Raw genomic sequence first — 144179 nt, forward strand, 5'->3', positions numbered from 1 at the left:
TACTCGAGGTAAGTGATATCTCATTGTGGTTTTGATTTGCATTTCCCTGATGATTAGAGATGTTGAGCATTTTTTCATGTTTATTGGCCATTAGTCTGTCTTCTTTTGAAATGCTTCTGTTCATGTCCTTTGCCCACTCTTTAATGGGGTTGTTTGATTTTCTTCTTGCTCATTTTCCTGAGTTGGGCAGGTGGGAGGGGGAGGAGAGGATGAGGTGTGGTGTGTGCTGTCTGGGGGATGGGCATGCTTGTAGCTCTGACTCAGGCAGTGCAAAGGCAATATATGTAACCAAAGCATTTGTATCCCCATAATACTGTGAAATTTTTTTTAAAAAAAGATTATAAGAATTCTCATCTGAAGGTACTCAAGCCATAAGACAATAAAGCAACATCTTTAATGTGCTGAAAAACTTTAATGAACAGTTTAAAAATAATACTGGACATAAATGAAGAAATAAATGAACTGGAAAATAGAGCTAAGAAAGTGTCCTAGAATGTAATACATTGATTTATTCATTCAATGACTATTTGAGTTCTAATATGTGCCAGGCACTGTCCCTGGCATTGATGATATATCACAGAGCCAAATAGAAAAGTCCCTTTCCTGATGTTGTAGAGCTTATAATCAAGAGACGAAGATATAATAAGCAAACAAACAAAATTAAGTCCTGTGCATACTATAATATCTGGTAGTAGTATTTAAAGAAAAATAAAGAGAAATGAACTGGAGACTGAAAGTAGGTACTACTTTAGATAGAATACAAGGAAATTGTTTTTGAGGAGATAACTTTTGAGCAAATGTCTAAAAAAAGTGATGTAATGATCCATGAGAATGTCTAGAGGAAGATCATTCTAGGCAGAGGAAACACTTGTGCCAAGGTCCCAAAATAGGAACACAATTGACACGTCAAAGAATAGCAAAGGAGTTGGCTCTAACAGAAAGAGATTAAAAAATATATAAAATGGTGCTTCAGAGACATGTAAGATAGATAGGAGCACTCGAAGAACAAAGTTTAAGGAATGGGGGATGAACTGGCATTTAAAAAAACAATGGCTCACAATTTTCTAGAAATCATGAACTATATCATTCATTCCATCAAAGAAACATGAATCCCAAGTAAGACAAAGAAAATCCACCCGCAGACAAGTTGTAATAAAACTTTGGCTATCAAAGACCGAAAAAAAAGAAAAAATCTTGCAGACAATTCCTCATGGCAGAACCTTTTTCCTCACTCCTCAAGTTTCCTGGACTCTCCCAAACGCTCCTCACCCCAAGAGGAGAGCAAGAGTCTAATCTAATTGCAGAGAATGCAGCCACCTGTAGCTCAGCCCCTGGCTCTTGCCCCCTTTATATCTTCTTACATGCTGAGAGCATATATCCTGCCCTGGGGAGGAAGGAATCTCCATCTACAGGACAGGCCTGAGGTGCTGCTGCCCGGCTACAGACTGGGTGCTTTACAACTGCAGCTTATTCAAAGGGCTTCAAGCTGACTGCAGCAACTGAAGAACAAGTCTTTAATTTCCCACCTTTCAAAATTGATTACCATAAAGCAGTAAGATTGTTTATACTACTGTCCACAACAAAATTATGTTCTTTTGTCAGTCAAAAGTTGACAAATCCAATCTTAGGGCAAGTTATAAAAAAAATGGAAATGGTTGAACTACTAAAATAGCATAGCAAACTTAAAATGTCACTTAGAATTCTTCGTAAAGTGTTATGTCCTTTAAATATGTTCACACTGATGCTTTTGAACTGCTTAGGAAATGCCATTTTTTTAATTGAGGTGAAATGTACTTAACATAAAATTAATCATTTTAACATGAACAATTCATGAACATTTTGTACATTCACAGTGCTGTGCAACCCCACATCTACTTAGTTCTAAAACATGTTCCTTATTCCCAAAGAAAACCCTGTATCCATTAAACAGTTGCCCCTCCCCTGCAGCCTCTGACAACCACCAGTCTGCATTCTATCTCTATGAACACTTTTTTCTTCATATTTCATATAAATGGAAGCATACAATATATGGCCTTTTGTGTCTGCCTTGATTTAGCCTAATGTTTTCAAAATTCATCCACATTTTAGCATGTGTCATTACTTCGTTCCTTTTATGACTGAATAATATTCCCTTGTATGTATATGCCACAATTTGTTTATCCATTCATTTCTTCATGAGCATTTAGGCTGTTTCTCCCTTTTGGCTATTGTGAATAGTGCTGCTATGAACATGCACGTACATGTACTTATTGAGTGCCTGTTTTTATTTTTTTTTTGCATATATACCCATCCTAGGAGCAGAATTGCTAGGTCATATGGTAATTCTACCTTTAAGTTGTAACAACATGTTTAACATTTCAAAATTAAAAAGCCATTTCTTTTTAATTTTATAATGCTACATTATATTTTTGTCATAATTCTAATTTAGCCTTTCAGCCAGCCCATTCAACTTTTGTCCCTTTAAAATCATATTTAATTTTTACTCATTGTATTTCAAATATAAGTCCTTATTTTACATGTATTATTATCTATATGTGTAAGTGATAATTAAAGAATTTCTTTTTTTTTTTTTTTTTTTTTTTTGAGACAGAGTCTCACTTTGTTGCCCAGGCTAGAGTGAGTGCCATGGCGTTAGCCTAGCTCACAGCAACCTCACACTCCTGGGCTCAAGCAATCCTACTGCCTCAGCCTCCCGAGTAGCTGGGACTACAGGCATGTGCCACCATGCCCGGCTAATTTTTTCTATATATATTTTTAGCTGTCCGTATAATTTCCTTCTATTTTTAGTAGAGATGGGGTCTCGCTCTTGCTCAGGCTGGTCTTGAACTCCTGAGCTCAAACGATCCGCCCACCTCGGCCTCCCAGAGTGCTAGGATTACAGGCGTGAAGAATTTCTATATATTTAAATACCACTGTGCAATTGAGATATATGTCTTCAAATTTCAAAGATATTCAGTTATGCTATTTTACCAGAAAATTTAACATATTTTTAATAGCTATGGTTTATTTGATACATCAAAACTGCTCTAAAGTATAGTTTAATTTAGTTCAAATTCAGAAGTGAATATTTTAAGTTTTTATTTATATGCCTATAATACTGTCTAATGATAATTCTGGTGATTCTATTAGCTGGCATTAAAAATCTATTACTTTATCTTTATCCAACTATATCGAATGCTAGTTTGCTCAAACTACCATGGCAAGTAATAAGTTAAATACATTCCTGGAAAATCTACTCAAAAAGGATATTTCTACCATTTACATTAAATGACATCCATATTCTAACTGTAATTTCAAAGGTAAAGAACATTTTCTAAATAGATTTTGATGACAAATTTTCTTTACTCATCTCCAGCAAAAATGTCTAATTTGAAATTGTCTTTATTTAAATCTTTGATCATCAGTTCTCTCACAAAATAAAAAAAAAAAGCTACATTTTATCTTGAGCCATCATGCTAGTTTATTGTGGGCAGAGCCTTTGTCACCAAGTAATTCTGCCTCTATCTGCATTAATGCCTCACTTATTGAACATATAATGATTTTCATGTTACCTAATCTTGCTATATGGACATATAATGACAAATATCCACCATCTAAGACATAACATTTTAAGATAAGAACACAAAAGAGGCCTGATTGTCTGTTATTCCACTTTCCTGGGGACCACTCAAGAGTGATTAGACTATGCGGAAAGCAGCATTGTATACTAGATAAAACACAGGCCTAAAGCAAATAAATAATCACATGTAGTATAATTGTCATAATAGGTATGTGGGAGGTACCGAACTTTACAAAGGAGGAAGAAAATTGCTGAGCCTGGGTGTCTCGTGCCTTCTCAGAGAAGTAATCCTACCCGGATGCACAGGGAACTGCCAAACAGAAGAGGAGGGATCATAAGCATGCACAGGACGCAGACAGAGGCCAGAAGCATCATGGTGGCTTCAGGAAACCACAAGTAGTCTGGTACTGCTGCTTCACAAAGTGTGAAAGACATTAACCAGAAGAGGTAAACAGGGACCAGACCATTCTCAGCCTCACAGGTCACGCTAAGAAGCTTGAATTTAATTCTGTAAGTAATGGCAGCTATTAAGAGATTTTTATTAAAAGGAGGCTGGTGGAGAGTTTTTGCTTAGTCCAGGTAAGAAATGACAGCATTTGATCAAATGAAGTTAGCAAAAACAAAAGAAAAGATGGAATTTATACATGTGCAGGATATAAAATGGACAGATCTTCGTGTCTGGTTAGAAGTTCAAGCGGAGGTGTCACAGGACAGGGAAAGATGAAGAGAGCACAAGTCCCAGTAGAACCAGTCTAACCTCTGCCATCCATGTGGACCTCAGTGTCCCCAACTCTCAAAGAAGGGATGAGACATTGTGACCCACCTGTAGGGTCCCTTGGGGCAGAAACACGCTGTAATCCTGCATTATGGACCTAGCCTTTCTGGAGCGCAGAGAGAGGAGTAGTTCCAGTGCCAGGCAGAAGACTAGAGGGACGAATCTCACCCACAAAAAAGCCCAGGCTTGCTATTAAAGGAATTGAATGCAAATAGCCACAAATTCCCAAACATCTTTAAATGTAGACTTATTTGATAAATCTGAGGCCTTATCATCTATCCATCTCATGTTTTGAAGAAAACTAGAATGTAAGTTCTTTAAGAAAGACATCAATCTCTTATGATATCTACTACACTGTGCTGCTTCACCCTTAAGAAAATCAAACTTGATTGCTTGATTATGATATTCCAGGCATTTGTAATATTGTTCTGCACTGACTACGTAGAGATCAACCACATATACAAAGTGCCTGCCACACACAGCGCAAAAGCCTTGGTTTTCTCTCTCCCTCTGCAAAAGGCAAACAAGCAAACAACAAATCCTCAAGGGTCTTGTAAATGTTACAGTAAGTTTGTAGCCTAAGTAGATTCTTGCAATGCTAATGATTTTTCATATTTCTCCCCAAGACTTGTTTACTTGCTCAAAATAGTAACATCCTCTTCCCTTATACATTTCATTTTCCTTCTCCAAAGCCACAGTTTAAATATGCGATTCCAAAAATTATCAGACAATAAGCCTGATTCTCCCTGTGTCCAATCCAAGCTATTTCATAATTGTAAGTTAGACATTGTCTTATGGTCACTAGCATCTCAAATCTGTGATTTTTTATAAGCTAGTTCCCCCAATGAGCCAATAAATGTCAATGCTTCTACCAAAGGTAATTAACATAAAAACTTACAAGTAGGAAGAGGTGGATAATTGTGATAAGATTAGAAATTATCTCAAATTCCAATAACAATTAACTTAGAATTATTTTTAATACAGGACGTATTATAGCAAGTTTTAGTCTGTGGGTTATAGTGCTTCTAAGACAAAAACCTCAAAAACTATTAACACATGGTTCTCAAAGGTTTCTGCTAAAACTCTGTTCACATGTGCAACTAATTCATTTCTCTCACCATATCTATTCATTCAAAATATATGTTGAATTTATTCTACAACCAAAGCATCCAGTATATAGAAGTGAATGCCACTGGCATGATTCCTTTCCTCATAGAAATTAAAGTCTCCTAGTGGTAGAGACAGATAGTAAATAAGTAATATAAATGTAAACAGGAAGAAGAAGAGTAAAAGAAAGATATTAAATGGTGTCTGCTATCTGGTTCTTCCCAAGGCTGACTCCCAACCCCACTCCCATAGACTAAGATAAAGGTGTCCATATTGCCTGGACAGCTATTCAGCTTTTTATCATGCTAATGGAGGTACTGGGCAAGGTAACAGAAAGAAAAACCAGAAAATCTAGAGCCATTAATGATATCTAGAGTAAAAATAACAGAGCTACTTCTGGAAGGAAAAGAAACACTGTTATAAAAGAGGCAATAGCTTTATAGGCTGTGTTTTGATCACCATTGCTGGCCATGATGGAAAAACAAGGACTGTTGGATTTATCCCCCTGCCATAAACAAATGGAAAAATAGACAAAATATATGAAACAATGGCTTTGTGTTTTCTCAAGAGGAGAAAGTGAAAATTTTATTTTTTCATAGAATGCCAGATTTTTTTGAATGTGACCTTGGCCTTATTTGTGTTATAGTTGGGTAGCTACCATTAGAGATTTGGGATCTAAAGTGCAGTACTCACTTGGCCTTAAATAAAATAATCACTTCATATTTGTGAAAATAGAGCACATTTACTCTGACAGAGGGAATATTGCAATTAGAGTACAGAAGTACAGTGACCTTTCTTAGTTATTACCACAGAGCCAGAGGGAAATGATGGACACTAAATTCTTGATGGGTTCACCAAACTGAGGAAGCCAAAGAAACATAAACTGCTAGTGATCCAGCTTCCATGGATATCATATTTCTTAAGAAGTTGGGGTTCTTGGATGAAAAAAGAGATCAATGTCAGATAAGTTGAGACTAGTTCAAGGCCATTACTATATTCTAACATCAGAGATCAGATCTGCTGGAGATTCAGCTTTCACCATAAGTCAACTGATTAAGTATACATAGGAATAAGAATGCTACTTGAAATTTGAGAAAGATAGCCGAGCTTCCTAGCAGATACTGGGACTGAGAAAAAAGAAGTTAAGTCATTTTTAGAGCATGCCACAGATATAGTACCCAGATGAATGGCAAGCATAAGAGAACTGTTGCTCTTTAAGCAAGGGGAGCTAGGCTGCACTTGGTGCTACACACATCATCAAAATGCCCAGGACATCTGTGGCTGTGGCAGACAACTTCAGAGTCCTACAAAAGGTGTATAGCAGGGTGGAGAAGACCTGGGATTCACAGTCTGAATTCATAAACCTGAGCCTAAATGACCTAAATCAAAGGTCACAAGCTGGTCATATTTGACCAGTAGACTATTTTATTTGATCTGCACAATGTTTTACAAATCAGAAAATTTCCCATAAAAATCTAGATTTCTGGCTTCTCTGAGAAGACTGGAAAATCTGGGAACACTGAATAAAGGCAGCCAGGCGTCTTTAGATGGAGCATGGACCCTCCCTTTCCCTCAGTCCTCTCTTTCTCTATGCTGGTGTATCCAGTATGGTAGACACCATTCCCTGCTTCTTCCTTGCAAATAAATCCAGCTTTCTTTAAGGTAGCATTGAACCCAGCCCCCAGCAAAATACTTACTTTTGAAAACATCCTTTTGCAGTTATGGGTGGCAAAAGGAAATGTGACAATGTCTGGCCAATGAAACGTAAGGGGAAGACTTTAGAGGAAGATTACAGGAAGTTTTTGCTTTTCCTCATAAAAGGATACATACCCTGCCCACTTCCCCTGGACTTGAATAAAGATGTGATAAATGGAGTTGAAGCAGTCGTCTTGTCAAGTGAGTAAAGCCAACTAATGGAACTCCCTCTTGAGCCACTGGAGTAGACTTGGAGAGGTCAAAGCGAGGTACTTATGCCTCAGCTCTCTGAATCCAGGCCCTCAACAAGCAAGGACCCAGGGTAGAAGAATCAGAGCCTACAGGTTGAGCCAGAGATTGCACCCCCTGCTAATCACAGTATGGTGGATTCCCATAAATCCTATCACTGTGACCACATGGACATTATTCCTTTGGCATTTCAGAGATCCTATCTCCTTTCTTAGATAGGATCACAAGTTCCTGGGAGGAAAAGGGATTAGTTCCTCGTGCTGTCACATTTCCCTTTTGGGAAATTACAAATTTTTCTTAAATCTGGCATCAAGTACTTAGATTCTTATTTAGAATCTATTTTTATTGTTCTTAATGTGTTCACGTTCTCTCTATCTTGCCATTAGGTAGCACTTTTATAAATGTCATGGTCTATCAGTGGAAATTGGGTTTGTCCACAAGTTGTAGAGATGCAAAATAATGGCATAAATAGAAATTTATTTCTATCTCATATAAAGGTGTAGAGTAAGCAGTGCAGAACTTGTATGGGGCTATGCCCTCCAAAATCCTCAGGGATCCAGTCTCTTTTCAGCTCAGCACCTCATGGCCCTAAGGAGACGCCAGACTCTGTGAGGTTCAAAACGGCAGCCACTGTATTCATGTTTCAGTCCACAGGATGGAGAAAGGGATGAAGAAGTGTAGTAAAAGGCATGTAATAGCCGTCTTTTAAAGAAAGTTCCCGAAAGCTATTACAAGACACTTCTGCTATGTCTCATTGGCCAGGACTTGGTCACATGGCCACACCCTGCTGCAAGGGAAGCTGGTAAATATATATTTGTACAGCCACCCTGACGAGCTAAATAAATCAATATCAATGGAAGAGGGGATAATATTGAGACATAACTATCAATGTCTACTACAGAAAGTTACAGAAAACTGCCCATTAAAAATCTTGTTTATCTACAAATATACAAGGAAATTAATCCACTCATATTTAAATCACTAGGTCCCTCAAAACAGAGCACATTTTTAATATAGGACTATCTTTAATATTTTTAAGCATGGTAAAAGGGAGATATTTTACCAAATATCCATTTGGACTTTCTAATGTTGTATCATGTGGAAGAATGATCCATTAAAAATTAAAGTGAAAAAAATTCTGCTAAGCAACAATGAGTTAATTACCAACCTTTCTGATCTTTGTCAAATTTAGAATAGAAAAGTATCTCAGGCTGGGCACAGTGGCTTACATCTGTAACCCTAGCACTTTGGGAGGCCAAGGAAGGAGGATTGCTTGAGGCCAGAAGTTTGAAACCAGCCTGAGCAACAGTGAGACCGCATCTCCACAAAAAAATAAAAAAATTGGCTGGGCCTGGTGGCATGTGCCTGTAGTCTCAGCTACTCAAGAGGGTGAGGCAGGAAGATTGCTGGATCCCAGGAGTTTGAGGTTGCAATGAGCTATGATGATGCCACTGCACTCTAGGCCTGGGCAACAGAGTGAGACCCTATCTCAAAAAAAGAAAAGTATCTCAGTGTAGCTTTTATATTGTTTATGTTTAAAACTTAGCCCACTAGTGTCACTTATGACTTATATGAATCCATTTAGAGCTTGCTTTCTAAGACTTTAAAAGATAAGGTAAAGCCACAAACTTGATTTCCACTTGGACAGGAGTTCATTCACTCTGCTTAGATACCTCACAAGTTTATTATCTATTATCCCTGTTTTCAAGTATATTGAGTCTGCTGTTTGTTTGTATTTCCTGAAAAGATTTTTTTTTAATTTAGCATGACTAATCTAGTCTTAAGAAGACAGTAATATCTAGCTTCAACAGACATCTCTATAAGGTCCTTAGCATATAAAGACAGTAAAAATGAAATTATTTGTTATCAGTATATGTATTCATTTATTCTTATTAGTTATATAATAGTACATATAGAGTATTCTCTTTTATCATAATGTAAAAGACAGTCTACATAGATAATGTGTATAGCATGGTATAGGAATATTTTAATTGCATTAGAATGATTGTGTAAGTACACCAAATATCTCACTAAATCAGAGTAACTGAGTCAGCCTGCTTTATCATAAATTTAAATCATATATTTTAAAGAAATTTCAAATTAATTAATTAGAACTACTTGAATTAAGACAAAGGCAATACTGTAAATTCTTTAATATTAATAAAAGATGGAAACCAATTTTCATAAGTACATTGTTGACATAATAACTGATAACATAAATTTTAAAGTGCTTAGATCTACCTTACATACTGCCTTAAATAAAAGTATATAAAATTTGGTACCTGTTATGGCATAGGAAACTCCCTTGTTAAAAAAATGCCCTCCATCCTGTCCCAGAAAAAGTGCCTCAAAGAAATAGAAGTTGACTTCTCTCTCCCATAGTAGCACCACCAAGTCATCCAGGCTCCTTCTGTTTTGTCCACCCTTTGCTCCATTCCCTAGGGCGTTCCCTTTAGTAGCATAATCAAAACTGGGTCAACCACATCATGTCCACATTCTAACTTTAAGAAGTTGAAAACAAAAAGAAAGAAACGGAAATGGAAAGCAAGCGATTTCCTTTTTAAGGGGCATGACCCAGAAGTTGTGCACACCATTGCTGTTCTCATCCTGTTGTCCAGAATGTAGTTGCCTAGCCACACCTGTCTACAAGAGAATCTGCAAAATATAATCTCTAACTGAGCAGCTATGTGCCTAAGATTCAAGAGTTCTATTATTGAAAGGAAGAGGGGGAGACCTATTATTTCAAGAAAGTTGGAGATTCAATCCTATAACACTGTTTATCTTTATCTGGCAAATATCCAGATTTGGTTGCTAAGTTACCATTTGATGTAACAGATAAAAATCTAATTGAATTAATACATCTTTAATAATGAAAAGAAATTTCATCAGTAAATTTAAAGTACCCTAAATTAATTCTAAGTAATGATTATAAGTGGTTCTAAACAAACCAGTCAATTAAGAAGTACTTAAGAAAATTAATGAAAGAATAAATATAAATCAGCATTTTCCTTGAATATATTTTTTTTCCTATGTCTGCTCATGCTCATAGACTAAATCATCCTTTCAGACAAGCCCCACAAGAAGACATGTAAGAAGCATGGATTTGTAGGCATTCTCATATTGAATCACAACTAAGAAGTAGAAAACATGACAGAATTAGAACAGGAAGCAGAGAAATATCCTTCCCAGTTTCATGTTCTCCAGTTATTCAACAAATACCTGTTGAGCATCTACCCTGTGTCAGGCACCGTGGTAGGCAACACTGTCACAACAGTAAAGGGGACATAGTTTATGCTTACGAAATGCTCACAGTCTCACAGTAAAGGAAAATAAGTTAATGAACTCTTTCATCACTATGTGGTGAGGACTAAGTCAGCATATTTTGAGACTTACCACAGTCTCATTGTGTTTACTTATCCCCCCCTTGCACTTCTCTTGGTCAGAAATGCTTACAAGATGCCACAGGGAAAAGGCATTTGAGTTTTAAGTGGTTGGGCTTTTGAGTTTCAACAGAATTCCTGCAGGAATCAGGGCTTAAAGTTCATGTCATAAATGACGTATTTGGAATCATAGATATGGAAACTGGCTACCCCACCCCCAGTCTGACCTGGGAAGAGGGAGAAGAACTTGGTGGGTTCCTGACAAAAACCTCTGTGTCCTGCCCTGGACCAAGGCTCAGTAGCACCTGCTAGAACATCCAGACGTAGGTTTGGGGATCTAAGAGCATAGAGGGCTAAACAGAGAGAGAATTAAGTGAACACGGGCCTATCCTCTTGCTTACCAGAACTCTGACAGCTAGACTTAACACTTTTCAAGAAAGAGTTAAGAAGATTTTTTCTAAGGAATCTGATTGGCCCAAGAGAAAAATCTAAAGATACTATCCCAGATTCCCTGATGAAATGGCCCTGCCAGGTCTCCCCTATAGTAAAGTCCACTATGGACTTGCCCTACCCATGTGCATACAGCTTCCAATCAACTATATAGATCCCTCCTTTAAATGCAAGGAGACAGCCAAAGATCACCAAATGTCTGAGAAATGTGCATGTATGTTTGTGTATGGTAGGAAGGGGGAGAGAGGAAGAAGTACACCATTACAATTGAGGGGAACAGAAATATAGGACTTAGACTAGTTTATAAAATTGTTAACATATTTCCTGTTTGGAGAACCAATGACTGCTATGTTTTTCAATAGAGGTCAGCAAACTACAGCCCATGGACCAAATCCAGCCTACCTTCTGTTTTTGTAAATAACAGTTTATTGGAACACTACCATGCCTATCATTTATATATTATCTATGGCTACTTTCACACTACAATAGCAAATTTGAGCTATTAGGCCCACAAAGCCTAAAAGTATCTACTATTTAGCCCTCCTGAGGAAAAGTTTGAAGATCCCTTTTTTACAAAATAGAGCATTTTAACAGAGTTTTTAATCAATCATTCAATATTTTTTAATGTCACTATATGAAGTAAGAAACAAAGATAACTAAAAAATAGATCCCATCCTTAAGCAACTTATGATTTAGTAAGAGGTAACATTTATATAAATAATTATACTAGAGAATAGATAGTGAAAAATGCTACATAAGGTTCAGATAATATGCTATGGTTGTTGGGATAAAGGCAAATATTTATATAGCACAGAGAGTCAGAGAAGAGTCCTATAGTAGAAGACATTTGAATTGGAACTTAAAGATTAGATATATCCTTGAAATCTATACCTTCTTTTATGTCCTTTGAAGTGATTCAGATATTTACTTATAATGACAGACTTTTCAATTCAGATATTTAAAAAATAATAATCTTGTTCTTTTGAATGTTACCTTTTATACAAGCTATTTGTGATATAATTTTATTTAACTTCATTCCTATTTAACTCTTTTCATCAAATACCTTGAAAATTTTGTCTAAGGAAAGTAACAATAAATTCACATAATGTTTTCGATGATATTCTGGTTTGGGTAGGAAGCATTTGTTATGAAATATTCTATGGCAGGGAAGAAGAAATGATTAGGTCAAAGTAATTACAGCCAAGCTCTCCCTCTAATCACAAGGTACCTTTGGCTGCTTGTCATGAATCCAATTTTACAAAACACGTCAATCATTATTACAGTGTGAAAGAATATTTTTTAAAAGAACACTGTAGTTCTATAGCAACAGAAGACTAAATTATTATTTTCAATGGTTCCAAGTTTTTAAATTGTGTTAGAAGGAGAGATGAAGGTCTCTTCTGAACTTCATATACATGAGTAAGCCGAGACTGTTCACTCACATCTATCTGGATTGATGGCTTACTACTTTCCTTTAAAACATAACAGCCAGCTACTACAAACCTCACAATCTCCTTATGGGAGGGGTACCTGGTCAACAGAGCCCCAGATTTTATCTCAAGATTCCCCCTTGAGCATTCTTGCTACTGAATGCTACCACCTTGCTGGCTTCAAGCATTGATCACCATTAATAACCAACAACACAAAAGGGAAAAAAAACGGGAACATTCACCAAGACTTTCCTAAAGACTCTGAGATAACAAGGAAATAAACACAGACTATGACAAAAAACTACATAAATAACAGCTCCCCAGGACTGTCAAGTTCTGTGCCATCCTTTCCTTCTGCAAAGGAAAAGAGGTCACCATTCCCACATTTAATTCCTGCAGCTCTCTCCAAGGCCTGTTTTCTTCCTCCACATTTCTAGGAGATACAATTATTTCACCGTGAGAGAGTTTCCTTACTACTGTGTCCAAGAAGGGTATCAATCAATGATTTTTAAATTAAAATATAATTTGAAGTTGTTTGAATATACAATATATCAATATTTGCCAGTTTTGCAGTGATATGATCTTGGAAAAGACATTATTAATAAGCTGAAAAAGTAAGTTATAATCTCAGAAATAAGATAATAATTAGATGTTCCGTGTCTGTCAAGAAATTAATGTTAAATCGGTCACATACAGGACTAACTGTAATTAAGGGACAGAGCTGATGCAAGGTATTGTCTACCCCATTTTCTTTCTGTATTGCATGATTGAGCCCCTCAGGCCAGCTTTTTCTCCCTTAATGTTTACTAATGGAATTCCAGCACTTTGCCTTGAAACTGTAAGTCATTTGAATTCCTAATTTTAAAAAATTCAAATGATCAGAGGAAGAAAATATTCTCTCTCCATTATAGTTGCAGAAAAGCAAATCTAGTTTTGTGACATAAAACTAAGCTTAGAAATGTAATTACAAACAAATAAATCTTGTAAAATACCTGGACTTCAAAGATAATTGCTATGCCCTATAAAAGTAACCTCTAAGGTCAATCTACAATTATAATTGATTGTCTAAAAATTTGTTTTTCTAGTTACTCAAACTCTTCCCTGTTTGCCCATGACTTTCCCAGTTTTAGCACAAAGAGTCTAACATCCCAGGAAAACCCTCAGGCCTAGGTAAGCCCAGTGGGTTGGTCACCATGACACCTTGTGTTCTGGGAGGTATAAATGCATGTGAATTTTCTTTGTACAGTCAGAAGAGAATTATTGGCACTTAGTTCTTTTCCTCTAAGCAGAAAGATTAAAACCTATGACTGAAATATTCCTTGCTTAAACAAAGAGATTAAGGATCAGTGCATCACTTATATTAACAATGCAGACAACTATGAACTATAAACTTACATGATAATTTTAAATAAGTCAATACGTCTTGAGTCTGATAAAATAGGCATACATTTTCGTGCTTGTTAAGTACTCAAAACAGAAAGAAACATGTTAAATAAGCCTATCATGTAATAAAATATATTTATGATTAATTTTGAATTGCTAATTAACAATAATTTTGGTGTTTTCTTAGAATTTACAGAGGCTTTGAGTAGAATGGTTTAGTGAGCTGAGCACTGTTTAAAAACTGCCCCAACTAGAATGAACCTTGCAGTACTGGATTAGAGTCAGTGACATCAGTATGAACACACATTTAGCTTAATATAAAAACAGATGGATAGATATAATAACAGTTATAGACATGTGGACACATATCTACGTAGATATGTGGGCTAGTACATACATGTATCACCTAGCTGCATCCTCAGAGAAAGCCTAGAAGCAAGGACACTCCAGTAGCAATTAGCACACTCAGTGCCTGATCTCAGACATAGGAGCCAACATAAAAGAGCTTCCAATGTTCAAAGCTGAAACAATTTGAGCAACAAAATAAATAATATGGAATTATAACTCAAAATATAATATTAATATTAATATAGGATTCCACTAACCTTTTAATAAAGAAAGGCAGTAAAAGACAAGAAAGTATACATCAGCAAAAAATATATTTCAAACTAAATTTGGAAAAAGAAAGCAATTGGAAGTTTCTGGAAATTGATTAATCAAAATGGAGAAAACTATGAACTAAATTACCTACAGTGGGATAGAGATTAGAAGAGGGATGATTTTCCTCTTCAAATCCTGCAAGTGCTCAGTCCTTGGAGATGCCAGATACAGAAGAGAGTAGACTTGAGGAACAGGGCTGAAACAGGGGCTTTGATTAAAATTTAGTATGTGAAACGTTCATTTCCCCCATTGCCTTCCATACCCTAGGTATAAAATCCTGGGAACCAAATGTCCATTCTCCAAAGGGCACTTCTCAGAGGTTCAAGAGGAAAGATAATCTCTGAGACCATTGATTAAATCCTCAAAGACAATCAAAAGATATGGCATCCATAAAACAAGAATTGGATATTGGTTCTCCCAGCTGAAAGGAGTTTCAGAATCAAAAACAAAGAATCAGAAGATGCAAATTATTGGAGAAATAATACTAGAGAAATTCCCAGAGATGACAAACACAAGTCATTAGATTGAAAATTCCCACTGAGTCTCGAATATAGTGAACAAAAAATTAAATTTAAAAAAAGATGTAAGGCATACTATTAGAAATTATGCAATGTCAAATTTGAATACAACAAATGAGAAAATATAGGTTATCTACCAAAGAACAAGAATGACATGGGGTTTCTCATTTGCATCTCTGGTTGCTGCTAGAGGACAGTAGACCATAGCCTTCAAAAATATGAGGGGAAATAATTTTCAGCAATTAATCTTCTACTCTGTAAAATTATCAATCAAACGTGAGAGAGAATAAAGATATTTTTTAAGTGCTCAAATTCAAATACATTCTCCTCAGGCAAATTTAAGAATATCTAAGAATTCTGCCTAAAAACATAATCCAACAAAATGATAGAGAACAAAATAACCAAGAAAGAGAAAGAAAAATGGTTCAACCTAAAAAAAAAAAGGCTAATTGAAGTCCCCGAATGGCAGCTGAACAATAGTCTGGAAAACAATCAGGGCAACAATCAAAGAGCAAAAGAAGATATGACTCCAGGGCCTTCAGGGAAGAAAGGAGAAGAGGATAAAGAGATTACAAAATATGGTAGAACGTTTAGAAAATTAAAGGTATATGGATGAAAATTGGGTAAAAGAAAAAAGAGCACTTAGAAACAGTAGGAAAATACAATAAATAAATGAATGAATTCTACAGGGATACAATAAATGAATATATATATTACATATAATATATACAATAAATAAATCCTACATGGATATAAAACAATAAACGAATATATTCAAGTACCTATTTATTTTTGATAACTTAATAATATGTCTACTTTGGGAAGTCTGGGATGGAGGGAAGTGGGTATCCCAAAAGAGATAAATCCTCACTAATCAAAACAGGAAATCAACAGGTAATCTCTCAACTTGTTTAATAAGAATATAATAGTATATCATTGTAAATATAGACATAACCACTGAAAATAAAGCAAATGAAAGAGTGAAACTGACTGCTTCTTTGTGGAGGTTGGCAATGGATTGCTAGTCACATGTTCTATGACTAAATAATTTTTTTTAATTTGTACATTTTTATGTTAAATTTTTATATTTAAAAAGATATTAGAGACTTCATATTTTAAAAATCAGAGAAATAATACTAAGGACTTTCCCAGAAATGGGGAATAGAAATGTCTAGCACTTGGCAATATATATAGGCTAGATAATATTATTTTGGATAATTATGTCCTTTTTTTTTTTTTTTTTTTTTGCTCAATAGGTATTTTTCTTCAGCATGTAGCAGGTGCCTGGCATCTATTGGAGCAGCTGAGGGAAAACAGTGCCCAAAACCAAAATTCTTTCTCCATAGAACTTATTCAAGCTTTGGGGAACAGATAATCTAACAACTAAATATAGGAGAGGTCAAGATGTTCTTAGGGTGAATAAGCATGGGAGTTAACCACCACCATTTCATGGAAAATTCTGAATGAATTCAACATCTTTAATATTTTCCTACTTTCTATCAACCCAATAATTTTTCCCAAACCTTAGATTATAGCTATTCTCAAAGGTATTGAAATTTTTAAATAATAAACGAATAATCACCTACATACCCTTTATCTAAATTCATCAATTCTTAACAATTAGCTGCATTTGTTTCCTCTTACTCTGAGAGAGAGAGAGAGGGAGAGAGAAAGAGAGGGAGGGGTAGACTGTTTTACAGTATTTAACTTTTTACTGAGCCTTTTGAAAATAAGTCTGTTTTAATTTTTATTTTTAATTATTATGCATACATAATAATTGCATATATTTATAGAGTACATGTGACATTTTGATACAGGCACACAATGTGTAATAATCAAATCAGGGTAATTGAGGTATCCATCACCTGAAGCATTTATCATTTCTTTGTGTTAGGCACATTCCAATTCCACTCTTTTAGTTATTTTAAATTATACCATAACTTATTGTTGACTATAGTCACTTTTTTGTGCTATCAAATATTGTTCATTCTATCTAATTATCTAACTATAGTTTTGTAGTCATTAAAAATAGGTTTTGTGCATCATGATTTGGCCTGTATTTCAGCATGCATCTCCTGAAAATAAGAATATTCTCTTACCTAACCACAATACCATTATTTCACCAAACAAAATTAATGAGGTGTGCTTATTGCTACTGGTTGGAGTATAATTGATTGTGAGACATGTTAGTGAAAAGAACAAGGAAATATATACACAATTAGTTCATACTGATATCTCCAATTCAATTCCAACATCCCAGGGTTCTTCCTTAATTTCCCCCATTCCACATTTGCAGTCTCTTTCTCCCACAGTGAAAATCTCTGTTCCCCCCAAAATCCAAATATTCACTCATTTGCTCTGTTTTACTACACAAGCAAAATAGTTTGAAAGTTACAACACCAATTTCACTCACAAAAACAAACCAAATAATAAGAGTTCAAAGTGTTTTGTAATTCCTTTTTGTCCTTGGAATATATTAGTCTAAGTGTATATAATCAAAGTACTGTACTCTAAAGTTACTTGAATTAATTCCTTTTTCTGTGTAGTTATAATATCAGATTTATCTACAGTAAAGGATGGTTGTGTTTGTACTTATATTCAGTTTTAATGTTTACTTTTTATTTTACCCTTTTTTATTTATTTTTGAATATATAAAATATTTACGTAAATACATAAAATATTACAAAACTCAAAACTATGTAAAAATATATTCAGAGAAGCCTAGTTGCCAGCCTTATTTCTTTCCTCAATTCTCACCTACCTGTTTATTTAACCGCTTTCATTTGTTTCTAGTTTATCATTCCTGTGTTTCTTTTTTGAAAAACAAACATATGTGTATGGGTATAAATTCTTATTTCTCCTTCCATATTACACAAAAGGTTGTACTCTGCATAACCTCTCTTACACCTTGCTTTATTTAACAATATATCCTGGAAGCCATTCCATATATCTCCACAAAGATCTTCCTCATCATTTTTATGGTGATAAATTACTCCATTTGGTGGCTGTTTAATCTCCTAAGACTGGTTGTCTTCAATATTTTACTAATACAAATCATTTTGCCATGAGTAGTTTTGTACATTTTTGTTTTGTATTCATAAGTTATAACTTTAGTGGCTTACTAATATTTTTAATATTTGGCATAAGGATGCTTAAATGCTAGAGAAATGGTTATAATAGTGTCATAGTTATCTATATAATATCTCATTTCTTCTACCTAGTAACAGAATCCTGGCTTAATTACAGGCTTCAGTATGCCACCTGGAAGACTATATTCCCTACCCACCCTCGAGGAGGCAGAGTCCGTGGAAAGGGGATCCCTTGCCCTTATGCCCTCTGCATTCTTTCTAAAGCCCAAACCAGATGTCTAAAGCTCCAGCTGCCATTTTGGACCATGGAGCAACCTTAAAGCTGGAGTCTAAGTAGAAAGGACGGCACAGCAGATAGATGGGAGACCGAGTGCTGCCCCTCAGGACTTCATTTACATGAAAGAGATACACATCTGCATTCCTTGAGCTATATCTTGGTCCGTTTTGTGCCGCCATAATAGAATATCTGAGAAGGGGTTATTTATAAACAAACAGAAATGTATTGGCTCACAGCTCTGGAAGCTGGGAAGTCCAAGATTGAGGGGCTGTATCTGTCAAGGGCCTTCTTGCTATATCCCTGAAAGGATAGTCTTACTAACGAGCTAACAAAGAAGAAATAACTTTCTAACTGGCAGCCACATAGAGCTGCATGAACTCTGTTCCTAAGGTTAGTAACATGAGTATCTCTCCTACAGAGATGTGTACCTAGCAATTAAAAGAAGCTGAGCTAACAAAGGAAAGAGGAAATCCTCGTTAACATAGCTAGAGCTGGTCAATTCACAGTCCAAAAGGGAAAGGAGTCTTCAGGAAAAGGAGGAGAAGAAAGGATAAACAATTTGATCAACTGTCATTTTAGATTCACTACTTATACACAAAAAGATTTTTTGAGTTTGTTCAAACAGCCTTGATGAGTTCCTGGGCAGACAGCCGAGGCACAAGCTTCCCCCACCTCTCCAAGGAGAGATGGCAGCAGATGTCTCCCACTATCAAGAAGGAAGAAGAAAGGAATTCCTGTTATCAACCTGCTACATGACAGACAGAAAAAGACGAACTCAGCAGTTTCTCAGCTGTCCTCTACTAATTGGGCTGCAATCATAACTCTCTACCTACCCCTTCTCAGCCTACACTAATAAAGAGTTACGGTCATTTGGCCTCAGGGCCAGTGCCTCTCTTTATTTTCTGGTGCTGTGCCCTTTTTCTCTTCAGAGAAAGAGTAAAATAAACTTGGTGCTTCTTTCTATTCTAAATTCTGTCTGAGAATTCTTTCTCTCCCACGTATGGACTTCACACCCTAACAATCATCTCATGGTGGAAGGCAGAAGGCAAGAAATGGTGAGAGAGGGAGTAAACGGAGGCCAAACTCCCCCTTTATAACTAACTCACTCCCACAATATCAGCATTATGCCATTCACTCTGCCCTCATGGCCTAAACCCCTTTCTTTAGGCTATCACTGTTACATTGAGGATGAAATTTCCAATATACACTTTTGCGGGTGACACATTCAAACCATAGCAAACTTTCTATTTGGATTTTTCTTTTAAACAGCCAAATAAAATCTTAGATGATATAGAAACTGGTACCTGAAAGTGGAGTATTACCAGGACCTTAAGACAAAATGTCTCATGGCTTAGTAGAGGCAAACAAGCTGGAAAGCTGGTGACTCTTATAATGGGATAGCAACATACTGGGTCAAATTCTTGCCTCTATACTTGAGAAGACTGTCCATGTGCTCATAGAGACTTCAGTGTTAGGGAAAATAGTTGGCATATTCATAATGATCCATGCATTGGCTCTTTTTTGTCACTTTTAGCAAAACCTGTGAGGGAGAAATAAACTCAGACCAGAGCTATCAAGTCTTCAAACTGAAATTAAGGGAACACAGCTTTAAAAGTGTGCTCTTCCTGAGGTCTGTGATCAAAGTTGAATGAGAGACCCATTTTGAAGTCTCCAAACTACAAGAGCAACCACTGCTTCCGTACTTTCAACCAAAACAGTAATAAGGGGTGTCTATAAAATTGCAGGCTTAACAGGACTTAAGATGGAACGTGAACTTGCCAGCAATGACCAGATTGAGAGTATGGCTTCCCACTGGAGCCATTGTTTCAAATGTCTTCAAGACATCTGCCTTGAATTGAAAGAAAGCATTAGAAAGAACACCAAATCCAAAACTGAAAAATCAAACTCTTTGTTCAGAGTTTAGAATTATGTATCTATGGGAGAGCCAGAGTAGTATCATCCTTTTAGAAATGTATATATGCCACTGCAGCAACCCAACACTATGACCTTGAAAAATGTCCCTGCCTCCTTGACTTCTATCTTACAGAGAAAAAACCAGCTGCTCACTAATGTCGTATTGCCTGCCCTAAAGCAGATATACCACAAGTACCATTATTGGATTTCTCCCTCCTAAGGAGGTCTAGCTACTGTTGGCTAGACTAATGACAAGTTCACTCAACCAGAACATTCTTCTCGGTGGCTCTCCTGACCAATACAATGTTAATTGATAGTTCTTGATACCTTTTGAACCAAAAGACTTGAATGCTTGTCTTCGACTCTTTTCAAGGGAAGAAAAAATATCTGCAAAAGACACCTCAGCCAAGATTAGAATCTGCTTTGCCTTTTTCAAAAAAATCCCTTAGGTTACATAATCACAAAACTAAACTTAAGAGAGAGCTCTTACAGATCTCTTGAAGGAGGTAAAACTTGAAAAATGAGAACTTAAATTACTATTAATACTAATGATTTCAAGTAGAATAAACAGCATGCACAAAGGGTTGGGGGAAAGAAGTCGTGGGGCCTGCCCATAGAACAGCGGACTGGTTTGGCTGCAGCTTCAGGCACATATGAAGGGAAACATTTGAATACAGCCTTGAGTGCAAAGCTAAGCCATTTGGACTTTGTTCTGTAGGTAACAAGTGTTCTTAGAAAAGAATGGGTGATGCCTGCAAACACTGTTTTAGCAAGAATTATATAGAAATGACCACAAATAAATCATGGAGTCAGCTAAGACCTAAAGAAAACAGCACAAGTTCCAACTAAGGAGAGTGAATAAGCAAAATGGACCAAATCAGTGGCTGAACTAACAAGCCCCTTTAGTATTTACCACAGTCAGCAATGGCAGGGTGAAAATGGGGTCAACTCTGCTTGTTTGGGAAAATTCTCTCATTTGTATTTCTGCAGAGTTAGACTAACACCAATTTGGGGACTTAGGTAGCATCTGATGAATTATCCTTGCCACCGGAGAACTTTTTAAATCTTGTTTGTTTCCTCACACTGATTATTCGACAGTGGATCAACATTGGACTGCATCAAGGAGCATTAAGAATCAGATTTGTGACTCATCCATTTAGATTAAAATCTGCTCAAATATATGGCCAAGTGACTATCAATGTATTGGAAATGCCAAAATAAATACAAAGAAAGAGGCTCTTCTAGGCTTACTAAGCAACTTTGAATTTTTCCCCATCAATTAGTACACTCTCTATAAGCCTTAATAGAGATAGGACACAAAACGTTGTCTTTAATCAGCCTCAATTACATCCATCAAATTGTGTTACCTCACTCTGACAATGTACTCGGATTTCTTTGAATTTTAGTGTGATCCTGAAATGTGATGCAATCTCAGGTGACTTAGCAAACAACCTTCCACATCAGTGCAGTCATCTCAGCCTCTAAACCATCAGCTCTTGATTATAAATTTGATCTACCAGTTTATGAAGCTGGGTCAAAGACAGAGCATTTCATGCCTTGCTTTGAAAAGGAATTAGGAGTAAAAATGAACTCAAGTATAAAAGAGTACTAAAAAATAATAAAACAAAAAAATATTCAGTGCCTCTCTAAGCAGCAGAATAAATTATACTAACATGAATGCAACAGGAATGTTACTATTTGCTGGAGTCTCTCTCTCTCTATTTATCTTTACCTTTCTTTTATTTGATATCCTTTTAAATTATGTTTTGCTCAAGGGCAAAGAAAGTTTTTGTTGGTACTTTTCTACTTTTGAAGGGAAAACAACAAGGGTGAGTATGATTTGAAGATGGAAAGTATCGTATTTGTTCTGTTGGAAACCCTGCACACGGCAAAGACTTGATTAAAGCTTAAAAAATAAGGAAGAAATCTACTTTCAACGGTACCATCAAGTTCAATGCCCAAGGTTATACTGAGAACAAAAATTTAACTCCATAATTTCAGCATTTGTGTTCCCATAGATATAGAAAAAATGCTTCTGAACTAAGGCACCTAAGCTTGTAAAGGTGAGAATTTCGATTATCTTTCTTCCTCTACAAAATAAAACTTCTTACTCCTAAAAGGAATGCACAGCCCCCAAGAAAAATTAACTAGATATCTTCTTTGTTAGTTTAAAGATTTTTTTAATCAATGTTATCTAAATTATGGAACAGTTTCCTCAGAGGGTTGGCATACTGTATTCATGAAACAAAACTACTGTCTGGTGCAGAACCCTAGAGCTCTTGCTAGATACCAGATGATATGGGCAGAATTATGTCCCCCAAAAAAGATATGTTGAAGTCCCAGAACCTAGTATCTGTGAATGTGATCTTATTCAGAAATAGGTTCTTTGCAGATGTAATCAAGTTGAGATAAAGTCATTGGAGAGGTCCCTAAACCAGTATGACTGGTGTCCTTAAGAGGAAAATGCCATGTGAAGACAGAGTCATACAGGGAGAATACCATGTGACAACAGATGCAGAGACTGGAGTGATACAGCTATAAACCAAGAAACGTTAAGGATTGTTGGCCACCACCAGAAGCTAGGAAGGGGCAAGGAAGGACTCTACTCAAAGTCTCAGAGGAAGCATCATTCTCCCATATGTCTTCATTTTGAACTTCTGGCCTCCAGAACTTGAGAGAATAAATTTGTTTTAAGGCATCCAGTTTTTGTTACTTTGTTTCAGCACCCTAGGAAACTAATACAGTAGGCAATGAGCTAGTTAACACCAATGGCTTCCCCTTTTTCCATTTGGAGGGACTGTACCTGAACTTCACTTCCCATGGGATGGACACCTCCAAAAGTCTCTAGATGCTGGGCATCTGACTTTTCCCAGCCTGCCTTAAATAGCTGTTTTTCTCCTGCTTTACCAGGCTTCTCATACTCTGCCCCATTAACAGGTAGAGCAATGGGAAATGGAGTTCCCCTGCAGAAGCACAGTCCCATGAGTCTAGCTGGGCCCAGGCCAGGCACAGAATGCTAAGGAAATCAGAAAAGTGTGAAAATCGCTTTCCACTCATGAGTGCCACCCTCACCAAGTAACACACAGCTGTAACTTGCCCCACACACTTTGCAAAACATACATATAATGCACTCAATAAAATCTGTCATTCCATTTATGTATTAAACAGCATTTAAAGAATGTAAAAGTATAGAGCTTATATTCTAGAGTCAGGATGCTTGGCTTTGAAAACCATCTCTTCCACTTACTAGCAACATGACCTTGGGCAATGTATTAACCTCATCTATAAAATGAAGTTAATAAAAGATAACAAGAATTTCCTCTGCATTTCTCGGAAGGGTTAAATGAAAAAAAAAAATCCACGTAAACTGGCATGCACACTTAGAAAACAAGTGTTAATTGCTTTGGTTGGTACTTCTTTTACCTGCTTTAAGCATTAAGTAACTGAGAATTTATTTCTCATGACTGAGGAAGCATCACCAGCCTCCCAGCATCACACTGGCAAATTTCAACGGCTCATCACTTTCCCTTTCATGAAGTTTTTCTGAGGCTTCATCTCTTTAAAGACAGCCAGGATATCTGTTTCAATTATTATTTTTCCCAAATCAATAAGCAAAATAATTACTTAAATTTTTGTCTTAAAAATAGAACTGTCTGAAGGCCTCTGTGCCCTATCAAATGCATGTCAGTGATGACTGGTGAATGTCAGCTGAGCACGGCCACCAGTCACTCTGCTGCTCTCCACCCACCTGAGAACACCCAGCACCATACCCCAAGGCAGTTCTCAACTGTCTTTAATGCTAGCCAGGTGCATAATTTTCATTCATCTAACCAAAATTCTCATCAAAATGTCTATAATGCAGCAAAATCTAATGTGTTAAACAGAAAATACTGTGATATTAAGTTCATTTTGGCTCCTTACTTTCTGGGGATAACCAGCCTCTTCAGCATTGAGTTAACTGCAGAGAAAAGGACTGCATTTAACAGCTTAAAACTTTCCTTTCTATCTCATTAAGATGCAAAAGATACACACCCCTACATACACACACACTCATATGCACACACACCACACATACACACACACACAAACACATCCCCACATACACACATACCCCCTTACACATCCACATACATCCACATACACACACACAAACATACCCCCACATACACACACACCTCCTTACACATCCACATACACCCACATACACACATACACATACACACACACATACACACAAACATAAAGGAGCGATTTTCTTGAAATACAAAAGAAGACATCAGATAATGAAAGCATTTCATATCTATTTTTAGAGCACAACATATAATTAAATTTCAGTCAATATTTTAAACCAAACACAACATGTCATTATAAAATCCATTTTGACAAATCATGCTTTTTTTCACACAGTTCATTTAAAGAATTAAGAAGTGACTCATTAGCTAAATGGGAACAAGTCACAACTCATCCTTATAAATGTGAGCCTGTATTACACTTAATAGTGAAAGAGAGTGAAAGTTCCATCCATTAACCTGAACAAATACACATATAGTTATTAAATAAATAATAAATAAAGCAGGAGTCCAGAAGAACAGTCCTTTGCTTTTATGTTCCCACTCAGAGGCCCCAGAGAGTAATAGGAAGCATTCCTCCATATTACTCGACTGTCTGGAAGCTTCTGCACAGGCACAGCAGGAAGAAGGATCCTTCAGTTTAGAGACTCTGAGCCACTTCAAATGGCCAGCTTCTTCTCAGCAAGACAGCCCACCCCTTCTTACTCTTCCTCTCTCTTCTCAATCTCAAGATCTATCATCCCCTTTTGCTCACCAACTACACCCAGGTCAAGCCTGTCTATTCCTCTTCTTAGCTTTCAAAGTTTTGCCTATCTGGTTTCTCTTCTGGTTCTCCAGCTGTAGCAGAGGTGAGGTGGGATGGGGCAGGAAGAGCCCCCATTAGAGTCTGGCCCAGATTGGGTTATCTACAGGACAAGATGAACCTCCACATTGTTGAAGCAGATCTTCTCTTGACATATCTCCTGTTTACTATCAGGCTTCAAAACAAAAGGAAGCCTCTGTCTCTTTTTTAGCCCCTTGTATGTTGTTTTCACAAGGCCCTCCTTGGTTACCCATACTTTGGTATATTTCAAACTCCTGACATAGGGTGAGGCAGGAGGAGGAAGAACATACCCTACTACATGTATGTTGTGGTTATTATTAAAGAGAAAATTTTTATTTGTACAAATTTAAAGGGTACAAAGGCAGTTTTGTTACATGGATATACTGCATAGTGGTGAAGGGGCATTTAGTATAACCATCACCTGAATAGTGTACATTGTACCCATTAAGTAACTTCTCATCCATAACCCACTTCCTAACCTCCCACCCTTCGGAGTCTCCAATGTCTATCATTGCCCACTCTATGTCCATGTGTACACATTATTTAGTTCCCACCTCTTTCTGTTGCTGAGTTATTTCACTTAAGATAATGGCCTCCAGTTCTGTAGTTCATCTATGTTCATGCAAAAGACTCACTTTATTCTTTTTTATGGTTGAATAATATTCTGCTGTGTGTGTGTGTGCAAACACACACACACACACACGCACACACATTTTCTTTATCTAATGATCCATTGATGGACACGCAGGTTGATTCCATATCTTTGCTATTGTGAATAGTACTGCAACATACATACAAGTGCAGGTATCTTTTTGATATAATGATTTCTTTTCTTCTGGGAAGATACCCAGTAGCGGGATTGCTGGATCAAATGGTAGTTCTAATTTTGAGAAATCCCCATACTGTTTTCCATACAGATTGTACTAATTTGTAGTCCCAATAGTGTAACACATTCCCTTTCTCTGTATTCTCACCAACATCAGTTTTTTGGGTTTCTTTTTTTTTTACTTTTTAGTAATAGCCATTCTGACTGGTGTAAGATGGTGGTATCATCACTGGTATTGATGTGGTATCAATCTGCATTCCTCTAATGATTAGTGATGTTGGGCATCTTTCCCTATGCTTGTCAGCCATTTGTATGTCTTCGAAAAAGAAATGTATAAGATCATCTTTAACTTCATGCTAATTTTAAAATATTTTTATTTGAATTACAAAAATGATTACTTTAATTCCTAAACAAATTATAAAGGTTTATAACTCTGTGCAACTGGTGCAAGAATCAAAAAAGAGTTGGACTACTCCACTCTTCTAGACTACTAGGACTACTCTGACATGTCCTACTAAGCCATTGATTAGATCACTTTGATACTTTTTAAAGACCTTTGTTTCTTGCTATCACCAACTTTTTTATTTCCCTTTTGTAAATTTTAGAATAGTAGTAATAAAGGAACAAAGTAATGTGAAAACAGTAAGAAAGAAAAGCTAGAAAACACTGTGTATATGTGTGTGTATATGTATGTGTGTCTTACTGTCATTGCTGCTGACAATCTCACTTGTTGACAGTGAGACTGCCTTTGTAGACCACTGCTATAGACTGAATTGTGTGCCCACAAAATTATGTTGAAACCCTAACCTCTATTTGACTATATTTGAGATAGGACATTTAAGGAGGCGATTAAGGTTAAATGAGGCCATAAAGGTAGAGCCCTGTTCCAATAGAACTAGTATCCTCATAAAAGAGAAAGAAGCACCAGCGCGCACAAAGAGAGCCCTCAGCAGAAACTGAACCCTGCTGGAACCTTAATTTTGTACTTCCCAGCCTACAGAACTGTGAGAGAATAAATTTCTTCTGTTTAAGCTGCTCAGTCTATAGTATTTTGTTATGGCAGCCAGAGCAGACTGAGATAACCACTGAATGTCTGATAGGGTAAAAAAAAAAAAAAAAAAAAGGCTGCATGATATGAACAGTTTGAGAATAGTTTCGTTTTCTTCACATTCCCCAGGCAACTCTGATGTCCAGCCAGGTTGAGAAACCACTGCTCCAGGGTATCTAGAAATAATAGAGGACAATGAATGAAACCCCCTCCTCCTCCCAAAGCTGCCTATCCCCTGTTCATCCCTTTTCCTACCAGTAAAACGAGTTTAAGTTAATCAGACTGTAGGAATGGAATCAATGTGTGCAAATTTTCCAACGAAAACTAAGAAACTCCCCACTTTCCAGTTTGATAATCAGATAGGATACACAAGAGAAAGACAAAATCCCTAAGAAGTCGCTGCATCAATTCCATCATCTCTACAGGTCTGTAACAGATCCTTAGGTACTTGTTTTCAAAATATCTTTATGGATTAGTCTTTACTTTCTTTTCACCTCCACATTTGAAAACCATAGTTTTCATGAAAAATTCAAATCTGTGAATAGTCCCGTCCTTGATAACAAAAGAATACGGAGAAGTCAACACCAAGCCTGAATTTGTGCCTCTGGAGCCTGGATGTAAATCAACAGCTTGAGGAAGCTGTGATGCAGGTGGAGCCTCGCGCTGGAGGAAAGACGGCTCCACAGGCTTTGCCCCCAACAGCCCCAGAGTCCCCTCCACCAGGCAACGAGGCCCAAGGGTCAAGCAAGAACTACCTCCCAAAGGAAGGGCCATTTAAGCTCTAACCCTAGAGACTTCCTCACAAGGTGAGACAGAAGGAGGGAGTTGTAAATTCACTGAGAGAAAAGTAAAATACCGCAGCATTCCACAGCTGGCACTGCAATTATGACATTTGAAGTCCTCGTACTGAAATTTTGAGAAAAGCTCTCATGAGAAACTCACTTGATCCATTTTCCTTCTAAGGACTCACTTTGTAAAGTATTTGTTGATAATAGTTTCCAAAACTTGATGTAGCTAAATTTAAAAACCTTTTTTTAAACATCAACGCTTTCTGGAAAGATTATGGCCAATTCCCTTTGTTACAGACACATGGTACACGTGGAATCTAAAAATCTTCATAGTTGTTCCCCCACAAAGCTATTTCAAGGATTAAATGAGCTAATACATATAACATGTTTAGAGCAGTGCTGCAAACAGTGGGAGTCCAATAAATGTAAACTTCTATTATCATCCTCATTGTCGCTATAAAATAACAACCTGCCTTGACTTCTTCCCATGATTCACGAGGTTCAATTAAAATAATGTATGTCAAAGTGATATGTAAATTACAAAGTGCTATGTAAACTTAAGAAATTATACAAATGTTCATCAGTTGGGGAACGGATATAAAAAAATGTGACATATTCATACAGTGAAAAATAATTCAGCAATTGAAAGGACAGAACTACTGGTACATGGTACATACGAATGAATTCAAAGACATTTTGCTAAGTAAAAAAAGCCAGATGCAAAAGACTGCATATTTATATGAAATGCCTAGAAAAGACCAATTTACAGAGATAGAAAGCATACCAATGGTTGCCTAGGACTGGTGCTAGGAGCAGAGATTGACCAAAAAAGGGCATGAGAAAACTTTTTAGGGTAATGTGGATGTTCTATAACTAGATTGTGATGATGGCTGCACAACTCTAGAACTTTATTAAAATCATTGTATACTCACAATAGGTGAATTTTATGTTATATAAATTATACTCCAATAAAGCTATTAAAATAAATGAGTAAATAAATACAATGTTATCATCACCTAATATGTTATTTTTTAAATGCTGTTTCTTCTTAAAAAATGATTTGGAATTGCTGAATTTTGTGAAGACAGTGACAGAGCTTTGAAAATTTTAAATTTCTACACAAACTAATAATATCATTAATAAAAATAAATAATAAACACATTTTAAGGAACTCTGTGATTAGTCCACCCCACATCTACCCACCCTGCCAAATACCCTTAGGAAGCCCCTGCTTTAGTGACCCTGAGTCCTTCCTTCCCCACACACACAGCTACTCATTCCCATAACCCCTCAGGCTCTACCAGCCCATCTCTGGGACATACTAGAATGGGATGAAAAAGAGCCACTCCCAGGTTCAAACCTCAGCTCAGCCACATACTACCTTTGTGACCTTAAGCAAAGTATTTACCTCTGAGCTCCTCCCTTTCCTTGTCTATTAAATGGGCATGATAATGTCAATCTCCTAAACCTGTTTTGATTGTGATGACTAAATATAACATACATAAAGCACCTAGTATATATTCAACATGATTTTTCTCCTGTGGGGGGGGGGAACTCTACCATCTTTGTTAATATTTTAATATTTATGGTGTATCAAATGTGTCTGGGAAGCTCAAAAGAAATGGAATTTTAAATGATTGTCCAACACAAGCCAAATCCAGCAGACAGCAGGTGTTTAGTGGCTTTGGCAAGAAAGTGCACTGCATGTGGTCCTTACAGCTTCTAAACCACAGGGCCTAAGCAGGCAGGCCGATGGGAGCAGGGTCTTGGCAATGCCTTTTACATACAAAGAGGAAAAGATTCCAAGACCAGAAAAAAAGAATGGGGCATCTTCCTCTCTCATGCAGATCACTTACAGAAAGCCATCAAGGATTAAAGATCAAAGGGACATTTTCGTTTCTCTGAGTTGTGAATAGCCTTGAGTTAGTAATAAATTGAAGAGAAAAGATTTAAGGGCAAGCAAGGTCCAAAAAGAAAAATTTAAAATACCTTAAAGAACAACAAAGCTCCAGGAGATAAATAAAAGAATATTCTAGGAATAAGCATGCTGATGCACAAATGCAGTTTGAGGAGCTAGTCGGTAAACACACATAAAAGCCAATCCCCAGTGATCCCAAAAAAATGTTATCTTCAGCTCCAGCTACTGATCAGACACTATGCTAGATGGCCTACAGCATCCTCAAATTTACAAGGTCCAAAATTTAACTCTAGTACTTCTTCCATCCAGTTGTCTAAATCAGAAATTATACTTAACCCTTTTCAAGATCTCTCTACCATTACTTTACTGCAGCTTTCCATCATTTCATGGATAAAAGAATAAACAAAAGAATAGCTAAAGAATAATACTTAAGGCCGGGCGCGGTGGCTCACGCCTGTAATCCTAGCACTCTGGGAGGCCGAGGTGGGCGGATCGTTTGAGCTCAGGAGTTCGAGACCAGCCTGAGCAAGAGCGAGACCCCACCTCTACTAAAAATAGAAAGAAATTATATGGACAGCTAAAAATATATATAGAAAAAATTAGCCGGGCATGGTGGCGCATGCCTGTAGTCCCAGCTACTCGGGAGGCTGAGACAGGAGGATCCCTTGAGCTCAGGAGTTTGAGGTTGCTGTGAGCTAGGCTGACGCCACGGCACTCACTCTAGCCTGGGCAACAGAGTGAGACTCTGTCTCAAAAAAAAAAAAAAGAAAAAAAAAGAAAAAGAATAATACTTAAGATCCAATTTGTTAAAAAAAAAAAAAAGGCTTAAAATTGCAATTGGAAATTTCTGATTCTATAAATATCTATTAAGCACCTGCTATATACTAAGCATACTGCCTGGTAGTAAAGCATATAGTATAGTGAAGCGCATTGGAGTGTGTGAACGGAGGGGAAAGTGAGAGGTGATGACAAACAGGTATGTTAAGGCTGGGAGTGATCAGGAAAGAGGAAACTCCATAATGAGGTTCCAAAAAAGGGAGGTGATATGGATAGTATAAAAGGAACAGTATTTTCTACCTTGCCATCCTAGGGAGACAAGGGAAGCCAACACAAGCTACACTGGAGCTTTGGAGGAATAAGCTTTGAGAACTATATAAAGAAACAAAAGATTCTGGTGTGTTTTGCCTTGAGATCATGATGAATATGATTAAAACTCTATAATTCTGTATGCCAAGAAAGGAGAGAAAATTACTAATCCAAATGTCCTTAAACACTAAGCCCAATGTGTAAAAGTCCTTCCTTATCTAAGGAGAATAAATATCTAAATGTGTCTCTTTTGTTGCTTTGAATTGTTTACATTTAACTATTTAATCTCTTTGGAATTTATTTTGGTTTATAATATGATATGAGGATTTCAAAATTTTTTTATCCACTAGTTGGTCAATGTTCTCAATATTTTTATTTAGTATTTTTTAGTGATTTATGATAGCTTACTATCATGTGCTAAATTCATTTATATTCTAGACCTCTGTGCTATCTTGTCTATTCTTTTTAACTGTATTTTTCTGTATTTTTATGGTGGTATTCCCTTTTAAAAATTATTTTAGTCTTATAATATGTTATACTACTTCACCTAAGACAATTATCCTCCAGTAAGTTTCTTTTCCAAAGTCTTCTTTGCATTTCTACTAAGTTTATAATTTCAGATAAACATTGGGATCATCTGTTTAATCCTTCCCATTTAAAAAAAAAAAAAAAAGAATACTTCTGTCTTCCTATCCAGGTATATCTCCATTTACTCAAATTTGCTTTTTATCCATTAATAACATTGGCTGGGTTTGCACAATTTTTGGTATTAGAGGTTCTAAGTGTAAACAGCAATATCTAAAGGGCACTTAAAGAAAGAAAAGTCAGGGAAACTAATTTAGACATAATTGTACAAGAGACAGAAATACCAGCAGAGATGCATTCTCAAAGCCAAGGGTAGAGAATGCTTAAAGAAGACTTGTCAATAATGCTAAAACTGATAAAGGGGACAAGAACTGAAAATTGGCCTCTGAATGTGGTAATTACAAAGTCATTGATGATTTTCCCAAGAGAAATTTGGTAGTATAATGAAATCAGAAGTCATATTCAGTTTATTGAGGAATGAATTGGAATTGAGGAAGAATAAATGCTGAGCATGAATTATTTTTCTTTTGACGATATTAATGGTAAATAGAAGTAAAGATAATACAGATAAGAGAGAGATTCAAGGAAAAAGGAGAAAAGTACAAGGAATATTTAGGCTAAAGAATCTCTATATGCAGACTGAAAGAAAGGAGACAGAAACCAGAGGCACAGAAATTGAAAATAATTTTTTAAGAAATGAGTCATCCTCTTAGACACTAAAGAAAAAGGAAAAGATCATAAGAATAGCTAACATCGATCACTTACCACGTGCTAGCCACTGTGCCATGCACTTTAATGCATTATCCCATGTGAGAAACCCTCATACCAGCCTTACAAGTATGTTTTCATCCCTATTCTAGAGATGTGGAAACTGAGACAAATGTAAAATAGGAAGTTGGCCCCAGGTCACTCTGCTATAAGTTGTGGAGCTGGAATCTGAACCATGAAGTTTGATGACCACCCTACATATTGTCAAGTACAACAGTGAAAGAAAGGAGGGAGCTGCCATAACATGAATAAATCACCTTCCCAATAACCAAAGGCCACCTATAAACACATAACAAGGACTGCCAGCTTTGACTAACACTCAGGAGTTGCAGATGCAAATGGGTTCTTCATTATGAGAATGTCTATGCACGACTTTGTGAGTCATTTTTATAGGCAGCCACCTTCTTTCTCTTACCAGGTTCTAAAACTCAACCTGCACACTGCTTGTTTTTTGTGCCTTCATAGTTTCCATTTGTAAGTTATTTACTTAATTTTAATATTTACAGGAGCATAAGAACATAATTGTTTAGCACATATAGTCAGAGCATGTGCCTTCTGGCCTGTCCATCTGGAGAGGATCAGGCTGGTGAGTCACCAGATGCATACACATGCCACCCAGGGATAACTCCCACAACCACAGAGAAGCAGGCTCCCGGGGGCAGGGAGACAGAAAGAGGAGCCCTACACTGAGAGAGCCTATATACTGTATAGATATTTCCTGAATGAACTGAGCCCCAATTCCTCCACACAGGCTTCTCTGCTCCTTCAGCTCCTTCATGTAGTAATTCACGTAAGTGCCTTCACCTACCTTGGGCTTTGAGCTCCCTGAGGGCAGGGACCAGGTCCTATGTATCTCTTTCCACCTTCCAAGTTGGAGGTGTTCAAGAAACAGTTATTGAAAATGTATCCACTATTTCTACTCCTGAGTGAATGTGCTGCGTCTCCTGATTACTTTTGATGAAAAAGTGTGTTGAAATGAGCCACTGTCAAGACCACTAGAGCTTGAGGTTTTGTTCCACTGAGTCTGCCTTGTTTCCTTATGGGAACAAATACATGTGTCAACCTGGAGGAAGAGCCAGTCTGTGGCCAGAAGGTGGAGCTTTCTCTTAGTGCAAGGACAACTTGCCAACTGTGCCCTGTACAATTTTGACCCAGATGACATATTCTAATCAATTAAGCTAATCAGCCTATGTTCATTATTTTGCTCCCTGTATCCTGAGGTTAGTGAACCCGGTTAGCCAATAGAATAAACAAATAAATATTTAAAGTAAAAATATCTTCATTCAAAAGCAGTGCCAGAACACCCATCAAAATACTAATGACATTCTTCACAGAAATAGAAAAAAATAATTCTAAAATTTATATGGAACCACAAAAGACCCAGAATAGCCAAAGCCATCCTGAGCAAAAGAACACAACTGGAGGAATCACATTACTTGACTTCAAATTATACTACAGTGCTGTAGTAACCCAAACATCATGGCACTGGCATAAAACACAGACATGTAGACCTACAGAACAGAATAGAGAACCCTGAAGTAAATCCACACATCTACAGTGAACTTTCCTTTGACAAAGTTGCCAAGAACATACAGTGGGGAAAGGATAGTCTCTTCAATAAATGGTGCTGGGAAAACTGGATATCCATATGCAGAAGAATGAAACTAGATCCTTATCTCTCGCCATACAAAAAAATCAAATCAAAATGGAGTAAAGACTTAAATCTAAGACCTGAAACTATGAAACTACTAAAAGAAAACATTGAGGAAATACTTCAGGACATTGGTCTGGGCAAGGATTTCTTGAGTAATACCTGCAAAGTACAGGAAACCAAAGCAAAATGGGACAAATGGGAAAACATCAAGCTAAAAAGCTTCTGCACAAATAGAAGGAAAAAGTTCTAGTGTTCAATAATGCAATAGGGCAACTATAGTTAACAATAATGTATTATATTTCAGAATAGCTAGGAGTTTTCAAATGTTCCCAACATAAAGCAATGATAAATGTTTCAGGTGAATCATGTCCCAATTACCCTGATTTGATCACTGTATGTTATATGCTTGTATCAAAATATAACATGTACTCCATGAATATGTACAATTATTATGTATCAATAAAAAATTAAAAAAAGAATTGTAATGATCATTTTAAAATTTGTTATATTTATTATTTTAGTTACATACATTTTAAATAATACAAAATATATTGATTGTAAAATTGAAAAAAAAAAAAAAGCTTCCGCACAGCAAAGGAAACAAACAACAAAGTGAAGAGACAGCCCAAAGAATGGGAGAAAATATTTGCAAACTACCCATCTGACAAGGGATTAATAGCAAGACTATACAAGGAACTCCAACAACTCAACAGGAAAGAAATCAAATAATACAATTAAAAATCGGCAAAATATCTGAATAGACATTTCTCAAAAGACATACAAATTACAAAAAAATGCTCAGCATCATTAGTCAGAGAAATGCAAGTCAATACTACAATGAGATACCATCTCACTCCAGTTAAAATGGCTTTTATCTAAAAGATAGGCAATGACAAATGCTAGCAAGAATGTGGAGAAAGCAAAACCCTTGGGCACTGTAGATAAGAACGTAAATTGATGCAACCACCACAAAGAACACTATGCAGGTTCCTCAAAAAACTAAAAAATAGAACTACCTTATGACCCAGAAATCCCATTGCTAGGTAAATATCCAAAACAAAAGGCATAAGCATATCAAAAAGATATTTGCACTCCCACGTTTATTGCAGCTCTATTCACAATAGCCAAGTTTTGGAATAAGCGTCCATCAACGGATGAATGAATAAAGAAATGGTGGTACATATACACAATGGAGTACTATTCAGCCATAACAAAGAACGAAATTCTGTCATTTACAATAATACGGATGGAACTGGAGAAAATTATGTTAAGTGAAATAAGGCAAGCACAGAAAGACAAATCTTGTATGTTTTCACTCATATGTGGGAGCTAAATATTAAAACAATTGATGTCATGGGGATAGACAGTAGAATGACAGATACCAAAGGCTGAGAAGGATAGTGGGGAGGGGGGAGGAGAGTGGGAAGGGTTAATGGGCACAAAAGTATAGTTATATAGAATGAACAATATTTGGTTGCACAACCAAGTGACTATAATCAACAATAAATTGTGGTATACTTTAAAAGAACTAAAAGAGTGGAAATGGAATGTTCCTAACACCAAGAAATGATAAATGCTTGAGGTAATGGATACCTCAATTACCTTGATTTGATTAATACACATTGTATGCCTGTATCAAAACATCACATGTACCCTATAAATATATACAACTATTACATACCCATAATAATTAAAAATTTTAAATTTTTTCAAAATAAAAGCAGTGCTGGAGACTGTCGTCAATTGAATAATCTGTTCACAACATTTTGTCACTCCCAGGCCCAGCTCTACAGAGCTCCTCCCTAGAAATTCCTCTCAGTGGAGGAAGCCTGCTTTCTATTGAGTTGACATTAGGCTCAGCCATAAGACTTGGTTAGCCAGTGGAATGGGAGCAGAAGTGGTTTATCCTATAATTAAGCAGAAACTTTAAGAGACATTGTTCTGTTTCTCCCTTTCTCTTCCTTCTACCCTGAGAACAGCTTGGCTCCATCAGCCTGGGTGCCAGAATAAACATGTGGAGTGGAGCTGCAGCCAATCCATAGCTAATAGGTACTGTGCGTGAGACAGGAACCTTTACTATAGAAGCCATTGAGATTGAGGGTTGTTCTTGGTTACCATAGCATAACTTACCGAAAGCTGATACATGGAGAAACTACTTGTAGACATTCCATACTCCTCCTCTGGACTTTGTCACACCCCAGACATAGAATGTAATTTAAAGTTCAGTGTTTGAAATCAACAGTAGAATGGGATAAGAAGTATGTCATAGGGTTGTGGAAATTACTTGGTAGGATAATGTATGAAGAGCTCAATAAATGTGAGTTACTTCTCCATCATAACTCCTTCCCCTCCCACTTTATTCCCACTTCCATGGTGGAGGTAAGAAACTATAAACAATGTCAACCAGGATCATGACTCTCCTCTGTACTGGTATGATGAACAAGTCATATATAGTCCCTGCCTCCTGAAACTTTCCCAGCTTCTAGCAGGAAAATGCAGCATATGCATGTTTGCTTCCTCATATATTAAAGTGAGGTTCCAGCAGCCAAGTGGAAAATTAACAAATGTGATTAGAATTGTCTTGGGGATGGAGTGATCATCATTCTTCCCACTACCAACCATACCAACCACCCCTCCTCTTATGCACACACTACTGCCACCACCAGCCCTGGCTACTTCTCCCTGATCCTAGCGGCTGGATTAGAATGCCCTCTGTCCTCCCACAGCACCCAGTACTTCCCCCTTCTGCCAACTATTAGTCTGGAATGGATTTACCAGTTTATGAATCAGTCTTTCCACTGGACTATGAGAGAATAAACTGTACCTTCTTTATTTTATTCTTAGAAGATGGTTCATGCCTGGAACATGAAAGGTGTTTTAGCAACATTTTTTTTGAATGAATGAGTGGATTTGATAAATTAATTTCTTCATAATTACTTTTGAGTTCCCACTGCAAGTTGATGAATTTGTTGTGCCAAGTGCCCAGGGCTCCACTTAATCCTTATAGATAGTTTTTTAACTGAAAAGGAATTCTCCATTATGAAATGCAGATGTGATTTACATATAGCTGCAATCTTAAAGCACTATAGAGTCTATTGGAAATTCAAGTGAATAATCCACAAATTGAATTATTACTTCTTGATTAAGAAAGTGTTGACTTTTATTAAAACTAGTGAAATATATCCCAGAAGTTACTTAATAGCTTGAGAATAACCAGGAACCTCATGAAGCTGAAATCTGCCAAAACAGGGGTATTCTGAGCTAAGTTCAGGATAGTTTCAACTGTATAATATTTTCCTGGTTGCTTACATTGTAATAACCAAAGAATAGGTGAGCCAATTTAAAAAAAAAAATTAAAAAAGAACAGAATGAACTCAAATTTCCTTTATCTTTCAGAAGAACTCCAAAATTGCCAGAGTAGGACAAAGTACTTACTGACTCTTTTGGGTGTCTAAAAAAACTTCAGTCCTGTAAGATTCTTTTTAAAAATGAGGAATGATTCTTGTTGTTTATTTTTACCTAACACCTTTATCATCAAATACATGTCAAGATGTCTACTTAAGCCCATTCTCTTAGTTTAGTGGAATTAACAGCAGCAAATCACAATTCAAGACTGTAGTTTACCAACCTTTCTCTTGTTCAGTGAACTTCCTCTCACACCTTAAGAGGCACTCCAGAAGGCAAGAAGGGCACACAAGCTTGCTTTTTGAATTGAAAAGAATTTCGTTTGGTTTAGAGTTGCCAGACTGCAAGAAAAAAAAAATTAAAAATGCTTTCTCAAGTCAGCCATAAGGCCACAAATAAGAAAGGCAAGTGCGAGGCAGGCGTTCGGGGAGCTAGGCAGGTTGTCTACATGGATTCCAAGTCCTTTCAAGTCTAAGATCGTGTATCAGTCTGTCTACAGATCAGATTGTCTCCATAAGATATTTTTTTTTTTTTTTTTTTTTTTTTTGAGACAGAGTCTCACTCTGTTGCCCGGGCTAGAGTGAGTGCCGTGGCATCAGCCTAGCTCACAGCAACCTCAAACTCCTGGGCTTAAGCGATCCTACTGCCTCAGCCTCCCGAGTAGCTGGGACTACAGGCACGCGCCACCATGCCCAGCTAATTTTATATATATATATATATATATATACACACACACACACACACACACATATATATGTATATAATTTTTTTTTAGTTGTCCATATAATTTCTTTCTATTTTTAGTAGAGACAGGGTCTCGCTCTTGCTCAGGCTGGTCTCGAACTCCTGAGCTCAAACGATCCTCCCGCCTCAGCCTCCCAGAGTGCTAGGATTACAGGCGTGAGCCACCACGCCCGGCCTCCATAAGATTTTCTGGTTCATTTTACGGCTAGTTTAAATAATCTGATTTTTTTTCACAATGTCAGGGACCCAATCTATGTAAACCTTCAGGGTTTCAGAATCGCCCAAGTTCTCCACAGAAAATAACCAGCCAGCCCTAAGGAATCGTCCTTCAGCAGGGCCAGGATTCTGTAAAGTCCCTCCCAGCTTACCCTCTCTGGCCTTGCAGCAGAACGGCAGAAAGAACAGCTCCCGGACCGCTAGGAGGTGCACAAAGCCCTCTGCCAACCTGAAACGGCCCCTCGGGTAGAGTTACCTCCAGAAAAAACGGGCAAGGCCACTTCAGCGGTTCTTTCAGCGTCAACCACCCCACCCCTACCCTATCTCCCTTTCTTCTCTGCTTTCCCCACCTCTCTGCCCCCGTTCCGCCCCAATTTTCCTTCACACTTCTCCCTCGCCTCTTTCTCCTCATCCCTCTCCTTAATGCACCCTGCGGATATTCACTCTAATTTTCCCCTTGAGGAAAACTGAGGGTTTGCCTGGAGGAGCCGCTGAGAGAAAGCGTCCGAACCCATCAGCTACTCCCTCTTCTCCTCTCCTTCCCCGGCTCAGGCTCGCCACAGAAGAGGGGACTAGGGTCTGCCTCTTGTATCACTTGTCCCCTTCTCCGCCTGGGCCGCGGCCTGCACAGGGCTCTGGAGGTGGGTCCCTTATCCACACCTCCAGCCCGATAGGCCCGGTTTATAACGTGGACAGCGCCGCCCTCTAGTGTTTGCAATAGGGAGCCCTGCGGGCGCCATCGGCTCCAGAATTTCTTTCACAGGTTAAGCCAGACCTGGAGTACCTCGGTGCTCCGACCCCCAGTTCCCCTCCACGCCACCACCTGCCTTGCACCCGGGCTCATCTTTTCATCCCAGCCACCCCCTTCTCCGTTCGGTGGCGTCCTAGGGGGCTGCAACCTGCGCGGTTGGTTTCATAGACTGCCCCCTGCTCCTGCTCCTCCTCTTCCGCGCTCTCCCTCTTGCCTGCGCGTCTAGTCCCGGCGCCCAGACGCGGCGAAGCGCAGCGCCCGCCACCCGCGCCGCCGCGGGGCTGCCCGGCGCGCCGCGCTCCCAGGCTCCGTCTCGCCGCAGCCCGGGGGCACTGGCGCGGGCAAGGACGCCGGAGGGGAGCGCGCCTCCGGGTTCAGCGTGCCTCGGAACCGGGTGTTGCGAGAAGCGGTGTTTTGATAAGGCTCGGGAGAAAAGGGAGCGGGTTCCGAGTGAGACTTCTGCAGCCAGCGGGACACCTCAGCTCGCCGTGTGCGACTCGGCTGCACGCACCGTCCACAAGGTGAGGGGCGCACACCTTCCAGGGACGGCCTCGGCTTCCCTTCTCACCCCCGCCGGGGCCAGGGGCTCGGGCTTGGCTGGGAGATTTTTGCCACCTTTGAGGCGCAAAGACGGCGGGAGTTGGGGCTCAGGGTGTCGGGAGGGAGACTGTGAAGGTCGCCCCCTGGACTTCTTAGCACGGAGCGCATTTCTTGTTCACACTATCTCCTAAATGCGTGAACCTGAGAGTCGACATGGTGTATAACTGTGATTTAGGCATTTTATCCTGCTTCCTTGCAAAAGGATTTGAGGCAGCTTAAAAATTAAATGAAGGTGAAAGGGGTGATAGGAGGGAAAAAACTTGAGTAGAAATCACACGGAGATGGCGTGCTCCAGGGACCGCGGGTGGACAGGTGATTTCAAAGCCAACACTGAGTGAATACCTTCCATTAGAAAAGACTGCGCCGTTGCTACAAGCCCTTAGAAAATAATGATGTGCTCAGTCCTGATAAACAAAATACCCAGGTGGGGAGGCGATGGGACTGACACATTTTCTTAAATTACAAAATAAGGCTTGGAAAGTGCAAGTTAAGATGGGAAGTTTCGTCTTAAGCTATTTCCACCCCATACTATGAGACGCTGCCCCCTATATCGTGAAAATGAAAGGGAATTGAGGCTAAAGGGAAGTGGTTCTAGCTCCTATCACAAGATCATACATGGTTTTGCACTGTGAAAATATGTGTACTTTGGTACGTTTCTGCCTGTGTCCAGTTTTGTAAAGGACCTTGTATTCCACCCGACACTGCTTGCTTGTCCTTGAATAAGAAGGATGAGGCAGAGGGTGCCAGCATCCCAGGGTGCTTCTTCCTAACCTTTCTGATTGTCCTTCCCTGCCTTCTGCACCGATCTCGGAGAGGGAGGGGCTACAGGAAGAAATATGGTCAAGCATTGGGGGAGCAGTGTCTTTTCCCAAATAATTCAGGCCCTTTTTACTATTCTTACGCTTTCTCCCGAGCTCTAATCTGTACGTACTCCTAGTCTGAATTTGACATTGCTCCAGAATATGTATTTTTCACAGTTACACATTCAGACATAATGTGCATAACCTTAGACACCCAGGGTGGACTTATGAGTCAAGGGCTTCCCTGACTTAACATTGTACATGAGGGACAAAGCAGGTGCCTGAGTCTGGTTCCCTGCACAGCCTCTTTCATGGGGAGCATATTTGAAATACCTCTGAAATGCAAAAAGGAGATTATGAGCCAGCCTTTCTTTTCCTCCTGGTGCAGTTGTTTTCCTGCTGAATTAAGTGAGATGACCCTGTCTTCAACAAATGAGTAAGTGGAGGCGTTTCAGGCCCACTTAGCAAATGCACAAAATATGCCTGCCCACCCTTTCCCTCCCTTCAGAACTTTAGCCTCTAGCCCACAGAGCTGTAATAATAAAGTAGACCTCCTAAGTGGGATTCAACTCAGCTTCTGTATCCTGTTTAAAACAAAGTATGTTGCTTATTTCTAAAATTGCATAGCACCTCACAACTAACCATTTTGCTGCATCGAGATGGAAGAAGTACTTCTGCCCAGGTAGTTCATCACTAAGAAAGCTATATAGAGAAACTCACTCAAATCCTGATTCATCCTTGTTGATAGAACTTAACTGTTATGTCATCATCACCTGATATGGGCTGCAGAAACTCCAAGAATTGCTACAGATCTCTGTATACATTGAGACTTCTAGTGATAGAGCTGGAAAGGAGCTTTAAAAAATGCAGCCAAGACTCTGGTCTGCAGGTATATGCATGTGTAAATATTCCTTTAGGTGGCTATTGTTCCTTTCATAAGGATTTCCAGGATTAACAGATTATTTTATAATGAAAAGTATTCAAATTAACAATGTATATCCACCAGCTGACAAATTTTAAATTCTACAGAAATCAACATTACAAACATGGGAAACTCAAATATTCATTCCCTCCTCTTCTACTGCCCATGGTGACTTTACGCAGGGCATATTCCCAGACCAAGTACTTGGAGGCTATGGCTCATGTCTCAATACTTGCCCACAGGAATGGTGCCTGCCTTACAGCTCACCCTGATGTCACCTAGGTTAGCCATTCTGGTGTCTATACAAAACATTTGCTTCCCATTTCTTCTTATTGATGCCTGGTCAGCAGCAATCATGTGAATAAATTTCCATTCTTTTGAGGAAGATAAAGTCAGGGATTCTCAGAGGTGATATCTAGGAAGAGACAAAATCCAGGACACATCTCCAGTCCAGGTGACACTGTAATACATCCCCCTTCCTTGCTTTTTGATGGGATTATTACTGAAGAGGGATGTAAGGTATATCACTCATAGCACCTTGCTCCCACCTGGCTCAAGCACCTCCTAGTGTCTGGATGGGGACAACATACTACCACTACCATCACCATCAAGACAGCAAGGCTTCAAATGAAAAGTAGATCCCTTTGCAAAAAGCCTCAGGCACTGAACTTTTGGGTCATCTTCTCATTTCTGAAGTGTCCAATTCCCTACACTTCACCTTTACACACAGGTCATTTTTTCCATGTTTGTTTTATAGCCCTTCTTGGAATTTTATTTCTATATTCCTCTTTAAAAATAAAAGACCTAAATCTAATATTTTAATATGGGGACACTTTCCCTTTATTTCTACAGGCTTATTTACATGAAAAAATAAGGTTGAGGCTGCTACAAAGCTGAATTTCTACCAAATAGGAACTTGTTCACACCATAAGTTATCAAGGACATCTCAGGGAAGAGGTGAGTCTGGCTTTATGCTCCTTTCTTCTCCATGTACCACATTTCCATATGTGTGAAACTATGTAAACATTAACTTTAGGGAAACATTGAAGATGAGTGTGCTATATAAGTGAGAAGGTGACAGATGAGTGAACCTAGAAGAGAAAAGGGAGAATCACTTGGTTTGGGAATGGGGCAGCAGCCCCTCAGAGTGATTAACTTCTCCCTTGTTTCTTCTTCCCTCAGTAATTTTCTAGAACCAGTGTTATGGCCCCTAAAATTTAGGGCCCAGGTCAGTAAACTTGCCAAAGTCTGTCTTCCTGGGTATGAAAGGACTTTCATCAATATCTCATCCACTTTTCATAATTTGGTATTTGTTCCCACATTTTGTGGACTAAGAAACAGAAACAGAATTTATAGAGATCATTCAATCAACTGGCGTATTCCTGGATCACAACAAATTGGTAAATTCTTGAGAACTCTGTTCCTGATACAGTTTTATTTTAATTTTATTTTTCATTTTTAGTTATATTATTTTATCTCACTCACTGTAAATTACCTGTGGTACACTGTAGTCCTTGTCCTTATAGATTTCAGTGCTTTTATTTCATGGTTGTATTCTCCTAAAACATGTCAAATGAAAAATACATATAGCCAGTGGAGCACTTTAATACAGCAGTACAGCAGTCCCCAACATTTTTGGTACCAGTGACTGGTTTCATAGAAGACAATTTTTCCATGGACGGAGTCTTGGGGGCTGCACAGAGCTCTGAGGCTCAGTCCCTAACAGTCCACAGACCAGTACTGGTCTGCGGCCCAGGGCTTGGGGACCACAGCTATAATAGGTTCGTTGTTAGAGTTCTCTCATGTTGATCAGGTCTCAACACATGCAGTTGTAGGATTAGGAAGACAAAATCCTTTAGAAGAAGCTATAAAACCTAATCTTTCTACATCTGGATCATTTTAAGTTATAAGAATGAGCATCTCAAGATTCTAGTTATCAGTACTGACCAGATGGAAGGTCTTTATGAAATCTGGCATGAAAAGGAAAGCATTTTTACAGCAAGAAGATAATATTTTGAGAAATAGCAACCAGCAGCAGCAGCTTGCAATTCTAAAACTCTCAGATCCTTCTATTAATAATGACCCCATCTACCTAACCTGCTCGAATAAAGTAAAACCAGACCCCATGAATGTGTTTCCTTAGATACAGCTGATCTTTATTCCTTTGTCAGATAATGGATATGTGGTGATTATTTCCAAGAGATTTGGGAAGGATCTGACTCGAATATTAAAGTATGTATTTTGTTGGGACAGCTTACACAAGAAAGTTAAATTTGTGTCAACATTTGCATTCTGAGGAATCGAAGACAAACCAGAGTGTCTCTTTGGAGTAAACACCAAATAGATAGTGAGATTTTGTAGGAAATATCTCCCAAAAAGTGATTTTAGCTGCAATATCCTAATAGTGTTCAGAGTTATAAATTCATTCATTTGCACTGGTGGGGAGAAGAAAGGAGGAAGGAGTTAATATATCCTGACTATCTGCTATGTTTCAGGAACTGTGCTAATAGCCTCATATATTCTTTTATTTAATGCTCACAAAAACAGTTCAAGGTAAAGATTATCAGCCTCACCATTCATTTGTCACCAAACCAACTGGGTTGCTGTGCTTTTCAGGAAAGTATAAGAAATTCAGAGTGAGTGCAGTGAACACTCACTCTGAATAACTAAATGGAATACCTAAAGAGAAGGTTTGAGAAGTATGTACAGGTCAGGGAGGGGATCTTATGAATTTGGACTTTATCTTCAGGGAATCGTTGTAGAATTTTTAAAGGTATTTGTGAAAATTAATATACACCCAGAAAAGTGTACAAGTCATACATGTTAAGCTAAGTGACTTTTCTCAAAGTGAATATACCCATGTGACTAACCACCACTAAGCAATGGAGCATCACCACTATGCAAATTCCTATCCTGTCCCCAACCAGTCGTTACTTTACCTCCTTCCTTAAATGTAACCACTGCCTGCCTTCCAACATCATAAATTATTTTGAACCTTATATATGTGTAAATTATATAGGATGATCTCTTGTAATTTGGTTCAATGTTATATTCATGAGAGCCATTCATGTGGATGCTAATACTAGAGGCTAATTATTTTTAATTGTTATATAGCATTATATTATATGAGTATGTCACAATTTAATTATTCATTCTACCATTGATGAATATTTGGGTTGTTTTCAGGGTTTTGTTATAATAAACAATGCTTCGTTATGGTATTTTAAGCTGTTAGCCAAGATCATTAGTTTAGTATTAGAGACTGCTCACTCCAGCTACAATGTGGAACAGAAAGGAGTGGGTCTGGCAGAGACAATTGCCACGGTGAGAGCCTGGACCAAGGCAGTATCAGTAGACATGGAGAGAGGGAAACAGAAACCAGATAAATTCAGGCTGTAGGAGGAGAAGGAAATGATAACATGTTGAGATTAAATGGATGTGAGGAGTAAAGGAATGCAAAACAACTCCCAAGTTTCTAAACCTGATAGATAATGTTTCCTATCACCAAGACCAAGTACATAGGAGAGTGAAAAGAACATATTTATTGGATCTCAGAATGGTTAAAAGAATTGCCCAAGGTGACTCCAAATCTGTGCTTCTGCTACAAAGCACTGCTTTTCTTCTCCCCTGGCTCCCACTGTACCCCTTCCTCCTGCAACAGCCCCCCACACCCCCCCAATGGAAATGGATAGCCACTAAGAAGGAACATGACTACTCCATATTTTCTGAACTATTGACCTATGAATCATTTGCTTTTCCTTTCAATTTTGTCTCCTTTTAGCAGCACAATTACAAAAAAAGGAGGATTGATGATGAATCAGCTAAAACTTTGTTTTACTCTTTAGACTACACAAGAGAATTCAGAGCAAGTGAATGGGTATAAAGGAAGTAGAATTTGGAGGGGCTAGTCTTCATCTGGGTGGTTCAAGAGGGCAGATCCACTTAACGTGTGCAGAGAGGCTGGTTGCAACACTTTATGGAGGATCTTTCTAACAGTACATAAAAATGCAATTAGACTGCCCATGAGCTGTGCATTCTGCATCATTTGAAAGTGATTAGGTGATGTCTTTGCAGGCATGTGACAGGTTGGGTCCTCCAAGAAACAGACGCCGAGATGGGGTTTAGTGTGCAAGATGTTTATTAGGAAATGACCTTGGGAACCACACGGAAGAAAAAGAAGGAAGCAGGATTAGGCAGAAGGAAAAGTAGAGCTGCAAAATGGGCCCAATAACACTCTCTGCTGAACCCATGGGGAGGAGCTCTGAGCTAAAATAATCTATCAGAGTTGTCCCAAGATAGGCCAAAATGGTGGGACTTTCCAACGCCTTCCTCCCTCAGTCACCGGATGTGGCCTGCCCCAGGAAGGGCATAATCTTGGGTGAGGCAGCTCTCTGTAGCTGAAGACATTCCTGAAGGGACTGAGAGCCACAGGCTATTCTGACAGCAATCCCAGCAGCTGGGGCTACAAGCCTTTTCTCAAAGGAGTGATGCGGGCAGAGTGTGTCTCTGTGTCCATCTCAGGACATTCTTTTAATATGGACTTGACCATAGAGGATTAAACTGGATAACTTTCCAGACTACATCCAACTCTGAGATTTGTGTTTACTTATACTCCAGTTTCTAAGCCACTGAAGAGTTTACAAAATTATTGTAAATAATATGCTATTTTGCCTTTAATCTTTCCTCTCTCCTATTTCGGCAAGTAAATGTGTCTCTTGAACCACTCAAAGTGGATGAGAGGCAAAAATCTCTATAAACATATGTGGCTCCTTGATAAAAAAAATTCTCTTAAGAAGGTAAAGAGAGTATATTGCCAACTTTCATCAGTAGGAACTTTTTAGATGATCATAACGAAACTGTGTGTGTGTGTGTGTTTGTGTATGTGTGTATGTATGTGTGTGTTATGGTATTACCTGTATTTAACACTTGAAATAGATTTTACTATAACTGCTCATTTATGACTATACATGACAACCAAAATATAACAGAAAAACTGCTCATGATAAACCTCCCTTTGCTATCTCTGCCTGTGCAACTCAATAACACAGTATCCTGCAAAGGGATTTTATGCGATGCATTTTTGAAAAGGAGCTGGCTGATACCCGTCAGCTCGGAGAAGCCTCTCAGAGCAGACTCTACTGGGGAAACTCCTGTCACATCAGACACAGCAGCCCCTTGGCTGGAGATGATGCCTCTGACCTCATGATTCATTCCCTTTGCCTTCAATGTTGTGGCAGCTGCTCTGGCTTTCTCACAACTATATTTAGTGAATTCCTACCAAGAGCCACTCCACAAAGTTTTCATAGCCTAGCAAGGGTAGATTTACAGTCTTACACTGTTTTATGCATCCATTCCAGCTTCATTCCTGGATGCAATTTACTTTCTCCTTCATTTTGGCCTCCTTTCAGAAATAGTTTTGGTGTCTGCAAAAGCATCATTATTAAAGAAACATGGGGTTTTAGGAAAATATCGTTGGCTATTTGACCTTCATCATGTTGGTTTTCTGTAACATTCTTGTTCTAGTTATCCAGTTCTTTTCTCTTGATGGTAATTTGATACCCCCTCACTTTGTTCTTATCATGACTCCAAGTAAGTTCTTTGGCCCCTCTGTGCCTCAGTTGTCCCACCTCTAAAATGGGAGCAACTCCTGCCTTAGAGAGCTACTGAGAAGAGTAAAGAAAGGGTGATGCTGCATGGGCTGTGAAGAAATGGTAGCTATTATTACAATTGTTATCTTCATTATTATTCCTATGAGAAGAGCTGTAAAAACAGTCCTGGTCTAAATTTAGGTGAGGTATCTGGTGCTGGCCTTGTAGAAAATAAAGGGAGATAAGTCCAGGCTGATTCCACTCCCTGAACCCTGTTGAAAAGAATTTGTTCTCTTTTAATTCCTAAATTTTGTCTCAGATCAAGTATGGCCTCAAGCCCCAAAGAATGCCCTTGAGTGCTACTTTCTCCAACCGCTGACTTCCCACACTTTGAATCCACCAACAAATCCTTTGCTTGTACGTGTAGGAGAAGGGTCTCCTCCCAGTATGTCACTCTGGAGTTCCATTTGCACTTGCTGTGCACCCAGAGAGTCACATGATTTCTGCATACTCTATAGTGATACCTCTTGAACCTTAGTGTGCAGGAGAATCACCTTGAAAGCATGTTAAACCTCAGATTCCTGGCCCCCGTCTTCAAAGCTTCTAATCAGTAGGGTGTGGTAAGGCCAATAATTTGCATTCCTGACAAACTTCCAGGTGAAATTGATGCTGCTAGTTTATAGGCCACACCTGTGGTAGCACAGCTCTACAGGATTCAGCATGATGTGTTTGTTACAGCTAAAGAAACAGAAAAACATGTAACAGAACTTACTTTCACAGACCTAGTCCTAACAATAGACATGTCATGTATAAACAAGAAAATATGTTGCTGTCATGTTGCAAATATTTTATTACCAGAGTTTTCTTTATGGGGAACTCAAATTGCCTTTTAAAATGAGCAATAATATCACATCAGTCATCTCAAAATTTACTAAAAGTTTATAAAATTCAACATATATTCATAATTTTCAAAAAACTTCTAGTAAACTAGAAATAGAAAAGAACAGTTTTTCACAATAAGGATACCATTCTCAAACAATAGACAACATCATGTTATTGATGAAACATTGTAGGGATACAAAAAGGCCGCCCGATATTACCACCATTATTTGACATTCATCTGAATGTTCTATGCAGTGGAAGGAAGGAAGAAAGAAAGGAAGGAGGGAGGGAGGGGACAGAAATGTTATAAATATTGATCAGGAAAAAGCAGTATTATTATTTATAGATGATGTAATTACCCAGTAGGAAAACTCGAGTGAATAAATAAAAATACCATTAGAAAAAATGTGAGAATTCAGTAAGGTAGCCAGCTACAAAATATACAAAAGCCAATAGGTTGCCTGGCAAACAGCAATGTAATAGCAGGGGTTTACATTAAGTTTGCACATTGCAAAAAACACTCTTGAAAGGTATGAAACAGATGCTGTCAGAGTCCAAGCAAAATGGGAAATGAAAACTCACCTCATCTGGGGAAGATGAAGGAACAAGACCCTGCAGAAAAGGACTCTGCATTCCAAAACTCATCCCTCTGAATTCAATAATCCTTCCCTGATTTCTGACAACACAATGTGTCATTGTAATTAATTCTTTCCTATATTACAAGTGAACAAGGATTTTATGCTTAAATACCTTACATCTTAAACTTTATTACATAGTGCAGATTTTAATATTGAACTCTGCCCTACTCAAGGAAATTTTTATCGCCTGGCACAAGTATTTGACATTTCATAATCCATAAATACTATTCTACCATGTAGTTTAACATAATTTAAGTAAATATTCAGGGAAAGAAGCAGGATTTACTCTTTTATTATGCTTTCATTTGAACTGTTTTAACTTTCTGATCATTCTGTCCTTCTGAGCCTCATTCAGTTCCTTATACAGAGGTTCTAAAAACTCAAGTATTAAATATGTCATTTAATTAGTAATTAGCAAGTAAATCATTTATAAGATACCTTCATACTGACAAGCATATTTTATTTCATAGATTATAAACTGGTAACGTAATGTAATCTCCTCACCCTTTTTGCAACACAATAAGGCTGTTTCTAAGGCCACTTGAGGCCTTACTTTTTGCCCAAGGCATTGGAGGATCAAAATGTACTTACCCCAGAGTTTGATGACTTACATATAAATGAAGCACCTTGCCAAGAAGGGATGAAAAATTACTTTAGAGGAAACAAAAGTCTCAAAGCTCACAAGACCTGATTAGTTTCAGCTTGGTGACAGAGGTAACACTCCTATGATCCAGATGGAGCAATTTTCTTCAGCACATCTGTGGCAATTTATAGTTTTATACTAAAAAGGTGTCCAGCCAGGTCCCACTGGCTTTTGGATAATCTTTCACATTGCATTAAGTATACTGAGTGCCTTTTTCTCAGATATACATATTAATAACATTAGCATGTATTTAATTAATAATTGGGGGTTACATATTATTGTTATGATTGCTACACATTACTGTTATATTAAAATATGTGGTATTTGTAGTATATGTTTTGCCTGTTTAATAAAATGATTCTAAGGGTGAAGGGGCATGGAACAGAGACCTAGGGTCAGAGGACCTCTATCAATGCCCCACCCTCTTGACTGTTTGAGACTCATGATCTGTCATTATTACAGTGGGGACAATAACATCTGCCCTGCCTACCCTAGCCTTCTATTAGGGAAGTTTCTCAAATCAAAGTGTGCTGTTGGAATTCATTATCACCTGTCTTAACTCAAACTGCGTCTTCTATCATACTCCTAGGGGGCAACACAGCATGGGGCTCAAGCCCAAGCCCTGGATTCCAGAAAGCCAGGTTCAGAACCCAGTGCCACTTGTGAACTACTTGCTTTGGGGAAAATTATTTCACATCTCTAAACCTCAATTCCTCATTGGTGAGATAAGGCTGGCATAATAGTACTATATCATAGGGCTGCTATGAGGATTAAATATGTATATTAGTTATCTATTGTTAAGTAATAAATTACCCCGAAACCTAATTGTTTGAAACAAGAAAATTTATTATGTCACAGTTTCTATGGGTTGGGAATCTGGGTATGGCTAAGCTGAGTCCTCTGGCTCAGGTCTGTCACAGGCTGCAATCAAAGTGTTATATAATGTCAACCAGGACTGCACAAGGCTCAGAGGAAGAAAGAAGGCTTCCAAGCTCACTCTTGTGGCTGTTGACAAGCCTAAGATCCTGGCTAGCTGTTGGCTGGAAACGTTAGCAGTTCACTGCCATGTGGACCACTCTATAGGGCTACCAACAAAACAGCTTGCTTCACCCAGATGTTGCAGCTTGCTTTCCTCAGAGCAAGGGCTTCAATTGAAAGATTCCAAAATGGAAGCCACAGTCTTTTTATAACCTAATCTCAGAAGTGACATCCCATTGATTCTGCTGTATTCCTCATTAGAGACAAGTCACTAGTTCCAGCCCACACTCAACTCAAGGGGACGGGATTACACAATGGCATGAACACCAGGAGGAACCAGATCATTGAGAACCATCTGAGATACTGCCTGCCACAATATGATAATGCATGAAAAGCTGTATGATGAGGACTCAGTTCATTATCACCTGGTGGTCTTATTGTCTCATAGTAATGTTCTTAGGTTGAAATTAGATAATCTATGTCAAAGAATTTCTAAAACATAAAGGTCCATACAATAACAAGATTTTATTAGTTTTATTAACGCTAGGAATCTAGATCCACATTGCAGGTAGTGATATAAGAACAGCAAACCAAGGATTAAGAAATCTGAATTCTCCACCTTGTTCCATGTATGACTTTGGGAAAACCATCTGTTTTATACCTTAGTTCTTTTATAAGACTGATGATAATAACAGACTTATCAGATAAAATGAGATAATATACAGTCATGCACCACATTAATGATGATTTGGTCAACACCTACCACATATATGACAGTGGTCCCATAGATTATAAGGAGCTAAAAAATTTGTATAGCCTAGTGCCATTGTAGCCGTATAATTTCATCATAGGGCAACACATTACTCATGTGTTTGTGGTGATGCTGGTATAAATAAACCTCCTGCACTGCCAGCTATACAAAAGTATAACACATACAGTTATGTACAGTACATAGTACTTGATAATGATAATGACTGTTACTGGTTTATACATTGACTATAGTATAGTAATTTATCATTATTTTAGAACGTATTCCTTCTATGTATGAAAATAAAAAAGTTAAGTGTAAAATGGCCTAAGGCAGGTCCTTCAGAAGGTATAACAAAAGAAGACCTTGTTATCATAGGAGATGACAGCTCCATGCCTGTTGTTGCTCTTGTCCAGTAGGACAAGGTATGGAGATGGAAGACTGATGAAAGATTGACAGTCCAGGCCTGTGTAGGCCTAGGCTAATGTGTGTGTTTGTATTTTCTTTAACAAAACAGTTTAAAAAGTAAATAAACACATAAATAAATAAATAGAAAATAGCTTACAGAATAAAGATATAAAGAAAGAAAACATTTTTGTACAGTTGTATAATGTGTTTTAAGCTAAGTGTTATTACAGAGATTCAAAAAGTTAAAGAAAATAAACCATTTATAAAGTAAAAAATTACAGTAAGCTAAGGTTAATTTATTATTGAAGAAAGAAAAAATATTTTTATAAATATGGTATAGCCTAAGAGAACAGCGTAAAGTCCATAGTATAGTACAGTAGTGTCCTAGGCCTTCACATTCACTCACCACTCACTCTCTGACTCAGCCAAAGCAACTTCTAGTCCTTTAAGCTCCATTTATGGTAAGTGCCCTATACAAGTGTACCATTTTTTATCTTTTATACTGTATTATTACTGTTCCTTTTCTGTGTTTAGATACACAAATACTTATCATTGTGTTACAGTTGCCTACAGTATTCAGTAAGGCTACATGCTGTATATGCTTGTAGCCTAGGAGCAATAGGCTATACCATATGGCCTTGGTGTGTAACACCATCTAGGCTTGTGTAAATACACTCTGTGATGTTTGCACAACAATGAAATTGCCTAAAGATGCCGTATCCCCTTTGTTAAGTGACACATACTGTATATAAAATTATGCTGAAATCTAAAGAAATGAGATGATGATAATGATGACAATGACAATGATGAAGATGATTATATATTTCAGCTTCTGCTCCTTGGTCTTTTCTTGACAATTGAACTAAACAGATATGATTTCTATCAGTTATGTTTTAAATGTATGTATCAAATATAGCTACTCCCAATTTTTATAATAATTTTATATGGTTTAATCTTATCTTGCTAGGTACATTAGATATGCTTCCCTGAAAAGTGACATGCAAATAGAATTTTTAGAAACTGAACCATAATTAAAATGCACATAGAGGGTTTTCATATATCTATCAAAATTTTATAATACTCATGTGATAATGTGATATAATTAATATTTTATAATATAAATAATTATCCTTATTAATTCGCATTTTCTGATATTGTATCAAATGCTCTTGAATTGGGCACACCTGTATAAATGTTCTTTGAGTAAATAATCAAGCCTTACAGTTACTTAAGAGAGAACTCGCAAAGCAGCCTTTTGAAGTAGGCAAATAACACCAATGCTTGGTTATCTCAAAGAGTGCTTTTTGTTTGATTCTTGTGTTATCTACATTTCTTCTATCACTATAAATTGACATAAATTGAGCAAGTACAAAACAAGTTTAAACTTCTCCATTCATCCACTTTGAGGGGACTTTTTCCTGCTTATAAATATGTTACATATTTATTGTAGAAAATTTGGAAATGCAGAAAGTATAAAGGATAAAATTAAAATTACTCATATTGCCACCAGCAAGAGATAGCCACTATCAGCACTTTGGTATATTTCTGCCCCAATACTTTCCCTTTATATATTAACAGGTGGAAAACAGATGTTTCTTTTTCAATAAAATCAGGAGCATTCTATGTATTTTTCTTGTATCCTGATTTTTCCAATTAACATTATATCTTTAATACCTTCACATATAATTAAGCATTCTTTGAAAGCATCATTTCTAATAAGTATATAATATTCTATTGTATAGATATACTATAACTTATTTAACCAATCATTACCAGCAGACTTTTAAGCTGTCACCAGTTTCTAATACTATAAAATGATAACATGAAAAGAAATTTTTCACATAAATCTTTGTCCCTCATTATTCTAGTTATCTTAGTAAAAGTTCTGAAGCAAAGGAATCCTTGAAGTCCCTAAGGGGAAATGAGGTTTAGTAATCCATGTGTAAGAAGGATTCATATACACACTGTTGCCTTCTTTTCCCTCTTATCTACCACTTCTTCTCACCCACGATTGGCAGAAATTTATAAGCTTTTAGCACTGGAAATTGCTGAAGTAACAATCTAATTGGGGGTGGTCATCTGTCATTTTCTGCCCATATGGTTCAGCTCAAACTGAATGTACCCTTGGCTCCAAGAGTGACGTGTGACCCAGGCCCATCCAAACATCCTGTTCTCCCAGCTACTTCGATTGGTTCAGGGATGGCCCATGATTCAGAACAGACCAATCAGAATCAATGAGACTCAGTGCAGAAGTTTGCAGGTGCCATGATCTATACTGGATTTGGAGATTTGAGGATACATGTCTGGAACTGCTCGTACCCAACATAAGGGGAGAGGCTCCTGAGGATAAAAACTTACACTGGGAAGAGAAGAGCCAAGAGCTGGAAGAGCCTTGTTTATATTGTTTTTTTTTTTCTGGGTCCATCTGATCTACCTTGACACTGACGTTTCACAAGCAAATAAATTCCCTTTCTTGCTTAAGCCAATTTAAGAGGTTTTCTGTCATTTGTCTTTGAAAGGGTCTTCAGTAATTCAGAGACCTGACCTCCTCAATTGATGAAAATGAGTTGTAGTTAAGACATGGTATGTTTTAACTTTGTGAGTTGTGGTCAAGACAGATTCTGGAGCTGAATCCTAGTTCTGTCACTCACACTGTAACTGAGGGAAAGTTACATGACCTTTCCCCAGTCAGCTTCCTTACCTATAAAATGAAGAAAATGCTAATAGTTACCTCAGAGAGTTTTTGAAGGGTTAAACAAGTTAATATGTGAAAGGTGCAGAGAACAGTACCTGGCACACAATAAGTGCCATAAAAGTGTGTCCCTACTGCTGCTGTTATTATTTTGAAGGTGGAAAGTGAAACACAGGAGGGTAAATAAGCTATTTCACTCATGCAGGGATTTATTGGCCAAGCTAAAATTCAAACCTAGGTCTTCTCTGCTCAGTATTCCTTCTCAAGAGTTAAGCAGATCTTCATCTTTATGACAGATTTGAGCATTAAGCTTTCAGGTTTTCTTTCTCTCAAAAGAGTTTAAGGTAGGTCGGGAGCCCACAAAATAGGTTTATGTTACTAGCAATGTCTAGAGTCTCTCGTTAGAACTGTATATTATAACTTGTGACTGAAAAATTATGATTATTATAATGAATTTATTTACTTATTTTTAATTAAAATTAAAAATACATCTTATTGTAATCTCTATGATAACAAATAACTAAAAAATAAATACTTGGTACTTTTCATAGTGTTTTATTTTTTGGACAAAATACACCTTTCTACTAAAGCAGTTGCTCTTTGCAGAATGCTTGAATCCCTCAGCTTTTGGTTAGTAGGCTCCTGTTACCTAACCAAGAGCTCAGTGAACGTGTCTTCTGAGGGAGGCAGCTGGTCTCTCCCAAATGTAAATCAGATTTCATCATGTCTGGCTTGGAGAGAACGTGTCATATGGCAAATGAATACACAGCTGCTTGGTGAATTTTTCCATCGTGAATTAGTCTAATTCCTAAATGCACAGTGAGTAAAACATTTTCTAAATAAGAATATTATGTTCAAATTCATAGTTATTGTTAAGTATTAAGAGTCAAGTCATTCCCTTGAATTACAACAAAATTCCCCTATTCTACTTGAAAAAGTATATGTTACCTTGTATTTAATATAATATTCAAGTCCAGCCTGTCTTTTAACTTTTATTATTAAAAATATTTTCAGATAAGCACATTGCCTGTTATTAAAATACAAACTATACTTTTGGTGGATTACTTTTCTGTAAGGTCTTTTGATAGAGATGGAGTGTGTGGGATGAATGATAGTGTGGTGGAAAGGTCCATGACCTTGGGGTATGGGTGGGAACCTGAGCTTTGGAATACTCAGATTGGAATTCAAACATAGCCCTGCCACTTCTAGGCTGCACAGGCAATGAGCAAGGTACTTAACTACCCTTTTCCTTAGTTTCCTCATGTGTAAAATGATGATAAGATCATGTAATGATGATAATACAAATCTCATAGGATTGTCAGAATCAAAATGGAAAAATGTATATAATGTTCTTTGCATAGTACCTAGCTGCATAATAAGCTCTCTAAAATAATGAGGCCTGTTATATGATTGGTTCTAAAGTCTTGCTACATTATCTTTGTAACCCTGGAAAGGTTATCGAACCTTTCCGAGCCTGTTTTGTCATTTTTGTAAATGAGCAAATTAGACCATGTTTTGTATATTAATAAAATGCTTTTGAGGTTTAAAATGCTATGACAACGCCCATACATGTTGGGGTAAACCAAAAATCTGTAACAAGGACACATTTGGGAGAATTTTTTTGAATCTATTTTTCCACACTGAAATCAAGCTGGATCCATTCTCCAAGGGAGATCATCTCCTCCAGTAATAAAGCAAGGTTACCTGGTCACAACTTTTCATCTAACCAGTCCTCACATTTTTCAGCACTAATTTGGGGAGGAGAGTTCAATGGCTCATTGCAGAACCTTCCTTGCCGTGATGATTTTAATAATATTATTGGCATTCTCTCAGATTCCATAGGGAATCCTTGTCATAATCAAAGTGCTCATGATGTTGATAAAACAGACAAAAGTAACCAATTCAAGGATTAAGTTGGTTAATGAGGATCACAAATTACTCCTTTTTATTTGTTTCGGTGGAGTGCATTATTTGGCTGAGTACATTATCTAGTTGTCTTCACTTACCAAGCTAGCCTGAAATTCTCCTTATCAGACCTGAACTATGTACTTTACCAACACAGCTTTTGAAGTATTTATGTTTACTTTTCATGAAGGGCTTTTAAATTTTTTGCTTAGGCTCCAAAGTAAGAAATTAATTTACATGACATTACTTTCAAAATAGACTGCTGAAAGCCTCCAAATATCATTGTTAAATCTAAACTGAGATGTTTTTTTCCTGAAAAGATGCAATTTTCCATTTTCTAGGTGAATAATTATAGCTCTATTGATTTATGAACTTCAGAAAGAATTAACAGTAGAGAAAAAGACAAGATAGAGAAGCAATAGTTGTTAAAGAGATACAATATTTTACACTGATGATAATGGTCCCCTTACAACCTATGTTTGTGTTAACTGATATTTCTACTCATTTTTAAAAAGTAATAGCACATTGGTAGTTACATTGAAAACTTAATTCAGAAGGAAAAAAATGGATATGACTATTTAATATACCCTGAGAAACTGAAAAATACTTTTGTTCTAATAATATAAATAGAATAATGCAAATAAGAATGTCACCTGAATTTGAAGTAGCACACAATATTTTTGGTCCCCCCATTTGATTACTGGCATCAGTACCAGAAAATAAACTAGAACCTAGATACAGCCACACCTTGGCAAATATCCTTTCATACTATTGTTATAAGAAACTCATAATAACTGCTTCCTCATTGATATGAATTTTCCTTAGTGGATGCTCTCTTGATTACAAGTAGCAGATGTCCACTTCAAATTAGCTTAATCTTGAAGGGACTTTGTTAGAAAATGCCAGGAAATTTGATGAAACTCAAGAGCCATTACTATTAATAACTACTAGGATATTATCAAGAATCTAAAACCCAACTCTTCCATTCCCTTTCCTTTCCTTATTTTCCCTTCCATCTCCTCTCTCCAGACTGACTTTCAATGTTTCTGAACATTGGCCAAATGAAGGTGTCCCAGAGCTCCATAGTTTAGATAGCAATGTACAAACAACCTGATTGAAAACCAACAAGTATCTCTCATGCATAATTCCAAATTCCTAGAAAAAAAGACTAGTTGGATCATAAAAACATATGAAGCCATAAAACTCACAGATCTTATGAAAGAGTTTCACAATTGAGAATATAAAGCAATTAGGTAACAATAAACATTATCACAGGAACAGAACCTCACATATCAATATTAACTTTGAATATAAATGAACTAAATGCCCTACTTAAAAAATGGATTGGCAGAATGGGTAGAAAAAACACAAGCCAAAGATCTGCTGTCTCAAAGAAACCCATTTAACTCATAAAGATCTTCATAGACTCAAAAGTAGAAAAAAATATTCCATGCAAATGGAAACAAAAAGCAAGCAAGACTAGCTATATTTATATCTGATAAAACAGACTTTAAATCAACAACAATAATAGAAGAAAAGGAAGGTCATTATATAATGATGAAGGGATCAATTCAACAAGAAGGTATAAAAATCCTCAACATATACGCATCCAACACTGGAACACCCAGATTCATAAAACAAATACTACTAGACCTAAGAAGAGATAGACAATAGTGAAGGACTTCAACACCCTACTCACAGCACTAGATTACTGAGGCAGAAAATCAACAAAGAACACCAGACTTAAACTGGACATTAGAAGAAATGAACATAATAGACATTCACAGAACATTCTACCCAACAGCTGCAGAATATATATTCTCATTAGCACATAGGATATTTTCGAAGATAGACCATATTTTAAGCCACAGAACAACTCTCAATAAATTTTTAAAAATCAGCCAGAGGTGGTGGCTCATGCCTCTAACCCCAGCACTTTGGGAGACCAAGGCAGAAAGATCACTTGAGGCCAGGAGTTCGAAACCAGCCTGAACAACATAGCAAGACCCTGTCTCTGCCAAAAGTAGAAAAATTAACCAGGTGTGGTGGCACCTGCCTGTAGCCCCAACGACTTAAGAGGCTATGGTAGGAAGGAGGATCACTTGAGCCCAGGAGTTTCAGGTTGCAGTGAGCTATCATGATGCCACAGCTCTCTAGCCTGGGCAATAGAGTAAGACACTTTTTCAAAAAAAAATTAAAAATTGAAATCATGCACAGCGGAATAAAATTAAAAATCAATTCCAAGAGGAACTCTCAAACTATACAAATACGTAGAAATTAAACAACCTGCTGCTGAATGATCTTCTTGGGGTTAATGATCAAATCAAGATGGAATCAAAATATTTTTCAACTGAATGACAATTGCACCACATGCTACCAAAATCTCTGAGATACAGCAAAAGCAGTGCTAAGTTTACAGTGTTAAACACCTATATCAAATAGATTGAAAGATCACAAGTTAGCAACCTAACATCACACCTCAGGGAACTAGAAAAATAAGAACAAAACAAATTCAAAGCTACCAGAAAAAAGAAATAACAAAGGTCAAAACGTAACTAAATGAAATTGAGACTAAAAAAATACAAAATATCAATAAAATGAAAAGTTGGTACTTTGAAAAGATAAACAAAACTGATAGACCACTAACTAGACTAACCAAGTAAAGAAGAGAGAAAATTCAGATAAGCTCAATCAAAAGTGAAAAAGGAGACATTGCAACTGATACCACAGAAATACAAAAGATCATCCAAGGCTATTTTGAACATCTCTATACCCACAAACTAGAAAACCTAGAGGGCATGGATAAATTCCAGGAAATATACAACCTCCCCAGCTTGAATCGGGAAGAAATGGAAAGCCTTAACAGACCAGTAACAGATAGTGAGATTGAATCAGGAATAAAACATCTCCCAACAACAATAACAAAAGCCCAAGACCAGACAGATTCACAGACAAATTCTATCAGATGTACAAAGAAGAACTGATACCAATCCTACTGAAAGTTTTCCATAACATTGAGAAGGAGAGAATCCTCCCTAACTCATTCTACAAAGCCAGTATCACCATGATAGCAAAGCCATGAAAAATGCAACAAAAAAAGAAAACTACAAAAATTTTTGAGGTACAAAAATCTTCAACAAAATACTAGCAAACTGAATCCAACAGCACATTAAAAAGATAATACCCTATGATCAAGTGGGTTTCATCCCAGGTATGCAAGGATGGTTCAACATATCCAACTCAGTAAATGTGATTCACCACATAAACAGAATTAGAAACAAAAACCATATGATCATCTCAATAGATGCAGGAAAAGAATTTGATAAAATTCAGCATTCCTTTATGATAAAAATCCTCAACAAACTAGCCATAGAGGAATATACCTTCAAATAATAAAAGCTACATATTACAAACCCATAGCCAACATTATACTGAAACCCATAGCCAACATTATACTGAATGGGAAAAGTTGAAAGCACTCCCCCTAAGAACTGGAACAAGATAAGAATGCCCACTTTCACCACTTCTATTCAACATATTACCAGAAGTCCTAGCCAGAACAAACAGGTAAGACAAGCAAATAAAGGCCATCCAAATTGGAAAAGAGGACATCAGATTATCTCTGTTTGCTGATTATGTGACCGTATAAACTAGAATACCCTAGAATCCTCTAAAAACTCTTATAAATGATAAATAAATTTAGTAAATCCTCAGGTTATAAAATCAACATACACAAATTAGCAGCATATCTATATACCGATAACAACAAAGCTGAGAGCCAACTCAAGAACTCAATCTCGTTTACAATAGCTGCAAACAATAAAATAAAATAAAATACCTAGTAATATATTTAAGCAAGGAAGTAAAAGATCTCTACAAGGAGAATGACAAAACACTGATGATAAAAATCGTAGATGACACAAACAAATGGAACAACATCCCATGCTCATGGATTGGAAGAATCAATATTGTTAAAATTACCATATTGCCCAAAGCAATCTACAGATTCAACACAATTTGTATTAAAATGCTAACACCATTTTTCATAGAATTAGAAAAAAACAATCCTAAAATTTACCTGGAACCAAAAAAGAGCAAGAATAGCCAAAGCAATCCTAAGCAGAAAGAATAAAACTGGAGGCATCACATTACATGACTTCAAAGTATACTACAAATCTATGATAACCAAAACAGCATGATACTGGTATAAAAACAGATACATAGATCAATGGAACACAATACAGAATACAGATATAAAGCCATATACCTACAACCAACTGATCTTCAACAAAGCATACAGAAACATACACTGTGGAAAGGACACCCTATTCAATAAATGATGCTGGGATAATTGGACAAACATATGCAGAAAAATGAAACTGGATCCCTATCTCTCACTATATACAAAATTTAACACAAGATAAAGTCATAAACATAAGATCTGAAACCATAAAATTTCTAGAAGAAAACCTAGGAGAAACTCTTCTGGACATTGGACTAGGCAAAGAATTTATGACTAAGGCCCCCAAAACAAATGCAACAAAAACAAAAATAAACAAATGGAACTTAATTAAACTAAAACATTTCTATACAGCAAAAGAAATAATCAACAGAGTAAACAGACAACTTACAGAATGGTAGGGAAATATTCACAAACTATCTGACAAAGGATTAATATCCAGAATCCACAAGGAACTCCAGCAACACAGCAAGAAAAAAAAATCCCATTAAAAAATGGGCAAACAACGTGAACAGACATTTTTTCAAAAGAAGACAGACTAATGGCCAACAAACCTATGAAAAAATGCTCAACATCACTAATCATAGAGAAATGCAAATTAAAACCACAATGACATACCACCTTACTCCAGTCAGAATGGCCATTATTAAAAAGTTAAAAAAACAGGGTGGGGGGAGGGGATGGGTGTATACCTACATGATGAGTGCAATGCACGCTGTCTGGGGAATGGACACACTTGAAGCTTTGACTCGGGGGGATGGGCGGTACATGGGCAATATATATAACCTGAACTTTTGTACCCCCATAATAAGCTGAAATAAAAAAAAAAACCAATAAATCTTGGCTTGGATGCAGTGAAAAGGGAACAGTTATACACTGTTGGTGAGAATGTAAATTAGTACAACCTCTATGGAAAAAAGTATCAAGAATTCTCAAAAGATAAAAGTGGATCTACCATTCAATCCAGTATCTACCCAAAGGGGAAGAAGTCAATATTTCAAAAAGATACTCTCACTTATATGTTTATTGCAGCAAAGATAGGGAATCAACCTAAGTGTCCATCAACAAAATGACTGGATAAAGAAAATGTGGTGCATACATACCATGGAATACTACTCAGCCATAAGAAAAAAAAAGAATGAAACAATGTCTTTTGCAACAACTTGGATGGAACTGGAGGCCATTATCCTAAGTGAAGGAACTCAGGAAGGTAAAATCAAAGACTGCATGTTCTCACTTATAAATGGGAGCTAAGCTGTGGCTAGGCACATTTGTACAGAGTGGAATAATAGACATTGGACACTCCAAAGGTAGGAGGGGGCGAGGAATAAAAATATTATCTATTGGGTACAATATACACTGTTTGGGTGATGGACACACTAAAAATCCAGACCTCACAGCTATACAATATAGCCATGTAACAAAACTGCTCTTGTACCCATAAGTAGATTGAATTTTTTAAAAGGCAGATGTAAGCATGCTTTCTTAGGAACAAAAGAAAGAAGATAGGTTGGTCCAACTGTAGTTAGATATCTACTCCTGGCCCATCAACAATGGCCAGCGGCTGAGGTTCTGTAGTGCAAACATGATTGCTAGGAATCTAGTCCTAGCAGGAGGGGAACAGTCTACAGAGAAACGAGGGATCTGGGTTGTATAGATACCAAGAAAAGTAACTATTCTTCCTTTTGGCTGATGCACACACACACACACCTACCTTTCTTCTCTTTTATTAAAGGTCTCCCTGCTATGCATGATTTAACCATCTTACATTGAACTAAACTCTCACTCACGCTCTTCCTAAAGGGAGATAATCCAATCAGTCGTATCTAGCAACTAAATCCAAAAATGTCTTCCATGGGCCCCTCTTCTTGATGTGAATGATTGCCAGATTAGTCCATTTTTTCCTATAGATCGGGCTCCATTTTGTGCAGGTATCGTTCCTTTCCAACCTGCGAGGCAATAATTAAATGGCAAAAATTAGAAAGCTATCAGTAGAACCACAGACACTCCCCCTCATAAAAAGATACAAGAAGCAAAACTCTTTACTGTAACATCATACATTGGTTACCAGAACAGAGTATATTATTGCACCCCACAGCACAAGGATTGGAAGGGAAAGAGTAGATAAACATAATTTTATGGGCATCCATTAGTGTTGGGACAGGTTCCTTGTTCAGTCAAGTGCTTCACTACAACATAAAGCAAATGAAGTTAACCTTTCTGCATGCTGCCTTGAGTGACACAGCCAACCAGTTCTATATTCTCTCTGCAGCTCTGTTAATTGTAGCCCTCTCTATTCATACAATTTCATTCTTCATCAAGATTCTGGGCCAGGCGCGGTGGCTCACGCCTGTAATCCTAGCACTCTGGGAGGCCGAGGTGGGCGGATCGTTTGAGCTCAGGAGTTCGAGACCAGCCTGAGCAAGAGCGAGACCCCATCTCTACTAAAAATAGAAAGAAATTATATGGACAGCTAAAAAATATATATAGAAAAAATTAGCCGGGCATGGTGGTGCATGCCTGTAGTCCCAGCTACTCGGGAGGCTGAGGCAGTAGGATCGCTTGAGCCCAGGAGTTTGAGGTTGCTGTGAGCTAGGCTGACGCCACGGCACTCACTCTAGCCTGGGCAACAGAGTGAGACTCTGTCTCAAAAAAAAAACAAAAAAACAAAAAACAAGATTCTTTGGGTTGCAAGTAAAAAGATACATAAATATAAAACTACATACTTCAAGTTAGCCTACGGGGAAAAATATATTGGGAGTTGTTTATTGGAATGGTACAGGAATATATCAGTTAGCTTTTGGTCCACAACAAATTACCCAAAACTTAATGGCACAAAACAGCACCCTTTATTTAAGTCAATTTTGGAGATTGGCTAGGTTGTTTTTCTGGTCTGGTCCAGCTCAGCTGGTCTCTGCTAAGATTGTTCACGCATCCTCACACAGCTGGCAGGTCATTTACAAGCCAGATGATCTACTGTGTTCTCACATTTCCGGGGGTTGGCAGGCTATCAGCTGATGCAAAGGGAACCAGTAGTGGAAAGACACTAGGCCATGAGGCTCTCAATATCCAGGACAGTAGACTAGGCATCTTCACAGGGTTCCTAAAAGAACAATGGAAAAAGTAGCAAAGTCCTTGAGACCCAGACTCAAAATACACAATTTCATTTCTGCCACATTCTATTGGTCAAAATAATTCATAAGGTCAACCCAGATTCAAAGAATGGGGAAACAGATTTGCCTCTTGATAGCAGGAGCTGCAAAGTATTATTAACAGTCTTATAATCTACAACAAAGGATATTTCAAAGAAGTCAAAGGTAATGTGTATAGCAAGACACCACAAGGGGCTGGAACTGGGAACTGTAAAGCTGACCGAGCATGGGAGACTTTAGTTTTTGCTCAGACCATCTGTCTGCCTCTCATTATATGACCTCATGCTCTTCTTCTCTCACTACGACAACATTATTCTATGACTTTCTTCTCTTTCTTTGGTGTGTGTGTACAAGGCTAAAGAGGACTAACCCACAAAACCCTAGGGTGCATGTCTTCAGTCAAGTGATCCAAACAGACAGCTGAATATTGTCTCCCAGCACCACCTCCAAAGTCCCAGGACAGATGATCTGATTTTCCCAGATTTGGGGCAACATTTTACCCCAGTCCATCAACTATGTCTTGGTGGAGGGTCACAGAGTAGATACATGATTTCTGGGAGCCCTCCCTGCAGAAAGGGTAATGTGGGATCCTTCTCAAGGGATGAGAGACCCAGGGGATGCTTTCCATCACAGTGTGTAATGAGAACGCCTGTGTGCCATGAAAAACTTAACTCTCCAAATAAAATAAATATTCCATTACCAAGTCAGTGCCAGGCAAATGCAAGGAAAATTGAAAACAAGCTTGTCATTTTCTTTTATTTTTTTCCTGAGTCTGAAGCACCTATAAATACCCTTAGCTCTTTTAGAAGGTTTGCAAGCAATATTTAATGGAAGTCAAATTCAGTCTGCAGCAGATTTTTTTTTTTTCATTTGATTTTTTTCTCTCATTTCTTGGGAACATTCCCTAATGAGAGAGCTATACCACAGCATCATCACAGGATGTGTCTAGGAAAGGAACACAGAATATGCCAGAACAAATAGACTCTCTGCTCCCTGACAGCAAGCTCGGTTTTCAGCAGCTTCCCTGATGCCATGTCTTACAACTTCACCACACTATTCTGCACTTCCTGGAGGTCCAGCAAAGAATGTTTCCCTGCCCATCTCGTCAGGGCAAACAATGTCTCTGCTGGAACCTCAGCTTATTTTCTACAGAGCCATTGAGAGGGGACATGGGTCCCATGCAGATTATCTTCCCATCTATACTTACCAATCATGTGCTCTCAAGCAGGTCCACCTCTCTGACAACTTGTCTCCTGCGAAATTTGGATTTCAAGTACTTGCTCTTGCTGATACTCCATGTTTGTTATCAAGATTGAATGAGATTATGTCCACATGTGGTAGCACCTTAAAAACAGTAGAATGTACTGAGTGTGTAAAGAAGTAGAACTCTCTCACAGATACTTTGTAGTGAGATGGATTGTCACAAGTCATTTTATGTCCAGTGTCATCACACAGATGTAAAATCCCACCTTGGAAATATAGGTGACCACATGTAGAATTTTAGATCCACCACCTGTGACACCATACAGAGAGGACTCAGCTAAATTATGCTTAGACTCCTAATCCACAGAAACTGAGATAATGAATGTGTGTTGTTTTAAATCGCTAAATTTTCAGTAATTTGTTACACAGCAATAGACAACTAATAGAACAACTAATACTGTGTTCAATCTTAAATCTAAAGTAATATTTTAAATAACAGAATCCGGAGTATTTATGAGTGTGTGTAGGCTTGAGTGAGAGAACGTGAGACAATGTGTGTGTGTTAAAAATGAAACATAATAGAAAATGAAATACATTTTTAAAAACATGTTATTTAAAGTCAGAAAGAGCTGGGATGGTACTTGCTTGCCATATGACTTTGCACATGTTATTTATGGGCTTTTTTGTTTCATTTTCTTTTTTTTTTTCTTTTTCTTTAAGAACACCACCAACAACCTCAGAGTCTTATGAAAATAAAATCATAAAAGTATATCAATATGCTTAGCACATTTTTTGGCTATGCTAGAAGACTATAAAGTTAGGTTTTTCTTATTTGTTTGTTTGCTCCTTGGTTGATCTTCACTGGGTTAAATGGCTGAGTTCTAGAACATGCCAACCTTGTCTTTCAGTATATAAAACAACATGGGATTTGGCACCTTTGTTGAAAGAGCTAGCCTCTAGAAACCCAACAAGCCAATGGCACTGAGATAGCTTAGTAAAACCTACCCAACAAAATTTAAGAAGCCCTGGAAGTAGATGTTTGGGGACATTATTAAACAACTCTAGGTACCAGCCCAGGGGAAAATTTTGCTCAATTTGGGGACTTTTCAAAAACAATAAGCAATCAACATTGTTCAAGGCTAATTATTTCCTGCCTTCTGAGGCAACCATTTGAGCAACGTCTTTCAAATAATCCTAACCTGAGAAGAATTTTTCATTTTAATCTTTTAAAAAGGGAATTTAAAACATCTATTTTTTTCTCTTAATAGCTATGTAGAATTACGTCTATTTATTAGGACATTTGGAAGATTTTTATTATTGTAGATACTAGCCAAGGCCATTTGTGTTTTTATGAAACATTGTTGGAATTAAATCCCAGAATTTGGGATGAGCTTTCCCTTACACTGTCATTTTTCACCCTACATCTTAACTTTTAAGCGATTTTCCATAGATACCTGAGCTCCAACATCTCAGTCATTTGGCATTGGAGAAAAAGCACAGTGGCACCTATCTTCTAAGTCAATTTATCTGAATGTTTTAGTACTTTCCATTTGCTTTATAATTTCTCACAAAATATTTTTCCAGTGTGATAAAGGGAAGATGTATATGCATGTGCATGGAAAGATGTCAAAGATATATGGTTAAATGGAAAAATCATGTTAGAATGAAGTATAATACGCATAGCAAGATCTCATGTGCATGGAAATGCATGGGCAGAGGTCTGCAGGGACCACAGTGGTGAGCACTGATGCCCATGGAAGGGGAGTGGCATGTGAAGAGGGAAGGGAGCCTGTCATTTTTAGTTATAAATACTTCCATATTAGTAAAATGTTTTGCATTTAGGATATATTCACATACTGTTTGATTTTTTTAATTGTTTTTAATTGGGAGTGGTTGGGGACATGAAATCCTTAACCAACAGAGACATTTTTTTATTTACAAGCCCATGGGAGAAGCCCATGAGCCTGTAATTAAATGTTAGTCCCATGTCAGCAATGACTTTGACCATTCTATCTAATGCACCCTCTCTTCCTCCAGTCTGTCCTTGTCTCCCTTTTTTCCCTCAAAACACTTGCCATAATCCAAAATTAACTTGTGTAAGTGTTTATTGGCCTCTCTCCCAATTAGAATGCAGGCATTATGATGGCAGAAGTCTCATCAATCTTGTTCAATTTTGACTCCCCAATGTCTAGAAGAGAATCCGGCATAGAGTAGAAGGTCAAAATATGAGACACGTGCCCTTGTACAGTTGTTTTCAGCTGCATAACTCCACAGAGGCAGGAGTTACAAGCCAAAAGAGCAGCTTTCTGAAGTCTTATATTTGCTTCCAAAGTATCCTTTCTTCTTTATGAGAGAAGACATTTGTTTCAAGAGGCCAGCAGCCACAGACTCTGAACAGGAAGTGTCTACCAAACAGATATTGGCCTAGCTCCCAAACAGTATGAGGCAGTTTATTAATCAGGGTTCTCCAGAGAAACAGAATCAACAGGGTGTGTGTGTGTGTGTGTGTGTGTGTGTGTGTGTACACAGAGAGAGAGAAATATTTATTTTAAGGAGTTGGTTCACACAATTGCAGATGCTAGCAAGTTCAAAATCTGCAGGGTAGACAGGCAGGTTGGAGACCCAGGGAAGAGCTGATGTTTCACCTTGAGTCTGAAGGCAATCTAGGAGCAGAATTCTGTCTCCCTTGGAGGACCACAGTCTTTTTGCTATTAAGGCCTTCCACTGGTTGTATGAGGCCCACCACATTGTAGAGGGTAATCTGCATTACTCAAAGTCTACTGATTTAAATGTTAATCTCATATTAAAATAAATACCTCCATAGCAACATCTAGACTAACATTGGACCAAATATCTGGATACGTGGCCAAGCCACATAAAGGTAACCATCACAGGCAGGATGATGGAGACTTAGCTGATGTGCATAAGCCAGAAAGGATCCTGCGGTGAAAAGATGAGAAGCAAGGCACATGTGAAGAAGGAGGGACAGGTTTTATGTAGCCTCCTGACAAATTTTGAACCTCCGTTAACCCTTGTTTATGCAAGGATGGAAAGACAATCAGAAGAGAGCACCAAGTTCAGCCAGGGGAATGCTTGCTTTGAGGCCCCCTGTCAGCCAGGAGCCTAGCTAAAGCCGTTGGCGGAGGCGGGGCATCTCTGAATCCTCAGCTTTGTCTGCAGTGACACTCTGCCTCAGTGCCACCATATTCCTGTGTATTCGTGAGGAAGCCAACCAAGTCTACCCAATTTACAGGTAAGTAAGTTGAAACACAGACTGCCTAAACAAGCAAACTTACATAGCACACTGGAAAGGTTATCCAGATAAATCAGGATACAATTGAGCAGATGTCTCAGTCTACTTTGTGCTGCTTTAACAGAATACCACAGACTGGGTAATTTGTAAAGAACGGAAATTTATTTCTCACAGTTCTGGAAGCTGGGAAGTCCAAGGTCAAGGCACCAGCATCTGATGACCGCTGAGGACCCCCTTGCTGCGTCATCCCGTCATGGAAGGTGGAAGGGGAAAGGGGCTGACACTGTGTTCTCACATGGCAGGAGAGCAGAGGAGAGCGATCCCATTCCCAAAGCCCTTTTCATAGCGGCATTACTACATTCACGAGGGCAGAGACCTCATGACTTAAACGTCTCCCAAAAGGTTCCATCTCCAACATTCTTGCCTGGGGGACATTCAAACCATAGCAGCAGGCAAGTTTGAAAAGCTTTTATTTGGAGTTCACATTATTCCAGCTTGTAAACTTTGCCAGTTAGATTCTCCTTATGACTCAATTCAAGCAGATGTTCTTCATCACAGATGTTCTGTCCACTTCCGTCGAGGTACAGGTGGTGGGGGTGTGAATTGGGCAGGCACTCCAGGAAAGTAAGAGTTAATGAAAGAAAGGCTGGACTAGGCTTCAGAGGACCTGAATTCTAGTAGATTTGAACACCTTCCTTAATAATTTGGGATGAGTCACCTACCTCCAAACCTCAGTTTCGTCTCTGATTCTCCCCTAGCCCTGTAATTTCATGGGATTTCTAATCTCAGATACTCTGCTAGCCATGTGGCCTCAGCCCCCTTTCCTAATGCCTAATATATGTTAGCACCCTATGTGCCTTCAAATATCCACTACTGCTGCTGTTGATTTTATTTCTACCACTTAAGGAATGGAAAACTCATATTAGAAAACACTTATTTTCCCCACAATCGTGAGTCAGAATACAGGTTCTGAATTGCTTTACACATACACTGTATGTTTATCTAATTATAAATAGAAAATAATATTTTGCCAGTGATAAAAATAAAACTAGGAACTATCAAGAGAGCCCGGTCATATTTCCAAATACCATTATATCCTTTAATATTTTTATTTCCAATCAGCTTCCAATATTTGGGTAGTTGGTTTTTCTTTTTTAATATTTTTGCTGCTCGACTGATTCAGAAAATCTCTTGTTGCTAGGGAAGTCAAATGCCTTTTTTCATCTGTTTTAAAATCATCTCTTCGTGCCTTTACAATTAAAAGACATACCTAATTATAATGCTAAACTACTGAATGTGAAATTACATATTAAATAAAAGATAATTTTTTTCTAAGTTTATTATTTTACCAGACTTTAACTCTTTCCCATTCTTTCACATCGCATTTGAATAAGACGAAAGTGTGACTAAAAACAATTATATGAGTTTAATTTGCCCGAGCTTGGGGTAAAATCTTTATTACTCCTTTCCTGAGCATCTGGTTATTCTAATTAATTTTTTCCTCCCTATCAGCAGATTTAATGATTCATTTCCATGCCCTTCTATTGCCAAGTGCGTCAGCGCAGTATTGTGAGCCAGAGGTGTCTCCATAGCTATTAAGAGGCTCTGATTCTGGATGGAGAAATAGAAGCAGTGTGCTGAGCAGAAGAAAAGGGATGAGGTCATGCCTTTGAGCAGCAACTATAACCTTTATTTTGATCTTGGGTTTTGTAATGCACACACATGCACATACAAATATACATGTGCACACAAAAATATATGCATAATTGCATGCATCCTTAAGTCAGAAATGAGTGGTAAAGTGAGGATCAGAGCAGATTCCACATTTTTAACCTAGTCTAAATTCAACTCTTTTGCAGAGCTTCATCTGAGTAACCCCTTTTAAATCTGAGCCCTTTAATTGCTCCAGATTCCCTTAACACTTGGTTACATACCTGGTGTCATAGCAAAGTCTCAGGCTGGCATCCACAGCAGGGGAGATAAGTAACAAATATATGAACTTATGACACAAGATCAGGCTCTGGGTGTACAAGGTCAGGGCTGACATTCAGGAAAATGGTCAAAAAAGAAGAAACAAAGCAGGTAAGATTTTTGATTGCACATTAAGGGGAATTTTTTGGTTAGGTACAATGGAACAGTTTGTGAAATGTGGTAGTGTGATCCCCAACCCTGGAGCACATAAAGAAGAAAATAAAAAATGATTTACCTGAAGTTGCTTGGGTCATAAATGGCAGAGATCAAGTGCAAATCATCTTAACCAGCTATTTGAAACTGATTAGACATAGATATAAAGAGATTAATATAATCACTGGTTCTAGAAATACAGTCATGCACCACATAATGACATTTTGGTCAATGATGGACTGTATATATGACAGTGGTCCTATAAGATTATTATGGAGCTGAAAACTTTTTATTGCCTAGTGACATCATAGCCATCCTACCATTGTAGTACAACACATTACTCACATTTTTGGTGATGCCATTGTAAAAGAACCTACTGCACTGCCAGTCCTATAAAAGCATAGCACACAAAATTATGTATATATAGTACATAATACTTAATAATAATAAGCTATGTTACTGGTTTATATATTTACTATATTATACTTTTAATTGTTGGACTATACCCCTTCTACTTATAAAAAAAAAGTTAATTGTAAAACATCCTCAGGCAGATCCATATTCTAGAAGAAGGCATTGTTATCACAGGACATGGCAGTTCCATGCATGTTACTGACCCTGAAGATGTTCCAGCCGGACAAGATGTGGAGGTAGAAGACAGTGATATTGACGATCCTGACCCTGTGTGGGCCTAGGCTAATGTGTTTATTTGTGTCTTAGCTTTTAACAAAAAAGTTTAAATGGTAAAAAAAATAAAAATAAAAAAAGTTAAGAGTAGGAAAAAAGCTTATAGATAAGGATATGAAGAAAAAATATTTTTGCACAGTTGCACAATGTGTTTTAAGCCAAGTGTTATTACCAAAAAAATCAAAAAGTTAAAAAAAATGTTAAAGTTACAAAATAAAAAAGTTTCAGCAAGCTAAGGTTAATTTATTGTTGAAGAAAGAAAAATATTTTTTATAAATTTAGTTTAGCCTAAGCATACAGTGCTTATAAAGTCTACAGTAACATACAGTAATGTCCTAGGCCTTCTCTTTCAATCACCAGTCACTCTCTGACACACTCAGAGCAACTTCCAGTCCTGTAAGCTCCATTGTTAAGTACCCTATACATGTGTACCATTTTTTATCTTTTATACTGTATTTTTACTGTTCTTTTTCTATGTTTAGATATGTTGAAATATACAAATACTTACCATCGTGTTACAATTGCCTACAGTATTCAATATAGTAACATGCTGTACAGGTTTGTAGCCTAGGAGCAATAGGTTATACCATATATACTGCTGTGATGTTTGAACAAGGACAAAATCACCTATGGACACATTTCTCAAAACATGTCCCTGTCATTAAGCAATGTATTACTATACCTATGAAGCACCTATTATATGCCAAACACTCTTTTAGGTACTAGAACACAATAAACAAACTCTCTTTTCAAGGCCTTCATAGTCATAGGGGTAGGACAGACTAGCAAAAATTACTCTTCAGTTCAGGACATAATTCTAGAAAACCCTAGAAGAGAAGTTTGTACTGGGTGGTATGGAGTAGAGGGGGGGCACCTTTGCTGGAGCAATGGCATGCTAGGGAAGGTTTCCTGACAATATCCAGCCCACCAGTTCTAAAAACTAAGTCATTATGTGATTATGAAGAAAGTTCATATAGCCATCTGTAGGAATAAAATAAAATGCATTTAAATCATACCTTGGGATGTGAGATAGGTTGTACTAGCACACAAGATGAGTCAAGTAAATTTACAGTTATCATTAAAAATCTGCATGTTGCCCATAAAGTACTAAGTACAGGCATATGTGCATAGTTTTATGTTATGACTACATTTAGTAATAGATATGCCTAAATACACAGTCCAAGCAATAAACAAAAGAATCACACTCAGTGTAGCAAGATGCTGTCAATGTAAGAGACACAGAGAAAATGTGATAGAGGTTGATACTCTCATTTAGTGATACAGAAGAATTGTTTGCAGTATTTAAATTATTTCTCCCTTCCTCTGCCTTTATATTTTTTCTCAAGCATGGGCATTAGATTTGTCCTAAGTTAAACTTCTCTTTACAACAGATAAACTTTGTCTAAGTTGTAAACTTCTCTTCACAACAGTAATAAATTACAGTTTGAACAAAGGTCTTTGAAATCTTTTAACAAATACTCTTAAAATAGTGATCCACAGTACTGAAGAACTAAGTGAAAGAGTAAAGGTGAAATAGTCCTTTACAAATAACTAATGTTCATTAATTCTTTAGGATCCTTATATTTTTTATGCCTTGCAATAATAATTATTTCATTTGTAGGGATTATAACTTTCACATAAAATTACAGGTGATAATTTAAAATTAATAAATGAAATCATATAGTACTATTAAAAGAAATAAAAAGGAACATCATCAGACACATACTCTCCAAATTTCCTGTGCTTCCTCCACACATAGATTGTGTTGTTCAGGCTATTGCTTCAGAACCAAATCTGCTCAGTTAATATCACCTTCTGCCTTGCTTCTCTTGCCTCTATAGGCCAACATACCCATCACTGCACCCACTCCATGCTCCATGTTCAGGCTTCCAGTCCAATCCTGACTTGAGGGACTTAGCATCCTGGGGCCTTCCACCCATTTAATAACACCACCTGAGGGGCTCCTCCATCAATCTCAGTATGCTCACTGCTCCTCTGACCAGAGCTCACCATTGTCTCTAGGTGGTCCTCAAAGTCTCATCACCCCAACAGTCATGCTCCTCGCTGATGACAAGGCTCCCATTCCTGGTGTGGAATCTATCCTACTCCCCCCACTTTCTATGAGTCCCAGTTCAGGAGTTCTCAATGATTCACAGCTGAAGACACTAGAAATTCTTAGTGTAGTGGTTCTCAAATCTGGTTCAACACTATTCATGTGGGAAGTTCTCGATTTTTTTTAAATCTCAGTGTCTGGATGTCACCCCTGTAGATCCTGATTGAATGGTTCTGGAGTGGGTTTGAGTCGTCAGTATTTTTGTAGAAGTTTCCCAGGTGGTTCTGATGTGCAGCCAGGGTTGTGGACCACTATCCTAGTAGACTTCACAATTAATCCCATCCTTACCTTTCCAGTCAATGCCAAGAGCTAGGCCAGTCCATCCAGGAGTCCCCAACACATACACATACACATACACACACACACACCAGACTTCCTATAAGTAAATAGCTCAAGGAATGATAACAAATAAGTTCTCCCTTGTAACTAGGTAGTTCTAACTGATACAGTCTTTCTTGGAAGGTAGTAATGAATGAAAGGATGAAATGGTATCATAAGTTTTCAGACTTTGAAAAAAATTGAATAAAGGAAATGCCTTGGTCATGTCGAATTTGAGAAGGAAAGGATATTACCTAGATGAGGGAAGGGGAAAAACAGCTGAAAACAAAAGTCAGGTGAAGTAATTGAGTTCAAGGGGAAAAAAGATACAAAACAAGGAGAGAGAGAAAAGCAAGAAGTAAATAATTGAGATATTAAGGAAAGTCCATCTTACTTAAATTAACAGACTTAAATTCCTTAAATAAATGGACTTATGAATAAAGGAACTCTCCATTCAATTATCAGCATCCTCAAATAACTAGGGCCCTATGGTGTAATGAAAAGTATACAGGTCCTAAGCTAAAAGGAACAATCTGAATCTCATCTCTACCTCTTTCTAACACTGGAATCTTGGGCAATTGTGAGAGATTTTCCAAGATTCCCACAAGATCTCTTAGCACACATGCTCTTCTTACAATCTGAGATTAAATCTCTGCCCATTGAGAGATAGGGGCTGTGCTTCCCCATCCCTTGAATCTGGGTAAGTACGGAGCTCTAGAGAAGAGCTGCAGCGTTGTAAGATGCTGTGGGCTCACAGAAGGGAGCTGCGGACTGTCCTTTGTTGAGGAAGGATGTAGAAAGGAGGTGACACTTCACTTCAGCCGAGTTTGCAATGCTGAGATGAAGTTTGCCAGGCAGAGAAAGGTCAGTCACAAAAAACAATGGTGAGCTAGCACCTCTTGTATTATCCTGGATACAGCTGGAGCCCATTCTACTAAGTAAAGTATCACAAGAATGGAAAAACATGCACCACACGCACTCACCATCAAATTGGTATTAATTGATCAACACTTATGTGCACATATAGTAGTAACATTCATTGGGTGTCAGACAGGTGGGTGGGGAGGAAGGGATGGGTATATTCACATCTTATGGGTGTGGTGAGAACCACCTGGAGGATGGACGTGCTGGAAGCTCTGACTCGGGTGGGGCAAAGGCAATATATGTAACCCAAACATTTGTACCATAAATAAATAAATAGAAGTTCATTTCAGGTAAGGTTAACCAACATACATGAATGCTTAGAGATATGAATATGCATTTTTATTACACCAGGTTTTCTGAAACTCAGCTTCACAGACGTATCTTAAAGGACCTAAAGAATTTTTATCCTTTTAAGGGTTAGTATTTTATTCAAGTTTACTAACCAGGCAGAATTCTTTTTTTTTTTTTTTTTTGTTGAGACAGAGTCTCACTTTGTTGCCCAGGCTAGAGTGAGTGCCGTGGCGTCAGCTTAGCTCACAGCAACCTCAGACTCCTCGGCTTAAGCGATCCTACTGCCTCAGCCTCCCGAGTAGCTGGGACTACAGGCATGCGCCACTATGCCCGGCTAATTTTTTCTGTATAGATTTTTAGTTGTCCATATAATGTCTTTCTATTTTTAGTAGAGACGGGGTCTCGCTCAGGCTGGTCTCGAACTCCTGACCTTGAGCAATCCACCCACCTCGGCCTCCCAGAGTGCTAGGATTACAGGTGTGAGCCACCGCGCCCGGCCTCAGGCAGAATTCTTCATAACCAAAAACAATACAGGCACATAAAATGTACATATTTTCTAGAGAAACATAGAGCTTCTGAATTGGAAGGGACCTCAGGGATCCTTTGTCTCCACCCCCCTGTCCCCATGTGCCATGGCTGAGGGGTGACATAGTACAATGGCAGGAAGACTGTGAAACCAGAGGCGAAGCTAAAGAGCAAGAGCAATTAAAGGCTAAAATTAGGTTGCTATTCCCTTTGATGCCCTTCCCCCATGGCACATCACAAAATATAAAAGCAAAGGGACAGGGGAAGACTATACCCTCTAGCTAGCCCATCACAATTATAATATGGTATTTGAAAGGAAAAAAGACATTTCAAAAGGGCACAATTATTAATGCCACCAAGAAGGAATTGGAAAGTTACAGTTTAAATCATTGGTTTTGTGCCAGTTCTCTTTTTTATATAAATATCAATTCTCACTGTGAGTTATTGCACCTTAATTTAGTTAGGAATACATTTTTAAAATGGTTTGCTAAAAGGTGTGATTCAATGGAGAGAAAGTATTATCAAGTAGTGCAATGATCCATAAATAGCCATTATTATTATTTAACATTCGTTAAACACCCACAGTGAGCTAAGCACTGTACTAAACTTTGGAAAGATGTGTTTCTTACTCTGACAATGAAAGATTAAATACACAGAAGAGGGGAAAGCTTAAGTCTACTTAGGATCAGGAAAATTTATTTTTCTACTCCATTTCCTTGCTTCACTTGTCAAATTAACATAATTCAAGATATTAGACTAGTACTAATAATAGTCATTCCTTACTTATGTTCAGTGTTTTATTCTTTACAAAGGGTTTTATATACCTATCTCATCAGATAACTTGGCATATAGTCTCTGGAAGATGTGAGAATAAGAGAGATAATTTCATTTCAAGAGAAGAGTCCACTGGCCTGTCAGAACATGAAAGAGCAGTCATACTTGGGGAGAGATTTTTTGGTTAGGTAATACATGCAAAAAATAATTATTCCTCCCACCTTTGTCTTTCAGCTGCCAGTTTCCCTCCTTGGAGGCAGTCACTATAAGATCAAGTTCTTGGGCATCAGTCCAGAGATATTAAATGACTATACTAGCACATAGTTTACACATGGAGTATCATACTATATGCACTGTTCTGAACCCTATTTCTTTCTCTTCTGACATATTTTAGAGAATATTTCATGCTGGGTTATTTTTTTTAATGATTGCATCATATTCCAAGCATAAGTGTACCATAATTTATTTAACTAGTCTATTGTTAAAGGATGTCTAAAGGATTTTGGTTTTTTTTTAATTTGTTTTTGCAAACTCCTGGTATTACAAACAATAATTCAATGAATACCCTTGTTGAAACATTGCTTCAGGTATACATATAATTTCTATAAGTGAAGTTGTTGGGCCAAAGCATACATAAATTAGTAATTTCGATCATTGTTGCCAAATTCTTTCTGGACAATATATATTGATTGAAATTTCCAGCTGCAATGTGTGAAGTTCCTGTTTCCCCACAGTGTCACCAATATAATATGCTATCAAAATTTGGTATCTTTGATAATCTGGTAAGTGAAAAATAGGATCTCTTGGTACTTTTATTTGCAGTCCTTCTAATTATGAAATTACTTGAACATTTGTTCATAGTTTAATAAAAACATTAGTATTTCCTTTTCTGTGAACTCTGTTTATATCCTCTATCAGAATTTCTTATGGAGTGGTTGTTCTTTTTCTGATTGGTTTGCGGAAACTCTTAGTATTAATGAAGTTCATCCTTATTACATAATCTGAATTACAAATATTTTTCCTAGTGTGGTATTTGTCTTTTGACTTTGTGTTTTTTATTTTTCTTATGGTTTGGTCTCCCTATATTAAACTCAGATTTTTTTATTTCAAAATATTAATGGAGTACAAATGTTCTTGTTACATGGATACATTGTATAATGCTTTAGTCAGAGATTTAATGTGCCATCACCAGTATAGGGTTTATTTATAACCAATAAATAAGTTTTTATATGATACCTTACCCTCCACCTTCCCCCTCTTGATTTCCAATGTCATTTACATCTCTTTATGCCCGTATGTACCCATAATTTAGCTCCCACTTATTAGTGAGAACATGTGGTGTTTGTTTTCCCATTCCTGAGATACTTCACTTAGGATGATCGTTTGCAGTTCCAACCAAGTTGCTGCAAAAGACATTATTTTATTCCTTTTCATGGCTCAATAGTACTCCATGGTATATATATATATACCACATTTACATGAATAAATGGGCACTTAGGTTGATCCCACATCTTTGCAATTCTGAAAGTGCTGTGAAAACATTCAAGTGCAGGTGTCTTTTTGATAAAAATGACTTCATTTTTTTTAGATAGTTACCCATTAGGGGATTGCTGGATCATATGATAAGTCTACATTTATTTCTATGAGGAATCTCCACACTGTTTTCCATAGAGGTTGTACTAATTTGCAGTGCAACCAAGAGTGAATAAGCTTTCTTTTCTCTCTGCATCTACGCCAATATCTATTGTTTTTTGACTTTTTAATAATGGCCATTCTGATAGGCATAAGGTGGTATCTCACTGTGGTTTAACTTTTCATTTTCCTGATGCTTAGTGATGTTAAGCATTTTTTTATATGTTTGCTGCCCATTTGTTTATTTTCTTTTGAAAACCCTCTTTTCATGCCTTTTCCCCACTTTTTTATGGGGTTGTTTGTTTTTTTTTCTTGCTGATTTATTTGAGTTCTTTGTAGATTCTGGATATTAGCCCTTTGTCGGATGCAGCTCCCTGATCAGTCCAGAGGTCTGCTGTGGTGGTTGGGGCTCCCTCACAGCTCGGGCCACGGTTTCCACGGGGGGAGCGTGGAGCCCTGGTGTTCTCCCTGCTGTCCTTCCTCACATATGAATGCCTCTTCCAGGTACCTTCTCATCTTGCTGAGTGGATCACCCCATCACCCTCTCCTTCACTGTCTCCCATTGCTTCTCTGGTGATTCACAATGCTCTCTCCAAGAATGCCCATCTGCAGGTGAACATCTACTTACAACTTTCAATCCTCTCCTGAGAACAGCATGCTCAGCCTGCTTCTAGTTCACCATCTTGGCCCACTCTTGTCTTTTGACTTTGTTAATGGTGTTTTTACCTTTCAGAATTGTCTAGTTTTAACCAATTATATTAATTGATCTTTTTATGGCTTCTAGATTTTGTTTCATATTTATAAGGGTCTTTATTAATATTATGTTTTTTTAAAAAAAGAAACTCCTCAGTTTTCATCTAGCACTATGATTTTTATGTAAATTAATGCTTTTGGTATTTATTTTGCTGTGAGGTAGGGGTCTAACTTTATTTTTTTAATTGATGACTACTAAGTGCTCCCAACTCTATTCATGAATAAGTCACCTTTTCCCCATGAATTTGAAATGCCACCTCTGTCATACACTACAATCCCTATAGCTACTAAATCCCCCTATAGAGAGTAGTGCTTTGTGAAGGCCATCATTATGCAGTTTAGAGATATAGAAATTCTGCTGAGTCAATTCACCAGAGTTAAGACTTGATACAACCTACTGAATCCAAGTGGGTGTGTGTGGCAGGAAACACAGAAAAGATATGCAGGAAACAGGTGGCATGCCCAGCTGGAGTTAAGGGAGCAAACAGGAGCAGAGAATAGTCTCACGCTTCAATTACCATCTTAAAGTAGCACAAATAATGGCTGAAGCATTATTCATTCTATTCATTAGTTAATGCTGTTTCGATTCTGTTAGTAAAATGTATCAAAAATTCTTTATGCATTTTTTCACCTCTCCCCCCATATTCTTAGCTCTGCAGGTGTTAAAGGCCATGCAGAATATTTGAAGACATACTTTGGGTATTCTTAGGAAACAAAAGTTATCTAAACTGAGTGAAGTGACCAACTTTTACAAGACTCTTCTCATTACAACTGGTGGTTGTGTACATTGATTTATTGTTTCTAGAGGGCAGTTTTCCAATTTATATAAAAAGCCCTGAAATATTTAATATTTGACTCAATTACACTTTGAGAGAGTGTCTTAAAAAATAGAGACACAAAAAATTATATGTCATTGCAGCACTATTTCTTACAGGGGAAACATAAATTTCTAGCAATAATGGCATATCTGTGACTTTAAAAATCATGCTACAAAGATTATTTCATGGCCAGGCAAGATGAAAAAAAATTTAAATAAAAATAAAATTTATTTTTATTTAAAAATTTTAAAAAATTATTTTTAAGTTAAGAAAAGGCAGGGAATTATTCCAGATATCTATATGAATGTGTATTTGGGGGGGGTAGGGGGAGACTCTGGAAGAAAATCTCCCAGTGATTATTGGGATTGTGGGGTAATGGATGATTTCTCATTTTCAACTTGCTATATCATAGTGAATTTCTATAATAAACCTGTATAACTTTTAAAAGAATAAATTTTGTTTTAACAACTAAATCATAGTTCCCAAAAAAGGTATTAATAGATTAGGTAAACAGCCCTCTTTACAATATGGTTTCTAAAAGGAGCCTTGAACACAGAAGCTTGTTTTATAGCTGCTGTTTCTAATTAGCTAGTTCTTTATCATAGTTGTGCTTCACAGCTTAGTCTATGATATAGAAATTCTCTAGCAATGCTGGGTACCTCCTCACCATTCAGCAGGAGGATTTACTTTCCTAGAGGGAAAAATGATCTTCAATTCCACCTTCCACCTTCTCATCTTACAACCTTGGCTTTAAATTCACAGTAGGTTCTATCCTCCCTGTCTGGAGGCAGAAGATGTGCTAGAAGACTGTTACAATAGTCTGGGCAAGAAATAGTAAGCCAGAACCAAGACAGGGGCTGTGTGTACGTGTGTGTGTGTGTGTGTGTGTGTGTGTAGCTGAGTGAGTGATTCAATAAGTCCATACGCACATGTATTCTCTGCCCAGAATGAATTCCCTTCATCTTGTTTGACCAGATGGTCCCATCCTTCAAGTTCTCATTCAAACACCTCCTTCTCCATAAACCTCTTCTTGTATCCACAGCTGGAAATAATTTCCCCTCCTTTGATTATTGTTTTTCTTTACCTTTTGTGTGTGCATGATTTTGAGACAATTTTGAAGCAATCAAACTTATAGAAAAGTTACAGGTACAATACAAAGAACTTTTTTCTTAAACCACTCGAGGGTAAATTGCCAACCTAATGTCGCGTCACTGGTGAATACTTCAGTGTGTATTTCCTACAGAAAAAGAGACATGCCCTACATAACCATAGTACAACCATTAGAATTAGAAAATTAATATTGAAACATTATTGCCATCTACTTCTCAGGCCAGTAATGTTCTTTGCAGCAAAAGGATCCTGTTCAGAATCAAATGTTGCATTTAATTATCACGTCTCTTTAATCTCATTCAATCTAGAACAAGACCACAGTCTTAACTTTCTTGACCTTGACACTGGAAAATTACAGGCTAATAGAATATCCATGAGTTTAAGTTTGTCTAGTGTTTCCTCATGATTAGATCCAGGTTATGCATTTTTAGTAGAAATATCACAGAAGTGATGTTGCGTTCTTATTAAATGGTGCATGATTGTAATTTGTTCTATTATTGATTATGTTCATTTTGATCACTTAATTCAGTTTCTTCCCATCTTCTCAACTCAGAAGTTACTCTTTTTCCTTATGTAATTTATAATATTTTGTGTGGACATACTTTGAAATTTTTAATTTATTCATTCATTTATTTTTTTGTCAGTATGGACTCATTGTTTATTCTATCAGTTATAATCCATTACTATCATTATTTATTTTGAAGCTCAAATTGACAAGATTTGGCCTGTGGGAGCCCCTTCAAAGTGGCTCCTGTGTTCTTTGATATATCCTCATCATTTTTTGAGCATTTTTTTCTTTGTAGTATAAGATACTCCAAGCTCGTTTGTACTTTCCTTGTTCCTGACTTGGAATCATTCTTTTCTATGAGGATTCCTGTTTTCCTTAAAAATGGAATTCAGAAGCTATGATTTGAGCCTTAGGAATTCCTATTGCATTTGAGGTGGCACTGCTCCCAAGACCAGTCAGTAGACAGAGCTTAGGAATCATGAGAATATGCATATGTACACGTACATATAAATCCACACTCCACACACATTTACATCTCTAGTTATTAAGACATCTGTCTATAGATACTAAAAACCATGAGTTCACACTTAAATCCTCTAACTCCACTGATTTTATTCCTGCTTGCTCCCTGTCCATATCTGCAATTCCTATTTCCAACAGTAAGAAACATGGTTCCCATTAACCTTAACATAGGTACTTACTCAAACATTTTCCATATATATAACTAGTTTCTAACTTTAAAACTATTGCCTCCCCCACATAAATGTCCTCCTTGTTCCACTCAGGCCATGACTGCACATGGATGTCCTCCCCACTCTCTTCTGTCTCTGAAACCCCATGCCAAGTCATCCTCACCTCCCTCTTGGTCTGTATACCCTCCTAACCCTGTTCATTCTCTGAAAACTTCATGCCAGGCCACCCACTCCCATGTGGGTGTCCTCTTCACCCTGCTTAGGCTCTGATACCTCACTCTGGACTATCCTAGCTGTGTACCCTCCTCGTTCCACCAGCTGCCCCATACATAGACATCCTCTCTGATTACAAATAATAAAATTTTTGAGCTAAATAAAAAGAATATAGTAGTAGAATTTTTAGTCTAAAGACATCCTAATACCTTAAAGGTCTTGACCAAATCCTGAATTTATTAGTATACTTGAAACACACTCAAGGAAAAGGGTTCCTTCTTTTCTACCCAACATACCAATCATCAATATAATCATTGTTTAAAAGAGAAAATGTATCAGGTTTTTGTTATTAAATATCACAATCAATCTCTCTCTCTCCCCCCACGTTCCTTTATCATGAGAATTTCCTTTATTCTCACTCATTCTTCTGTGAATCAGAGCTAGCAAAGGAGAATAAAATTATTAATATTTTCATGGGAAAGACTGTCACATTTTGTTGCTGGAAAGATTCTTCTGCAACAAGAATGATGACAGCAACAAAGGAAATACAAGGAATATGTTATGGAAGGCAGGAGGGAGACCGATGAGAAAATAAGAAAGAGAAAAGGTGGGAATGAGGAAGGTAGCAAGGAGGGAGATGGAAAGAGGAGATCTAGGAAAGTCACATTTACGATGGGGGCAGTGGGATGGCATTCAGGAGAGTTGGACTTAGCCACCAAATCCCGTAGCAAAGGGCTCCAACCTTATTATCAGCACCAAAGCAATGCTACTGTTAAAATGAAAAAATATCACCTACTCCAAAATCACTGACATGTCCAAGCAAGTAATGAGAAACTGTTAGTTCATACACTTTCTTTCAATATACAACTGAGTGAAACCAACATCCAGAAGCTTGGTGCAGCCAACTTCTGGATTTTCTCTACATACTTGCTTTCTGACATCTTTAAATAATTGCTATATAGGCATCAATATCTGCAAAATGGTGAAAGGTATATGTGGTTGGTCAAAACTTTAATGAGGAAAAATATTGATATTATATGTATAAATGGAACAAATTTAGCATTACATGTGATTTTGCTGCTTTGATAAAAAAGAAACTAAACATCCTATGACTCATCATGTCAATGTGTCTAACTCAATCCCCTGCCAAGCATCCAGAAAAATGTCTTGTCTGGGGCTGGGATCTTGTTAAAGCCAGGGTATAAAACCAATGCTTTTCAACAGTTTGGGTTCCAAAAATTGTAACCAAATATGAAGTTATTCTCTACTACACCTAAATTTGCTGGATTTCCAAAAAATAATTCTTGAAACACAATAGAACTTAAGGCAAAAGTTTTGCTCCTTTTAGGGAAAAATATCCATTCTCAGAACAACTCAATGGAGATTTATTTCATGGTTTGGTTTAATTAGCAGCTATTTTTAGCTGAGGCAAATCTTTTTATGTGGTTCCTTACAGGTGCTATTACAGATGCTACTGAAAGTATCAGTAGAGAACGTTAGTTACTGTCCCAACATTCATTTCTGTTTCCTCCTTCCTAATATAATCATGATTTTGTTTGGATATTCTGTCCCCTAGCAATTTACTGAGGGAAAACCAATTTCATTGTCCAGTTGTCTCTGCTTGGTTGAAGCCAGTCAGCACATGGCATTGCTCTGGCTACTATCATAGGGAAAGGAGAATTTGCATGGCCTATGTTAGTCCAATCAGAGTTGGGGTTCTCTTTTAGAATGTGAACAAGAATATCTGTTGCCTCAGATAATCCTGGAAGATATGTTACAAACATAAGAGGACCAGTCTGAATAATAAAGCAGAAATATGGGACAAATTTAGGTCTTTGATGACATCATTGAATCACTGAGTCATCAACCTGACCAAAGCTGACTTTCCTTCTGGACTTTCTGTTGTGTGAAATAATAAACTTCTTTACTGTGTAATTCTTCATTGAGTTGGGCTTTTGTACTTGTAGCCAGAAGCATCCTAATTGATGAAATCATACCCAAGCTCCTGTCTGAAAGCTAAAATTGCAAACAGACATCTGTACAAACTTTGTGGTGCTGGGACAAGCATTTCTACGGGTTAAAGTTAATAGCGTTACAAGGTCTTCTCAGTTTCCCTGCAGAAAGAAATCTGAAAATAACTGGAAACACTGGAGAGTTCCCATGCAAATTTCTTTTGTTCAGACAACTTTAAAACTTAAGTATGGGCTCATAATCCTTTCTTTTCTGGCATGGAGAGAATCAGTAATGCCAGCTTTGCAAAGGTAATCTCATTGATTTGACGACAAAGGAAAAGATGCTACATAAATTCAACCCAAAAGAGTCTTGGAGAATTCTGATGTTCTTTGACAGCAACATGCCTTTAAGTCACAGTTTTTAGCACCAGCTGTCATCAAAATAAAAATGTCAAAATCAATTGAATGTCCAAGATAACTTTCATGTTGCTATGTCAACCTCTTTTTCAAGTTTAACATCAGAAGGCTTAATTTAGGCAGAGTTAATGTTTACTCTTGGAATTTTTTTTTTGTACAATTTACATTTATCTCAGTTACTTCCAGAAGTCACCACTAAATTTACATAATTTTTTTCCATGAGCAAAATATTCTGTGGTCAAAATCAATTTCCAGTTCAATAGAATAAACCATAGTCACATGCAAATTTGTTGTGTATAGGTTTTACGTACTTTTCTGGAAAGAGGAATTACAATTTCATCTGATTCGCAAAGGAGTCCATGACTCAAAAAAATTAAAACTATTTCTGGAGACTAAATAATAAGAATAGGTGATCAGAGATATTACCACAAAAGAGGAAAGGAGATAGAACAAATAAAAGAAGATGTATTTTAAAAGTTCAACATGGTTGTGAGGACTGATAAAAGGTAATCGCCTCTTGGGTAAGACAAAGTGGTTGTATATATACCTGAGCCTGTTACAGTATAGTTGGGAAGCACAACAAGCATGTACGAAGCCACTGGGGACTTTAAGATATTTAGCGACAATATATTGCTATGCATGTAAAAATTAGGTGCATGCCTGTATCAGTCAAATTCCTGGCAGGAAACTTGAGGCATAATCCAAAAGGATAATTGAAGAGATTTTAAAGAAAGGACTATTTACAAAAGAGTGGACAGGATTAAGGGGAGCCACAAGGGATGGTGAAGGAGTCTAGGACTGACAACAGTGGCAGCCATTACCACCCCTATGCCAGAGAGGCCAGAGGAGGCAGTTTTCTCAGAAGCTTCCTAGTGAGAATCACAGCTATAGGAGGAGGATGCCCCACAGGGGCCATGATCTTAGGTAGAGGGATGCAGAAACTGCCCATCTGCACCTCCACAAGAAAAGAGCAAGGGAAATAAATACCCCAACCTCACTCTCTCCTCATCTTCTAACCTCCTGCCAGAGCCTCTCATTGACCAAACGCAAACAAAAGCTGAGGGAGGGTGAGCTGGGTTGTCCTGTCTGAGGAGGTCAGTCCTTCAGGACCTGAATAGGGTCAAAGGCAGCGACGGACATGACAGGGCAAACAGACATCACCCAGCACGGACACTGCCACGGAGCAGCATGGGAGGAACCCTCAATATTTGACTCCACAGCTGCTCTCGTATACATTTTTGCCAAAGATGTATATTTCAGAATCCTTTCTGTTTTGTTCATGTTAATTTTTAGTCCTCATACTTTGTTGACAACTTTATGAATATAAACAAATACATATATTATAATCATTAACTTTCTGACAGTAAATCCAATTTTTCCCCCTCAGGCCATAGTACTCTTCTAGTTCCATAGCCTTGGCAGTACTTTGTTACTGTTAAAGAATGGAGATGGAGTGTTTATATAAACTTGAGACAATTGCTTTGATTCCATCTTCAAACTGTATTAATTTCTATGAGATTCACATTTTCTTTTGAGTTGTCATGAACATAAATTGTATCTGGGAGTGTTTGTGTGTGCGGTGGAGATGGGGAGTATGTGTACAATTTCCTGTACTGATCAATTGAGAGTTCATATGTACAGGCATCTTATCTTTTTGGGGACAGATTGTCTATGTCTGGTATAGTGGAAAGAGTTCTAGAGACACTGGTCATGAACTGTCTTTTCACTCATAAGCTGTAGGATTCTTGGCAAGTTCCTCATCCCTCCAGCTGCTCTTCTGTGGAATGAGGGGACTAGGCAACAGAGGCTCTGATATCACCTCCAGCTTTAAAATTCTGCAGTTCCCATGCATGTCCCCAATTATCATAACTAAGAGGAACCATCTATTTTGCTACTTACTGGCTGCTCTAGTCTGAAAAGGGCTTTTTAAAAACTGATATAGAGAATGCTAAATACTCTATTTTAAATCAAATTTTAGATAAACAAGCAGATGATATTAAAATACAGCAAATTCTCAGTGACTTTTTGTGGGTCTAACAGTTATAGCTTCACATGAACCTTGGCATTTCCCTGAATTGCATAAATTATGCTTACCATTTCACAGGTAAATATTTACATGCCAAAGTAAACCCTCTACAAAGCTGTGAGAAATGAAGAGGATAATTTATGCCCTAGAGTAGATCTGTATTTGTAATTCAGCTCTATTAAAGAAACTCTCTTTAATGTCATCTTCAATGTTCTGAAATGAAGAAAAGAGCTATTTGGCCACTGCTGAGGCTGAAGTCATGCCAGCAGTCACGTGGGTATTTGTACAACATTCCTGCATCATGTTAATAGTTACCTATGTATTTAATACCTACTGTGCACTGTATTAAATGTAGTGCATATACTGTTTAATTCTCACAACTGTGCTTTGATAGCATCTTCAATTTACTGGTCTCAAACAAGTCAAGTAACTTAACTGGAAACAGTAACTAGGAAGGGAAAGGAGCCAGGATTCGAACCTAAGATTCTTAATTGATAGCTCCATCCTTGTTATCCCAGGGTCTCCAGCAACTCTGGCCAGACATGTCCACTACATCTCAGATACCTCATTGGTTTTTCACAGAAAATGAAGCTTTTCACTTAACTTTGATTTCTTCCTTTGGTGTCTCTAGCAATACCTACCACGCCCTGGGGAATGAGAACCAGGTGGGGTTGGCCAGCTTCACATGGCCGTGTTCTCCAGCTCTATAACAGGGGCAAGTGAAAAGCAATGTGACTTGTCTTTAGGCACTAAAAGCCCTATCTCTTGTCTCTCTCCTTAATTCTAGACCACATTTTCCCATAAGTATCTACCTCCTCTCCCCTTCCACCATAATTACCCAACTGTTTGAACAACCTACTCCAAACTTAAATTCTCTCTAGAGAACATCTACCTTCTAAATATGCTTTAGAAAATTTTACACCCTTATTGGTCTTTGAGAGATTTTTTTAAATGGGAAGCACTGCCCTAGTCCACTCTCTCTCTGTCTTAGATTGAGTTTCTTGGATATAGACTCTGAGATGGAGAACTGTGTGCAGAAAGTTAGTTGTGGAGTGCTCTCAGGAGATACACCTGCAAGGAAGTGAGAAAAGAAGGACCAGGGAGAAGGGAGGATCTAGGGATGATTCAGCCCTAAAGAGGGGTCTGGGGCAAGCACCACAGTACAACTGCACTCTCAGACTATTGGGCGTAACTTGGGTCTTCAGTTTAGTTACCCATTCCCCTTCCAGACAAAAGATCTGTTAAGGTTCCAAAGACCAGTCTGGAATCTGACCATGCAGATCCTGAGCTGCCACTCCATGGGAACTAAATGGAACCCAAAAAAAGATTGTAAAATAGGAAAGTTCTAAATAGAATAGAATGACACTGGGTAATTTGAATGAAAGCCGGTCAAATCTAGGTAGAATGAATCATCTTACTGATTTATTGTCATACCACGTAATTTAATTACATTCCACTTACCACGCAATTTTCACATCCCAAACCATCCAGTGTGAAGTCTATGTTATCTGATTAGAGAAAGAGGAAAGAGGAGAGAAAGAGAGAGAGGTCTTGATCCTCAAGACATGCAAAAGAGGAGCTTCATTAGAGATGACATAATGCATTGGAAATTCAGAAACATCTTTAACATGTAAAAGAAATGGTGCAAATTCATCTTTTGTTTTGTACAAACAAGCCAGGTTTGATTATCTTTAACTATCAGCAGAAATAGCCTTTTCTTTCATCTCTCTGAACTTGAGCCATTTACAACTGGTAACACAGAGAACCATTTTTCAGATCTAAATTAACATGTAACTCTTCTTTGTTTCAACTGAGTTTAGCAGATCCCAGGAAGAAAATTCTTCCCTAAGAAATAATTTCTTCAAAGTGATGATTTAAGATCTGCTAGATTAAGAACATACATATCACTATTGCCAGGCTCTCCTGGTCAGAATTTGAAGATATTCTTTCAAAAATACAGATACCTCAAGTTCTAGGATAAGGAGGTTTTAGTGATTGAAAGACATTGAGGAAAATATAAAGCTCTTTCTTAAAAGTACTGAGTCACATGGGGGTAGTAAATAGAATGGTGGTTACCAGAGGCTGAAAAAAGTAGTAGGTGGGAGGGATGAAGAGGGGTTGGTTAGTGTGTACAAAAATGCAGGTAGAAGGAATAAGTTCTAGTGTTCAGTAGCACAATAGGGTGACCATAGTTAACAAGAATTTATTGTATATTTCAAAATAGCTAGAAGAGAAGATTTGGAATGTTCCCAACACAAAGAAATGATAAACGATTGAGGTGATGGGCATCCCAGTTACCCATATTTGATCATTACACACTGTATGCTTGTATCAAAATATCACATGAACCCCATAAATATATATAACTATTACATATCGGTAAAAATTTTAAAAATCAAGTCAAACACATTAATGGTATTATCTATTCTGAAAATAATTATTCACTTTCATCCTAATAGATTATATAATAAATATATAAGCAATGCTGTTAAGCTAATCTGATCAAATAAATAAATCAATAGGCACTTTAAAGTTTTGGGAATGTTTCTATATGAATAATAAGCAGGTACTTATTTATTTAAAACATTTCCTATAATTTATAGTGTCTTAGGACTTATACAAAATGCACCTTTAAGTCTGTCTCTCATGGAACCACAATTAATATTTCATTTTAGATAAATTATGCTGTGAACAGGATATAATCTGGTGGAAGGCAAGGTTTTTGATTGGTTTTGTTTACACCATATCCCCAACAACTGGAACAGTAACTGGCACAAAGTAAGTGCTCAATAATTATTGAATTAATAAATTAGGGCAAGGCTAGTGAGAACTATAAGACCACAGGAAAAACAAGAAATTTCCCTGGCCATTCAGTGCATATATTATACCTGTCTTAGATCTAGCTGATATGTAAAGTAAAGGAGTTTAATCCAGGTTTGGGTTGACGCTAACTCTATCGACATCTATCTACATTCTATTCACAATCCTGGATTTTTACATAAATGTTCTGGAATCTTTTAGAATAGCACAGCAGGCATAAGCCCAGAGCCAGGATAGCTTTGATTCAATAGTTAGGAGATGGCCCGTTTATGAAATTTCTTTGCCATAAACTACTCATGCTTGGAAATCAACAAAATACTAATTCAACAGTTGTGCTTTACTGAGTTATTTGACTAAGAGATTAAATTGGTCCTGGAAAATCCAAGAGAGACAAGAGAATTTGGCAAGGAATATCATCCCATGAAGTCAGTGGGATAAAGACCCTACATACTGTAGCAGTGTCATAATTATATAATGTGCCTTATAGTTTACAAAACACATTGATATGAATCATTTAATTTGATCCTCACAACAACCTTGTGCATCACGTCATAGTACTGAGACATGTTGGATGTTTGGAAGTACTACTCACAACCTTTTACAATTTAACCAATTGAGAGTAATAACAATAATCATAATCATAGTTAGCACCTAAATAGATAGCACTTATTATATGCCAACTACTACCTACATGCTTGAACATCTGTTAACTCAGTTACTCCTCACAACAATCACAAGTTTCCAAATAGGGATCAAGACATCTGCTTTATTAGAGTTTGTTGGCAAATTCAGTTTCCGCTTGATGCAAAAATTTCACTTTTTGCCAGTCTTTCCTGAATTGAAGATAATCAGGGACTTACCACTCTAACTTTTCCACCCAGTGTCAAGCTGTAAACTTAAAACAGAAAAAAATTGATGTCTGGCTGGGCCAGACTCACTTGGTCTGGTCATCTGCTTATCAATGGAGCCTGAATGTGTGAGCTCCAGCCTCACCTGAGTCCAGGAAGGTGTATGAGTTGATGGGAAGGAGTGAATGTCAAGCTTTCCCCAATCTCACCAATCTCTCACGAGTTTTTGCAGTGGGTACAAAATTGTTCTGAAAATACTGCTGCTCTCTCTTGGAAAGTAAAGCAGAGATCCCCATGCATCTATGGGAAACTGCAGGGAAGAAAATGAGTGTTTCAGCCTATCCTACGCCAAACATCTTCAACAGCCAAATGAGGAAAACTTGAGGAAGCTTAGCATCTTCCTCAAAGCCAAAGAACTGGCAAGTAGCAAAGGCAGGACTTGAGCCCCAGCGCACAGATGGCAGAGTCCATGTCGTATTCAATCTACACTACACCGAACCTTCCACTCAGACAAGTTTCATGAAAGCCAAAAGGCAAACATTCTAAAAGTCAAAACTCTTGAACACTCTTCTAGAAATTCTCTCATGCCCTATGCAGATTCTCTTTTTCCTGTAATTTCTTGTCACATATGCTGAAAACGTATCATTCAAACCATTTCTTTCTGCACCGAGCTAGATCATAATAGTACTTCATCTTACATCAACATATTTAAAATTTTATTTAGTTTGACTTTGGTCTATTTCTGTTGCTCAAGTACTTGTTATAATGAATTGAGATGTTAATACATCTTTGGTTCATGGAGTTGCCGACTGTATCAAAAGCACTAATAATTTGCTTTGGTGACTATCAGACTCAGAAGCAGGTGCTCCATTTTTCTCTTATTTGTATTTTTATCAGTCTTCATTCAACAGATACACCAATATGAAACCTTTTGTTAGTTTTCTTTCCACTAAATACATACACGTAACTAATGTGCTGGTTCATGTAGTATTTACCTTACTGTTTATTAACAGGCTCAAATTACAAAGTAGGAACAAATTTGACTGTACACTACCACAAAAAAAGAGTCTTATCAATCTAATGCAATTAAAGGAGGTCTTTCCTCTAATTTTTTCTTAGAAGGGGTGGGGGGAGTTAAATGACTAGCTTAAATGATTCACTGTATTTCTAAAGTTCTTTTTGAGAATTCTACTATGGAAATGTAGAGTTAATAGCTAACCTTTCATGTGGCCTCTGATCTCTTGACCTATTCTTCCACCAATAAACTCTCCAAGTGCAACTGTAGTAAGAGGTTCTGTAAGTTATTACAGTACAATTTGAGCTGTGGGGTGGGATGGAAATTAAGAAGATCCCATGGGCCTGGCACTCCTGGACGCTGTTACTATGTCTATGGGAGCAGAGAACTTTTGTTTCTGTTGTAATGCTTCTTAATCAAGTAAAAATAATTAAATGTTAAATAACTTCAAGACCTTATAAAATAATGAGAAAATTCACTTTAATTTTGCAGATAAGCCTGTAATACTTGAGATAATGACATTTTATCTCATCAGTCTTCTACTTCCTATGGACAAACTTTCATGGGTACCCCCTGAAATGTTTCTTGGTGTTTGGTAGTTCGACCATTTGTTCAGGGGCCAAATTTAAATACGTAATTTTTCTTTTTAAAAGTCAATGAAAGCTGTCCCCACCAGCCCTTCTAGAACCAGAGCATCCTTCCAGCCCCCCCACCTTATTTTGTTTTCCATGAAGTTTGGTCAGTTTCACAGTTGTACCATTATTGGATTTATATAGTTTCAGAATTATTTCATTGCCCATGAAAATCTAACCAGAGCACTGCAAAATCTTAATAATCATCAAAGAAATGCATTGCAGTAGTATTAACATCTTTTAAGTCAAATTTTTTCTCTATTTCTAACTGGTTGAATAAACCTATCCATCTCACTAAGCAATTAGCTTTCAAAAATAACCAATACATAAAACTGAAAAAAAGTCAAAAATCATATCTTGAATTGCAATAATAATATAATATTTTTAAATTTATATATTTCTAGAATTATTTGACTTTTATTTAACTAATACTTTTTCTGATCAATCCCCTGATTAAATTAAAATTTTTTTGTTTTTTTTTTATTTCAGCATATTATAGGGGTACAAATGTTTAGGTTACATATATTGCCTTTGCCCCACCCGAGTCAGAGCTTCAAGCATTTCCATCCCCCAGACAGTGCAATCTGCACCCATCCCCTGCTCCCCCCTCCCACCTGCCCGACACCCAGTGAATGTTATTACTATATGTGCACTTAAGTAAAACTTATATTAACCTGTATTCACATTTATTTTTGGAGATACTATAAAAAAAATCTTTCCAAATCAAGCTTTTTTAACATAGTTCATCCTTCCAATTGCTGTAAGAAATTCCAGTATGATCTATTTCCTGGAGGTAATTGGATCTTAGTTGCTGTGGCCTTTGCTTCGATGTCTTATACTTTTCAACTGAAGCCTCACTTCCCTAGTACATTCTATGACTGGGCATATGTAGTTAGGACTCCAAAAGCCACATCTTCAGACTTAGGAAACAAAAGTGTAATGGTTTCAGAATACATGTGCATAAAATATAATATTGTCATCCTGAGTGAAAGGTCATATAATTCTACTCTCACTAGGATGTTTTCCACAAAGGGGATACACAGATTTTAACTAACCAATCCACATTCTCTTAATTGGCCTCCCTTAAAACCAAACCATAGCCATTGGAACTTCAGTGCTTAGAGCAATTCTCTCCAGCCTACATAAGGAATCCACCCCTAACTTGGTTTCTACTACTGTACCCTAACCAACAGCAAGAGTGAGCCACCAACCAGAGAAAACAGGGTGCTATATTTAAGTACTTAAAAACAATTCTTTATTGGTTAAAATAACCCTAAGTACCATAACAAACCCCGAAATGTCAGTGGCTTGACAGAACAAAAGATACTATATCCTGGTGCTATGCAATACAACAGCTACACATAGTGCTATGGTTTGAGTGTGTCCCCTCCAAAATTCGGGTGTTGCCAATGTGATAGTATTAAAAGGTGGAGCCTTTGAGAAGTGATAAGGCCATGAGGACTCTTCCCTCACTAATGGAATTGAGGCCCTTTACTTCACACATTTGGCGAGTTTGCTCTGCCATGGAAAGACACAGCATTCCTCCCCTCTGGAGGATTCAGTCCTTGCCAGACAATCTGCCAGAGCCTTGATCTTGAACTTCTCAGGCTCAAGAACTGTGAGAAAATAAATTTCTGTTCTTTATAAGTAAGTACTATTTGGAGGATTCTTGTGATTTTATAAAATCCAATTAAATACCTAGGGGAAAATAATAAACAATATTGTTACCTGAGGATAAATTAGAAGCAGTGGCTTCTAATCAATACCTTCCTAACTTACTGGCCATCACTTTCTGAAAGTTATAAACCATGAGAACAATCACATAACACTGACTCTAACATAAAATCATAGGACATTAGACCTGAAAGATGATCAGAAATAATGAGGTCCTAATTTTACAGATAGGGAAACAGAGACCAGAAGGCATGCATGGAGTGTCTTTTTCAGGGTCACACAACAAACCAATTATTAATAGATCTGAAAGGCACTTGCAGGAGGACTCTGTTCTTGACCACACCATTTCTATACAACTGTCCCTTGCTTCTCAACCTAAAGTAGGTTGATCCAGAAAAAAAAAGATACGTACAAACTCCCTCTTATAGAACATGCCCTTGGAGGTGGTTGGAACAGAACCAAGCTGGCTGAGATAGCAGTACTTCCCCAGGTGGAAGCCCAGTAGGAAACCTTAGCCCTGCAGGCAGCTTCAGTGCTCATCCACCTGGGTCTGCCACAAAGGCACACTGTACTACAAAAGATTCAAAAGGAAAATGTGCACACAGCACAGCAAGGAGCTTAGATCTTCTTTGAAGAATTTAGTACTTCAGTGGTATCATTAAGCTGGGTCAAAAAAAGTCATTTCATTTTTTTAAAATATGCTAATGCAACCTCAAGCACCAGCTAGCTTAAATGACAGACACTTCATAAAGTTCATTTTTATTATTCTCAGTGAAAAGTAAATAACACTCTTACAGGTGTCCTTCATATTAAAAGGCTTTATTTGCCTGCAATGGAGACTCTCTATTGACTAAAACCTTATCTATATTTCACAAGACAGATCCTTTTTCCCTATCACCTTTTCAAAGAGATGTCGTTGCCAGTCTATACAGGACAAAGGAAAATAGTCTAATAAAAGAGATAGCACAACAGGCCCTAACTGAAAGAGCTCCCAGTGGCCAAAGCTGGAACAATGTGAACAATAAAATAAACAACCTGGTATTGGATTATAAGCCAAAGAATAAAATAGTTATGAGTTCATACTTACATAAATAAATATACATAGCCATTAATAACACACTTATAAAAGTAATTTCTGCAGAACTAGAGGCTACTGCACTCTTGGGACTGAATCATAAATATATAAACAGTAAATGTCAATATAAATAAACAATTGAATAAACGAAGCAAGAGAGAAGAGACCAATCTTCCATACAGAAGATTCCAAATAATATTTGTACATATCCCACCCACCTCCAGGAGATGGAGCTTAATTCCCCACTCTTGAAGGTGGGTTAGACTTAGTGGCTCACTTCTAAAAAGTATAGCAGGAAAAGGAAAAATATTAACTTTATAGTGGAGAATCCTGGCAAACCATACCTTAACCAAGTGATGAAGGTTAACATCACCCGTAATGTCATGTGAATATCATGTTCTCTGACATGATGCAATGAGAAGGGCACTTTACCTCTGAGGTATTCTTTACAAAAACCTATAGCCTCTGTCTAATCATGAGGAAAACATCAGACAATCCAAGATCGGGAACATTCATTCTATGGGATACCTGACCAGTACTCCTCCAGACAGTCAAGGTCATGAAAAACAAGCAAAGATTAGAAATTGTCCCAGATTAGAGGAGACTGGGGAGATATGAAAATTAAATACAATGTGGTGTCCTGGATTGAAACAGAAAGAAGACATTAATGGAAAACATTGGTTAAATCCACATAAAGTCTGCAGTTTAGTTAATAGTAATGAACCCATGTAGCTCTCTTAGTTTTGAGAAATGTACTATGGCAGTATAAGATGTTAACAATGGGTAAAGCAGGGTGAGGGATATACCAGAACACTCTGTACTATCTCTACAACTTTTCTAGATATACAAAATTCTACCAAAATCAAAAGTTTATTTTAAAAAATAGATGGTACAAGTGTATCTCATTGCGTGCTTCTGCCTAGAGTGTGGCAGAATTTTATAGTTAATGCTGTAATTGCCAAACCCAAGGAGGACAGTTAAAGAAGGCTTGAAATAACTAAAGGAGTTCAACAGCCAAGGGTGATGTGGGGGCAAAAGGCTGGAGAATGAAAGGAAAAGCAATGTTTGCTCTTCACTGAACAAACTAAGTGTCATTTGTGTAGCAGTATTAGAAGCTGAACAGAACAAAAATCGAGGAAAGTAAAAGCCCAAACCAATAAGCTAACCAGATATTGCAGAAACACGAATGTGTGCTGGCTACCCAATAATGAATATGTTTAATAGTAGAAAACTAATTGTTAATAAAAACATAAGTTTTAGACAAACTCTTTGAATTTGGGAATTTCTCTAAATTCTCGTTATCAGTTATGTAGGATATTATAATATCTGACTTTTATCTTATCATCTAAAAAGTGGCAAAGCCATTTTGCCACTAAATTGCATCACATTTCTGCCACACATCCTCTAAATTACTTCCTTTTCCCACTCAGGCCATCCTCTGCTTCCAACTCTGAGGGTTTCAGTTCCTACCAGAACTGTCCCTCTCTACCCATCACACCTACAGCCTCTGACCTCATTGAAGAAACCTCAACACCTCTCTTGCTTTTAACACCTTTTTTCAGATTTGTGTTCTAAGCAATAATCTCTTCAAAATGACTTTGTGAATGAATAGAACTGATTTAGTGGATAAGGAAGCATTTATCTATTTTTCACATAAACTTTATTAAATCAGTTCTTAAATTCAAGTTCACAAGCCCACTATCAATGTTTACTAAGGAACTATGTTAAATGGACTGACAAATACTAGGGTCAATATATATTTGGTTTACATTTTGTTTTATAACTTTGACGGCTAAAGAATAAATTTAAAAAAGGATGGAATAAACATTTAAAGATACAAACAAAGGTAAATACCCCTTAGTTCAATATGGAGCTAACAAATTCATTAGTATATCAAAATATGAGCATGTTCAGCAAACAATAGATTGAACAAATGTTTATTGAGTACCTCTTAGGTGTCAGGAAATGTGCAAGCACTTTGGTAAATGCTGTCTCATTTCATTCTCTCTATAAACATATAGATGTAATTATCCTCATTTTTCGAATAGTGAAACCAAGCTTCCAATGACTAAGTAACTTACCCAAGGATAGTTGATGTGTTACTTAAGGTAAATAATATTAGCTCCAAACTATCAGTGGCTTAGCACAATAAAATGTTAAAATGTTAAATGTCAAAATGTTTCTCACTCATGTCACCATCCGTTGCAAGTCAACAGTGGGGGTGGGCTGAGAGTATCCTGTCCCACCTGGTCATTCGGGAACCCAGGATAGTTTCATCCCATGGCTCTGCCCTCCTCTAGGTATTTAGAGACCTCCCCATCCAACTGTGGATAGAGATTAAAAGCAAGAATAACACATTAAAGATGTTGCAGGCAAAGCCTGGAAATGGCACATAGCATTTCTGCACAAATTCATTTTCGCAGAAAAAGGAACAAAAAAAGGGCAGCCTAGCAAGAAAGAAAACTTTTAGACAATAACCATTATATTTCAACCAAGCACCACAAAAAAAAAAAAAAAAAAAAAAAGTGTGACTCTACCCACTCCCCTACCAGCAAAGGCCAAATTTGCTGGCCTTCTACCACTACCTGGCAGTAATTAAGTAGCACCCCTCTTTCTTCCCTGGAGCAGTGTCAGAGGAGGACTGCTATAAGAGAAGATTTAAAAACAATACAGCATCTCATAACATAATACCCAAATTGCCCAGATTGTAATAAAAAGCCACTCATCATATCAAAGACCAGGAAAATAACAACTTGAATGAGAAAAAAAAAAAACAATCCATAGATGACAGGATTTTTAAAAGCCATGGTAATAATGCTTCAGTGAGCAATTGTGAACACACTTGAAACAAACAAAATAATAGAACATCTTGTCAAAAGAATAGAAGATATAAAGAAGAACCAAGTAAAATTTTTAGAATGGAAAAATACAATAAATCAAATTAAAGAACTCAGTGTATGGAATCAGTAGCAGCTTAGAGGGCAGTGGAATGTACCAGTAAACTTAAAGATATAATAATATAAATTACCCAATCTAACAACAGAAATAAAATAGACAAAAAAAATGAATAGAGTCATGGGGACTTGTGGGAATGTAACGAAAGATCTAACATTCACGTCAGTGAAGTCCCATAAGAAGAGAGGAAAGAAGACAGGGCTGAAAAAGTATTCAAAGAAATAATGGCTGAAAATTTTCCATTTTGGAAAAAAATATAAAAACAAAATCAAAGAGCTGAGCAAACCAGCTCATAAAATATGATTAACTCAAAGAAATCCATACCAAGACACATCAAAGTCAAACTTTTGAAAATTAAGGACAAACAAAAAAAACTTGCAGCAATGAAAGAAATGACACCATACCTATCAGGGAAAAGTTATGAATAACCATGGATTTCTCAGCAGAAACCAGAGACCAGAAAGAAGTGGTGCAACATTTTTCAAATGCTGAAAGAAAAGAACTGTCAGCCCAGGGTTCTACATGCAAGAAAAATAACTTCCAAGAATGAAGAGGGAATCAAGATATTCTTAGGTGAAGCAAAACTAAGTGAATTTGCCAGTAGATCTACCCTGAAAGAATAGCTAAAGAATGTTTTCTCAACAGAAATAAAATAATAAAAGGAGGAATCTTGGAACATAAGGAAGGAAGAAAGAAGATTAAAAAGAGCAAAACTATGGGTAAATGAGATCCACTTTTATTTTCGTCTTGTTTTCTAAATTATGCTTGATTTTTGAAGCAAAATTATAACACAGTCCAATGTGGTTCTCAATGGACATAGAGAAAATACTTAGGATGATTTTATTATAAGTGGGAAGAGAGTAAAGTGATGTAAAGAGAGGTAAGGTTTCTATACATCAATTGAACTGGAAAATGGGAACATCACTAGACTTAGATAAGTTGTGTATATAATGTAATATCTAGAGCAACCACTAAAAAAGCTCTACAAAGAGATAAATCCAAAAACACAATAGATAAATTAAAATAAATTCTAAAAAACATGTTCAAGTAACCCATAGGAAGGCAGGGAAATAAAACAGAAAAATGTAAACAGAGAGAACAAACAAAAAATAAAATGGCAGAATTAAGGATTAACATGTAAATAGTTACATTAAATTTTAAAAGGTCTAAATATGTCAATAAAAGACAAAGATTGGCAGAGTGAATTCAGCAAGGTAGTATAATGCAAGATAAATACACAAAATCAATCACATTTCTATATCCTAAAAATTTACATGTGGAAACTGAAATTAAAACCACAATGCCATTTACAATTACTCCAAAGAAAATAAAATACCTAGGTATAAATCTAACATAACACATGCAGGACTTGTATGCTGAAAATTACAAATACTAAGGAAATGAATCAAAAGAGACTTGAGTAAGTAGAAAATAAATAAAAAGATGGTAGAATTACACTTTTACAATAATTACACTAAGTGTAAATGACCTAAATATCTCAGTTAACAAGCAGAGGACATCAGACTGAATAAAAATGCAAGATTCAACTAGAGTCCATCTACAAGAAACACACTTAATATAAAGACATAGGTAAATTAAAAGTAAAAGGATAGAACAAAGATATATCATGCAAACATTAATCAAAAGAAAGTAGGAGTGACTGCATTAATATTATACAAACTAAACATCAGAACATATAATATTATCAGGGATAAACAGAAATGTTACATAATGATATGAGTCAATTCATCAAGAAGACATAACAATCTTAAATGTGTATGCATCTAATGACAGAGATTCAAAATACATGACTCAAAAATTGACAGAACTAAAGGGATAACTTGGCATATCCACAATTTCAGTTGGAGATTTTAACATTGTCCTCTGAATAGTTGATAGAACAAGTTGATAAAACATCGATTGGTAAAGATATATAAGATTTGAACAATACTGCCAAGCATATTAGCTAATAGAAGACTACCTGGAATAATCACAGAATACACATTCTTTTAAATACACACATAGTATCACCAAGATAGGCTGTAAACTGAGCCATAAAATAAATCTCACTAAACTTTAAAGGATTAAAATCATATAGAGTATATTCTGTAAGCCTGAGTACAATAGAATTAAAAATCAATGTTAAAAGAATCTATAAAATTCCTAAATATTTTGAAGTTAAGAAATGCAAGGGATAGGCCAAGATGGTGGATTAGAAGCAACCCACACATACCACTCTCAAGGTGAGGATTAAAAGTTGCAAGCAGATGCCTACCTACAGATGGACCCTCTTGAAGAAGGCATTATAAATCATCAGAGAAGTGACAAGAGATACTCAGAGTGGAGGAGAATAGGACAGGGAGATCTATTCACCAAGATCAGAAGATACCTGGGGGAGATGCTTACACATGGGGAAGGGACAAAAGAGAGAACCTCAGGGCTCCACACTCCCCCTACACAGATACTGTGACTCAAGCTGCCAGGGGGGCCCCACACCACTGCAGGCCTCTGTATTAATCAGGGAACTTGTTGGAGACTGTATCCTAACATTGCATCAGAGAGTGGACTCAGCAGGGACCCATTGTCCTCAGTTCTAGGGTTGCCACAGCTGACACCATTCTGAACTCTCGCATCTGGAGCACTCGATCTACACAAGGATCAGTTTTGCTGCAACCACCCTTGCCAGACTGGTGAGGAAGTAGGGAGAGCAAATGCTCTCTCATGCCTAATGACTGAGAGGTGAGCCATGCCCCCTGGCCCCACATGCCATGGGGAGGTTCACACCTGCCCAGCACTGCACAACACTATGCCTGTGGTCCAGCACTTCACCATGGACCCTCTAGCCACAAGCTGCACCCTGCTGTGTACCACCATTACACCCAGACCTGGGTGGAGCAAACACCAGCAGCCTTGACACTCATGGCCACCACCTAGATAACCTCACTCAGCAGCCACTGCCATGGGTAGATTTGGGCAGAGCAAACTACCACAACACTTGCCTCCATTTGGAAAGGCTCATCCACTTCCCTGCCTGAGCTTACAACAGCAGCCTGGGGACCAACCCACCACTCCACATGAAGATCCCCCAGCAACAGCTTAGACTGTGACAACCATAAGGGAAAGGAACAATGCAGAACAACTACATTACAAGATCACAGTGCATCCACCCCTCTCCTACTGGAACAATCTTCCAGAATAGGGCACAGAAGTGCCGTCTAGGGAACTCTCCTACTTCTCACTGAAAAGGAGAGTTCCCAACAAAGGAGAACAGGAGCACTGCAAAACTATCTGCCCTACACTGAAAGAAGAGGTTTCAGATGAGAAGAAACCAGCAAAAGAACTCCGGCAACATGAAAAAAACAAGCTAGTTTGACACCCCCACAGGATCACAATAGACATAGAGCAACAGACCACAACCAAAAGGAAATTGTCAAAATGTCACAAATAAATTTCAGAATATGGATGGCAAATAAGATGAATGGGATTGACGAGGAAGTTAGAAGTGAACACCAAGCTAAAGAAAAAAATTTCAGGACATGAATGGAATCACTAAAGAGAGAGAAAACATAACAAAGGATATAACAGAATTTAAAGAAATGAACAAGTCATTTAGGGAACTTCAAAATACAGCAGAAAGCTTCAACAACAGGCTAGACCAAGCAGAAGAAAGAATTTCAGAGCTTGAAGACAAGGATTTTGAACTAAAGCAGTCAGACAAAGATGCAGAAAAAAGGATAAAGAAGAGTAAATAATCACTCAGAGAAATATGGGACTATGTAAAGCAAGCCAATATACAAATTATATGTATCCCTGAGGGAGAAGAAGAAAAAGCAAAAAGCACATAAAACCTATTTGAGGAAATTATTGAGGAAAACACCCCTGGTATCACCAGAGATTCAAATATCCAGATACGAGATGGACATTGAACACTGGGAAGGTTTATAGCAAATAAGACATTTCCAAGACACATAGTCATCAACCAAAGTCAAAATGAAGGAGAAAATTCTACAAGCTGCAAGACGAAAGTAAATAATCTACAAAAGAAAACCCATCAGGATAACCACAGAATTCTCAGCAGAGACCTTACAAGCCAGAAGGGTTGGGGCCCTATTTTTAGTCTTCTTCAACAAAACAACTTCCAGCCAAATTTTTGTATCCTGCAAAACAGATTTTCATAAGTGATGGAGAAATAAAGACTTTTCCAGACAAGCAAACACTAAGAGAGTTTTTAATTACTAGACATGCCCTACAGGAAATGCTCAAAAGTGCACTTTACATGGTACAACACAATAGATACCTACAGTGTAAACATGCCCAAGAGTTAAAGCTCTCAGTTCTTATAAAACAATAGCACAAGAGGGAAAACAAAAGAACAAGGTATCATTCAACATGAAGAACATTATCTCACATGTCAATGCTAATGCTGAACATGAATAGTCTTAATGCTCCATTTAAAAGACATAGAATGGCTGAATGAATAAAAAATTATTCCAAAGCTTTTGTACCCCATAATGCTCTGAAGTTTTAAAAAAAAAAAAGTAAAAAGAAAAAGCATTGCCTAAGTATATGCTGTCTCAAGAAACACATCAAACTTCCAAGGACATGCACAGACTCAAGGGAAAGGGATAGAAAAAAATATTCCATATAACTGGAAACCAAAAGTGAGCTGGTATAGCCATACTCATATCAGATAAAATTGACTTTAAATTAACAATGGTAAAAAGGACAAAGATGGTCATTATATAATGATAAAGGGGATAATTTGGCAAGAAGATATAACAATTGTAATATATATGCACCTAATGTGGGAGATCTCAGATTCATAAAGCAAATTCTACTAGATCTAAGCAAAGAAATAAACAGTGTCATCCTAATCACTGGGAACTTCAACACCCCACTGACAAAACTGGACAGATTATCAAAGCAGAAAAATCAACAAAGAAATATTGAACTTAAATGGGACTCTAGAACAAATGGAACTAACAGACATTTATAGAACACTCTACCTGAAAACTACAGAATATACACTCTTCTCATCATCTCATCGGACATTTTCCAAAATTGATCATATCTTAGGCCACAGAGCAAGTCTCAGCAAACTCAGAAAAAATTGAAATCATACCATGAATCTTCTCAGACCATGGTGGAATAAAACTAGAAATCAGTTCCTAGAAAAACTATAAAATCCACATGAAGTCATGGAAATTAAAAACCTGCTGCTGAATAATCCCTGGCTCAAGGATGAAATTAAGATGAAAATCAAAAGATTCTTTGACCTGAACAACAAAGAAGAGACAGCTTTTAAAATCTATGGGATATAGAAAAGGCAGTGCTAAGGGAAAAATTCATAGCCTTAAATGCTAACATTGATCACAAATTATCAATCTGATGTCACATGTCAGGAAACCAGAAAAAGAACAATCCAAACTCAAAGCTAGCAGAAGAAAAGAAATAACAAAGCTTAGAGCAGAACTAAATGAAATGGAACCCTCCCCAAAAATACAAAGGATCAAGGAAACAAAAAATTGTTTCTTTGAATAGATAAACCAAATCAATAGGCCATTAGCCAGATTAACCAGAAATAAAGAGAAAGGACTCAAGTAAGCTGAATTAGAAATGAAAACGGAGACATTAAAACTGATATAACAGAAATACAAAATATCATCATGAATACTACAAAAATCTCTGTGTTCATAAACTAGAAAACCTATAAGAAATGGGTAAATTCCTGGAAACACATAACCTCTCAAACCTGGATCAGGACAAAACAGAAATCCTGAACAGACCAATAATAAGCAGCAAGATGAGGCAGTAATAAAAAATCCCCCAACAAAAAAACAGCCCCAGATCAGATAGTTTCACAGTCAAATTCCACTAGACATACAAAGAACTGCTACCTATGGAAATTATTCCATAACATTGAAAAGGAAGGAATCCTCCCTAACACATTCTATGAAGCCAGTGTCACCTTGATACCAAAGCCAGGAAAGGACACAACAAAAAAAAGAAAACTACAGATGAATATCCCTTATGAACATTGACATAAAAATCCTCAACAAGATATTAGCAAACTGAATTCAACAACACATCTAAAAGATAATTCACCATGATCAAGTGGGTTCCATCTCAGGTATACAAGGATAGTTCAACACACACAAATCAATAAATGTGATTTACCACAAAAGCAGAAGCAAAAACAAAGACCATATGATCATCTGAATAAATGCAGAAAAAGCATCCTATAAAATGCAGCACACTTTCATGATAAAAAAAAAAAAAAAAAAAACCCTGAAGGCTAAGAAGGAATGTATCTCAAAATTATAAAAGCCATATATAACAAACCAAGGAGAAGTGGTAATAAAATCATATGTTATTTTCCTAAGAAGGTAAAAGGAACCCCAGACAATTGAGGGTGAATCATTTCCTGAGTGTGGCTAATTATCTCTGACCTCTTCACTACTCCCGCCATGATGCCCTGAATTCCTCCAGAACTCCCAGCATCTGGTGGCCCCAGGCCCCACTGTCTGCTTTTCCTCAGTCTCCTGCATAACTTCTTTTCTTCTCCCTCTTTTACATTTCACTCCCTCCAAAAAAGCTCTCTGTCTAATATAAAGGATGTTGAGTATAGTAGCAAAGAAAACTGTAAACAGCCTAGTTAAAAAAGAGACAATCTCTCATCCAAAAAAAAAAGAAAAAACCTTGACTCCACATCCCTCTCCACAGCTATTATTTAATATTTTATTTTTCTACTCCCTGTTTCAGCAAAACAATTGAAATAAGTGTTCTTATTCACTATTTCTATTTCCTATCTTCCCATTCTTTCTTGAAATCACAACATTCAGCCTTTCATCTCCTTGGCTTCACCAAACTTCTCTTGTCAAGGTCACCGATGTCATCACGTTGCCCAGCCTGAAGGTCAAGTTCCCATCACCCCTGGCTCATCAGCAGAAACTATGCAACTCAATAAGCTTTCCTCACATGGTCTTAGCACAAAATTGCCTCTCATTGTTCTTCTCCACCTTTTCTCTGTCTGTTTGCTGGTTCCTCCTTACTGACCTCACCTTTAAGTGGTGAAAAACTCCAGGCCCAGTTCTCAGACTTGTTCGATCTGTAACAACACCCCAATTAGGCCTTCCTGGACCTGATCTCACTCAACTATTCAAAAGAATGTGTTATGTGTGTTGTTATGGAACAAACTTCAAAATGTATTGTTAAATGAAAAAAAAAAGATGAAAGATGGCAAGCTGGATGTGTGCAGAAGTTTAAGGTGACTGACAACACAGGGACACAAAATTTAACTCCTAGTCTGGAAGGCTTGGGCATAAAACAAACCAGGAAGTCACATTGAAGAGCTGAGAGTGTAACCCCCCAAGCTGTAATGTTTTTGCTAATTTAACTAAAAGTAATTAAGAGCATGAATCAGGCATACGTTCTGCCCACCAGAAATGTATAACCTGCTGGAGGGGAATGAAAAATAGTACAAAATAAAGAAGAAAAGAAAACAATTAAGAGTTATGGGAGCTCAGATAAATAGAGCAGCTTTGTAAAAGCTCTAAAAGGCTGAATTATTTCTGATTTTTTTTTTTACTTCATGCTTTCAAAATTACTACATTTCTTAATAGTCTCTACTATAAATTAAAATTTCTAAAGTGTTCAGTCCCTTATCCCTGATATTCTCCATACTCTCAATCTTACAATCGGAACGGAAAAGCCTTTTTATTGAGAACCACTCTACCTAGCAAACTTCAAGAACCCAAGAAAAACAACCAAGGACTAATACATGCACAAAAAAAAAAAAAAACTAATTTTGTTTACTTTATTTATTTATTTTTGAAACAGAGTCTAACTCTGTCACCCTGGGTAGAGTGCAGTGGCATTATCATAGCTCACTGCAACCCCAAACTCCTGGGCTCAGGTAATCCTCCTGCCTCAGCCTCCTGAGTAGCTGGTGCATGCCACCATGCCCAGCCAATTATTTCTATTTTTTATAGAGTCAGTGTCTCGCTCTTGCTTAGGCTGGTCAAGGGACTCCTGACCTCAAGGGATCATCCGCCTTGGCCTCCCCTCCCAGAGTGCTAGGATTGCAGACATGAGCCACCACGCCCAGCCCAATTTTCTTTAAATTAATTAAAGAGAAATGGGTCGACATGGAGAAATAAACACCTGGGACACAGGGAGGAATGAAGAGGTGTTGGCCCAAGCAGCTAGTAGATGGCCCAGCTGGAGTCTGAACTCAGATCTGTCTGATTTCAAAGCCCACCCCGTTTCAATTTTGCAGCCTGTCTCAGATATAAATGCAGGATTAAAGTGTTTACAAAAGGAGGTAAAAGTACTAGAGAAGAAAATATTCAATCTACAAAAGAAGGGGATTATTGATAGAACAAGCCCTATGGAAGAGCTAGAGAAATAAAAAAGGCATCCAAAAGGAGATATAACCACAGAAACACTGTAAAAGCATAATGGAACCAGAGTATCATTTAACTGCAGAAAGATACAGACTGTCTTAAAAACAATTGTCTCATTTCTGATCTTTTGTGAAATTATCGCTATTTTATTTTCTATATCTGGAAGCTAAATGGTGCCTGTCTCTCCCTCTTCTTGGTTTTGGCTCTATGGGCAGGAGAAATTAAATCCAAAGCTAGATCTCACCCACAGTTTGGAGATTTTTATTCCTTCCTCTGACTTCTAGTCCCCAAACCACCCAAAGACTCCCTCCCACATTCACTCCCTCTTTCACACGTGCCTCACCTGCTCCTGCCCCCATCTTTTGCTAAAATCACTATGTCTGTTAAGCCTGATGCCCAACCCTTAAAACTGCTTGGAGCAGCTATTTTTCTTTGAAGTCTTCCTGGACCAAATCCCATGGAGTCACAGCAGAGGATGTGGTTGGCCCTCTATCCAGCAGCCATTAGCTGTAAGAATTCCTGTTCCATTTTGACTGTTCTGTTCTCATGAATGTACATTTATATTTGACTTTACGTTTCTTTAAAAATGTCACTATCTCATTGAGTGACCAGCTTAATCACAGCTATCAGGGGGACAAAAAGAGAAATAGATAGATCACAAATATTAACTAAAACTAAACACATTTTTTTAAATGTGTTTAAATCACCAAGCTCATCTTTGAGCTTGGTGATGATGCTGTTTCACAGTCGATTTATTGTATTACCCTGAGTACAATTTGCCATAACATCAAAGTAATGTTATATGCTTTTCTCCAAAGAAATGCACAGTGGGATATGTAAAATGTCAGAAATAATTAGACAAAATTGTACAATCCCTTTGTGACACTAATATACCTTTGGAATTGAATATTTTCTGTGAAAGTTTAAAATCTGCTTTGAAAGCTGCTTATTATGAACAATGCAATGTTTTCTTTAATGCAATGATCCCAGAGTTTTTACATATATTATGTGAATATACATTTCCAAATGTAAAAAAGCCTTTTTATATGTAAAAGAATAAATATAAATAAGAAACTAAGTAAGGTTGCAAAATAGACTAAAAATTTAGTAATATACTCATCAGAAAAACTTGGAAACTTACCTAAAGTATCCTGTAGGGAATAACATAAAGATGAACTCAGATTGCAGAGAGGAAAGAGAAAATTAAAATGGGTAAAGAATTTATAAATACCAAAATATTGTGTTTTCCAGGAAAAATGCAGTTTTCTCATTCATTAACCAGAAGCATAATATTTTCCAGGAATTCTGCATTCAGAAGAAATGCTGTGGCCCTTCCCTTTACTCATAGAAAATGGAGCACAAGAGACTACACATCTGAGGAAATTATAGCCTAGTCACAAATGAGAGACGATCAAGGTGGCATAGTTTCCAGCTGAAGGAAAACCACCAACTGCTTCTCCACAGTGTAGATTGGAAGGGGGGGAAACATGAACATCACAAACTGCACCACGGAAGCCAGTGGGGCTGTGAGACCCAAGACCATCACGGAGAAGATGCTCATCTGCATGACTCTGGTGATCATCACCACCCTGACCATGCTGCTGAACTCAGCCGTGATCATGGCCATCTGCACTACCAAGAAGCTCCACCAGCCTGCAAACTACCTGATCTGTTCTCTGGCAGTGACGGACCTGCTGGTGGCGGTGCTTGTCATGCCCCTGAGCATCATGTACATTGTCATGGACAGCTGGAAGCTTGGGTACTTCATCTGTGAGGTGTGGCTGAGTGTGGACATGACCTGCTGCACCTGCTCCATCCTCCATCTCTGTGTGATTGCCCTGGACAGGTACTGGGCCATCACCAACGCCATCGAATATGCCAGGAAGAGGACAGCCAAGAGGGCGGCGCTGATGATCCTCACCGTCTGGACCATCTCCATCTTCATCTCCATGCCCCCTCTGTTCTGGAGGAGCCACCGCCGCCTCAGCCCACCCCTCAGTCAGTGCACCATCCAGCACGACCACGTCATCTACACCATTTACTCCACGCTGGGGGCATTTTACATCCCCTTGACTTTGATACTGATTCTCTATTACCGGATTTACCATGCAGCCAAGAGCCTTTACCAGAAAAGGGGATCAAGCCGGCATTTAAGCAACAGAAGCACAGATAGCCAGAATTCTTTTGCGAGTTGTAAACTTACACAGACCTTCTGTGTGTCTGACTTCTCCACCTCGGACCCTACCACAGAGTTTGAGAAGATCCATGCCTCCGTCAGGATCCCTCCCTTCGACAATGACCTAGATCACCTGGGAGAACGCCAGCAAATCTCTAGCACGAGGGAACGCAAGGCAGCGCGCATCCTGGGGCTGATCTTGGGTGCGTTCATTCTGTCCTGGCTGCCGTTTTTCATCAAGGAGTTGATTGTAGGTCTGAGCATCTACACCGTGTCCTCGGAAGTGGCCGATTTTCTGACATGGCTTGGTTATGTTAATTCTCTGATCAACCCTCTGCTGTATACGAGTTTTAATGAAGACTTCAAGCTGGCTTTTAAAAAGCTCATAAAGTGCCGAGAGCATACTTAGACTGTAAAAAGCCAAAAGGCATGACTTTTACTAGAGCCTCGTGAGTAGACGAGGGTAAGGGATGCAACTTATTAACTCTTGAACATGCTTGGTTCAGGAGCGTTTGTAAGTATGTGTGGTCTTGTTTTTGTTTTTGTTCTTGTATGTTTGATTCTATTTTGTTTGAGGCTTGTTATTTGGTGTGCTGTTTCTACCTCTCGTCCGATCTGTGGTACCTAATTTCAAATAAACATTATCGTACAACAACAGATACTTCAAAAAGTAATAAGATGAAGTAGTAAATACTTTTTATGTTTTTTAGCCATTTCAGTTAACCCTGCAATTAAAGAATGCCAAAAAAATCTTTATTTGCCAAATTTCTTATTATTTATAAATTAAATATCTGATAACTTGTCCTTTTGTGGCATTAGATCTGAGATCATGGCTCTATCCGCATACGTTTTCTAGCAGGAATTGCATGACTACATAAAGAATAAAAATAGTGTCCTATCATCTACTGCTTGCAGACCTGAGCTAAAGTCATTTACTGTAGCACCGTGATTACATAGCCTACCCCTTTCAGGTACAAATAGTACAGCTGCCATGTCCTTTTTAGTTCATGATTAAATAAACTTCCTCGTTCTCTTAAAGAAAACTTAGAATGAATGCACTGGCACTTTCCTAAGTCATTTACTATGAATATGAAACATAAACAAATACAAAATAATCTAAATCCACTTTGGTGAGTGTGTTGCTATCTTATGTGATCAACACATTGGGCCTCCTCCCATTCTAAAAAGTATCCCAGGTAAACCTCCCATATATTCTCTCACTCTAGCAGGATTAAGGTGGGAGTACGTGTCAAATTTGGAAAACTTTTAAAGAAGCTTAATGGCATACAGTGACCAAAGGAGGGATTATATTATCTGAAGAACTTTGTTGGAGAATGTTGCTCATTAAATTACCAGTTGTGCACATGGAAAGAAATAAAAAAAATTGAAAATCTGTGTTTACAGCAAAGGCCCCCCATGAGTCTATGAGTATGAAATTGTGTCTCCAGGAATCCCTGTGGCTTCCATGCCAGACTGCCACGTGGGGTCCAGGAGGCTGCAGGTGGGACCCGGTGTGGCCTGATCTGGCCTCGCCTCAGTGGGAGTGACTGCTCTAGTCACACAGAGGAGTGACCACTGCAAAGTCAAGAGTGATGGCAGAAGGACTGAAAATTTGTAAATTCTTGTATAATCCTAAGTAGGTGACTGTTCTCAGCCTCTCCCTGTCTGTTCACTCTTCTCTGTTTAATGAGAAGACATTGGTTTGTCTCCTCTCCATCTCCATTACGTTAGCCCTTAAATCTGTCCCTTCCCAGCTTTTCTGTAATCTTGCTCCTTTCTTCCCTCTCTCTCTCTCCTCCTCTCTTTTCCTCCCCACTCGTCTTTAATCTCAACTATTACTTTGCTCAAGTCTCGTGGACACTAAAATCAACTTTCTCCAGCCTCACTTCCCCATCAGGCTCCTGCTTCATCTCTCCCCTAACTCCCCACCTGGGTGTCTCCAATCAGTAATCCACTCGTTCTGCCTCCACTTCTCAGCTTCCACTGACTTTTCCATCCTTGCCATCTGAGTGTGCCCCACTTCTCCCCAGACTGATCTCCCAAAGGTCACTGGTGACTTGCCAATAGGCAAATCCAGTGGCCTTCCCTCTGTCCTTAACTTCCATTCTCTGACCAATTAAAACAGCTAACCATCCTTTCTTGTTTAAGCCCAGGCCTTCCAGGGTATTTTACTCTTCTGGCTCTCCAACTGCCTCCTCACCTCCTCATTCTTTGTCTCATTTTCTTCATCCTGGGGCTTTGTCCTCAGCAATCACTTCCTGTATCTCCATATTCCAGCCCAACCTCTATCATTTCAACAATTAGTTCCATACCTGTGGCCCCTAAATTTGTGGCTTTAGTTCTGATACCTCCCTCTCTCTCTCTCTCTCTCTCTCTCTCTCTCTCATACTCAGACCCATGAATTACATCTGGTGGGCATCTCCCTATGAGTATTTCTTTGGTACCTCAAGTGCAGCCTTTCTAAACTGAACGCATGACCAATTTTCCCACACTCAAGCCTTTTCCTCCTCCTATCTTCTCAGTCTCAGATTTACCATGCATTTTATCATTCCTATTAGGTAAGTGTGATCCTCTCTTTTTGTCACAGTCGTCTGATATCCAGATAGTCATGTCGATTCACCTCTACAGAAACATTTGTATGTGCTACCTTGTTCTCCAGTAATTAAGTCTTCTCACCTGGACCAAATCTTCTTATCTGATCCACCTGCCTCTGGATTCCTCCACCAGCAGCTCTGCCCCCACACCTGCCAGAAACATTTTCCTAGAATAGTGTGTGTTTCTCAGAGTGGCATCTCCAGACTAGCAACATTAGCATCACCTGGGATCTTATTAAAAATGCAAAGTCTAGGGCCCCACTCAAGACCTACTGAATCAAAAATTCTAAGAGTTGATCCCATTCATCTCTGTTTTAACAAGCCCTCCTGGAGATTCCAATACAAGCTAAAGTTTAAGAGTTACTATCTTAGAGTATACCATTGATTTTTTTTTTTTTTTTTTTTTTTTTTTTTTTTGAGACAGAGTCTCACTCTGTTGCCCGGGCTAGAGTGACTGCCGTGGCGTCAGTCTAGCTCACAGCAACCTCAAACTCCTGGGCTTAAGCGATCCTACTGCCTCAGCCTCCCAACTAGCTGGGACTACAGGCATGCGCCACCATGCCCGGCTAATTTTTTGTATATATATATTTTAGTTGTCCATATAATTTCTTTCTATTTTTAGTAGAGACGGGGTCTCACTCTTGCTCAGGCTGGTCTCGAACTCCTGACCTTGAGCGATCCACCCGCCTCGGCCTCCCAGAGTGCTAGGATTACAGGCGTGAGCCACCGCGCCCGGCCACCATTGATTTTTAATTGCATTACTCAAAATCCTCTACTCTTTCCCCATCGGTATAAAATAAATTAATATTCCTTAATATAGCACTCAAGGACCCTTCACTATGCGGCCCCAAACTTCCTTTCCAGAGTTATATCTCACCATTTCTTCTCACCCACCTCACAGGTCAGAAAAATATGAATATTTTAAGAGTATTACCTGTGCTTTCTAAGCTCTGCTAACATTTGTTCCCATTGCTTCAGAAACCTGACCCTCACAGCTTTGAATCTTTCTTCCACCAATTCTTCAACATATAGTTCAAATGCAATATATTCTGTAAAGTCTTCCTGAGATCCTTCTTCCTGCCCCACCCCTATGGAAGTCCTCTCTCCCAGCTCTATATGCCCATAGAACTTCGCTTGTATCTCTAGTGTTATATGCATCCTATCTTCTAATGCATTTGTTTGTGTATTTGTAGGTCCTCACTAGTAGGCTGTGAGCTCCTTGAGGTCAGGGACTATGTCTGTTTCATCTCTGTGTCCCTAGGGACTCCTACAGTGTTTTACACACAGTAGGCACTCAATAAATGTATATTAATGTGAAAGGAATCAAGTCCCTAGAAGAGAAAATGTAAATGTGCCATCTTTTCCCAGTGAGAAAACCAAGCTTCTAGAATCCCAGGGTGAAATACTGACTTTTTCCCCCAAAACATACCCTGCCATTCCAGCTTTGTTCCAAAAAATTCTGGGAAAAACTTTTACATGGAAAGAAAATTGATTTCTCATGGAATATAAGTGAATATCTTTTATTAGTATTCCTGCTAGGCTGCTCTCAAAAAGAGAGACCCTCAAATATAGTGGCTTTAAAAAGGTAGAAGTTTCTCTCTCTCACATATGACAGCCACAGGGTAGGAGAGCAGCCCAGAGTGAGTCCAGGGCTCCTAGGGCTCCGCTCCACAGTTACCCAGGGACTCAGCTTTCTTCTATCCTGTGGCTCTGCCTTCCCCTCAGGGTTTATCTTCATTTGCATGGTCAGAGCTGACTCACCAGCACATCCACATTCCTGTCCACAGGAAGGAAGAGAAGGAAGTGGAGAGCAATTTCCTTTTCAGGAAGTTATGTGGAAATTGTACACATCACTTCTGCATATATTGCATTAACAACAACTTGGTCACATGGCCACACTGGATTGTAAGAGAGACAAAGTCTCTAGCTGGGGAGCTATGAGTCTTGCTAAAAATGAGGGATGGGACCTTATAATAAAAGGAAGGAGAGACTGGATACAAGGGAGCAATGAGCAGTCTCTGCCACAAGGGGATATTGGTTTCTGCATGAACAGCTTAAATATTACCAGGCAAGTCACACGGCTGCCCAGCTAGTGGTGATCTATGTACAAGGGTGTTGACATTTAAATTACGGGTGATTTAACCAAGATCATGCATATGCTGAAAACCCAGTATTTATAATGACTATAATATCTAGAAAGTATATGAGCAATTCAGGTTGCTTCCCCATCATCCTCCATATATCATCTTTGAAAATTCTTGACAATTATAAGAGCTTTTAAGTTTTAAGAGTCTAAATAAATAAAAAGCAAAACATAGGTTAACAACTTGCACTTGCTCATTTTCACTAACTCATTTCCAATTTACTAGATAATTCATAATTAAATGCATTTCTTTCACAACTACCTCTGCCCTTAGCAAAGAAGAAACTATATATATTAAATATTTCCTAGTATAAACCAAACCTGTGGTGGGGAGGAGGGGGAAATCTGTTGTTTGCTATGTATAGTGACAGCTGCTATTGACCACTGTTGCCCCTTTAAATTAAAATGTGAGCGAAGTAGAAGTACCTTCTAATATGGTCAGTTTTTCTAGTGCAAACACTAGTGTGCTGAAAGTAAGCCCCAGGGTGACATTTCAATTGTCACCATTATAAATTAGGATTTTCAGCTGGGTGTGGTAACACACACCTATAGTCCCAGCTACTCTGGAGCCTAAAGTGGGAGGATCACTTAAGCCCAGTTCAAGTCTAGCCTGTGTAACATAGCAAGACCCTGTCTCAAAAAAAAAAAAAGAAAGAAAGAAAGAAATTAGGACTTCCTAGTTTGTATTCTTGGTGAAAGAATTCTTGAACACAAGTCACTCCCCAGTAGATATGGAAGGTCTGTTAGTTATAACAGTGGCGATAAGAATTCCTGTTAGCATTGCTACCACTGTCTGCTTTAGAAAACAGTCTACGTCTCCTATACTTGTGGACTTCAGTTTGCAAACTCTGACAATTATGTATGAGGTAAGTTCCCAAACAAGGGCCAACCACTGTGCTGGCTTCCAGAAGAAGGCATTTAATTTCAACCATCACATTGGTCTTAGTCTCCTAATGCATGTTTGCTTAGTTGTTAAGGTCTTCTACACACAACTTTTAACTCCATTACACACAGCACTTGGAAAAGCAGTGACAGCATCAGAAAGGTTAGTGAAAAGCAGCATATGACTGCGATATAAATACAAGTAAAGACAATCTGTTAATTAAAAGTGCTGAGAAAATGACCATTGCAGACAAGAATGGGATCAAATCTTCAGTTTCCAAGGGCCCCCACGTGCAGCATGTGAAAAGCACTGTGCTTACATCAGCGGGAAAGAAGGAAAAGTGATTAATGAGATGGAAAAATGTCCAAGTACCACATAGTGGTTTTAAAAGGAATTTGGGCATTTAGGTGGGCATTTAAGTTATCTCCACAGAGAACAGTAATGGCATTTGGTGGTAGGATTCAGGAAGGTTAAATCCTGCAATAGGTAAGCCAGTCCCACTCAATAAAGAATTGCCCCACCAAAAATACCGATATCACTACCTGCTGAGAAACTTGGGAGTATTAGCATCAACATAGGATGCTAAGAAGCCTAATGTTAATCCAGGAGTTGACTAGGGGTTGTTTGAGAATTTAAAGGCTAAGCATGGTGAACATGTTCGTTAAAAAATGTTTATTACAAGCCATGGAGGGTTTCAAAGTTTCAAGGCCAAATTAAATTTGCATCAAAGTTAAGGTCAAACAAGCAAATACAAACACCACATTGGTTAAAGAGTTTCCCATGATTCTGAAAGAGGTAATTAAGAAAGGCAGCCCAATAAAATGGCTATCAGCAAGGGAATGTATTAACACTTTCAAAGATCGACTCACCCCTCATTTAATGGAAAAGCTTCTGAGACTTTGAGTAGAGTCTCACCTAAGTCACCTCAGACTTAGAATTCAAAAGGATTTATGGAAAACCTTCAGACCTTAACCAGATTATAAATTGGGGAGATTCTCTTAAATTGGAGAGGAAGCAAGAATGTTATCTCCTTCACATGTCCTCAAGTTATGATGTTAAGAGGTGAAACTCAGGCACTTATCTCTAAGAGGAGGCAATATTTCAAATGGTAGGAAGGAAGATGTTAGATGTTCTTGGGACCCTTAAGTTAGCCAGGAGACCTCCTCCCTCGCTATATAAACCACATCCTGAAGAATCCACAGCAGGTTTCAGCCTTACAACAAAAATGGTTTGAAATCATTTCCTTTAGAATAGACGAGAATCACTCTGAAGGGAGAATTGCTTCAGTAAAGTCATCTATTGGCTGCCTAGAAGCACCTAGCACAGAGCATGGTGCATGGTGGCATTTAATTTATATAACTTATATGTTTGTTAAATTTAATTGAAATGGACACACTGATTATAGACTTCAAGAAATTTAGAAGCAGGCCGGGTGCGGTGGCTCACGCCTGTAATCCTAGCACTCTGGGAGGCCGAGGTGGGTGGATCGTTTGAGCTCAGGAGTTCGAGACCAGCCTGAGCAAGAGCGAGACCCCATCTCTACTAAAAATAGAAAGAAATTATATGGACAGCTAAAAATATATATAGAAAAAATTAGCCAGGCATGGTGGTGCATGCCTGTAGTCCCAGCTACTCGGGAGGCTGAGACAGGAGGATCGCTTGAGCTCAGGAGTTTGAGGTTGCTGTGAGCTAGGCTGATGCCACGGCACTCACTCTAGCCTGGGCAACAGAGTGAGACTCTGTCTCAAAAAAAAAAAAAAAAAAAGAAAAGAAATTTAGAAGCAGAACTATGTCATGGGTAAGGAGGGCACCTTCTCATATAGAAGTGGAGTTGTCAAATATTTAATGTTTTTTATGGAAAAGAGAGGCATCAGGACAATGATAATGATACCAAAGAAGCAGCAACAGGAGAGGCTGGGAGACAGTATCAGCAGAGTTTTAGGAAGTCAAAGCACGTTGACTAAGCATCTGCTATAAGTTTAAGTAGATTATGAAAAGTTTTAATTGAAAAAAAAGGTATAAGAGCAATAATATGAAGAAAGCAAGACTACAGAATGGAATGAGCAGAGGTTGGAAGATCATATTAGCAGTGATTTGGAGTCCATAAACATTATTTGAGCATGTGTCATAACTTTAGCATCATACTAGGCACTGGAATCTCCATAAGGGAAAAAAAAAAAAAAAAAAGCAAAAGAGGGCAGATAATCCAGGTGGAAAACTATGAGACCCAGATCTTAAGAACAGACTTGTAGAAAGCTGACTACATTTATTTTCTATTTGAATAAAACAGCCTTTTAGAGAGAGTTATAAACAGTGCCTTTGCTCAAGGGGGTGGGGAGAAAGGAGGCATGGGAGAGCACTTTGCACGTGTGCATCCTGGGGAAAATGAAGATGATACCAGAAGCTCTGGAGAATGGAGAAGGGATGGTTCTTCAAAGAAAATATGTAAAGAATATCTATAAGCAAGAATACATAATCTTTTATTCTTGGAGACAAGAAAGAAAGTTATATGGGCTATTATATTTTTCCAGTTTGTATAGTATCCAATAATCATACATCAAGGGATGATTTAAGAAAAGCTAATTTATGAAGACATTCAAAGGAAAAACGTTGGAAACAGATCTCTGAGGAAAATTTGTACTTAGAAACAGCCCAAGTAGACCAGTGACCCCAAGTGTCTCTGGTTCATGGTTAAGCACTCAATAGGGAATTAGCAATTGAATAAATCAATTATTCAGTTAAGCAATCAAGTCTGAGTTAGACTTTGGATGGCAAAGGAGAACAACTTGGCAATATAACAAAAGTATTTACATAAGTTAGTAAATACTAACTTATAGTTAGTAATAAGATACTAATAAATACTGCTAATAAAATATGCATTCAGAGGCATGAAGTAGTCATATAGAAAAGCTCAGGCTAAAAGCTGTATCTTTTCAGCCATCCTTTCTTCCTGTACTTTGTGGGGTGGGAGAGGTGTTTTAAACAATAAGAACAACCAAAATGTAAATGGTGTTGACAAATACTATACAACGTTTGCGGCAGCATGCAACTTTTTACTTGACAACTTTACCTGATTACTTCTTATTTATCACGTTTTCACTAATGAAAAACTAAGACCTAACTTCCCTTTCTAATCACACACACACAGCATAGAACCAAAAACAATACCCTCAACCTCAGTAAGGAAAGCAAAGGTAAGTTTGATACGGGTAAGTATCATTGGCTGAATGGTTAGGGGAGTCCAGTTAGAAATGGAATATTAGAAGCATAACATCAGGTGTACTATGTATGTGCATGTTACTTTACATGTGATTTTTGGCCACTATACAAACTGGAATAGGAGGATAGGAGGCATCAGCCTCTTTGGTAATGCTGAAGAGAAATCATGATCAGAGTTCCAAAATATATCTATATTGAAAAAGGTCTTGCCTTAGAATGCCTTCCCTGCCCACAAACTCCTAAATTGGTTATCAGTTACAGCCTCCAATGACAAAAGCAACTTCAGGTGGTTCCTTAAGCAAAATGCACCATGTGGCACCATATCACCTTCACCTGCCCCCAATTCTCTGCCCGCAGATGATTGGTGGAAGGCAGTTAGGCACCTAGCCCAGGCATCTATAGGCTGGCCATGTGCTGAGGTGGTCTGCTACCAAACATCCCCCCAACCACAAGGTGATTAGTTGTCATGATAATAGTCTTATTTTCTCAAGAATCTGAACTAAAAATACATGAAGAGACATCTCACTGTCAATAAAGCAGAAGGAGAATGATAAACAGAAAGGCTGAAAAAAAATAGCAGCTGACTCACATTCAAGACACGGCACAAGAATAAACTCAATTATTATAATTCCTGCTGCTGAGAAACTAACAATTTCCTTTGCCCCCTAGAGATGCATCTTCTAATCCCAATCAGCCTTCCAGTTCCCAGACTATGCTCCAGATCCTTGAGGTTTAGCTGTAAGAATATTCCAGAGGTCCCTTCCACTCTTACTGCAACAGTGACCATTACACTAAACCACCCTACTTGAGGTAACCTGCCCTGTTCTCTTTCTTCCAACCAAAGAAGCCCTGACCCACAGGGCTCCTGGGTCTCTGCCCCGTGAGCTTCTGGAACAGGCTCACCGGCTCCATCTGGATAACGAGTGCAGCTGGACCAGGTTCAAGTCCTGATTTTCATATCTATTGACCTTTCCATTGTGGAAATGTACATAGTTTCTCTTACTCCTTGATACCCTTCAGTCCCCTGCATGAAACTAAATTTCTCCATTTAGTTTTTATCACGTGTATTTCCATTATGTTCATCATAGAATTTACTTAATATTTAGTGTTGCTTTTCTTTGCTTTAGGTTTTGGTTCCCAGGATAAAGTGACCTACCTTTTGCCCAAGGAGCAATTGATTTTGATTGCACTTAAGTGTTGGCCTTGTGGGGGAAAGAGCAGTGAAGGGCAGGATGGGAGGAGCAGGGGGCAGGAGACTGACAGGCGTCTGCAGGGTGCAGGGTGTGCAGACTGGGATTTGCCAGCCCCACATGCATCCTCTCTGGATTTTTCCAAGTCTTTGGGGGAGCAGTGTCATGATATTAACAACCACCATGTGGTCAGCCACGCTCAGCTCAGTCACAGCCATCCTAGGGCACGGAATCACCTCCCTAATCTTATAAAGATATTATATATCTAAATATACTCTATCAAATAAGATGGGCATATTCTAGTGAGGGGAGCTCTTTCTTAAATGTCTAAAAATAACCAAGATAAATTATTTAAATCCAGCGTGGGGCAGGGGAGGATTCAGTCTATTAAAGAATAATTTGAAGATAAAGTTCATTTGATGAACAAATATTTATTAACATCTGTATGTCAAGCTTTGCAACACATTGTTTTGTGAATAAGATATAGCACCAGCCCTTAAGGAAAACGTGGTCTATTGGAAGGTAAAGCCAAGTAAACAAGTGATTGCAAAAGGGGGTGATATATTTCATAATAGAGAGATGTACAATGTGCTATGTGAGCACAGAAGATGAAATAAGCAGTTATGTGGGAAGAGGAAAGGAGCCTGAAATAATCACATTTTGAACTGGAACATAATGGAAGAGATCACTAGGCTGACAATTTATTCAGAGAAACAGCATGGAGATGCAGAGATACAAATGGTGTTCAGGGAATGAGAAGTAGCCTGTGGTGGCCAGAGTGTGGGATAGGAAGGAGGATGGCAGGAGAAGCAGCTGGCAAGGCAGGAATGGATCTTATCCTGCTGGCTGCAGAAAATAACCCAAGGTTTTTAACCAAAGGAGAGCATGATCAGACCTGCAGTTTTGAAAGCATCCTTGAATAGAAGACAGTGGATGGAAAAATGAAGACCAGGAAAACAGGTGTTGGGAAAAGCCGGCGAGAGATAAGGGGAAGTCTGCACTAAAGAAGAAGAGAAAAGTGAGGGGAAGGAGAGAATGGGGAGACATTTCAGAAATAAAATTGGAGGACAGACAAATGAGTAGATTTACCAGAAAATAACCTTTTTAAATTGAAAGAGAACAAATTTTCAGACTGCAAAAGGCCACTGCAGGCATGTCCAGGAAAGGCAATAGGTCTTATCCTGTAGACCATGCAGTAATTACAGCAGCAGAACATAAGTCTCACAATTTTAGGATTTGGTAGAATAAAGTAAGTCACCTTCTCTGCGAAATAGATCAGTCCTTTTCCCACTTTGGAGATTGTCTAGCCTTGCTTAATAATAGTCAACTGGGCAGACAATCTCCTAGGAAATAACAATAGAATCGGAGGTGTTAATTACACACCTCATTTGTCTCCACTGTTAGCACTACTCTTTCATTGAGCCCTTCTAAACAGGTTGGTTACTGAATGACATGGTTAAGCAAACACCCTCCAGCAGATATCCATTCATTTATCATTCAACAAACATTTACTGAGCACCTACTACGTGCCCGAAATTATGCATATCCAGTGGTAAACTAGACAGTACAGATTCCTTCCCTAATTGAGATTTCAGTCTAAGGGAATAGAGAAACAGATTTAAGTAGCATTTTCAATACAGTGTGTTAAAGTACAATAAAGGGCAATATTTCTGATACTTCTATAATAATTCTAGGTCTGGAGTTGAGCCTGAGATTGTGCATTTCTAAAAATTTCCAGATGATGCTGATGTTTCTAGTCTAGGGATCATATTCTGAATGGCATAGATTCACAAACCCAGTCCAGGTCATTCTCACTCAGTCATCTAGAGAAAACTTGGCAGGAGGATAAAATCCCCTGCATTTCCTGCATTTCCTGATTTGAGTAATAGCAATTAAGGACATAAAAAGAAAGAACAAGCCCAGTACACATGCTTGCAGAACTCTAATGAGACCAATACAAAATCTGGGCTGACCTTTGAGCAAATTGGGACAGACAATGGGGATGAGAGTGTCCACACTTGGGACCTCAAGCAGACATGTAGAACCAGAGCGACGCAAGTAGAGAACAAGGCCCAGGACAGAGCATTCATCTCATCATTTTGCTCATAGCCCAGTGCAGAGGGATCAGTATTTAATACCTGGCCCAAACTTAAGTTATATTGGTACTATTTAAATAATTTGCTATGTGCATTTAGGCTTAAATTAACTATTTCACAAATCATTATGTTATCCCCACAAATGTATTTTATCTCAACTAATTCTTTTGTTGTCATAATAAAATTCCTGGATCTTAGAAATTCTTTTTAAGCAAGATTAAAAAGAATACCTGAGTTAGGAGAATTTAACTGACAGGGGTCTTAAGACCATGTACTTTGTCTTTTTAAAGGAAATTAAAAGGCCAAGAGAAAAGGAAAGGAAATGGAAAAGGGAGGAAAGTGCTCCTGTTTATTTAGTTAGCCTCTTTCATGCCTGACTGTATTGGACTTTGCGAACCCAGAGTCCTAACAGATGCAACAGCAAGACACAGAAACATAAAACAGGCAATACAGAAACATCAATAAAATACCCTTTCCCAAGGGAATGCTCTTTACCTTGCATTTAATACAGTATAAAGAATCTAAAATGTGTGCCTAAATTCCAAGATGTATGCCTGTATCATTAACAGAAGATATTTAAATGTATACCCAAGTAAGCATCTGAAAAATGGTTCCCCTGGCTTGCAGACCTCCACCAGACCATATTCTCTGAGGTTTACAGCTTGCTGCCCTCCAGGAAATTGTAATTCTCAGTTCTGTGTCCTGGTAAAAGACTCAGTACAGACAGTGACCCCAGGTGAGGAGACACAACAAACCTCCTCATTTTGATGACGGGCCCTGCACTATCAGGAAAAGCCAGGAATCATAGTTTTGCATTCCTTGGCTTTTGTTATATTGGTAACCCAAAAGAATCTTGGAGGATATTTCTGAAGCTTCCACCCTTAACACCATTATACTCTCTGGGCCTTTACTACACCTCCTGCATTCAGCCAGTGCTGGACCCCAGTAAAGGAGTTAGATAAGTGGAATTTGTTTTCTGTGCTCTTTACTCCTTTGATAACCATCAGACACCCGGGTCTTCCTGTTGCTCCCAACTGCACACAGACCTTCCCTGTAGCACCCACCTTGGGCTAAGAGTCCATGCTCAGAAGCCATTTTCTTTCTCTCCTCCTCTGGAAACAGCTACATCAATAGCTTAGAAAACTTCCCCCATCTTCATTTCACATGGATTCTAGGAGACTTTCCGCCCAGTGGAAATGGGCACGTGACAAGTCCTGGCCAAGCAAAGGCCTTTCCCGAGATTATGCAGGGTGACTAGGAATTGTGAAAACGGGAGCTCGGAGCTGCCAGTGGCCACGTTCACTGCTACTTGAAGGAGCCTAACCTGATGAGACCAACACAGAGACACAAGATGAAATGGGAGTTGGAGAAGCCATAAGTGATTTTGCTAATGGCGAATGAGAACAGTTAATCCCTTCTGCCTCTAAAATCTTATGATTCTTGAAAATATATGCATGAGTAATTATGGTTTAACAAGTTCCTTCTCTCAAGTAACATATTTGGAATTAAGTTGAGACTTACTCTGGTAGACTGAAAAGAATACTGAACATGGAGTAAGACAACCTATATTTAAATTTCCATTCTAAAATTATTTGCTGAGTGATATCAGAAAAGCTGTTTAATCTCTCACAGGCTCAGTTTCTTCATCTATAAAAATAAGGATAAAAATATTTACTCCCCAGATTGCTGTGAGAGTTGAATGACTTAATTACCAAAAAAGTGCTTTGGTTAACTATAAAGCCAGTTAGAGAGAGACAGAAACAGAGACAGAGAAAGAGATCGAGGGGGATGGGAAGTACAATCAGAAAATCTCTAAAACTGCCTAAGATACTGCAATGATATTCAAAGAGTTCTACCTTGATAAATAATGCTAAGAAGTTGGACATACAATGTCTGTCCGGAGACTGCCTGACACCTTTAATCCAAGTTCTGCTTTGATGGTGGGGCCCTCCAGTGTTTGATATAAAATGCATCTACATACTCTGTTTGCAATAGTGTTCCCAGAAGAATGAATAAAGAATTATTGTCATATTATAACTAGAGAAGACCTTGGAGAGCATTTACTCAAGCTCCCACTTTTAAGAGATGAGGAGATAGAGACACCTGGAGGCTGCATATACATACAGTATTTCAAAAGTCAGAAATCATACTATTTATTTTGAAATTTCACACTTCATATTTTTCCTAACAGTGTCAAAGTTCAACAATTACCATTTTGATATAAATAAGATCCACTCTATTTAAAATGTATAATTAAGGCATATCTATACTGATTAAGACCCAAAATTGTCACTCATTAATGTAAACATGATGCTTTAAACACCCTTATTAATACATCATGGAATTACTTTAGTACAGATGCTTTGGCTGAAATTTCCTGCAATTAAAAGCCCAGTATTTTTGTTTTAACAAAACCTGTACTTGTGACAATTCCTTGATGCCCTCTACTGGCCATAATGTTATCATCCAATTTACAATCTGAATTATTTCTACATGGCCTTCTAATCTACTTCATAATATGCATGAACACTAGGAAGGTTGACTTGAGGGATAAAATAAGTAAGTAAAGGAATATACAAAATACAATAATGCATCAAAAACATTTAGGCAATGAAATAAACCCAAAGTAAATCATTACTGGGTACATTTTCTAATGTTAAACAATAGCAACATCGACTAGTTTCACCTAATATTTGATCCACAAAATATAATAACTAGGATGTGAATATTGTTCTTAACTTAAAATTTTCCAACTGCACCAGATTCTATAAGGATGGTCTATGGAGAAGTGCAGGCAACATGTAAATGTGAGTAAATGCACTAGCCACTCAGATACCTTAAGACCAAAGTAAACTTAACTAAAATATATTCCTGGTTCCCATACAATTTTATACACACACATGTCCTCATGCACATACACATGCACACCCTGCATGGCATGAAATCATACTTTTGACCCAAAGAAAAATCACAATCCCTAAAACAAACCAAATTATGGCTGTCCTATTGCCATAACCTGTTAAATCACTGACTGTTCACTCCCACAGCCCGCGCCCACCACCACCAGCACATCATCTCAGCGGCCTCTGCCTTCCCAGCCTCTCACAGGTAAGTCTATTGACACATTCCCCATATGAAGACCCACCAGGCTCTACTTCCCAAACAACCACTTTTGAGGCCCCCTTGCTAGTCGTGTCCGACACTCTAAAGGGGCCCGTGTTGCTCCCTGGGTCATCTCTGCCACCAGTCAGACCTGAGGCCTCATGTTCCCTGCATCACATCTCTTCTTGTCACTGGGGATCCCGGCTCCTAGTCCCAGACTTTACTTTTGATCCCTACCTCCCCTCTTATTCTACCTGTCCCTCGCATCTCAGCCCAATGTCTGTGTTAGGTTCTGGGGCTTAAACAACAGAACTTTAATTCCTCACAGTTCTGGAGGCCAGAGCTCCAAGATCAAGGTGTCAGCAGGTTTGGTTTCTCCTGGGCCTTCTCTCCCTGACTTATGGATGGCCACCTTCTCACTGCACGGCCTTTCCTCTGTGTGCACACAGCTCTGATGTCTGTCTGTCCAAATGTCCTCCTCTTGTAAGGAGACCAGTCAGATTGGATTAGGGCCTGCCCTAATGGCCTCATTTAAATTGATCACCTCTGTAAAGGCCATATCTCCAAACACAGTCGCATTCTGAGGTATGGGGGTTCTAGCTTCAATATATGAATTTTAGGGAGACACGATTCAGCCCCTAACACCAGTGGATATCTAACAGACAGGCCTCATGGAGTATAAACCCTGGGCCCCATGCTCTGCCCGTAGGTTGAGCCCCTCCTGTCTGCCCTTGGAAGCTGATATTCCGATTGTTGCTTGACTCTATTCAAGATTTCCCCTTCTCTGAGCACAGAATCTTATCAGCCTTAAAAACATCACCATAGTTCATGTTGACCATTATATCTGTTCCCCTGGTCTACTGGATGGGTCTCAGGCTGAATCACAAGTTCATCTACCTCCTCACCTAGACCACACTGACAAAACACACTTATAATAATAACAGTTAAGACAGTCATTGAGTCGTAATAATGTCCCAGCCCCTGTGACAAGCACTTCTCATGCATAATTTTCATTATAATCCTATAAATTTGATGCTCAATAATCATATGAATAAATTAATGAATAAATGCTATTATTGTCCTTATTTTACAGATGAGAAGATGTAGATTCATAGAAATTAAGTAGCTCACTCCCGGTCCTATAGCCAGTAAGCGGCAGAGCTGAGGCCCAGAGCTTTCTAACACTAAAGTGCACACTCCTCACCGTGCCTCACGCACTGCCACGCCTGTGCACACCCCCAGGATTGTAACAGCCAAGCCGTCTACTGCCTTGTCTCTCTTAGGACTCAACTTCGAACATCATTCATGCTTCAAAGAGATGGGACAAGGCTAGGTACAGTGGCTCACACCTGTAATCCTAGCACTCTGGGAGGCCGAGGTGGGCGGATCTCTTGAGCTCAAGAGTTCGGGACCACCCTGAGTCCTAAGCAAGAGCAAGACCCCATCTCTACTACAAATAGAAAAAAATTAGCTGGGCATGGTGGCACACACCTGTAGTCCCAGCTACTCAGGAGGTTGAGGCAGGAGAATTGCTAGAGCCCATGGGTTTGAGGTTGCTGTGAGCTAGGCTGATGCTACGGCACTCTAGCCTGGGTGACATAGTGAGACTCTGTCTCGGAAAAAAAAAAAAAAAGAGAGAGAGACGGGACGAGCAAATATTGTTCTATGACATTCAAAATCAAAATTCAAGTGCTAGACAGAGACATACTTACATAGACAAGAGTGAGAGATATATTTAAGATCGAAAGCATTTTACTACTCTGGCAATTTTAAAACATAGTTCCCAAACCATATGATACTACTCCAATTGAGGTGAGATCTGTGTCCCCTTTCTTTGACTCTAGTTGGGTTTGTGACTTCTTAGACCAATAGAGTAGGACAAAATTATACTCTTAACTTCTAAGACTAGGTCAGAAAAGATCATCAGTTTTCTTCCTGGTCCTACTGGAATGCTTGCTCTAGAGGAAACTACCACCATATAAGAAGTTCACCTACCTAAGACTTCCATACTTGTCAGGCCAGGTTTAAGTGCTCTGATTGACAGCCCCGATGGGGCTCCGAGCTGACAGCAGCATCCCGTGCCATGAGAGGGAGCTATCTTGTATGTCAAAGTGAGCCTTCAGATAGCTGCAGCCCTAACTGCCATCTGACAGCAAATGTGTGAGACATTCCAAGCAAAAACTGTTGACCCAAGCCTTTCCTGAAGTATCTGCTCACAAAATTGTGAGCAAATATATAGCTGTCATAAGCTAGTAATGGAGTAATTTCTTATGCGGCAATAGTGAACAGACTATTACTTCAGCAAATACTAATTTCTCTTGTTAGCCCACGCTCCTAACTTTGTCCCAGTATCCTAAACACTGGAAAGCTCTCACAATCACATCCAGCTGTGGTTTAGATGTTTGTTAAATCAGTTTCCAACAAAGGCATGTGAAAAAACAAGAAATTCATAAAACTGAAACAGAAGTACATAGACACATTTCTGAAAATTCAGGCTGACTGGTTTTTACTTTTCAAAAACAAAGAAATAAAATATTGTTGTTTGGAATGGACACACAGAGAAGCATAAATGGACTCAGGGCTTATGCACTCCAGAAAAACGTGGGAGAGAGGCTTCTTTCTCAGACCATTTTCCTTTTCCAAACTAGATGGACCATTTGAAGGTGTTACTATACTTCCCTGGTGCCAAAATCTGCTATGGGGACTTCTCCTTAGGTACCCAAGGCCCCCATACTTAGAAGGATACCCACCCAGGTACCCATTCAAGATCCTGCCACTAATAGCAGGGTACACACCAGTAAGACACAGGACTCCAACACTCATGAAAATAACCATCTATATACTCCCAGTCCCAGGAAATTCAACTCCTGAAGGTTAGAACACAGCCGACTTCTCCTCAAAGCAAAAGTCTCCACCTCCAATCCAGAAAAATCTATCCTAATTGCCTTGAATGTCCTCAACCTTTAAAACTTAAAACCTCTCTCAGATTGTCCTCCAGGTGCCACAGTTGCTGGAAATTTCTTCACTGATCTCTGCCCCACGCAGATAGATCCATATACACAACCTACAACTGTTACTATTTACTTCTTTCCTGATAGCATGGAAATTCCAAAGTTTAAAAATATAACTAGTCCCCAGTAGCAATGAGCACACTCTGCCCGGATCATGGTTTCTAACACCATTCTCCAAAAAAAAGAACTGAGGTGCCTTAGAGAAATGACTGATTCTAGGGTTGAGGCAGGGAATATAAAAGTTGAGCCTGAAGCATCTGGTTGTTCCAGAAAACAATATGTGCAAAAATAAAAAACAAACAAACAAACAAAAAAAAAAAATAGGGGTAAGTCAAAGGGACACTCGAGCTAATTGACAGCTCCCAATGGCCAAAGCTAGAACAATTTAAGAAACAAAGTAAATAATATAGTATTGGATTATAGCCCAAAGATAAAATAAATATCTATGAGTCCATAATGATATAAATAAATGATTAAATAAATAAATGGGGTGGAAGAGAAAAATCTCCCATGCAGTACTCAAATAATAGATGTAGCTACTTCCCCTCAAGAAGGCTTCCCACCTCTTTAGTGTGGGCTATACACAGTGACTGGCTTCCAAAGAGTACAGTACAGAAAGGGGGGGAAGATTAACTGTACCAGTGGAGAGACCTGACAAACACTACCTCAGCCAAGTGATTAAGGTTAATATTAACAGTAATAAATCACAATGATAGCATGTACCCTTAATATGATGTCATGAGAATGTGATGAGAATAGCACTTTGCCTCTGTGGTCTTCCTCCCCAAAATTCATACTATCCCCAGTCTAATCATGAGAAAAATGTCACAGAAATCAAAATTGGGGGATATTCTACAAAATACTTGACCAGTGCTCCTCAAAACTGTCAAGGTCATGAAAAACAAGGAAAGTCTGAGAAAGTGCCATGGTCTAGAGGAGCCCAAGGAGACTCGATGTGGTGCCCTGGATGGGAACCTGGGGCAGAAAAAGAACATCAGGTTAAAAAACAGGTTTAAAAAAGAGTAGGTTAAGGAAGTGTGAATAAAGTGTTACCTTTAATTAATAATAACATATCATTAATATTATATACATTATACATAAATTAATTGCAACAAATGTATCAAACTAACATGAGATGTTAACAATAAGGGAAACCGGGTATGGGGTACATGCAACTATCTGTACTATTCTGCAACTCTTCTGAAAATCTAAAACTATTCTAGAATACAAATGTATTTAAAAAGAATATCTGCTACAGTTCTATCAAATTTTCATAATTATTTACAAATTTCAGTGTATTTCATTCATTTATATATTTTTAATTATAAACTCAACAATTTCATTATTCTTAGATGTCATACTCAATAAATGCAAGAAGCAAATGCTGCACTATTGATGGGAACACTTTGCTAAGTTGTGCTAATATGTTTCCAGTAGTGTGTCATTTCATATGCATACCTTATAAAGAGCTCTCATAATAAAATAGATGCCTAAGATAGCATTTCGTGTATTTATTACATGTGCTTAACTGTCTCCAGTACCTCATGTTGCAATGATCACAATTATAAAACATATGTTGTTACGCTTTTCTACCACAATTGTAAGTCATTGATGACTTATATTCAGATTTCATTTTGATTGATCCTATGACATTTTCCTCCTCTTCTTAATTCCAATCATTCTTATAATAGAATGTTAAGTGGGACACTTCCTAATCTCAGTTTAAACTAATAGGTAACAGGTATCCTTACATTTTAAAGAGAGGGGGCCAACACTGGACTGGCTAAGAAGCATCCAAAAAAATCAAAACTGCTTAGCATATCACCAGCATATAGGAGAGAAAGCTAAGAAATTACTTAAAGTTACTGGTGAGTCCTTTGAACAGAACTGTCAGTGTTATGCATTCTAACCCTGATCCCTATTAGAGGAGTGCCTCCCCTACCTCTAGAGGCACAAGGACAAAGAGCTGCTCAGAAAGAAAGGTGATATTTCCCTGGAGGACAAAAGGTGAACAATGAGGAGGGGAGCCCCCAGTTGAATGTTTACTTTGCAGCAGGAATATGTTAATCTCCCCTGGCACAGCTACGGGAGAGAGTTTAACCTCTCTTGGAGAGTACAGATACTAGGGCTTACCTGTTATCTGGAAAATCCCAAAGGGAGAAGCTGGATGTAGTGGCCTTTGACTGCGGGGGCCAGGAGAGAAGCCTGGGATGTGAGAAAGTTGTCCTTGCCCCCATCATGGGCTGAGGGGGCATGTTTTCACAGGGCTAGAGTGGGTACAGCAAGAGGTAGTCAGGCTTGAGTGACTTCTTATGGTCTTACCCCAGAGGACAGAGGACTGCCTAGAGAGATGTGGTCAGCCCACAAGAAAGAGACTGCATGGTGTCGACAAGACAGGGTATTAGAAGCCATGAGCCAGAGAATGCATCACCAACTGCAGGGAAATGTTGGAGGCTTTGGCCAGGAAAAGGAAGCTCCAAGAGAGAAAGAACCAGCATTTGGACATGAGCCACACAGAAAGCACTCAGCCCAAAATACAAGCCTATCTATCGGCTGATGCAGAATTACTTCTGCTACAAATGACCAGAACTGATGTTGAAACTACAGTAACTACCCTATTAAGAGATTTTTTTAAAAAAAATTCTGAAAACAAAACATCTTAATAGGTTCTGTTTTGTTTGAATTGATAGATTTTTTTCCTATGGCAAAGAGATTCTAAACAGGTAGCATTGTGGAAGAAGGGGAGGGAGGGAGGAAGGGAATATTATTATCATTATTATTGCACGTCCTGTAGCACAAAATAGTTTCTGGCATACCACCTTTGAGCTTAGAATCACACAAATTGATTTTTAAGGGAATGGGAAACCTAAAAAAGTTCTAGAAAACATAGGTGGGAATCACCTTTCAAAATCACATTGATTCTGCCTGCAAACCAACCATTATACAAATACGAATTACAACACAGGTTTATTCAGGAGAAAGAGCTTGTTGGCATAGCATCAAATAATGCTCATCAACCAAATGACAATCTACTCATTACACAAATAAATGTGTCAGTCTCTATTGTCAAGAGATTAGTCACTCACAAACTTCAGTAAGAGTCCGTGAATCAATACCCTAGATTAAGAAACACAACTACTCTCATCAGCACAAAAGTGTGGATATCTGTAGGGAGATTTTCTCCTGAATTTCCTACCCATGACCAAAATTCATAACAGTCCTTGCCAAGGTACTGCCAAGAAACTATTCCCTGAAACTTGAGAACTATATGTACACTGTCATGACAAAGTGAAAATCTGGGACCTCATACTTTTTAAAGTAATTTTATCAATAGAAATCTGCAACCCTGGATACTTCCCATGGCTGGAACTAGGCTATAGGCAACAAGGCAAATTAAGCAGCTGTAAGCCACTGCCCACATGCCCTAATGTCCATCCTTTTGAAGGTCACTGCCTCAATTAGTCAGGCTGCCATTACAAAGTACCACAGACTGGGTGGCTGAAACAACAGAGATTTATTTTTTCACAGTTCTGGAGGCAAGAAGTCCAAGGTCAAGGGCTTGCCAATTTGCTGGCAAATTCTGTTTCTGGTGAGGGTGCTCTTCTGCCTTGTAGACAGCCACTTTCTCACTGAGTCCTCACATGGCCTTTCCTTTGTGCTTGGGTGGAGAGAGAAAGATCTCCCGTGTCTCTTTCTCTTCTTATAGGGAGGTTAGGGCCCCACCCTTATAACCTCATTTAACCTTAATTATCTCCCTAAAGGCCCTATCTCCAAAATACAGTCACATTGGGGGTTCGGGCTTCAACCTCACCTGATTTGAAGGGGACACATTCTAGTCCATAACACTACCTTTTCTGGAATAACAGCACCCTGATTCACGTAAGACTGGCTGAGATAAAAAGATGGAATTTAATTCTGTTCTCTAGCTCTTCAGAGTTCTAAGATAACTATCTTCAAAATATTTAATGCTTAATGGATTTAGATGCCATTAATTTGAAACTGATGTTACTCCAGTTGGAGAATCTGGACCTTCCTCTTATACCATATGAGCAAAAGGAATAATTGCAAGTATTAACACGCATGCAGCAGAATTAGGAAACCAATAGAGAAATTTCAACTGCCACCACTGGTATCTGAGAAATAAGCTGGTTTCTAATTGTCTTGATTTAGTGATAAGAGCAGCTTAGCAAGTCCTCTGTTCAGGCACTCACCACCATCTACCTTCAGCCATATAACTATGCAAATAATGTTCAGTCCTCAAATCTTTTTTTTTTTTTTTTTTTTTTTTTTTTTGTTGAGACAGAGTCTCACTTTGTTGCCCAGGCTAGAGTGAGTGCCGTGGCGTCAGCTTAGCTCACAGCAACCTCAGACTCCTGGGCTTAAGCGATCCTACTGCCTCAGCCTCCCGAGTAGCTGGGACTACAGGCATGTGCCACCATGCCCGGCTAATTTTTTCTATATAGATTTTTAGTTGACCATATAATGTCTTTCTATTTTTAGTAGAGACGGGGGTCTCGCTCAGGCTGGTCTCGAACTCCTGACCTTGAGCGATCCACCCGCCTCGGCCTCCCAGAGTGCTAGGATTACAGGCGTGAGCCACCGCGCCCGGCCCAGTCCTCAAATCTTAAAAAATATTTCTTTTCAAACATTTCTGGGTTCCTAACATGTACAAATCAAACCTCAGATCCTTCTTAGAAGTAAAGAATAGAACAGAGGTTACTAGAGGCTGGGATACGTAGGAAGAGGGAGATAGGAAGAGATTTGTTCAAAGATTTAAAACAATAGAGCTAAATAGAAGTGTTACGGGTGCAGGCCCTTGGGCTCTCTATGAAATGGAAATTAACAAGAGGCCAAACGGGGCTTATGTTCGAACATAAGAGGGGCAGCACAAAGGAAAAGTCCTCAAGCTGACTGAGGAGAGTTCAGGGAGAATTTTAAAGAGACTTAGGCAGGAAAAGGGTAACATGTAAGCATGTAGAGGTGGAGATTTTCTTGCACCTGCATAGTTTTATTACATGCTTCTTCATGCCTCCTATGTCTCATTAGCATGTTAAATCTCCACCCATGGGTGTGATTTTTTTTAGTATTAAAATGAGATTATAATGAGGGAAAGGTCAGGTTAAGATCAGCATGGGGGTCTTTTTGGCTTGAGGTGGTTGGATCCAGATAGGTCTGGTTTCTTTGCAGCCAGGTTCCTTATCAGCTAGTGTCAGTATCTTGCTTCAGTGGTCTTGGAAAAACATTGCTCAAGAGACAGGCAATTTGGCCCCCTCCCTATATGGGTATGGGCTGAATTCCAGTGGCAGGGGCACGGGGGTGGGGGGGGCGTCATTTGGGTTTTTTTGCTCTTTTATAGTTAATCTGGGTCATGCAGTCCCCTGTTGCCTCCCTTGGTCAGAAGCGAGGCCCCAGTCCTGTCCCTATACTGTCTCAGAAGGAATCAGTTTTAGTGTTCTATAGCACTGTAGGGTGGCTCTAGCTAACAATAACATATTGTATAGTTTTAAATAGCTAAAAGAGGATATTGGGCCGGGCGCGGTGGCTCACGCCTGTAATCCTAGCACTCTGGGAGGCCGAGGTGGGCGGATCGTTTGAGCTCAGGAGTTCGAGACCAGCCTGAGCAAGAGCGAGACCCCACCTCTACTAAAAAATAGAAAGAAATTATATGGACAGCTAAAAATATATATAGAAAAAAAAATCTGCCGGGCATGGTGGCGCATGCCTGTAGTCCCAGCTACTCGGGAGGCTGAGACAGCAGGATCGCTTGAGCTCAGGAGTTTGAGGTTGCTGTGAGCTAGGCTGACGCCACGGCACTCACTCTAGCCTGGGCAACAGAGTGAGACTCTGTCTCAAAAAAAAAAAAAAAGAGGATATTGAATGTTCCCAACACAAAGAAATGATACATGTTTGAGATTATGGATATGTTAATTACTCTGATCTGATCAGTATACGTTATATGCATCAAAACATCACTATGTACCCCATAAATATGTATAATTAATATGTATCAATTTAAAAAATTAAATAAAATTTTTAAAAACAAGATCTTCATTTGGATGGTCAAGGCTCTCCTTAATCTATCTTTCCTTAAGTACCCTCCTCTGCCTCCTACCACTCTCCCGCATGACCACCCTCTCTCTTCTTTTGGCTCCTGGGCATCCCACGGTAATTTGATTCCTGGCTTGCCCCTTTTATTCTCGTTATCTCAGGACCTCACACTTTGGAGTGGATTCTAACAAAGTAGAATCTAAAAATAAGAGATGCTCCCCATGCTTAGAACTCCAACAGCTATGATTTAGGGTCTCAATTCCTTAGTGACTTTTCATTTTGAGACTTCCCACTTCCTGCAAGTTTTACCTCCAGGTCACCTCCTTGGACTCTTATTTTCCAGTCATTTTTATGGAGTTGCTTTTCTCTGAATTTCAACATCCAGTTATTTATGTTCTAGTTATTTTTCATAAGCAGTCTTAAAATGGTGTATAACTTCCTTCAAGTCGGTATTGTTGAGTTTTACTGTTTTTTAAACATCCAAAGAGCTCAACACTGTGTGGAAACACAATTCAAGAAATATTTTTCTCATCAAAGTGGCTTGAGTTCAAACCTTTCTCCTTCAAATCAACCTTCCCAAGTAATGCTTATTACTGAAGGTAGGTTTCATCTGGCATTTTATCCAAGTTTGACATCACAGACCAATTTTGTAGCAGCAAGTATGTGATAGCAAGAAAGAAACAGTCTGAAAATTGGCAAATTCCTTAAAAGAGGTAGAAACAATCCCTGAGCAGTGGTGAAAGAAAGTGTCCTTAGGGAAGTTTTAATGTAGAAAACAAAGCTCTTACTTGAAAAACTAAATGGAAAAACAAGTAAACTTTAGTTTATGTATACTAAATGGGAAAACAAGTAAACTTTAGTTTATGTACGTTGGTGCTAATTATTTAGATAACAACAAAATTATTTTCTTAAAACTAAACATTATATCTTCTTGAATTTTCTGAAGTAACAAAGCAAAGCTTTAGCAGGATGGACTAGGGTAGGATGGAGGGGACTGTATTTTTTTGCAGATGAATCCTATTACCTGAGAGCAGTTAACCGTCCCTTTCCAAAAATGAGCCAATATGATCACACTCTGGCCTCACCCGAATATTAAGCAATAATGAAAAATTGCCTCTTTCAGTTCTGTGATATCAACCATTTTCAACCCTTTAGAATGCAATATCTTCTTCCAATATGCCTTTACAACTACCACTCCACTAAAAGTCATCTGTGCTATCATTACATACACACTTAAAGCCTATTAGCTAAAAATACACATTTTTATTAAAACTATAGATACATAACAATTGGATGGATTGCACTGAATTGTCTAAGACAACCATGCTAGAACCTAAGCAAAGGTTCTCAGCACTTTCTAATGCAGACTAGAGTACCTCTAAACAGAGAGGCTCATAACTCCCTCTAAACTCCATGAAGTCTGATAAGTCAAATAGCACTCTCAAAAGTTTTTGGGTAAAATATTAATTTTATCTGAACATACCTGTTATTTGTCATAGCCTATCTTTGAACCATCCCTAAAATTAAAAAAAAAAAAAAAAACAGGAACAGCTTTTGGGTTATGCCAAAATTATACAACCAGAATTCCCCCCCCACTGAATTCAATAGTCGATCTTAATAAACCACATGCACTAAGTTGGAGCAATGGCCACACATGCTTCCTCTCTCTGTATCCATACCCCTCCTTGTCATGTAAGTTTGAATGCACTCAAACTTGACTCTGAACTTGGTCGTGTGACTTATTTTGACCAATGGGATGCTAGCAAACCTGATGCAAGCAGAAGCTTGAAAAGACCTTATGTGTTGAGACTTCCTTTCTTGATATTATCGGGACATCTGCTACCAGCACTACTATGTGAAGAAGCCCAAACTAGCCTATGGGATGATGAAAGACATATGGTCAGCCCTGCCACCCAAGCCAAGAGCTACCCAGCCCCACAAGCAGAACTGACCAACAGCTGTGTGTGGGTGCATGAGACCCAGCCAAAACCAGAAGAATCATCCAGTGTGCATCTCAGTCCAAACTGCTTATGCAAAGAGTTGTGAGCTAAATAAGTGGCTGTTGTTTGAAACCACTAGTTTGTTATTCAAGAAAAGCTGACATATTGTGAGAATCAAAATAATAGTCTATCATTCTCCTCATCCCTTGACTTTAACTCCTATGATCCCTTGTTTCAATTAGTCATTGCTAGATCTTTTATTTTTCCTAAATACACTTTATAGATTATGGGATCGCAATCTGGAAACCAATTCAGAAATTTAAGAGATTGTCTCATAAATGGGATCATGGGAATGTAATTAGCTTTCACCAGCTGGGTTTCACTAGTATTCGGCTGTCCTACCTCTTTAATGTGTTCCAGATGGCTGAAATACAAGCACCAAAGTCCAGTATCTTTTACTTGCAAAGTTATTTGAAATCTAGTGAAATAGTGAAAGCTTTTCCAGCAGAACAAGAATTTTTCTTTGGTTTTTTTAAATACACCAAGCAGGTGGCATATTATAGCCACAAAAAGAACATTTAAGTCTCAATCCATCTCAACAGAAATGCATTGGACAGTTACTTGGGGTTAATCATGAATTATAGTCCCCAAATATCTCTAGTTCTTGCTATAGAGATTCCAAAATTGAAACAAGAAGGAACCATAAAACTAAGTGTAGCACATCTAAAACAAACCACTCCTTTATGTCACTTATGAAAATCATTGTCATGCTATTTTTACATTTAAGATTATTATGGCATTTATTTTTTTGTCTCCTATCACATGATATAATATTTTTGAATTTTGCATACTTGATGACTGTTCTTGCTTAATTTCAGAAACTTTTAGATAAGAGTCTCCAAAAATTTCTCCAGGTTGAAATCCACCTTCATACAAAAACTTATACTGAATTATTTTTCTCATCAGTCAATGAGGATGCAAAAACCAACAACTTAAGTAGAGTTGTCAGTTTTTGCATCCTCATTGACTGATAAGAAAAATAATTCAGTATCAGTAGAGTTGTAAGTTTTTGCATCTTTGTAACATTTTCAGAATTAAATCTTCTGCCATTTTTATGCATGTTTCATTGGAAGAAATTAAAAGAAAAAAGAGCTTTAGTATTCTCAATGGGGTCTTCACTGAGCTACTGGAAATTTCCCTCTCTGAAGAAAGCATTTCCACCACAGTTTCAGAAATTCTGCTCATATAATGCCAAAATAAACTGAAGTAAGAAATACCCCCTTTAAAATGCAGATGTCTGGTATACAAGTAGATTAGATGTGGTAGGTTTGTGACTATAAACCAGCCATTTATTTGGTTTTTTTGAAATCTTCTAGAAGCTTGGCGGAATAAAAGCAGAACTCACATTATCAAGTTGAGCAAACCAAACTAGGAGATGCTTGATTTTGTAGCTGTAACTCACATTTAGCTACTTTGCTTGGACCAAAAACAGTTGATTTGCACCACAAATAAACCCATGCAATATATCAGACCTGACTTCCAGAAATATTTTCCTATGCACCCTTAGTCACTAAGCTTTGACACTTTTAATCAATGGAACCATATGTCAGCTGGGTTTATTGCATATGAAAAGTATCCAGGAACAAACAGGAGAAATAATACATTGTTTCCAGGAGCAAATAAGAGATTATTGATCATGACACATGAGAGTTCACTTAGCTGCTTTGCTGTAGGTGAGTGGGTGAGAGAAAAGAAAAACAGATTGGTGAAATGGAGCTCATGTAAAGAGGTGGATACCCTCCATGCTTTTGGCAAACTCGAGCATAAATTTGTGCCACAGAGCTTGCCACCTAGCAACCACACAAAACCATCTGCACTTACCTAGTAACTTCTCAGAATAACTTAATTCTCCTGTTTTAAAGCTAATAATATGAGACACAAAAGGAAAACATGAGGAATTAAAAGAAATTGCAGGGAGGTGGAATTTTTGCCAATGCTAGACTTAGCATTCTAGCAAAGCTTACTCTAATTAAACAAAATCCTATCCATAGGATATTTTCCAGGATAATTTTGAATATACTATTATTTTTAATAATAATCATAGGTTATAACTTCATTAAGTACAGAAACTTGCATTTGACCTACTCATGGAATGTTATACAGTCTTCGTGGCAATATCCTGGCATATCTACTCCCTCTCAGAGTCCTTCACTGACTCCTCAAACTCTGCCCTCATTTTACAATTGGGACTTCTCAGAGCTTGCCCCTCACCCACCTTTCTTTTCCTCTCTCCCTACTCTCTTGGTTTCAACCACCACATCTATGGAGCTGATCCTGAATCTATCACCAGCTCAAACTTCTCTCTTGAACTCCAGACAGTTATTTCCATCAATGTGTTTTATATCTTCATTTATCCATGTGTTCCTTGCATATTTTCAAAGTTATTAGAATGGCCTAGACCAACAGGCCAGCCACATTTCCACCTCCAGGCCTTTGTATCTGCTGTTTCCTGTGCCTGGAACACTATTTCCCTGGCTTGCTCTCACGCTTCCTATGCATCCTTTGGCTGACGTCGTTGAGATATTCCTAACCACCCTCTTTAAAACTGCAGCACAAGCTACCATGAATCCAGGTATTCCCTGTTCCCTTTCTCTGCCTCACTCTTCCCCATCGTGTTTGCTACTTCTAAAACATATATTTTACTGATTTGTTTTGTTTATTGTATGCTTTCCATGCAAGCTCCACGAGGGTAGGAATTTTTGTCTGTTTTGTTCAACTCAGAATCCCTGGTGCCTAAAACAGTAAGCGGTATAAAGTAGGCACCCAATTATTGCCTGATGAATGGAATGCATGAATGAATGATTGCCCCACTGGTACCTCACATAAAATTCCACCTTAAAAAATTTTTTTAACTCCTTATCTGCCACAAATCTGCTCCCCGTCCCTCCCATCTGTGTGAGCAGCATCTGCCTCCTCCCACTTACCCAGACCAAAAATCTCAATCACTTTCAACAACCCCTCTCTTTATCCCTTTGTTTAATAAAATGTCAAATGATTCTATAAGTCTATGCAATCATTATTGTAGTAAATAAATTTTAAAAAGAAAGAAATTATTCTATGTTATTTCAAAATCCCCCTACCCACCTCTTCCTACCTCTTCTACTTTCACCTCCCCTACCCCAGTCCAGGGCCTCCTCAGCTGCCACGCCTGTCTCAGAGACTGCTGCATAACTTCAAGCTTTTCTTACCTCTGCCTCCAACCTCTATTCTTCAATTCATTGCACACACTGACCTAGATTGAGGACCCTGAAATGCACAGGTCATACTATGCCCCTTTTCTAAATCCTTAGCATGGAATTTAAGGCTGTCCATAATCTGATCTCAAACAGTCCTGCAATCCTCACCTGTCCAAATGCTCTGTACCCAGCCACACTGGCCAGCTCCCCGTGTCCCAAAGCCATGGTGAACCATTTTGACTCCAAGCCTCGCTTGTGTTTTTCCCTCAGCATATCCAGGCCAGCTCTACTGTCATTTCTAGAAAGCATTTTCTCACGTCTCTCTCTCCTCCACCTCCCACCCACTTTGTTAATGTCTATTCTAACATTTACTCATCTAATCTTAAATGTTAAATGTTTGGGCCGGGTGTGGTGGCTCATGCCTGTAATCCTAGGACTCTGGGAGGCTGAGGCGGGAGGATCGCTTAAGGTCAGGATTTAAGACCGGCCTGAGCAAGAGCAAGACCCTGTCTCTACTAAAAATAGAAAAAGTTAGCCAGGCGTGATTGTGCCTGTAGTCCCAGCTACTCGGGAAGCTGAGGCAGGAGGATCACTTGAGCCCAGGAGTTTGAGACTGCAGCAAGCTATGATCATGCCACTGCACTCTAGCTGGGCGACAGAGCCAATGTTAGTAGCCCATGCTAACAGCCCATGTTAGCAGTAGCCCATGTTAACAGCCTAGTACATAGTCCACCATAATTTTCTTCTTTTTTATGCACACAAATGAGAAACCTTATCATGCACATACACAGGAGCTTGTGATTGTTTTATAAAACCTGATTATTTTATGCACCATTTGTCTTCTTACTCTATTCATATTACCTGCTGGAAATCCCTCCAAAACAACCAGCATAGGTAGATCTAACTCATTCTTTGTAATGGCTGCATGAATTCTATGCGCTGGCTGCTGCATGGTGGGCATTCACTCTGGGTTTAGATTTTCTTTACTATAAACCACACTATGATAAACATGACTGCACAAATATTTTAAATACTGCGTGCTTTTATTTGTAAGGGATAGTCTCAGGAGTAAAACTTCTGGGTCAAAGTGTATATGTATTTATAATTTGAATCTTGTTGCCAGATGTTGTATTACAGAAAGACTCTAATAACACATATTTTCATCTTGGTGAATCAAAATACCCTTTGCCCCATATTCCCACCAGCACTATTGGAATTTTTTCATTTCCATCTGTCTGGGAATTATAAAAATGACATCTTGGTGTTTCTTTAATTTGCATCACTAGTGAATTTGAGAATCTTTTCATGTGCTTGCTACCTTTCTGAATTTTCTCTTCTGTAAATGGCTTGTTCATGTTCTATTTCTATTAGGGTCCTTTGGCAACTTATTTTAATTTGTAAGACCTCTTGTAATATTATACATATTAATCCTCTGTATACCCTCTCTATTGCAAATATTCTTTCAGGCCTTTCATTTGCATTTTGACTTAATTTATAGTATCTTTTGCCATATTTATATAATCAAATATTCTATCTTTTAACAGTTTCTAGGTTTCCAGTCATGGTTAAGATGTCTCCAGCCCATAGATTTTTCACATGGTCACCTAGATTTTCTTGTAATATATCAGTATTTTTACATTAAATTGTTAATCCATTTGAAATTTTTTGTTTATGGTTTAATATGGAGATAAAACTGGAAATGCAATTTTACCTTTTTCCATATTGATAGCCAGTTGGGTTGGCACCATGTTTAAAAATAATTCATTTTTTCTCACTGAGTTGAAACAACTATCATTTTGCATTTTACTCTTGAGACTATCCCTTACAAATAAAAGCACCAGTATTTAAAATATTTGTGCAGTCATGTTTATCATAGCGTGGTTTATAGTGAAGAAAATCTAAACCCAGAGTGAATGCCCACCATGCAGCAGCCAGAGCACAGAATTCATGCAGCCATCACAAAGAATGAGTTAGAGAATTAAATAATTCTCACATATAATGCGATGTATTTTTAGATTCTGTTCTGTTCTATTTTGTCCTATGAATACATTGTGTCTTCCTAGATCAATCACATTTGATATCCATTAGAGTAAGTTCTCCTTCACTATTCTTTATTTCCCCAATTTTTTTAAATTTTGGAGTATTTAATTTTCCATAAGACTTTTAAATCATTTTATTCAATTTCCCAATTCTCCCTTCTCCTAAAATTCTTTTTGGAATTCTATTTGGGATTGTATTAAATTAATTTATTGATTTTGTGAGAACTGACATTTTACTACTTGTCTTTCAATCCAGTAAGGTATGCATTTCCATTTGTTCCAATCTTATTTAACTCCCTGATCGCTGACCTCTGCCAATAAAATAACTTATTTAAAATATTTTTGCTTTCCCCCTTCCTCCCCATGACATCCCTAATTCCAGATGATACCTTGAAAAAATTTTGAATTTTTCTGAAAAATTAAGGGTTTTTATTTTTAGAACACTATTAGTACTTACCTTGCCATATTCATTCATTCATTTACTAAACATTTATTGAAACTCAATAAATGAGTTTCAATGGTCTCATGGTCTCATGGTCTGCATGGTTTGAGGCACTGGGAATATATTGGGGGAAAAAATCTTGGCTCTCATAGAGTTTAAGTTCTAGTATGGGGAGACAGATACTAGACAAAATAAATGAGTAAATTATATACTATGTTAGAAGGTGATAAATGCTATGGAGAAAACCAAAGCATGGAAGTAGACAGAATGCCATGGCATTGAGCATTGAGTGGAATGTGCATTAAAATGTTAAATAGTATGGCCATGGGAGGCCTGAAGGAGAATATGGCATTGAGGAAAAGGCACACAGATGTCGGGAGAAGAGCAACCCAGAGGACAACAAGAATGCACTGAGGAGGGTCATGCCCAACCTATGTAGCAACAGCAAGAAGACCAAGGTGATTGGTGTGGAACAGAGAGGCAGCCTCAGGGAAGGTCAGAAGAGTAGGAGATGAGGTTGTAGAGATTTATGGGAATCAGGTTAAATGGGACCTTGCTGCCTATTATAAGGACTTCACCTTCACTCTGAGGGAAATAGGGAAGCCATTGGGCAGTTTTTTTAAAAAAGCACCATAATCTGACTTAATGTTTAAGATTTAATTCAACAAAATGAGCAGTCTGATTGTTGTGTTTAGAGTAAAGTGTGGGGAGACAAGATGAGTTAGGAAGCTACTGTTAGGAAGTTAGGAAGCTAATCTAGGCAAGAGATAATAGTCATATGGTCCAAGTGTTAGTGGTGACTAGTAGTCAATAAAGGACATATTTTTAAGGTAATAGAGCCAATGGGATTTGCTGAGAGATTAGATGTGGGATGCATGAGAAAAAAAGAGGTCAAGGATAACCCTAAGGATTTCTGCCTGAGCAACTGGAAGGTTGAATCTGTTAACTGAGACAGAGAAAAACACGGAGTTCGGGAGGAGAGAAGTTTGATTTGGACATGCCTATTAGACTTCCAAGTAGCTATGCTGTGATGATAGATAGCTGGACATACCAGATTGCTGTTAAGAAGAGAGGTCCAGACTAGAGGTATAAATTTAGGAGTTGTTAGAATATGGTTGGTGTTTGGAATTTATATATAACTGGATAAAACTGACAATGAAGTGAATAAAGACAATGAAGAGGAAAAGCTCAAGAATTTTACCCTGGGGAACACCAAAGTCAAAAGATTGGGAAGATAGGAGGAATCAGCAAAAGTAAACTGAGAAAAAAAGTGGCTAGTGAAGTAGGAGGAAAACCAGGAGAATGTGGTATCCTGGAAGCCAAATGAATAAAGTGTTTCCTGGATGAGGAAATGATCAACTCTGCCAAATGCTGCTGATAAGATGATGAAGACAATTGACCAGTGGATTTCGCAACATGGACATCATTGGTGACCTCAACAAGAGAAGCTTTGGTTATACAGATGCTGCAAGAGAAGGTTTAAAAATATAAATAGCACAGACTTGTAGACAGCATCTGAAAAAGAAGAGATACATTTATTAAAATTGAAGCTGTATTTACACTTGCATTGTTAACTATAATTTTATTTCTTTATATCACTTTTAAAAATTGTCAATTAGCAAGAGATAAAAGGCATCTTCATCTCCTATTAAACACTCATTTTTTCTCAGTAGATGTTTGTCAAATGTGTAGGGTATAAATTTCACATTCTAACACTTTCTAGTAACCTCATTGAGTCAACATACGAACAGAGTGACAGGAGCCAAGAACACCCATGGTCTTCCTTAAACTAATAAGCTATTATCCTTTACAATGGTACCTCCAAGATCTCAACTGATGACTGTGCTAAATGGTAAAGTAAAATGACATCAATTCTAGTCCAGAACCCTTATCTCTAACTGAAATAATGTTTGCAAGTTTTTAGTTTGGCAGTAAAGGAGGAAAAAAGTCATGTATGACAGATGGCACTATTATATGACATTTTTATCAAAGAACCATTTCCCTTTAACACGGTTTTCAAAATTGGTCTATATATAAAAAGAGCAGCAGCAGTAAATAATGCTATCTGAATAGTCCAGGTTTTGGTAGAAAGTATCTTCATGTCAGAATTGCAGGCTAGGTGGAGATAAAACACAAAAGAAAAAGAAGTAGAAGAAAATATTGTAAGAGATCATATTTATAGTTTCAGTTCAGTGGATTTTGTGAATAAAGAAACAATTGTGAATATTCTTAAAGCCTTTCATACCTCAAGCTCTTATGAAAAGTATATACTTTTTCTAAAGGTGAAATTAAACTAAATTTCTCAAAGCTTCATCAATCTTGCCTCATGCATAGTTCTTTAATTACAGCTTAAAACATCCCTAAAATTCAGAGTAAATGCTCTCGTCTGTGTAGTTTAAAAAGCACATCAGAATGAAATCTAACATGCAACACATTAGCTAGTAATTCACATAGTAAAGTGTATGTGACTAGAGAAAATTCTAATGACTCAGGTGCAGAATATAATCAAGATGCTTACCTTGATCCTTCAGGAAATGAAGTGTGATAAATGAGGGTAAAAAAGTTATCATTTATAAAGCTGTGAATCATTTGCTGCAAATCAAATAATGAAAAGCATAGACTACTATTACGCAGGCATTGAATGTCCTTGACTCTGGAGGAAGATTATTTGACATTAAAAACAACAAGAAAAACTATTGATGTGTTATTCTACTCAGTTTCTTAGCTAATATTTCAGACATACTTTGTTGAAAATATCTCAGACACTAGTAACAATAATGATAAGTTTAACACACACACACTGAAAGTATGGAAAGATTATAAAATGTCAATAAATGACCTTTACTTTTTTTTTCTTTCTGCTTATCTTTATTTCTAATGTTTCTACAATGAAGCTGAATTACTTGTATAACTTTTGTGGATTAAGTTTGTTGAAATGTTTACGCATAGCAGAGGAAGGGTTGTTAGCCAAATTTAGGGTACACGAACTAAAAAATTGATTAGAGATTACTTCATCCAATCTTCCCATGTTATAGATGAAAAGACTGAGGTAGAGAAAGATTATGGTAGTTTTGCTAATAATTAGCTGAATGCATATCTCATGTAACTCAATGGTTCTCACCCCTGGCTGTTTTAAAGGATAAAAACAAAAGCATGCCTCACTGGACCTTACCCTAGAATTAGAATTGAATTAGAATTAGGGTTACTATTTATCAGAATTTCCAGCTTCCCCCATACTGTCTCCAAAAAATCTAAGAAAAAGAAGAGGGATATAATTACATCAAAATTAAAATTGATGGAAACTTTAACAAACATTTCTGTAAGAATTTCCATTTTCTAAATATACATTTATCCATTAAATGTATGATCAGCTCATTCCAAAACAGAGCTTGGCAATAGGGGCACTATACCTGTTTCTTATACTGAGGGTCCAACTGCTTCTTCTTTGCATCCTTTAGATAAATTTAGATTTCAAACACTGCAAAGTAAAATAAACGTTATATTTATTGAATGCTTACTATGTGTCAGGCATTGTTCTACGTGTTTTATGAAAAGATGGTCTTGCCAATAAACTAACAGAGAAAAATAAACTAACAGGAAGAAAAAAAAGAGAAAACTCACACCACATAATTGACCTTTTGAAGAGAGAAACCACAGCATACAACTGCCCCTTTGTTTGATTAACCACCTGTGGCTTAGCTCGTTGTCTCTCTAAAAGTTTGTTTTTCTAACTGAGCAGATAGGAGTGTGACCTTCCCCAGTTCCTGCCAGCCCACATTACAGGGAGACTGATAAACCAGCCTCACACAGAAGACAAAAAGGGGAAAAATTAGATGCAGCGGCTTCACAGCTGCCTTTTGCTATCAGCTGGCAACAATCACCTTTTTTTTCTTCTTCTTGTTCCCCATAAAAGCTCCAAGCCCCTTATCCTCGTGCAGATACTTCTCTTTTCTTTCTTTCATGTGGTGCCCTTCCCTTTGGGAAGTAAAATAAACTTTCTTCCTTTAAAACTGCTCTAATCTTTGTGTTGAGAATTGTTTCTCAGCCTATGCTACAAGTTCCCACTTTAACATTTTGCTTATTTAATTACCTCAATCCAACATAGTAAGGCAGAATAATGTACTCCTTGTCACAGGCTAATGAGAAAAGAAGAGGTATAAATGTAATAGATAAACAATTCAATTTATACCAAGATAAGTTACATGATACCACAGTGGCACTGTGAAATAAAATGTTCCAAGTTGTTTGAACAGAGAATAGAGGTGCTAGAATTCAAGAATCATAAAGCACACTAGACCTGCTGAACTACAAAAACAATAATAACATTGTGGCAGTTAGAATCATTTTCACTTTGCTAACAACCCTATTGCTTATGCGTACCAACTGAAGCAGTTCATTAGGATAAATGTAGCAACCAATACGGAAGTTTTTTTGGTTGAAAGAAACTTTTTAAATATTCAATATTGGACACCATTAAATTCATAGGTCCAGTCAATAGATTAGTGGTTGAATAAAAATTCATTTTTAAAAAGCAAATAATATCACTAATAATGACTCAAATAATGGTCCATTATGTTCAAGATCAAAAGAATTAGATCCACAAATGACATATAAAACTCAAAAAAATATATATTTTATATTAAATTCAATGTCATATATTTTTTAGCAAAATATTATGTCCCATTAAATTAATACTTAGTCTTTGCCTTGGTTTTATGTATGTATATATTTAAATATTATAAATAAGTTAGATCAACACTAAGGGCCCTAGAAATTTGCTCATAAAGGCGTCCATATTTTACTGCAGTTTTAGAACTAGTGGATAATGCCTAAAATGTTTTCCAGCTGTACTTTGTTATGTCTCTGATCTTTTTTCCATCACCACGTGCCCCATTGCCAGCCAGGCATCTTTCATAAGCACACCGATGGTGACCACAGG

The 144179-nt window shown here is 38.0% G+C and overlaps 1 protein-coding gene across 1 annotated transcript; it reads left to right on the forward strand.

The window, feature by feature from the left end:
• Window positions 1–39392: 39392 nt before the first annotated feature.
• Window positions 39393–107949, forward strand: HTR1E (5-hydroxytryptamine receptor 1E). Its single transcript, XM_069488878.1, has 2 exons — window positions 39393–39689; window positions 106422–107949. The coding sequence occupies exon 2, from the start codon at window positions 106609–106611 to the stop codon at window positions 107704–107706; it is 1098 nt and encodes a 365-aa protein (XP_069344979.1). The 5' UTR covers window positions 39393–39689; window positions 106422–106608; the 3' UTR covers window positions 107707–107949.
• The last annotated feature ends 36230 nt before the right edge of the window (window positions 107950–144179 follow it).

The sequence above is a fragment of the Eulemur rufifrons genome, chromosome 15, assembly GCF_041146395.1.
Source record: "Eulemur rufifrons isolate Redbay chromosome 15, OSU_ERuf_1, whole genome shotgun sequence".
NCBI classification, from domain to species: Eukaryota; Metazoa; Chordata; class Mammalia; order Primates; family Lemuridae; genus Eulemur; species Eulemur rufifrons.

What these genes read in the sequence shown, in the direction of transcription:
- HTR1E (XM_069488878.1), top strand. Translation starts at nt 106,609, where the DNA reads ATGAACATCACAAACTGCACCACGGAAGCCAGTGGGGCTGTGAGACCC.